The sequence below is a fragment of the Phoca vitulina genome, unplaced genomic scaffold (assembly GCF_004348235.1).
Source record: "Phoca vitulina isolate PV1807 unplaced genomic scaffold, GSC_HSeal_1.0 scaffold49, whole genome shotgun sequence".
NCBI classification, from domain to species: domain Eukaryota; kingdom Metazoa; phylum Chordata; class Mammalia; order Carnivora; family Phocidae; genus Phoca; species Phoca vitulina.
This window is the reverse complement of record NW_022589752.1, coordinates 1,536,268-1,680,446: the sequence shown is the minus strand read 5'-3', so window position 1 is coordinate 1,680,446 and position 144,179 is coordinate 1,536,268.

Here is a 144,179-nt window from a genome sequence, read left to right as displayed (position 1 = left end):
CTCCTTCCTTAAATGTTGCAATAGCTTCTTTAGTAGTAATAGTAGAAGAAATCCTCAAATGCAAAGCATCAAAGAATATAATTCTGCTCTTTCTCTTATTCTTTTTTTGTGTTGAGTCTACCTATGGGCTCACTAAAAGAAGTTTTCACCTCTGTTATTGTATTTTCATGTATAGCATTTTCATTTGATTTTTTCAATAATTTCTATCTCTAAGCTGACATAGCATCTCATTTAACTTGTTTTACCCCCTTTCCATTAGAGCATTTAAAATATTAACGACAGTTATTTAAAAAAGTTCCAACATCTTTAATGTGTCTGAATCTTGCTCAAATGAAAGAGCTTGCTTTGTCTCTTGTCATTGTGCTGTTTCTCCTTGACTTTTTGTACACCTCACAGTTTTCTGGTGAAACTTGAGCATCATATTTGAGACAGCAGAGGCTGAGATTTTATGGCTGGAATTAGACACACCTTCCTTTGTTCTAGGCCATTAGTGTGAGATTTAGAGTCTGGTTTTCCAGAGTTGAGCAAGTCTTGGGATTTGTTACTATTATGGTTATTATAAGCATACCACTGACTTCAAATTCCTCTATCAATACTTTGTGTTTAGGATGGAAGCTGGCTTGCCAGAGAGTTTTTCTCACTATCTGTTCCAGTCTTAGTTGTAAGTCTCTCCTCTGTTCTATCGCTCAGACAGGATCTCTCTTCATATTCTTATCCCTCTTACACTAGTATACTGCTGTTATTTGTTACTCTACACGTGTTAGCCTGGGAGTATGGGGGAATATGGAGTTATTCTCTATTTTTCTGAATAAGCTTTCAGTTGAGGAAGCACTCTGCTCCTGGACTTAAGTTATGTGGACTTCTTGGTGCTCCAGCTCTTTTCCTAGCTTTACTTCTCTGCACAGCATATATTCCTACCACTACCTCCAAGAGTAGAGGGTCTTTTTCTGTTACCCTCCCCCAGCTGCAATGAGTTGTTTTTTTAAGATTATGAATAGTCAGCTTGTATTTTTAGAGCATTCGTCCACAAGTCAGAAATAGTTCATTTTAACTAGAAGTCCATTATAATCACATATCTGGTCTCTGACATTCCCACCAAGAATAAAAATACAATCTAGCCAACTCATTGTTGGAGTGAGCCATAGGGCACTATGGGGGTTATTGCTTGTTGCCCTTGTCACAGCAGTTTAAGACCTTTGTTCAATAAAAAAGATGGGAAATAAGATTGGGGTGGCGATGTTCATGTCTTTCTCACAGTGCCCACTGTTTCCCTCTCCCCCCAGTATTGCAAGTGATACTTCCTCCAGACTCTTTTCATCCCCCCCCCCCCAGGAGTTCTATCCTCTTGTTAGCCCACACTCAGCTTCTACCAATTTCTTAAAAATTTTAGCTGAATCATTCTAACCACTGCTCTGTGACATCTGCCTCAAGTAACATAGTGTTAACACCACATCTCTCTTTGCAAGCACCTGTCTTCCTTGAATTTCAGGTTAGTTGCTTGTCCAGTGACCTTTGCTCTATAAGTATCTCAAGAAAATATGTGAATTTGCATATTGTCCAGTGTTGTTGGTTTTTGGTTTTTTTTGTAAGGGTAGGAATTTTTTTTCCATCTTTTCTATGGTAAGCAGAAGCAGGAAATCTATATTGCAGTGGATAATTTTAATGTTGCAGTGTCGAGAATAAATAAAACATTGCTAGAAAAATGGATGCAAGAAAACCGGGGAGGGTTCCATAGTAGTGCAGAGGTGAGCTGATGATTGCTTAGACTAAGGTGGTGATGTGGAAGATGGAGATAAATGGAAATAAATCCAGAGATAGGTAAGAAGTAAAATTAACATGTTTGATTATAGATTGTATATAGTAGGGAAGGAATATGGAGATAATTGTCCAAATGACTCCTAATTTTCTGGTTTATAGGACAAGATAATGGAAAGACAGAGAACACCAGAAGAGGATGATTTTCAGGTGAGGATGATGAGTCTGATTTTGTACACATGGCATTTGAGGTGTCTTTGAGGCAATCACTTGAAGACTTTGAGTAGTATATAATGATGTAGAGTTCAGAGATGTCTGATCTACAGAAATAAAATTGTAAACCATTTCTTGTAGATCATAATAAAATCCATGGTCCATTATAGAAACAATAAAAAATGAGAAGAAAAGAGGGCTTAGGACAGAGATTTAAGGAACTCCTTTAAGGAGTGCCCCCACTTGTTCTCAATGCTCCAATCATATTAATACTCTTTTAGTTCATGAACTGCAGAATGCTCTTCCCCACCTCCAGGTCTTTGCATGTTTTCTCTGCTGGGATTGTTGTTCCTAATCTATCAACTCCCCTTTCCCACCCTCAAACATTTTCACCAACTTCTATAAGGCACCAGTGATTAGCTTAAAGTTTTCTTCTACCAGGATGACTTTCTTCACTTTCTGTAATCAGTTTGTCCTACTCCAGAGTACTTTAGGTCCCTATTATATGCTCCCATCCTGTATTTCTTCATGACATTTTTCACCTTAATTTCTTATTCAGCATCTATCTCCTCCCAGATTATAAACTTCACGATTGCATATATTTGTATCTATCCCTCTCACTAATAAATGTGTTTGTTGTCCTGGACTAGTGCCTGGCCCATAATGGGCATTCAATAAATCTGAGTAAGTGTATGACCAGGTTTTGTCCTGCTTATTGACCACCTGAAGTTGTGTGCTAGGGCTCATCTGAAATCCACATAATACTGAATAATTCCTGAGTTACTGTAGTGGAGGTTGAGATGACATCTTTTAACCATTCCTTTAGTTCACTGAAATGTGGAAGAAAGAATGGAAAGTGGAGGAATGCACAGGACTATAATGGATGGTATACATTATTTTTATGATCTGCTTGGGGTAAAACTAGAATTTTGATAGTAAGGGAGTTAGATAGGGACTGAGAAGTGAAGTCTTTCTCCTGATTCATCTCTCCTTCCCTTTTTCTGAGTCAGTTTGTCTCTCTTTCTTTCTCCTTAACACAATGCTTTTCAATTCTTTCCTATTAAAAGTCTCTACATCCTAATCAAGAAGAAGAAAGAAATCTAGAGGGACTTGAATATGTTACCTATATTTTCTTTCTTGTTAGCTTAACATAATTATATTAATCATAATCAGTGCTTCTGTTTGGAGCCAGGAATTATTAATGGCCCATTCCTGTCAATACTTGCTGTTAGTCCTGTGTTACATCCCATCCTCTTTTCTAATAAGGTAACAGAGAAGAGTGTACAATTCTAAAGTAATAAGGTATAACGAGGTGTGTGATTATTGTACAATAACCTTCTCTCAGGAAATAAAAAAAAAAGATACTGAACAAAGAGCAAAATCCTTGGAAATCCTTGCTGTGCAGTTATTATAACCTAGCTGTGCAACAGTTATATCACTTTTGTGAAGATTTTTAAAAATTATAACAAATTGTTAAAAAAAGAAAGAAAAACATTGGGAAAAATTATAAAGAAAATGCCAGTTTATGAAATAAGTTTTACTATTTTTAACTTCATTCTAGTTAATATTGCAGTAGATGATAATTTCCTTGCCTGTTGGAGACTAGTTTTAAAAAAATGTCTTCCAAAATTAGGTGAAATGTATAACAGGACTTACTTTTCTTGAGCAAAGAGTTGAAATGATGGTTTATGCAAAGTGCTTATTAAACAAAATAGAAATACAAAGTTAAAAATTTCAAGCTTTTAGAGACACCAGCATTCAAACTTTTCAGAGCAGAAACTGAACAGTTCATAAGGCTGTCAGTAAGAAACATAAAGAACCCCAAATTAAACTAAATATGACTTGATAGCTTCCTATCTATATTTAACTGTATGTGGGTGGTTCAGTGGGGGAGACACCAGAGTATCTTTAGGCTGATATTGTCATTTTGCTACCCTAAAGAACGTTATTCCAGCTACAGGTCTTTTAGCATTTCCTTCAGACTCAACATTTTGGAGGTATTAGAAAAGCCTTTACTGAATGAATGATGGAAGTTTCTATAATTGTTAATGCTCTAAGGACAAGACTTTGTCTCATGCAACTTTCCATTTTTTTTTTAGTCCTAAGGCAGTACGGTATAAACTATGATTGCTCAAAAAATACTTGTTGAATTAAATAACTATATTGAGATAAAATTATTTGGAGAAGTTAGTTTTCAATGTATTATGTCATGACAAAAGAGCAAGTTTAGAAAGGCACTTAGATATAATTAAAATAAGGCAGAAAAATGAGATCAGATTATGAAAGTTATTGAGAATTTAGGGCTATTGGCAGCTTTTTTAAAATATGTAGACCATTGTTAGCTCTTGAATAACATTTTCATCACAAATTTGCTGTAAAAATAATGACTGACCTACAAAGGGCAGATTCTTGAATGCAATAAAGTTAAGATGTATAGGGAAAAAATTACAGGAAATTACATGGAGGTAACATAATTTTTTGAGAAACATGTCATCCTGGATATTCTGTAAGGCCGGGAATATCTTGGAGATGGCATCTGTGGTAAATCACTAAACCTGGTGATTATCAGGTCTTACTTGATTTGAAGCCACATTGTGTTGTTTACCATGATAATGGAGAAAGCAATGAATCCACTAAAGATTTCAACATATATAACAAGAAAGGTGAGTAAATTCAAAATATTAAATAAGTATCTAATTTAATGAGTACAAGTCACTTCCATTTTTATGATGGAAGAAATTCAACATCATTAACCTATCATCTGGCAGCTAACTGGTCCTTGCAGTACAGTTCCAGAATGAAGTCAGATTGGTCCCTGCTATTGGGAAAATGGGCAATCAGTATTGGCAGCAGCCAGGTTAGTCTTGGTTAATGCTATGGACTGAATGTTTATGACGCACAAATTCATATATTGAAGCCTTAATCCGCAGTGTGGTGGTGTTTGGAGGTGAGACTATGGGAGATAATTTGATTTGGTTGAGGTCATGGGGGTGGAGCCCCTGGGATGAGATTGTGCTCATATGTGGGGATGAAGAGAACTCTCTCTCAGCTATGTGAAGATACAGTGAGAAGGAGGCTGTCTCCAAGCCAGGAAGCCATCTCTCACCATGCTGGCATCCTCATCTCGGACTTCCAGCTTTCACAACTGTGAGAAATAAATGTTGTATAAGCTACCCAGTCTATGATATTTGTTATAGTAGCCTGAGAAAGCTAAAACAGTTAAAGAGGTGCAGGTTGCTTGCTCAGTAATATCCTCTATCCCTTTCACCATGGTCCCCTTGTTCATTAACCCATTGATCAAACCAGGAACTAACTAGAAAAGTACTTCCCCAAAAGTAGTACAATCATTCACAGAGTAGCCCATCTGTCTACCTGATTGTTAAGGATCTCTTCCACAATAGAGGTCTTTTGTTGAGCAATTATATGAGATATGACTATTCTCATCCTCTGGTCTATTTTTAGAACATCTTCTACATATGGACTAGAGTCAGCCAGACTATTAGTCATTAGCTGGGAATCACTGGTGAACCTGACCTTGGTTTACCCTTCCTTCCTTTCAAAGCAAAGAAGTCTTCCCCACTGGGAAGATTTCAGGGTCATCCTGAATGGGTCTGTATACCACAGGAGTCCACTTCAGCTTGTGTTAATATACTAAGAAAAGCTAATAAACTAGGCTTGAGTTTTCTTTATACCCAGCCAACTGATCATAGGAAACTCTCCAGAAAGCTGTACCAATTAAAAAAGAAGCAAGGTAACACTAGAAAATCTGAGGGTATGAGTAATTGGCTCATGTAACTAACTTTTACCTTCTGGGTCAGCTTATTACTTTTCCATAGATATTATTTTCACTTGACTGCTGTTGTACATATTCAACTTTAGAGTCAGAGTAAGTAATATCCAGAATGGTAATACCCAGCACATGATGGTAGCTTGTTAATAACTTTGAAGAATGGTAGCTTGTGGCTAGCCTGGGATTACTATTAGGGAAAAGAAAGGCACATTATCCCCAATAATGTTCAAAATGGAATCCTGAATTTTTAAAATAAATCTGTTTGACCCCCAACCACTTTCCCCCAAACATCCAGAAAGCAGGTGAAAGAATTTTTCTTTTCTGGGTATCCCAGAGGCTACATTCAATGACCAAATTGCATTGGAAAAGTGTATGGACTAGGTGAAGAGGAGCTAAGGGAAGCAGTTTTTGTGATAAAGGGTGCATCACTGTCAAATAGCTAATGGTCTAAAAAGCAAAGAGGGCTCCTCTGGTTTGTCTCGAGTTAGCTGATCAGTAACCAGTGTTGGTGGAAGTACCAGTGTTGGTGAACCAGGCCCAGGCATTTAGAGAATCTTTGAGAATCACAGTCCCCATTGAGCCAGTGGCTTAGTGTCATGTGGAGGACGTGGGGATAAAGTTTCCACCAAAAGTATAACTGCCATTTTTCATGTAAAACTGAGATACCACCGGGCCAGGAAGGATGCATTCTTGCATATAACATTCCCATTCAACAAACAATGCTTTCTGAGCCCTTCCCCTTTCCTAGTCATTGAGTCTGAATTAACCCACACAAAAAAGGGGATGTCAAGTCAGAGAGTCATAAGACCTCCATGGGCCAGATACTAAGTTTTGACAAGAACTCAGGAGAAAGCTAATAGCTGCTTTTCCAAAGATGTGTGTTTGGTAGACATATCAAGGAGGCCATAATTTTAAAATCCCAAGGGCTGCCTCCACATGGAGTCTACCTCCGTTTGCTAGAGGTTCCAACGGGTAAAAGCATAAGTTCCAGGGACTTGTACCATTTCCAATACCCAATAGGTCCAATAAGGTGCTGTCCTTTGTTTTTGGTGATGAAGGCCAAAGAAACAGCAGTTGTTCTTTGGCTGCTGGATGGACTGAGCCTCGTGAATCCATCCTTATGGTCCTAAGAAGCTTTACTTGGCAAACTTGAGTTTTCTCAGGGTTTATCAGCACCCCCGTTGGCAGAAGTGCAATGGGGCTATTGAGCCTGACACTGCTGTCTTGCTAAACAAAAGGACATCTCTATAGTAGAAGCTCTGGATATCAGAGGGAAGAGTAATACTCATACTCAATCCTAAAACTCCTCTAGTGGCAAGTGGCAGTGGGATCTGTCCCACTATCTTCTCTCCTGAGCTCTTCCCAGATTGGGATAACTTCCTTTGGAATTTATATGAGAAGGAAGTACTAGCATATAACACATCAATTTATAGAAACAACAAAAACAATACTTTGAATTGGCCAAAGGACCCCACTCAATAGATCTTATTAGCTTATCTCCTCCATTGTGACCCCTGCCGAAAACAGATCAGTGGGATCCTGGCACTCCTTCTCTCCTGCATCTGTGTGGGTTGGAGACTGGGCTCTCATTTGTCACAAAGCCATAGCCATAGAATATGGAGTCCTTCATTTCTTTGATGTTCCCCCGGCATACTCAGGAAGTAGTTGAGGTTGGGGTGAGAGAGTGGGGGAATAGGGTTGGAGAGAGATGGAGAGAGACAGAGACAGAGAGAAAGAGAGAGAGAGAGAGGCTCCATGCCAGTAAGCAAGGCACATTTATTTTCAGTGCCAGTAGGCAAGTCACTTCTGTTTTAAGTGACTGTATCATGGCTCAACCAAATGAATTTCTAATGCTTTTGTTCTACCCAAAGCTCAAATTAGATTTAGAGACTTCTCTTCCTCCTGCTGCCTGGGGGAGAGTGAACAACAACAAATGGACCTTTGAGGCAGTTTGTTTCTTTCCTACATCCTGGCCGTCAGGCTCCTGGAAAGGCAAGACAGTAGGAGACCCTTACTCTCTGATCTCCCCCACCATTTGGGTGAGAGCATTTGCTTCTAGACCCCGGAGAGGCTCTTCAGATCCTGTAACTCAGTCCACAAACAGCCCTTTCCTCTTCCAGAAAGCCATGTCTCTGTCAGCATCCTATCCTTGTCACCAAAACTGTCACAGACCTTGAAGTGTCTGAGATTTTATTCTTCCGACAAGCTAACAAGCTAGCCTGCTACAGTTCCATAGGCGCAGGCAGAAGGCACACAATTCCTGAGGTAGAGACAAGGCACTTCATTGCTCATGGCAGAGTAGACAGACAAAGCTTCAGGTCTACATTGGTTCCTTTGTCCCCAAAGTCCCACAGGGCCCAGTGGAGAGTGCACACACAGTGGGTTTATGTCACAGCTGGGGAGTCCTGCATTTAGGAAACCTCGATCTTTTACAGGGGCTGTTAGCAAACCAGCCTGACCTTTGCACTCAATGGACAATATAATCTTTATCTTCCCAGGCTGTTTTCTATGCAGATGTCCTTTAAAAGATAGTGCAGAACATAGACTGGAAAACTAGATGTGCAGAAATATGACACTCCCACGGAGAATTGTCTTCCAGCATATTTTTACCTGATGTTGCATGGTTAAGAAATCAGTCTCCACCACAGTTCAGTACTAAATCAATCCATTAGGTATTTCCCAAAAGGAGAACAAACACTTGACAAAGATGAAATGGTCTTGTTCCAAAACCCTAAAGAATTCTGCTGTGATTCTTCTTCATGGGCTTGTTGCAAGCCCCATCTAAGCTGCCTTAGATGCTGAGATAGGCAGAATAACCACCCCCCCAAAAAAGATGCTTACATCCTAATCCCTAGAACCTGTGAATATTAATCTTACATGGCAAATGGGCATTAAGGTTGTAGATGGAATCAAGGTTGCTTATCAGCTGACCTCTGTACCCACATTTCCTTCTGCTTCAGTGTCTGCTGTTTGCAGGGCACTGTGGTATAAAAGAAAAAATAGGGGCTTTGGATCAGACAAAGTAGAATTCTGATTCTATAGCTTGGACGGTTTATTTAGCCTATGTCTCAATTTACTTATGTGTGTCAGAGGGATGACAAGAACTATATTACGGAAATGTGGTGTTTAAATGAAATAATATTACCAGAGAAGATGCTCAAGAGATGTTAATTTCCAACTTCTTACTCTTATGTTTCGGGAGGACTAGGTACTCAATGTACATCTTAACTCAAATAACAAACTACTTGTATTAGTTTGGTAGATCTGAGGTAACAGAGTACCGCAAACTGAGTGGCTTAAACAACAGAAACTGTATTGTCTCACATTGTTTGAGGCTAAAAGTTGAATATCAAGGTATCAGCAGAGTCGGTTCCTTCTGAGGGCTGTGTGGAGAATCTGTCCCATGCCTGTTGCCTACCTTCTAGTGATTTGCTGGCAATCTGTGACATTCCTTGGCTTGCAAAGCATCATCCCGACCTCTGCCTTCATCTTCAACTGGTCCTCTTCCTATGTGCATGTCTGTATCCAATGTTCCCTTTTTGATAACGGCACCAGTCACATTGGAGTGGGGGCCCACACTATTTCAGCATGACTTCATCTTAATAATCATATCTACAATCATCTTATTTCCAAATAAGGTCACATTCAGAGTTACTAGGGGCTAGAACTCCAAGGTATGAATTTTGAGGGGACAATCCCCAATAGTATTAGAAGTCGTCTCCACTAGTGACAGATTTTTGTAAAACTAGGAATTTAATGTTAATAATTGTCAATCCCGATATCATTTTCTTCTACTAAAGAGTGCAGGTTTGTCAGATTGTCAGGTAATAATGTCTACTCTAATGACCTACACAAAATGTTTAATGAAAGCAATTACGGAAACATTTCTTTAGTTAAACATCGTATAATTGTCTTCCCACAACATGGCAGTATAACCAGAGAAGGTCAAATCATTGTCAATGAAAGAATGTCTGTAATTCAGGGAGCTTTAGTACTTATTATCAGACTAAGTCAAACTACATTGTTTGATTTTCACATTATAATACCATACTTTTCATGGGCTCTGATTAACAGTGATAAATAGTACATGCATTATGTACTGATTACCACTTTTAAAGCTGCTTTGTAGGCAGCCTCCCTTTAAGATCAGTACTGGACAGAGTGCAGCCTTGGGTTTGAAGAGAACTCTGGCAACAACCGTGTTCTGAGGATCCCTGTAAGAGTGTAGGATCCATGCGATTCTGTCTCTCTCTTCCTCACTTTTCTTTTGCCATAGTCATTTGATTGAAAAATGTGTTGAGAAACTACTATGCATAAAACACAACACTGTTCTAGGTGCTAGAAAGCTTTACTATTAAAGACCCCACAGTTTAGTAAGGGGAAATAGTCATGCATCAATAATTATATGTGCTACTTCTACTTCTGATCAAGATGAAATAACAGGAATTAAGCCTCCTGCTGAAACAATTCTAAAAAGCACAAAATCTATAAATCAATTATTGTAAAGACATTAGACATCAAGCAACAAAGGACAGTGTTTCGGAGAAATGAGAAATAAACTAGGGAAGCCATAAGATTGCCCCAGCTTACTGCCTGGAGAGAGTTTCCCGGCCATGGTGCAGGGAGGAAGAACCCAGCTGGAACTCAGTGGATCTTTTGAGGTGAGGAGCTGGGGCTGAGAGTTCTCATGGCAGATTACAGGAAAGAAGTACCCTGGACAGAGAGAGCCCAGGAGACCCAAAACTGTCCCCCTCCACTCTTCAGCTGAGGACTAATCATCAGTGTAGATGAGGGAACTCTCAAGGCCAAGGAAAGAACCACCTGAAAAGTTTAGAAGTAATAATACTTGGAGCTCATGTAGGGCTGAGAATAATCTGTTTTCCCACCAGCCAGAGTAGAAAACCTCATAATTCACAGAACATCAGGCTAACTACTCAGTAGTGGACCAAAATTAGCCCTAGACTAAAGGCTGCTCTGGTCTAGCTTAACAAAGCTTAAAATGAAGTCCCAAAAGGGTCAGACTCTTGCCAAGCAACTTAAGTGTGTCTCAGAACAAAGTTTAAGAATATTTATAGCAATACAAAAATACTCCAACCTAACAAGGTTAAATTCACAATGTCTGGCATCCAGTCGAATATTATCAGGCATGAAAGAGGCCAGAAAGTCTGACCCATATGAGAAAAATAATATGAAGTGGGTTGAGATATTGGAGATATTTATAAGAAATTATGGGAGCACAGAGGAACGGACAGTGAATTCTGCTTGGTTAATATGAGTGAGGTAGGTATTCATAGGGTTTCCCAGAGGAGGAGTGAGTGAATGTGAAAATTAAAGAGTGAGCAGGTGTCATCCAGATGAAGACAAAAAGCATCTGTGACAGACACCACTGATGCGCCACCGAAGAGACACGCAAGCACAGATTTGCTATACAACATATAAGTGGGTCAGCGTGGCTGAAGGTAGGAGAGGGGAGAGAAGATTCAGGAGAGCCGTGTGCCAATCAGGACTTAGGGTGCATCCTGTTTGGCAGACCTTTTCTGTAAAGGTCCTGATAGTAAATACTTGGGGCTTTACCGACCACATATAGGGTCTTACTGCACACTTTCTTGTGACCCTTAGGCATAAACTGGTGATCCCTGCTGTAGATGATGGGGCAGATCATTTTGCCAAAAATGCGGAACATGCATTTGAGGGGTTGATGCAGGGGTACGGTTTAGAGAACAGTTGCGTTAACTCAGCTGAGAGCTAACAGGGCGGGTAGGGGAGCTGGCTTTATAAGTCTGAAGCACTGAAGAGAAGTCTGCGTTGTATTACAGATTTCAGAGTCACCGGTATGCATCTCAGTTTAAACCTCAAGCATGAATAAGATCACGCAAGAAGAGTAGGCTGAGGAAGACATTTTACTGAAAGACGAATAGGCGCTAGGCACATTTACTTGTTAGCGCATTCATCCTCAGTATTACCCCGTACAGACAGAACTTACTACTCCCATTTTACAGATGATGAACCTGAACGCTGAAAGCTCAGAGGGGTTAAGCAGCTTATTCAGAGCTACCGAGGAGAAAGAAAGCCCATTTGGTTCCAAAGCTTTATTCCGTTTTCCGTTGCACACTGCGCTCGGCTCTCCCTAAGACATCGCGCTGGTGGCCTTCAGCCGCCACTGTGGCTTCTGGTCACACTGCTCCCCTCCTCACTGCGCGTGTCTCGCACCACTTTGCCTTCAACCATTCATTCGCCAGTGGGCCAGGGATCCAAGAACTGCCCCAGCTGCTCACAAAGGAAGGCGACCGAGCGTTGCTGCCGAACGCCTATTACATTACCCTTTCCAGAGAGCACGCCTTCTCTCTCTGCAACCAATTTGGCCTCCACGTCCTCGAATTTGAACCAACCCCGCTGCCCTACCACTAATCCTTTAAAACTTAAAAATTCAGATAGTTCAGACACACAAAATTCACATGATCCTTGAGACACTCTCCTGTAGCGAGGAATTTCTAAAAGTCAGTGCTAGCACTGCAACTGTTCACAAAGAGAAACTGGCCAATATTCATAATTCTTCAAACATATGGTAAGGCAGAGCATATTTTAAATATCAAGAACATTTACTCGAGACCTTCCCAAATGGTTTCAGAATTTTTATTTGGGGCTTGGACATGGATCAAAACATGTATTTACCTGACCGAGCCCGGCCTGCCTAAGCCTTCAGGGTGTGTATGTTTTTCATGCCACGATATTAAATATACATATTAATTAAATTTTACATCCAGTCTTGCACCAGAACTGGGAACGGCTTTGATAGATAGGCAGGACTTCACTGAAGTAACTCTAACATCCTTCTCTTCACATGAGTTTCCCCTTTTTATTTGTTCAACATGGAAAACAAACACTGAACATATGGAAGGATAACAGGGAGTGCTGAAAACTTTGAAAAATATTTTGTGCAGGTTTAATTTTGGTTACACGGGACTTAATGTTTTGAAGGATTTAGTGCAAATTTTTCTTCATTCCTAGGAAATTTGCCGATCTGAAAAACATAGAATTGTGCTTGTCCTTGAACAGGCAGGAGCTTCGGGAAGAAGGAGTCAGTGCTGTGGACTCTATTACAGAGCCATTTCACTCACAGGAAGCTGAGGACATCAGAGGAGGGCATATTTCACAGAATTACAGCAGTACGCCAAGAAAACTTGAAAAGACCCCACGTCTTTCACATCCCCAATATTTTACTCTAATTCTCTACTCTACTCTAGCAGATCTGTTCTTTTAAAACTAGAAGTTGCATTAAAATACTGAAGAAAAGTGCTTTTTTAATTTACTGGATTGAATCTCGATACCAGAAATCTAACAGTAACATGAATCATGACACAATGAAATTGTACAAATGTGATAGGAATAGGATATCAGCTGAACAACAGATTATTTGTAATGTCTTGCTTGCTTTAAAAGTACTTAGGTCTAATTTTTTGAATTTCTGGCTTCTCCCCATCCCTCTATCCCCCATATGTCCTCCACAATTTCTTTCATACCATCCCTTTGTTTCCACTGAGCCATCTTTCTCTGTCCAAAGTATCTAAAATTCCACTTTTTGTGAGAAATCTACTTTGATTACAGGGCAGGAAGGGGGTATACAGAGATGGGAAAATGAAAATGTTCTCTCCTTTTTCTAGCAGAGTCACAAACATCTGACCATTCTTTGGCTTTAATTTCAAATGAAATGAAATGTAAAGCATTCCTAGACAAACACCTTATTATGCCTTGTTACACCCCTTCATATATTTCTAGGAATGTGGCTTATTGATAAATATTTCTATAATATTAAATCTGTGGACAAATTTATTCCTTTTCATTAAAGGATCCCAAAAAGAGTGATGTTTTCTTCTATATGAAATAAAATTACTTTTGTTACATGTGGATATATATATATTTATGTATATATGTGTGTGTGTGTGTGTATATATATATATATATATATTAGTTTCCTGTTTTTAAATGCAGCACTTTAAAAAGTTCCTTTTTTAACAGCAAACATAATAGCATATTTTGTCTTTAGAACTGTATTGTTTCTGTGAAATATGAGATCTCTTGTGGATTTATAAGCTTTGAGAAATATGAATATAATAAAAGAGGCCAATGTCACTGACATATCGTGAACACCCACTACTTGTTTTTTAAATAGTAAATGCAAAACATATTCTAATTAGTAGCTATAATCCTGTTAGTTGAAAGATTTATCACGTTGACTCTATTGCGAGTGTACCACCTTATAGATCAGAAATTTCTAGTGAAGTGAAGATTTGCTTTACAAATAAAAGAAGATATGGCTGCATATAAATCTGGGTGTGTGCATAATTGAAAGAGCTATAGAAACGAAAATGGGGAGGGAACGAGCGATTCCTGGAATTGATGCCCATTGAATCTCTGCCCATTTCTAAAAAAGAACCTTGAAAAAAACATATCCTGGCAAAATATTGGTTTCCATTACTTTTCATTTTCTCTTGCCAGGATCAGAACCAGATGTTCTGTAATATAGCAAAGTCTGTTCTATTGGCATTTTTGGTTGTATTAACTTCAGGAACTACTGGAAATTTTATGTGAGAAGATTCACAGGTGATTAGCATCCAAATTTCCTGAGACTTCAGAGGTTTTGATGGGGTTGGAGAAGAGATGGCACACAGTGAAAGTGTCCAAATATCCTGTGTTCTCTTCTTGATATGTTCATATTCATAATGAAATACATATGCTCATGTAACTCATCTTACAACATATGGTACAATATAATTGAAGAGAGTCTATGCAATTATTTCACCCCTCCAAAAAAAGAAAACAGTTCTACATTACTAATAAAAACTAGTCAGGGCTTAGAGTGTGTGCTAGAGATGCAGATTTTAAATATAGCCTACCCAAATATCCCCCAAGTTGAAGTGAAAATAAGAATGGAACATGGTACGACTAGGTTGCAACTTGGGGTAGTGTCATTTGCTATTCCCCCCCCCCCCTCACTTCTAACCTACTACAAACTAACCTAAGTGATTTCCAAACTGACAACTAAAACATGTAGAACTTGAGGTTATGTGGGCGATCATACTTAAAATAAGATCCGTGACTTTCATCCTCTGCAAATTTTGTTAAATCAGTTAATGGGGGGGGGTGTCTTTGAAAATGCAACAGCATATGTAAATGTATCCCCCTCCCCTGACACACACACACACACACACACACACACACTATATTTGAAGAGCTGGTCAAAGTGCTTGCATTTAATAGCATTTCTAGTATTAAGTTTCAGCAATGGTGCCATAGTCATGAGAAGCTTGCCACCCCTGGAAGCTCTGTCTCTTGACACAGCATTGACCCCGTGACTGAGTTTCAATTGTTATGCTTACATTTTTAATTTTATAATGGCAACTAGGTGAGGCAGTGAACGACATTGTGTTTTGGTAAAGAGAAAAAGGATAATGTAGATTATAACATTTTGTTTTAGGGAAATAACCTTTCTGAAGCTGCTCCCAATTCTTCATTTTATTTACCACTCAGTGGTGGTGTGGAAGCCAATGAGATGAGACTGAGCAGGTCTCTCTAAGAGTGGGAGGGAAAGATGGTCACTACAGTGTCAAACTTCCTATCTCCAGCCCACACACACCCCCCCACACACACAAAAGGCTCTGAGTGAATTTCCAGTGTAATATTTCATATCCTGTGGGAAGAATGAGGATCAGAAAGGTTATCAATGAAGCCAGGCAGGCTATGACCAGATGTTCAGAGAGTCCTTAATCACAATGCTGTGGGGCTGAGCTGGTGTTCTAACATTTTCCAAAAGCCCATTTAGTAGGGCTTCTGTGGATGGGTCATCTAGAAGTATTAGTGGGGTTGGAGAAGTATTACAAACCATGATTTAGCAAAAGACCAAGCAATGCAAATTCTCCTTGTATAGATTTTTTTCCATAATATATGCCAATGAACAATACCTCAGTTACTAGTTGAAGCTTTAGCAGGAATTACTTGACAACCCACTGAGAGAAAGAGGGAAACATACACATGCGAGGCTCTGGGAGCTGGAGCACTGGAATTTAGGGAACAGGATGATAGAATGGAAAAAAGAGCCTATGCAGGTCAGGGCAAGGTGTTAATGGTAAGTCTCTATCTGTTTCACAATTTTCCCTCAAATTGGCTATGACAATGAGATTCAAAATTACATTCAAACATGTTCTAGCTTGCCAATGTTGTGGGCAATACTTTGTTTTTCTTCATCTACACTGCCCAGTGATGGATTTAATTATGTATTACTATTCTAATTCCTAAAATGGTAAATCAGCTTTGGAAAGAAGCTGGATCACTTCCAAAAGGTAGGTTTTAGAATCTCTGGAAGCATCAAGAGATATTTTTCTTAGAAGGTTGGCAAAGTGCCCCATTGCCTGGGGAAAGGGTTTGTTATCATATTTGCCAGAGTATAAAATATAATTACCCCCTCTGAACCAATATGCTTCGAGCTGCTCACAGATAGCTAATCAGAGTTGATCTCAGTTACTATCCCTTGCTTCCCAGATAAAAATAACCATAAGGTCTTGATACCAAGAGATTTCTAGGGAGCCTTCTGGACCATATGACATGCCCCTAGGCCAATGAAAGAGTGTATAAAAAGACCTGGCCCAGAGGAAAGTAGGAGGGCAATACTTAACTGTATTAAAATTTAAACTGAGATAAGTCAAATGCAGGTATGTCATAGTCTACAGATATGATTATCAGAAAATTTGTGTTCTGAAATTCTGCAAGAAAACAAGTCCATCCTCTGTAAGTGTGAGCCCTACAAAGGAAAGAGAATGGTGGTTCTGGTTCAGAAAAATGGTAAACACTGTAACAAATCATGGCCCCATGCTAGCCGGGCACCCTGGGAGATGGTTAGGCTTAGGATAACTCTTTAAAAAACAAAACAAAACAAAACAAAGCAAAACAAAACAGTTCAGCACTAATTGTTACAACCTATGAGCTGCCCAAGCTGACTCAAGTGATTGTAATTATCCTCCCTCCCTATGGAACCACTGCAGAGGGGCCAGCTATGTAGATTAGGGGAGCATCATCCCTGGGTGGACTGGTATCGGCTGTCAAAGGTGACCCCACAGGGCAGTACAAAGCGAGAGCAGCGGCAGACCAGTGAGACTAATGTTCTCCCTGCTTTAGACTGCATTTGCCCTGAGGTTAACAGATCTACTGGGAGAGAGAAACAGAGATTTTCTAGCTAATGTGACACATCAGGTATTAGAGTAAATAATTGGAAAAATAAGGTTCCTACAACTATATTTGAGTTATTTGAGTTATTTGAGTTTATTTGAGTTTGTGGAGAAATTTACATTGACTATATTCATGAGAAACCCTCTCAACCCTCAGATTACAAAAGAGAAAATTTAGGTTAGGAGAAATAGTAGTTGGGGCTAGAGGTGTTGATCTAAATATTACACAGCAAATTAGTCCCATGCAAGGAAGGAGAATCCATTTCTGATGTCTCTTCCAGGGCTCTATTCATTACACCAGGCAACATTTTCTGAAGTCCCACAGCCTTGATACTGCTCTTTGTTGATTGCTGACTTCATTCACTTATTGTTCCTTTATCCACTTATTCAATCAACAAATATTTACTGAACAACTATTATGTGCCACTCTCCTAATTGCCAGGAATACAGAAGGGAAAAATACAAATTCCTTGTTTTTGTAGAGCTTTGTTTTTTAATGTTTTTTTTTTTCATTTGCACACTTAGGTTCAGAGAAATAAAAGCTATGTTGAAACCTGTGATAAATAGAACATCTCAAAATCTCAGAATCATCCTCAACAACCAGACATGGTCAATGAATTCCACCTCCTGGGCATTGTTTGGTCAAACGTTTCACCCCCATGTATCAATAGACTCATCATGACTTATGGTGGATAAGAGATCATTTGTGGACTAACAGACAGTCAGGCAAGGGTTAACTAAGCAAACCTAATGTGGGCAAAGCTTGCTTTGTACTCATCCTTTGTCTTCTCTTGCTCTGAATTTTTTTTCCCCAATAGTGGCATCATCTTTTTACCCTGGTGATAGAGCCTCATTCCTCAATCTTTCCCTTTCTCCTTCTTCTCATACCTTCATTCCCTTCAGAGCAAGGTATAAATACCTGTTGAGGATTTTAAGTGCTTTAACCCAGGTGCTTTACCAGAAATCAGAGCATTAGGATGAACAAATGCCTAGCAGAATTTAAATCCAACTAGTACTAAACCTAAAAGGTCAAGCATTGATCTGCAGGTGATAGAGCATAGGGAAACATTTCAACAGTATTTGATTCTTGTAAGGATCTCCGAGTCTCTAAACTTGGGATCACAATCACTGATGCCATTTTGGATATCATTATAATGATTTTTCTTATATTGATATTAAGTTATGAGATATAAATTTACATTAAGAAGTTAGAGATATGTTGATATTAATTCTTATAATTTTTGCTATTGCATACTAGCAAATCATTAGTTAATACTTGTTCACAGATTTAGAAATTGTCAACAATATAGTCATGTAATTTTACTATTCATGTAAATTTGCATGGCTCAAATACAGAACTCACAGGCACTATATTTTTCTAAAAAATCAAAACACGGACATATTTAGATTGATCTTAGATTTAGTCCTACATGTAGATCCTCACAAGTTCCAACTTAAAAAGACCTATAGAGGCAATAGAAAAAGGGACACTCACAAACATTAATACTAAAGAACGGAAGATAAACCTATGCCAGAAGAAAGGAATCCTACCAAGTGCAAGGCAGATGAAGTCCAATTTGGAAAATGCTTCTCCAGGCTTTGACTTTGAGTGGATACTGCCTGAAAAAAAAATTAAGAAGATATATCGTACTTCTCATTAACTCAGAGACCCACAGCTTATGCCAACTCAAGCCTGCTCACAAAGTGCTGCTTTTGGAAGAAAGCTAAAGACTGTCCCTTTCCTGTTTCTTCAATCCCAGCTATTTACACGCACTCAGATTTAGAAAATTACAAAAGCCACGAGAGCGGTAAATTGACAATAAGCGTGCCTTGTAGTTTGCGAGGTGTAGTCTCTATGGCTAAAGGGCATTAGGTCAAACAGAGATATAAAGAATCCCCAGAGCAGTTAGTGCCGGCTTAGCAGTGTAGCATTTCATTTGCTCCACTGGTTATGAAATAATATGCGAATATGCCTGCCACAAGTAGAGAATCAGGTAGGTGCTGTGCAACTCGAATCCCACAGCTAAGAAAAATAATAGAAGAAAATCGATTGCCTCTCAGCTTCCGGGAACCCACACTCATTAGTAAATATTAAGTCTGAAAATATCTTGCCTCATTTGAATAAAATCAAAGTAAAAAAGGTATATCTTTTGATAAAGGTATGTATAAACAATGGACTAATAAACTGTGAAAAGAAATCTCAAAAAATAGATTTACATTGAAAATTAGAAAAAAGTTTCAGAAAACTAATGGCACACTCAATAAAATTTAAGAAGATATGGCCACTCTAATGCTATTAAACTGTTAAGAGACAAAATCTAAAATAAAAAGTTAAGAGGATGGACTATAAATGGATATAAACAGGAAACACTTCCAGGAAACAAATATGCAGTAACTGGAGGTAGTAAAAGATAGAAATGATAAATACGAAAATGTAATTAGTCATTTGATGTCCAGACTTCCAAATTACCTTACATCTCAGAGCAAAAAGAAGAAGATGTTAAAGCAAGTACTGAGAAAGTAAGAGACTTGGACAACAGAGAAAAACAAATCTAAGTGTAAGGAATGCACCTGAAGAAGAAGCAAGAACTTTTGGTCACAATCAAAGACATATCTAGAGAAAATATTCTGAACTAAAAAGCATTCATGTTAACAAATGTATAGGTTTCCCATATTTTACGTTAAATAACTGGGAGAAAGGCATGTCATTTCCAGAACATTTCCAGAAGAAATATTTGAAATACAAGGATTATGAAAATCTCCTCAAGCATTATGAATATATTGCAATGGTATGTGGTTTTCCTTCACAATATTAATAAAGGGTAATATAGCTATATATGCAGAGAAACTTTTGTAGAACAAGATGATAAAAAATTTCTTTTTATATGTGAAGAAAATATATTGTCAGATATGTAAGAACATGGAAGATACACTGCCTTCTATATAATTTTTAATTGAAGACCTAAAAAACAGACATAAGGTAAAATAAAAAATGAAAAATTTAAGGCATGAGATAAGTAATGAAACAAGTTAAACAGATTAATTTTTAATAATTATTTTATACATGACTTTAAAATTAAATGTCGCAATGTCAAAATTATTCAGAAAGCAATAAGTATAATATATAAATCTTAATAAATCACAACCTTATTCCAATATTGGTACACATACACAGAGAGAAGTGCATGACTCTAAGTTCAGATAAAGGCAAAATTATGTATCTTAAAGAGAAATTAAAAGTATCTTAAAGAGAAGCTCAAAGTTATTTCAGCTTATATTAAGCTGAATAGAGAATTACAGTTAATATTTTTGTTAAGAAATGTAAGAAAACCACTAACAGACATATAATTTATACCTCTTAAAATAACAGAGTTTTAAATAAATGCAGAAAAAAGATCTATTTACTAAGATAAAAATAAATTAATCAGCAAAAATTAAAAATATAGTGTATAAGATGACAAAGTAAGATAAATGTCAATAATAATGATGGATACAGATCAACCATATTTTTTATGAAAGAAAAAAGATTCTTAGATTGGTTTGATAAATAAGATGGCAATGCATCTCAATGCAATCTTTTTTTAATTTTATTTTATTATATTATGTTAATCACCATACATTACATCATTAGTTTTTGATGTAGTGTTCCATGATTCATTGTTTGCATATAACACCCAGTGCTACATTCAATACGTGCCCTCTTTAATACCCATCACCAGGCTAACCCATCCCCCCACCCCCCTCCCCTCTAGAACCCTCAGTTTGTTTCTCAGAGTCCATAGTCTCTCATGGTTCGTCTCCCCCTCTGATTCCCCCCCTTCATTTTTCCCTTCCTACTATCTTCTTCTTCTTCTTTTTTAAACATATAATGTATTATTTGTTTCAGAGGTACAGGTCTGTGATTCAACAGTCTTACACAATTCACAGTGCTCACCATAGCACATACCCTCCCCACCTATCACCCAGCCACCCGATCCCTCCCACCCCCCAACACTCCACCAACCCTCAGTTTGTTTCCTGAGATTAAGAATTCCTCATATCAGTGAGATCATATGATACATGTCTTTCTCTGATTGACTTATTTCACTTAGCATAATACCCTCTAGTTCCATCCACATCATTGCAAATGGCAAGATATTGATTTTTTTTTTGATGGCTGCATAATATTGCATTGTATATATATACCACATCTTCTTGATCCATTCATCTGTTGATGGACATCTTGGCTCTTTCCAAAGTTTGGCTATTGTGGACATTGTTGCTATAAACATTGGGGTGCACGTACCCCTTTGGATCACTACATTTGTATCTTTGGGGTAAATACCCAGTAGTTCAATGCAATGTTTTTAAGAGATTCACCTATTCCTAATGAAATAAAAAGATTAAAAGTTTAAAAATCAGCAAGACATCATACAAATATAAATATAAAATAAAAGGGGGTCATAAATAACAATTCAAAGAAAACACTGAAACAAAGATCATTTCATTAAAGTGCACAATGAAGACAAACTGCTAAATATATGATCAAGCTCAACAAGAAATATATAGGTATATGAAAAACAGTATAAAATTACCAGTCATGAAAGAAAACTTTATTAGAAATTTCTGCCATATTCCTAGTAGAAAGCCTCAGTAATGTATGAAATAGCAAAATCTCAAAACTAATTTTTGTATTTAATAAAAGTATCAATTAAATTCCCAATTTTCAAAACTTAAAATTGTTTCACCATTCCTCAATAAGCAGGAGAGTATATAAATATGTTTTAGGAAAGATAACTAATGAAGCAAGACTTATTTAACTAAATATTAAAATATACTAAAAATAATTATATTGAAAATAGAATAAAAATAAAATAGTACATATCAGTTAAAAGGAAGAGAAATTTTGTAAAAAAATCTCATCAAAAGTCCATACTATCTACCAAATATATATAAAATAAGTCAGCAGATAATAAATGGATTATTTGACAAATGAATCTAAGATAATTACTTAAGTATATTAAGTAAATCTGGATTAATTATCGTTAAATAACACAGGAGGTGAAATGGACTTCCAGGGAAGATGGCAGAGCAGGAAGATCCTAAGCTTACTTCATCTCCCAGATACATCTAGATAACACCCACATCAATGTAAATAACCCAGAAAATGACTTGAAGACTGGCAGAACAGACTCCACAGCTAAATGTAAAGAAGAGGCCATATCAAAGAGGGTAGGAAGGGCGGAGATGTGGTCCTGAGCTTAACAGACCCTTGGTGCTGTCCTTGGGAGGGAGGAAGGTCTTGGGGGTGGAAAGGGGAGAGAAAGAGACCCTCATGCCAAGCACCCCAGGCACAGGGAATACACACAGAGAAAACAAATCCCCATAACATTCAGCTTTGAAAACCAAAGGGGCCTAATTTCGTGAGTTCTTACAATCAGCGGGGCTTAACACCTGGAACTTTAAAAATCAGCAGGCTCAGCTCTAGGAGAGCCAGGAGGGCAAGAGGAAACTGAGTGCCTGCCCTTAAAGGGACAGCACAACAAACAGCCCTGCAGAGAAACAGCATAGAAGCAGCAGTTTGAAAATCACCTGGGGTATATGGGAAAGAGACTTATTTACTAATCTCACAGCATATGCTGAAGTGAGAGGGATCATTAGAAGACTTCTCCAGGAACAAAGTAGCTGAAGATGCTATTTACATCCTCCAGCTCCCAGCCTAGACACACAGACACCTGCAGGAACCAGCACAGTGCCAACACTTTCCAACTAACTTGCTAACAGCATGCCATACCCCCATTCTCCTGTGAACACACCCCCTCCAGCCCTGTGACAGGAGTTTTCTAAAGTGGCTCCAAGTCCTCTCCTACAACAGACCTGTAAAAACCTTGCCAATACTACATGCCCCAACCCCACATTCTCCCGTGGACCTTCCCCCTCCTTTGTGGAAGTCCATCCAAAGTGGTGCCCCAAATGTGGCAGTGCACAAACAGCCCCAACAGGGGCCATGACCACTCCAAAGTCATTCCTGCCCTGGGGAGAAGGAAAGACAACCACACACACACCAGTCCAACTGTGGCCCCAGCAGTAGGTTGGATGCAGACTGCTGGTCTGACTGCAGACCTCACTTACCAATGAAAGCTTCTCATGGGCACAACACAGGGAAAGCACCCTGCAGTTCAATGCTACTGCATCTCTGGGAAACACCTGGTCTGACTCAACTCAAGCCCAAGGCAGCCCCACATTTGCTCACTAACAACACAGGGACCAAATGCTGCCCACAACAGGCAAAGAAAGCCATTGAAGATGACTGGACTGAAGGCAACAGTGGCTCAGCCACAATAGCAGGGGCACACAACACACACAGGAGATACCAATGAAGCCCCAGGTCCTGGTGAACAGGGGACACTGCACTGCAGGGCACTACAGGACTTCTTTTTCATAAGGCCACTATGTTCAGGTGCAGGAGACATAGCTGACTTTCCTAACACACAGAAACAGGCACAGAGAAGCAGACTAAATGAGGAGAAGGAATATGTCCCAAGTCAAAGAGCAGGACAAAATCACAGCAAGAGACCTAAGCAAAACAGAGACAAATAATATGCCTGATAGAGAATTTAAAGAAACAATAAAGAGTTTTACAGACAAACAAAAATTAAAGGAATTCATCACTGCTAAACCAGACTTACAAGAAATGCTAAAGAGGATTCTTTGAGTGGAAAGGAAAGACCATAAGCAGGAGTAAGGAAAGTAAGAAGAGCAAAAACTGTAAAATTAAGATGCTATATGCATCTTATATATAAAAAATCAGTCAGAGATTCACAAAATAAAAGGATCTAAAGTATGACACGATGTACCTAAAACATAGGGTTCAAACTCACTGGGCTTGAGAAAAAAAGTGGAGGACCTCAGTGAGACTCTCAACGAAAGATAGAAAGCATCAAAAAAAGTCAGAGATGAAGAACTCAATAACTGAAATTTAAAATACCCTAGATGGAATAAATAGTAGACTAGAGGAAGCAGAAGAACGGATCAGTGATGTGGAGGACAGAATAATGGAAAGCATCAAGCTGAACAGGAGAAAGAGAAAAATTATTTAAAAATGGAAATAAACATAGGGAACTCAGCAGCGCCATCAAGGATCATAACATTTGCATTATAGAGATCTCAGAAGGAGAAGTGGGGGGCAGAAAATTTATTTGAAGAAATAATAGCTTAAAATTTCCTGAATCTGGAGAGGGGAACAGAAATCCATATCTAGGAGGCACACAGAGCACCCCAAAAAATCAACCCAAGGAGGTAAACACCAAGACACATAATAATTAAAATGACAAAAAATATTGATAAAGAGAGAATTTTAAAAGAACCAAGAGAGAAGAAAACAGTTACATACAAGGGAAGCCCCATAAGGCTCTCAGACGATTTTTCAGCAGAAACTTTGCAGGCCAGAAGAGAGTAGCGTGATATATTCAAGGTGCTGAAATGAAAAAAACCTATAGCCAAGGATACTCTATCCAGCAAGGCTATCATTCAGAATGAAGGGAGAGATAAAGGGCTTTACAGGCAAACAAAAATTAAAGGAATTCATCACTGCTAAACCAGACTTAAAAGAAATGCTAAAGGGGATTCTTTGAGTGGAAAGGAAAGACCATAAGCAGGAGTAAGAAAAGTAAGAAGAGCAAAAACTGTAAAATTAAGTACATCTATAAAAAATCAGTCAGAGATTCACAAAATAAAAGGATGTAAAGTATGACACTATGTACCTAAAACATAGGGTTCAAACTCAAGTGGCCATCAACTTAATATAGACTGCTATATGCATCTTATATATAAACATAATGGTAACCAAAAATCAAAACCAGTAATAGCTGTACAAAAAAATCAAGAAAGGAATCCAAGTATAACACTAAAGAAAGACAGCAAGCCATAAGATAAAAGAGCAAGAGAAGAAAGGAACAGAGAAGAACCACAAAAACAACCATAAAATAAGTAACAAATGGCAATAAGTACATATTTATTAATAATTACTTTGAATGTAAATAGACTAAATGCTCCAATAAAAGTAAGAGTGATGGAATGGTTACAAAAGCAAAAATCATATATGCTGCCTACAAGAGGCTCAGACCTAAAGACACATGAAGATTGAAAGGGAAGGAATGCGGGATGCCTTGGTGGCTCAGTCAGTCAAGCGTCTGCCCTTGGCTCAGGGCATGATCCCAGGGTCCTGGGATGGAGCCCCACTTCGGGGCTCCTTGCTCAGCGGGGAGCCTGCTTCTCCCTCTGCCTGCTGCCTCCCCTGCCTGTGCTCTCTGTCTCTTTGACAAATGAATAAATAAATAAAATCTTTAAAAAATAATAATTATAAAAATAATAATTTAAAAAAATGAAAGTGAAGGAATGGAAAAGCATTTATCATACAAATGGAAATGAAAAGAAAGCGGGGGTAGCAATACTTATATCTGACAAAATATACTTTAAAACAAAGGCTGTAACTAGAGACAGAGGACACTGTATAATCATAAAGGGAACAATCCAACAAGAAGATAAAACAATTGTAAATATTTCCGCACCAAACATGGCAGCACCCAAATAAATAAAGCAGCTAATAATAAACATAAAGAAATTAATCAATAGTAATACAGTAATGGTAGAGCACTGTACCACCCCACTTACATCAATGGATAGATTATCTACACAGAAAATCAGTAAAAAAATGGTGGCTTTGAATGACACATTAGACCAGATGGATCTAACAGATATATTTAGAACATACCATCCTAAACAGGAGAATACACATTATTTTCAAGTACACATGAAACATTCTCCAGAATAGAGCACATATTAGGCCACAAGTCTCAACAAATTAAAAAGATTAAAATCATATCATGCATCTTTTCTGACCACAACACTATGAAACTAAAAATCAACCACAAGAAAAAATCTGGAAAGAACACAAATATATGGAAGTTAAATAATAGGCTACTAAACAATGAATGGGTCAACCAAGAAATCAAAGAGCAATTCAAAAAAATACATGGAGACAAATGAAAATTAAAACACAACTGTCAAAAAACTTTGAGATGTAGCAAAAGCTTTTCTAAGAGGGAAGTTTATGGTAACACATGCCTACAAAGTAAACAACCTAACCTTACACCTAAAGGAGCTAGAAAAAGAAGAAAAAAAAAAGCAAAACCCAAAACCAGAAGAAGGAAAGAATAAATAAAGATTAGAGCAGAAATAAACAAAATGGAAACTAAAAAAAACCCAATAGAACATATCAATGAAACCAGGAGCTGGTTCTTTAAGATCAACAAAATTGATAAATCTTTGGTCTGACTCATAAAAAGAGAGAGAGAGAGATAGGACTCATATAAACAAAATCAGAAAAGAAAGAGAAATAACAACTAACACCACAAAAATACAAAGGATTATGAGAGAAATTATGAGAATTATTGCCAACAAATTGACAACCTAGAAGAAATACATAAATTCCTAGAAACATATAACCTCCAAAAACTGAATCAGGAAGAAATAGAAGATTGGAACAGATTGATTTTCAGCAATGAAATTGAATCAGTAATAAAACAAAAACAAAAATAAAACAAAACAAAACAAAACAACACTCCCAACAAACAGAAGTCCAGGAACAGACAATTCCACATGTGAATTCTACCAAACATTTACTTTATTTTTTTTAATTTAAATTTTAGGTAGTGAAGATACAGTGCAATATTGGTTTCTGGAATAGAATTCAGTGATTCATCACTTACATTCAACACCCAGTGCTCATCACCCACAAGTGCCCTCTTTAATATCCATTACCTATTTAGCCCATCCCCCATCCACCTCTCTCCATCAATCCTCAGTTTGCTCTCTATTGTTAAGAGTCTCTTATGGTCTGTTTCCTTTTCTCCTTTTTTTTCTTTACCCCCATCCCATATGTTCATCTTCCCATATGTTCATCTTAAATTCCACATATGAATGAGATCATATGGTATTTGTCTCTCTGTCTTATTTCACTTAAAATAATACACTCTAGCTCCATCCACATCATTGCAAATGGCAAGATTTCATTTTTTGATGACTGAGTAATATTTCACTGCATATATATATTACATCTTCTTTATTTATTCATTAGTTGATGGACATTTGGGCTCTCTCCATAGTTTGGTTATTGCTGGTAATGCTGCTATAAACATTGGGGTGCATGTGCCCCTTTGAATCTATTTTTTTGTATCCTTTGGGTAAATGCCTACTAGTGCAATTACTGGATCAGAGGGTAATTCTATTTTTAACTTTTTGAGGAACATCCATACTGTTCTCAAAGTGCCTGCACCAGTTTGCATTCCTACCAACAGTGCAAAAGGGTTCCCTTTTCCTGCATCTTTGCCAAAACTTGTTATTTCCTGTGTTATTAACTTTAGCCATTCTGAAAACCTATTCTTCTCAAACTATCCCAAAAAATAGAAGAGGAAAGAAAGTTTCCAAATTCATTCTATGAAGTCAGCATTACCCTGATACCAAAACCAGATAAAGACATTACAAAAAAGTAAAACTATAGCCAAAATCTCTGATGAACTTAGATGCAAAAATCCTCAATAAAATATTAGCAAACCAAACCCAACAATACATTAAAAAAATCATTCACCAGAATCAAGTGGGATTTATTCCTGGGATGCAAGTATGTTTCAATATTCACAAATAAATCAATGTGATACATCGCATCACAAGAGATAGAATAAAAACCACATGATCATTTCAATAGATGAAGAAAGAGCATTTGACAAAGTATAACATCCATTTGTGATAAAAACCCTCAACAAAGTAGGTTTAAAGGAAACATACCTCAACATAATAAAGGCCATATATGAAAAACCCACAGTAAACATCATAGTTATTGGTGAAAAAACTTTCCCCTAATATCAGGAACAAGACAAGATATCCATTCCCACCATTTTTATTCAACATAGTACTGGAAGTCCTTTACACAGCAATCAGACAAGAAAAAGAAATAAAGGCATCCAACTTGGTAAGTAAGAAGTAAAATTTTCCCTACTTGCAGATGACATAATACTATATATAGAAAATCCTAAAGACTCCACCAAAAAAACTACTAGAACTGATTAGTGAATTCAGTAAGGTCACAGGACACAAAATCAATATATGGAAATCCATTGCATTTATATACACTAATAATGAAGCAACAGAAAGAGAAATTAAGAAAACAATCCCATTTACAATTACACCAGAAATTATAAAATACCTAAAAAGAAATTTAACTAAAGAAGTGAAAGACCTGTACTCTGAAAACTATAAAACATCAGTGAAAGAAATTGAAGACAACACAAACAAATGGAATGATATTCCATGCTCATGGATTAGGAAGAACAAATATTGTTAAAATGTCCACTGTATCCAAAGCAATCTATAGATTAATGCAATCTCTATCAAAATACCAACAGCATTTTTCACAGAACTAGGTAGAACAAATAATCTTAAAATTTGTATAGAAGGAATCACAAAAGACCCTGACGAGCCAAAGCAATCTTGAAAAAGAAGAGCAAAACTGGAGGTATCAAAATCCCAGATTTCAATATATACTACAAAGCTGTATTAATCAAAACAGTGTGGTACTGGCAGAAAAATAGACACATTGGACAGTCTCTTCAACAAACGATAGTGGGAAAACTAGACAGCTACATGCAAAAGAATGCAACTGGACCACTCTCTTACACCATACACACACACACACAAAAAACTTAAAAAGGTTTAAAGACCTAAACGTGAGACTTGAAACCATAAACATTCTAGAAAAGAACAAGAGCAGAATTTCTCTGACATTGGCTGTAGCAACATTTTTCTAGCTATGTCTCCTCTGGCAAGGAAAACAAAAGCAAAAATAAACTATTGGGACTACATAAAAATAAAAAGCTTTGTACAACAAAGGAAACAATCAACAAAATTAAAAGATAATGTAACTGAATAGAAGAAGATATTTACAAATGACATTTTGGATAAAGCGTGGGTATCCAAAATATATAAAGAACTTCTACAGCTTAACACAAAATAAAACCCCATAATAATCCAATTAAAAATGGGCAGAAGTTGTGGTGCCTGGGTGGCTAAGTGGTTAAGCGTCTGCCTTTGGCTCAGGTCATGATCTCAGGGTCCTGGGATTGAGCTCCGCATTGGGCTCCCTGCTCCGCGGGAAGCCTGCTTCTCCCTCTCTCACTCCCCCTGCTTGTGTTCCCTCTCTTGCTGTGTCTCTCTCTCTCTGTCAAAGAAATAAATAAAATCTTTAAAAAAAAAATGGGCAGAAGACATGAACAGACATTTCTCCAAAGAAGACACACAGATGGCCAACAAACATGAAAAGATGCTCAACATCACTCATCATCAGGGAAATGCAAATAAAAAAACCACAATGGGATACCACCTCACACTTGTCTGAGTGGCTAAAATCAAAAACATAAGAAACAACAGGTGTTGGTGAGAATGTGGAGAAGAAGGAACCCTGGTGCACTGTTGGTGGGAATACAAACTGGTGCAACCATTATGAAAAACAGTATGGAAGTTCCTCAAAAAGTTAAAAATAGAATTACCATATGATCTAGTAATTCCACTATTGGGTATTAGCCCAAAGATTATGAAAACACTAATTTAAAAAGATATATATGCTTCCCTATGTTTATTGCAGCATTATTTACAATTGTCAAGATATGGAAGCAGCTCAAGTGTCCATTGAGAGACGAATGGATAAAGAAGAGGTGAGATACACACACACACACACACACACACACACACACACACACACAAAATGGAATACTACTCAGTTATAAAAAAGAATGAAATCTTGCCATTTATGACAACATAGATGGATCTAGAGAATATAATGCTAAGTGAAATAAGTCAGTCAGACAAGTACTTATATGATTTTACCCATATGCAGAATCGAAGAAACAAAACAAATGGACACAGAAAAAAACAGAAAAAACAAATAATAGACTCTTAACTATAAAGAGCAAGCTGATGGTTGCCAGAGGGGAGGTGGGTGGGGGATGGGTGAAATAGCTGAAGGGGATTAAGAGTACACTTATCATAATGAGCACTGAGTAATGTACAGAACTCTTTAATCACTGTATTGTATACCTGAAACTAATATAATATCGTATGTTAACTATAGTAACATCTTTTTAAAAAGTAAAATGAAATGGATCTAAGTATAGCAAAGATTTTATTAAGCATAAAAACAAAGAAATAAACAAAATTAAAAGAAGTGTTACTAGGGAATGAAAAGATTGCTAGATGTTAAATCAAATATGAAAATATATTTACACTAAAATAATAAATAAAACAAAAAGACAATTTAAAAAATGAAAAGCAAGGGTACTTGGGTGCTGCATCTTTAAGCATCTGATTCTTGGTTTCTGTTCAGGTCGTGATCTTAGGGTCATGAGATTGAGCTCCACACTCAGTGCAGCATCTGCTTAAGACTCTGTCTCCCTCTGCCCCTCCCCCACACACACTCTCTTTCTCTCTCAAATAAATAAATAAATCTTTAAAAAAGAAAATGAAAAACAAGGGGCACCTAGGTGGTGCAGTTGGTTAAGTATCTGCCTTCAGCTCAGGTCGTGATCTCAGGGTCCTGGGATCGAGCCCTGCGCCGGGCTCCCTGCTCAGCAAGGAGTCTGTTTCTCCCTCTCCTTCTGCCCCTACCCCCCCGCTTGTGCTTCTCTCTCTCTCTGTCTTAAATAAATAAAATCTTTTAAAAAAAATATGAAAATATTCACATCCATTGTCTAACATTCCACTTCTAAAGCTAACTCCTAAGGAAATGATGAAAAATTTTCCTAAGCAAACTTTATTATACACTCATAATATGAATCCAATGCAGCCATTAAAAATATTTACTAGCAGATGACTTAATATCAAATGAAAAAATGAAGATACAAGGTGATCCATGTGTAATGTTAAGCTACATATATCATACATGTTTTAATTATATAATTATTATAAGCATATTTGTTAATTCAAAAAATACTGAGTACCTATTATAAAGTAGGCAATGATCTAGACACTGAAGATACAGCAATAAACAAAACTAAACAAAACAAAAATAAATGCCTGCACCAATGGAGGTTATGTTCAATTTGATATAATACTTAACAGTAGATGTAATATAGTACATAAGCTGTATACAATACAGGCAAGCAAATATTAAGTCATCTGTATGGTGGGATTGATATTTCAAAAACATTTTTATTTTAATTCTCTCCCATAACCATGTATTATTTTTATACAAAAATGCATTTAAAAATGACTTCTAAATCAGATTTCTCATTAAAGATGTACTTCAATAGAACTCCTTAATATTAATAGACGATTAAATTGTTTTTTACAGTGTTGGGCGTACCTTGGATGCCTGATCCAAAATTAAAATTGGAAGCATTTTTTTTTTTAATTCTGATTCATTAAAATTCAAAAAGGGGGCATTTCTCCATTTCACTGTTCCTAGAAATCTCCTCCTTATGTACCCTCAGTGAAATTTTCCAGCATGTCAGTTATTTCTTAGGCACTTCTGATGCTCTAATTCCAATTATTTATTTTAAATAATTTAATTTTGTTTGTACTGCATCCCTTTCCTCCTGCATTGAGTTTCTGTCTGACACTAGTGGAAACAAATTGCAAAACAACACAACAAAGGTTTTCCTCACAGCTGCTTCAACCAGATGGTAGATTTGAGCTTCTGGAAACATATTAGGAAAGCCTGTTCCCATATAAAGTCTATCTCAAGCTTAGCCATCCCTAAAGCCCTTGCAAGGCATGGAGAAGACTGCTAAGTTTGAGTTGTTTTTCTATATGGTTATTTCTATCATTGTGCTTTTCAACTGTCATGAACTCATAGGTTATCTCTGGCTCCCTCACCATCATATAGATGGTTATATAATACCGTGAACTAAATGCACAAACTAGGTAATCCTTTTTGTAGCCTTTGCTGGGTCTGGACTCCCTGTATTTTATGATGCCATTTCAGAGAATCACTATAATCTATGATAGCCCTTTTCCCCAGTGAGGTGATCTTTTTGAGGAACAAGATATGAAGATATTATTGAGAGCAGCTGAAACCCATCCAAATGTTGTGACAAGAAGTCTTAGAAACAACCATCAGAAGTTTAGAAACAAGTGGTCCCTCTCTCCTGACCACTCATCTCTGTATTTTCTTCCATATGAACAACCAAGAAACAGAAGAATATGATCATTTGATTATAGGATGACATTTTATCACCACACTGTGGCAGTGCCTATTACAAGTTTTCTTAGTTTTTGTTTTTAAATACATATAATTTGTGTTCCTGAGTTGGCAGTTTGCCCTATGCAAGCCAGTGAGCCAAAGCATTGCTGACTCTGTCTTGGACAAACAGAAAGCTAGCCCAGCGCCTAATTTCTTCCACCTCTAGGCAAGAATTTGAGTAAAGTTATTGTCTAAATTGTTACCCTAAAGAGCAGCTCCAATCATGTAATTTCACTGGAAAAAGACTTAATGGCTCTCTACTGCCTACAGAAAGGCATAAACTCTTCAGTGTAGTATTTAAGAAGCTATACAATATGATCAAGCCATTTTCCAGTTTTACCTTTTGACCTATATATCCTAGGGTCTCTCAGAAATATTCATGGTGCACTCTTTGAGAATGACTGACTGTGTCAAAATAAAATTTGTCAACCTCCTCGTTGTCACTCAAATTCCTGCTCACACTGCTCTCATTCTTCAAGACTCCGCTCTGACACTCATTATTTATTAAAGTCTTTCTTATCAAAGCTGAAAAGGATTCTTTCCCACCTGTGATTCTATAAGGATAATATACCGGGAAGGTCACCAGTCTTGGAAACTGGAAACTATTAGCATAATTTAGACAAGTTCCCTAACTTTCCACAAACTTCCATTTCCTGACCCATAACATGGGCTATTCATTCATTCATTCATTTATTTGGAAAGGTTTTATTGAATATTTCTATACCTTAAGCACTTTTCTAAGAACTGAAGTCCATGGTCAATGTAAATGACCAAGCCCCATGGGCTTCCAAGACTGCCCTAGATGTCCACAATCCCATGTGCTTTGTGAAAGCACCAGAGACTGAAGCTTCCCAGCTTTGAACTATGAAAGCAATGTTTCTCAAAGGGGTACCTAAAACAGCAACGGTAACATTGTTAATCTAGGAATTTTTCAGATGAAAATTCTCAGCCTCAACCCAGATCTACTGAGTAAGAAATTCTGGAGGTGACCCCTATCTCCATCTGACCTGAGCCTTATTCTTATCCTGCCCTGTGAATACTTCCACCATACCCTAATTCATTTAGCTTGCCACTTTTCCCCTTTCCTGTGTTTTCCTTTTGGACCCCAGCACCAGAGCATTAGATTAATCGTATTAATCACATTGTTTGGTTTATTATGCAATGTCATCACTGTTCCATATAGCATTCTTCTTTTCTTTACATTTACTTTCATTTCTCTCAGTCCACTTCCTTTTTCCCCCCTCCATAGTGAGTTTGCCATTTATCTTTGAATGCATATATTTTCGTTTATATGACTAGAATTGTACTTTATATACCATTTGGTTTATTATCATTCTCACTCAGGACTCTGCATTTCTGTGGGTGTCTGTGTCTGTGTTGGTTTGTTCTTGTTTCTAACTGATGCATAATATTAGATTTTTCTGCATCCATTCCATTTTAATTATCTGTTTTATCAATGGTGGACTACTAATGTACCTCTACTTCCCTCTTAACAAAAGCAAGTCTTCAGTGAACAGAGTTGAACAGGTCTCTATCTCTAGTCCTATGAGGGAGAATTGCTGAGTCATTTTGGTCAGGACTGCCAGATTACCTTCTGGAATGACTGCACCATCTACACTCTTCTTAAGAAATCATGTGGTTGCTATTTCCCCCATATTTGCCAGCACTTGGCATTATACAACTTTACTAATGCTTTATATGTTGATGGTTGTGAATTGTTACTTTGATTTACTTTACATTTCTGCAAATATTAATGGTATTTAGCAGCTGTTTGTTTGTATTAGTTAATTCATATTTCTTTATATAAATCAAATGTTCATCAACTTGTCCATTTTAATATTAGATTTTCTATCTTTTGTCTATCGGTTTGCAAGAGTTCTTATAAATCCTACATACCAGGGCGCCTGGGTGGCTCAGTTGGTTGAGCGACTGCCTTCGGCTCAGGTCATGATCCTGGAGTCCTGGGATCGAGTCCCGCATCGGGCTCCCTGCTCAGCAGGGGGTCTGCTTCTCCCTCTGACCCTCTTCCCTCTCATGCTCTCTGTCTCTCATTCTCTCTCTCTCAAATAAATAAATAAAATCTTTAAAAAAAAAAAAAAATAAATAAAAATAAATCCTACATACCAGTAACTTTTCCTCCTTAGGAACCATAAATACCTCTGCTAATATTTGATCTCTCTATAAACTATGTTTTCAGTGCACAGAAATGTTCAAATGTATGTGATAAGAAAACCTCGATTCATCAATTTTATTTTCTTTTTTTCCTTCTTTTACATTTCTCATTTTGGCTTTTATTTCATCTGGAATTCATTTTTTTAAAATGTGGTATGAGTTAGAGATTTTCATATAGCAAGTCAGTTTCTCAACCCTATAGGCTAATTATTCTTTTTCCAATGATTTTTGGTGCCATTTTTTATCTATATTAAGTGTCTGTATATAAATAGTTCTTTCTTTAGGTTATTTTCCATTACATTTTTATATATGAATATCATACTGTTTGTTATTATAGCTTATGTTATGCCCTAACATCTAGAGGGACAAGTGTCGCTTCTCTGATCTCTTTAGTTAAGTTGATAAACTTTTTTGTCCCTTAATATTTCCATATAAGTTTGAAATATATTGGTCACATTCTTATAAAACTCTTGGTGGGATTTTTGTTGGTATTATATTCAACTTGTAAATTAATTTAGAAAACATCGGGGTTTTCATAATATTAAAACTTTCGATACAAAGAAAAAAAACCCACAAAAAACAAAAAACGGAGTATCTCTCATTTTGTTCTTCCTTAACGGAGTTTAAAAATCTCAACTGTAGAGGTCTGGTTTATTCCTTCTTAAGTGAAATTCCTAGATATTTTATATTGTTGTTGATTGTGAATACTATTTTTAGATTGTCACATTTTTGGATGATCCTTGCTGGTGTCAAGAAAAATATTTATATAATAGCTGGTGTCCTAATTTTGTCTTTCTTAAATATTTTTTTTTTTTTTTTTTAAGATTTTATTTATTTATTTGAGAGAGAGAATGAGGTAGAGAGAGCATGAGAGGGAGGAGGGTCAGAGGGAGAAGCAGGCTCCCTGTTCAGCAGGGAGCCCGATGCGGGACTCGATCCCGGGACTCCAGGATCATGACCTGAGCCGAAGGCAGTCGCTTAACCAACTGAGCCACCCAGGCGCCCCTAATTTTGTCTTTCTTATGTTGATGATCACGTAATACAAATGGAATGTTTAACCTCTTTTATTGAAATTCTTATGCCTCTTACTACACGTTCATGTCTTATACTACTTGCAGGTCTCTAGGATTATATTAAACACAAGGAGTAACACTAATATCCTATTTCCTGTCTTATAGGAGATAGATCTATAATTCTCCATAAAGACCCATTTACTTAAGATTTTTGCTATATAAACTTTATTAAGTTAAAGATGTTATTTTCTATTCCTAGTTTAGAATATTCAAATCATAAGTAGATAATGAAACTTACCCAGTGCTTTTAATATATTTACTGAGATAAATATATGAATGATATACTGTATTATGATGATGCATTTTGTGATATTGAAGCATCCTTACACAGTTGGGAGGAACCAAAAAAACCCCCAAAAAAAGATAATAATCAAGTTATTGATTTCCTTTCTTTTATAGTTGGTGTTTTAAAAAATTAAGTTTCAGGAATTTTTGCCAAATCCACATTCACTAAGATAGTCTATTGTTTTCTCTGGAATTTTTATAGTTATTATTTTTATTTTTTTTATTTATTTATTTGACACAGAGAGTGAGACAGTGAGAGGGGGAACACAAGCAGAGGGAGTGGGAGAGGGAGAAGCAGGCTCCCTGCTGAGCAGGGAGCCCGATGCGGGGCTCGATTCCAGGACCCTGGGATCATGACCTAAGCTGAAGGCAGATGCTTAATGACTGAGCCACTCAGGTGCCCCTGGAATTTTTATAGTTTTAACACTTATCATTAGATCTACTCTACTTTAAAATAAGTATATAATTCATATACTAAATAAAATGTACTTTTCCAAGTGTTACAATTCAGTGGATTTTAGTACACTCACAAAATTATGCAACCACTACCAGTATTTTCTGTTCCATTTTTTATATATGAGTATAAAATTCCAGAACATTTTCACACCCCAAAAAGAAAGCCAATAGCCATTAGCATTCACTCCTCATTCCTCCCTCCTTCAGGTCGCTGGCAACCTCTAATCTACTCTGTCTCTATAGATTTGCCAATTCTGAACTTTTTCAAAGAACTGATGGATTGTTTCCCAAAGTGCCACACCATTTTATATTTCCACCAGCAGTATCTAAGGCTTATAATTCTTTCTCCTAACACTTGTCATTATCTGTATTCTTTATTATGATCATCCTAGTAGGTATAAAGTCGAATCTTATTGTGGTTTTGATTTGCATTTCCCTAATGACTAATGATGTTGGACATCTTGCATGTGCTTATTGGCCACTTGTATTTGTTCTTTGGGGAAATATTATTCAAATCCTAGATAATCAGGTAGTGTCAATTTTCCAGCTTTATCTTCTTTTCAAAGTTGTTTCAGCTATTCTAGTACTTTCCATTTCTATATAAATTTCAAAACCAGCTTTTCAATTTTTACAAATAAAACATCTACTGGGATTTTGATTGGAATTATGTTGAATCTCTCAGTCAATCTTGTGAGATTTAATATTTTAACAAACTTGAATCTTCCGATCCATAAAGATGGTATATCTCTGCATTTATTTAAATATTCCTTAATTTCTCTCAGCAACATTCTTTTAGTTCACAGGCCATGTACATTTTTTATCAAACTTAACCCTGAGTAATTCAGATTTTTAATGCTATTGGTAAATTTTTAAAAAATTTTAAAATTCTGATTACACAATTGATTTCTATATAGAAAGAATATATATAATAACTGATTTTATATATTAATATTTAATATCTTATTTTTAAATATTGATATATAATACATAATATATATATGATAACTGATTTTTATATATTGATATTTAATCCCCAAACTTGCTGAACTTACTTATTAGTTCCAGTAGCCTTTTTGTGATTTTGTGGGAGCAGGTTATTTTTAAATAAAAACAGTTTATACCTCTCTATGTATCTTTTTTCCTCTCTGGCTTCTTTTAAGATTCTTTTTCTTTATTTTTGTTTTTAAGCAATTTGATGAAGATATGACTTTTGTGTGTGTGTGTATGTGTGTGTGTGTGTGTGTATGTTTGGATGTGCTTTAATGTTTATTCTTGTAGTTTGTTAGGCTTCTTAGATCTGTTGTTATAGTTGCCATTAAATTTAGAATTTTTCAGCATTATTTCTTCAATTATTTTTTTCTTTTGTCCATCACATCCTTTCTTTCTGGAATCCCAATTACATGTATGTTCACTTGTTGAGTTTGCATTTTATTGCCCCTTAGGTCATTGATTATATTTTTAAGCTTCTTTTCCTTCTGTGCTTCATTTTAAATAGTTTCTATTGCTATTTCTTCAAGTTCACTGATGTTTTCTGCTTTGTCTGCTCTGCTATTAATTTCATCCTATAATACAGTTTTTTAAAAGTTACAGATATTGTATTTTTTTTCATTTGTTTTGGTTCCATTTGGTTCGTGTTTGTGTCTTCAATTATTTTTCCTTACAAAATCATGCTTTCCTCTACATTCTTTAATATATGGGGCATGTTTATAATAGTTGTGCTAATGTCTTTACTACTGCCTTATCTGTGTCTGTTTCTAAACATGGAGATATTTTTCCTGGCTATAGGTCATGTATTTCTGCTTCTTTGTATATCTAATAATTTTTATTATAAATTTTACATTACTGAGTGCTAGATATTATTGAATTCTTTTGTGTGGTGGACTATATTCTGGTACATCATGTATCCGCACTGAGTTGTAGGAACATCAATTATTCCAACCTTGCCTCAACCCTGAGTTTAGTGAAGTTCCTCTTTCATATTCACTGGCCATCATTAACCAAAGATTAAAGAGACATCTAGATCCCTATAGCTCTCCTTGTATATCTTTCTTCTTTTTGATCTTCCTCACCACTCATTCAAGCCACTTCAGCCTTCCTGAACTTTGATCTCTGTCTTCCCAAGTCACTGAAACTACCAGGCTTTCATTGGGTTTTTGCTCCCTCCTCTGTAGTCTGAAAACTGCATTTAGGAAGTAAATTAAAATAATTGTTGGACTTACCTAATTTGTTTCCTTTTTCTTAGTGACTACAGTCCTTGATTGCCTGCTCTTCAATGTGTGAAGAGTTGTTTCAGATATTTTCCTGATTTCTAGTTGTTAAGGAAAGGTTGATTCTCATACCCTTTACATTTTATGGCCAGAAGTTAAAATCCTTTCTCTCTGTGTTTATTTCCTTTTCTATTGAACTTAGATTTCATGGACCTTGGTCCATTATTATAATCACTTCTTGTAAAATCTCTCCCCTTCAATTATCTGGCATGGCCCGAACTTCAGTGTCAGCTCATCTCAGTACCCATCTCTTTTATGTCTTCACCCAATTAGCTAAATGTTGCTAAAGAATGTTACACAACTTGGAAAACTGATTCTACTTTAAATTTATAATCACAAACCTCAAGTAGCCACCTGACTCTTCCAAAAAATTTTACTACTTTTCCCAATTTTGTCCTCCTTATTCAACAATGTATTCATTTCATATATTCCTCTCTATCTTTAAAAACTATGCTCTCCAAGCCTCTCCTCCCAAAATTATATCTGATATCCTATTGTCAGTTGTCCTGAATCTTAAAAAATTAGAAACAATCAGACAGAAAACCCCCTGAGATTTTCCTCATCAAATCTAAAATTCAACTTGTGTTTTTGCTCATTTTCAACTTGTTATGAAAGATAATGCATTCCTCATCTTTTCAAGGCTGACCTTAAGTAGATCTTGACCTTGAATAGATCTCATTCCCTCTTGCCTTCTCAAGAACTTTGAGTAGCTCCCCACTCCTTAAAATATCATTATCTCTCCATCTTACTAGTTCTTACACATTAAAAAAAAAAAAAAAATCCACCACTACTTCCCAACCTTTAAAACTCTCCTTGGCCCCACATCTGCCAGCAGCTATTTTTCCTTTTTTTTTTCTTCTTTTCTACACAGTGAAATGTCTTTAAATTATGGTCTGCATAAGTTGGTTCCACTTTTTCCTCAAATGATTCTCTATTTAGCTCATTAGATTTGACTTCTGTCTCCCAAATTCCACCAACTGTGTTTTCCAAGTCATTATCTATTTCTTTACTCAAATCAAAATCCAGAGTTTTCCTTAATTATTTTCCTCATTCTCCATATCCAATTTTGCAGGAAGCAGCTATTGATTTTTACAGATAAAAACCATCTAAAACCCATACAATTTCATTCTATCACCAGTACTACCACCCTAGGTTCCCATATTATGTCTTTCCTACTGCAATGTATAGGTTCTGAACCGATGTCTTTTATTCTACCATTGTCCTCCAAAATCCATTCTTGACACAGAAATCATAGTGATTTATATTACATGAAATTTGTATCATTTAATTTTCTTTTACCATGGCCTACAACGTTCTATGTAAACTGGCTTAATGTCTTCTTCTACCACATCTTTTATCATGGTTTCCAGCAATCACTAGTCTCTAGACACTGGTCTTCTTTCTGTATTTGGAAAAGTCCATCCCTACTTCAAAAACTTGCTGCATTCAATGGTTTCTCTGCACATTATCCTGTTCCCCCAGAGCTTCACATAGCTTCCTCTTTCTCAGGATTATAAACATGTCAGCCCCTCAGGATGGCCTCTAATCCCCCACAATCCATCTACATTAGTCACCACCCCATCATTCTTTTCTTGTCTCTCTACCTTCCTTCCTTCCTTCCTTCCTTCCTTCACTTCCTTCCTTCCTTCCTTCCCTCCTTCCTTTTAGACAGAATGTGCGCATGCACGCACAAGCACAAGCAGGATTGGGGAGGGGCAGAGGAAGAGGAAGAGAGAATCTCAAGCAGGCTACATGCCCAGCTTGGAGCTTAATGAGGGACTCGATCTCATGACCCTGAGATCATGATCTCAGCTGAAATCAAGAGTCTGTCGCTTAACAACTGAGCCACCCAGGCACCCCCATTATTATTTTCTATCACAGTTGTCCATTTATTTCCTTCACATCATTTATTTCAATAAACCTCTTCATTTTCTGCTCTTCATCTCCTTCCCTTCCTGCCCCACTAAGATGTATTTTCCTTAAGAGTAGGGACTTTGGGGGCACCTGGGTGGCTCAGTTGGTTAAGCATCTGCCTTCGGCTCAGGTCATGATCTCAAGATCCTGGGATAGAGCCCCATGTTGGGCTCCCTGCTCAGCAGGGAGTCTGTTTCTCTCTGTCTCAAATAAATAAATAAAATATTAAAAAAAAAAAAAGAGTAGGGACTTTGTTTTAGCAGAGTATTTAGCACATAACATGTACACAAGAACCATTAGTTGAATAACTGAATGATAGAACTTGGTGCATAATGCTACAGCTATAAATACTTTATAACTTCACATACTTTGTTGCAAAAGAGTTTTGTAGATACAAAGCGGGGAGGGGGGGGGAGGAGATCAGAACTGTTGAATATCCACTCCATGTTAGAAAAAATATTAGACCCTGTCCATACATTATCTCATTTAATTTTATCCTTACAGCTGTCCTCTGAGTAATGTATTATTATCCCATTTTCAGATGAAACCAAGGCCCAGATGAGTTTATTTTCTTGTCCATTATTATATACTTAGTGGCTGAGTCTGGAATTAACTACAAAAGTTGGTACTCTTTATTTTAACTACATTAGTCTTCAGTAATACTTTGCAAACTAGTTATAAGTCCCTCTATATTAATGCACTTATAATATTTTTAATAGTAAAAATATTTGTACAGAGTATCTTTCTCCCAAAATTATAAGCTCCATTTAAATAGCGGTTGACACTTACTCATCTATTTAACTCTGCAATTCCTAGCACATTATATAGCATACAGAAAATATTCCAAAATCTTTTATGATCTTAAGTGAATTGAAGGCTGAATTTTCTTGTTAACCTTTTGGACAAAGTGCTTATCCTGTTTTTTAGCCTAGTATTTGCCTAAGGGTAATGTTCTTGTTAAGAAACTGACCAAGTACAAAGGATTGATGTATTTTACTGTTGTATTTATTGCATTTCTCAGCCCTGGAGATTATCTAAGTGAAGTCATTTGAAAAATTCACTTCAATAGGACCTCCACACTTGGATATACTTCACAGAAGACAAAGTAAAATAAGAATTTGATCTCTAATGACATGAAGAAAGTGAAGAAGTTACTGGCTGTATAATAGGCTTTTTCTGGTAAAAACACAAAGTATCTATTCTCAGATTTTTGAAAAGGAGTAAGTGTTTTATTTTTTTTTGACTTTGGGGATCTGTTGCTCATGTGTCCAGTGCATAAAAGAATGACAATACTTCCTATTACCGTAACACCCAACTTTTAATTGTGTCCTGTGATTTATTCATTTTTTTAAAGACTTACCTATTTATTTTAGAGAGAGAGAGAGAGAGAGACAGAGTCGGGGGTGGAGCAGAGGCTAGAGGGAGAGAGAGAATCTTTTCTTTTTTTTTTCAAGATTTTATTTATTTATTTATTTGACAGAGAGAGAGAGCGCACAAGCAGGGGGAGCAGCAGGCAGAGGGAGAAGCAGTCTTCTCGCTGAGCAAGGAGCCCAGAGGGAATCATGACCTCAGCTGAAGGCAGTCGTTTAACCAACTGAGCCACCCAGGCATCCTGGGAGAGAGAGAATCTTAAGCAGACTTCCCGCTGAGTGCAGAGCCCACGCAGGGCTCGATCTCACAACCTTAAGATTACGACCCTGAGGTCATGACCTGACCCAAAACCAAGAGTCAGTCGCTTAATTGACTGAGCTACCCAGGCACCCTGTGTCCTGTGATTTAGAGACACTATTTCTTTGAATCCATACATTAACTGAATAATATGCCTGTAAGGCATAGTTATTATTCATTAGGAAAACTGAAATCCAAAGGGTTAAATTTCCCATAATGCATTTCAATTCTACTTGCATTAATCTCACTATATGATTTTGTCAACAGAGTTCTCTACTTTCTGTTGTATTACTTCATTGCATGGATTCATCAAAATCATTAAATGTATAAAAATATAAGAAAATTAAGGAAGTCTAACTGAATGATTTACACCTTTAAAAATTGGGACTAAATAAATTTATCTTGCAGAAATAGGAATTCATTCCATAATTCAAGCATTTTTAAAGACCCTTTCCCTAGATGAGCATCTTACCTCAAAATCAAATAACAGTTACTTCTGATCTGCTTCAATACTATAATATTTGATATAATATAAGGATAATATCAAATATAAACACACTAGCTTTGATATATTGGCAACTTTTACTATGTCACAAAACTGTTTAATTCAGGTGACTTATTTTTTTGTGGCAAGACTTTCTCGGTGATGGAAGCAGCACGTTGATTCACTTTCTGATACAAGCTCCTTCATCTGGTTAATAACTCCAGAATGTTTGCCTGTAATTTCTTCTGTGTCATAGAATATATTCTTACATAGAACTTGAACTCTAAACCACATTTGTTGATAATGCAATCCTTCCTAGTAGCAGGACAGTTCAAAGATGGCTATTTATCCTCTATAAAGCTGAAAAAAATTCTTTCATATTAGTATGTTCAAATTGCACTTATACTAAAACATTGTCATGTTAGAATTGTATGTGTGTTCACCACCTTGCAGCAAAAATATTTTCCTAGCATTATTTGTTCTATGTGTTGGTTTTCCACATCATAAGTCAATTCCTGAATATGCTGAGACATTGTGTCGTGGGAGTGTGATACTTGAGCTATCTTCTATACAGAGCTGACCAACAATTCTAAGCAAACAGATTTAATGCAGACTTTCACTAATGTCTTGAAAATTATCTTTGATTTTTTTACTTGTAGACACCTAAAGTCCTTCTTTGTAAGAAGTGACAACTGTTTTTTTGCCTTTTTATATTAATAGTCTTTCCTTTGAAGAATTCTTTAGGTTTGGGAGTTACTACTTTATGTCATTTAAAAATGTATGTACTGTTTACCGTACAATAGTTCCATTTTTTCAGTAGCCAGTGTATCTCTGCATATAACACACCGGGGTTTCACACTTCAGCATCATATATGGATACAAAATTGAACTCAACATATAAAGATTTGTACTTCCAAGTAAAACTAATAACTTTTTTGGTCTTCATGTATTTGAAATCACTTTCTTTTTTTTTTTTTTTAATTTTTTTATTATGTTAATCCCCATACATTACATCATTAGTTTTAGATATAGTGTTCCATGATTCATTGTTTGTGCATAACACACAGTGCTCCATGCAGAACGTGCCCTCCTCAATACCCATCACCAGGCTAACCCATCCTCCCACCCCCCTCCCCTCTAGAACCCTCAGTTTGTTTTTCAGAGTCCATCGTCTCTCATGGTTCTTCTCCCCCTCCGATTTCCCCCCCTTCATTCTTCCCCTCCTGCTACATTCTTCTGAAATCACTTTCATAATCATCATTTGGTTTATCACTACTACTGCAATAAAGAAATTATGTCTTTTTTTTTTTTTTAACATAAGAAATTTCCAGTGAGGTTTGCCCTCTGCAAATTAGGGTTAAAAATAAATAATATAAATTATACTTCCCTCATTTAGTAAATAACGCTGGACCATAAATTGGTAAACAGGTTTGGCTAAAAATGAAAATGATTGCTAAAAGAGCAAGTTAAAGAATAAACAAATCCTTAAAAAGAAAAAAGAATTTTACACTTAAAACTTATGATTGTAAAACTCACCTTAATGCATTCGTGTTGTAATATGGTGCTATTATGCATGACCACTGTGCATCTTATTCCACAAGTGACTTATCACCTGAATTCAACAATATGCAACCTGATCTATGTCCTGCACAATGAGACCAGCCCACTAATGCCAACACAAGGACACATTTCTATGAAAATTTCTGTGCATTCTAAATTTCTCTATTTATCATGGACTGGTAACAAATAGTTCCTAGACCAGTTCTAGGGACCCTGGTTAGGGCCTGTCTTTGGGCTGTGAGTTCGGGGGGTGAATAATTGAGGACCTATAAACTGGTAGTCCTATTCTTCGTCAGGTTTCTCTAAGTTTCATAAAGTTATGTTTAATAAATTTACCTTACCTCCATGAAGTGAAGTGGAGGTGATGTTATTTTCTCAATGGGGTTTTATTTTCCAAATAGTCCCAGACATGTCTCCTCCATAATCAATCATTCATTTGGTGCTGATTTGGATTTTTATCCTTTTTTGCTTCTTTTAGAGTGTTGTTTGAGGAACTGTATCAGATGCTGCCAGCCAGATATTTTATTCAACCAAAAGTGTTTGGCATAGTCTTTTGATTGTCCTCAGAGATAACAAATCTTGCAACTTTGAGAGTGGATTTGATCTTTAAAACTGGCCAAAATCAAACAAAGTCGAAGGGTGGCTAGACAGTGATGGGATTAATTTATTTTGGAGCTCATTAATCAAACTCTAAAGGCAATTTCAACAGGAAAGTTTGAAAAACTGAATTCAGTTATGACAATATCATTGCAAAGAGTGATCTTCTAAAAGCAGAAACTGATTGTGTTAAAAATCCACCAAGAATTTTCTGGATAAACTTCTTGGCTTACCAGTTGAGACATTCATGATCTAGGTATTGCCTCTTTTTTTTTTTTGTTTTTATGTTATGTTAATCACCATACATTACATCATTAGTTTTTGATGTAATGTTCCATGATTCATTGTTTGCGTATAACACCCAGTGCTCCATTCAATACGTGCCCTCTTTAATTACCCATCACCAGGCTAACCCATCCCCCCACCCCCTCCCCTCTAGAACCCTCAGTTTGTTTCTCAGAGTCCATAGTCTCTCATGGTTCGTCTCCCCCTCCGATTTCCTCCCCTTCATTTTTTCTTCCTACTATCTTCTTTTTTTTTTTTTTTTTAACATATAATGTATTATTTGTTCCAGAGGTACGGGTCTGTGATTCAACAGTCTTACAAAATTCACAGCGCTCACCGTAGCACATACCCTCTCCAGTGTCTATCACCCAGCCACCCCATCCCTCCCACCCCCCACCACTCCAGCAACCCTCAGTTTGTTTCCTGGTACTGTCTCTTCTTGCTTCTGTTGCCCATAGAATTTAATTAGCTTCCGACACACCAAAGTTTTTTTAGTTCTCTAATTATATAATAGATATTATGCTTCCTTGAATTTACACTTCCTGAATCCTCCCCCGGAAGTATCTTCTACACTGAATCACCTAACACCAATTTCTCCTTTGCTACTCATTTCTAGCATTATCTTACATCTTATCTGAACACACCCACTAGTCTGAATTACCTACTTCTTCTCTATCTACAGTGTATAATACCCTTCACTGTAGAGCATAATCATTGACTCACTGTTATGATAATCATGGCTATCAGTCATGACCCCAAGGGTTTTTCAGAATGCTGGATGTGATGTATTTTGGGGACATAAGATAAATTTGGTAAACTAGAAAATGAAATAGGATCAGATAGGATGAAACTGAATGGACAGGAAGAATGTAGAATAGACAAGAAAATATCAGAATGCCTCATCTGTAGTAAGGGGAAGGACAGTTTTTTGAAACTTTTGATTAAACACAAACAAACATTAGTTTACTATGTGATATGTACTTCTTTCTGGAAGTCACTGTCAAAAATATTTGAAAGCTGGGGCACCTGGGTGGCTCAGTCGGTTAAGGGTCTGCCTTCGGCTCAGGTCATGATCCTAGGATCCTGGGATCGAGTCCCGCATGCGGCTCCCTGCTCAGCGGAGAGTCTGCTTCTCCCTCTGCCCGCCCCCCCGCCCCCGCTTGTGATCTATCTCTCTCTCTCGCATACTCTCTCTCTCTCAAATAAATAAATAAAATATTTTAAAAATGTTTGAAAGCCACAGCACTACATTTTAAGTGCTTGTCGATCTTGTCTTCCCAGTACCCAGCACCATTGTTGGCATGTTCTAGGCAATGAGATGTTTGTTGAATGACCAAGTAAGCATAAAACCTCCCAAGTTAATTATTTAAAAAAAAAAAGATATATTTGATTTTATAAGTGCTAGCATTTTTTAAAGGGAGTTATTGTTACATTGTAATCAATATCAATATAATGTTATTGGCATAATTATTATGCTTACAATTAATGTCTGCAAGCTCACCTCTTGTTGCTTTTTATTTTCTCCAGTACACCATTCCTATGTTTAGGAAAGTGATGCCTTGGTTATGGATTTCTGGGTCAAGCAGCCAGGCCACCACAGGATGGGTTAACTCAGAAAATTAACATACTTTTCTGTTCAAGGGTTCTTTTATAAAAATGAAAACAAATATTTTATTAACAGTTAAGCTTAGCATTAATGATTTTGCACCCCTCCCATATACACACACAAAGTACAATTCAGTAGTGTTCTTGCTAACGTTTTGTTGCTACATCATCTTAAGTAATATAACCTGGTTAGCTCTAGCCCTACTTAGAAAGTTAATTTTAATCTATCTGAATTTCTTCCTTAGGCATTTCTGTAGTATATAGGCGGTCCTGGATTCTCAGGTTTATGGAGCAGGGTAATGAAATGGAAGGAGCCCTGTATCATATTGAGAACATGTGGCCTGCTTTTTCTCTAACTAGCTTATTAACTTGATTATATCTGGTTCTTCTCCCTCTACCTTAATTTCTTCAAATGAAATGTACTCTCAGGTTCCCACTCAAGTTCTGATATTCTGTGAATCAGGTAAGAAGTCCTCTGAGGTTCTTGCCTTCCAACATTCCAAGATCCTGCTTTTGTTTTCATCTTTAGTGAAAAACTTCTCCCCCTGGAGACTTCCTGAGAGCATACTGTTATTTTGTTTTCCTAAAATATTCTTAAATTTCCTTTTTTCCTATCTATTTGCAAAAATAGATTGTTAGCAGTGAATATCTTCATATGTTTCTTATTTTCAATACTGTGGGGTTTTTTTCTTCATCTGATGACGATTTCGTCTTTGTTTTTTTGTTTGTTTGTTTGTTTTTGCATAAAATTCTTTTTAAGCATCTGTTTTCCTATTAGGCATTTGGTTCATACCAATGGCTACCAATTGTGGTCACACCTAGAAATGACTGAGGAATTTTCTAAAATATTGGTGGCAAGGCCTCATTCAAAACCAATTCTTTAAGACGAGAGGTGAGACCTGGATGTGAGTAAATTTAGGTTCTACAGATGATTCTAATTTTAGACATGGTTGAAAGCTTCATACTAACATACATTGGTCTTCTTTGAAACTCACAGGACTACTTACCAACTGCTTTCTACATATGTATTGTTTTTCTAATGGCTTTAGCTAAAAGTACAGAATTTAAGCCATTGGTTTAAGAGACATGTCTAAAAAGAGAACAGAGATTTAGAATATTTTGGCCATGGTGTAATCCCATAAAAAAATAAGTGTGATAAATATGTAAAGAAAGGGGTTATCAAAAATTTTCCCGGGATAAGCAGAAATAATATGTTTACTGGGTAGAATTACTAAAGGATGAGGCAGAACCAATCAAAGGTAAAAATGGGTTGCCAAATGCCTCATCACAGATGATAATCTTCCTTGTATCAGTGCTCCATGCTCTTTTCAGTTTTCTAGGTGGCTGTCCCTTAAAATGTTCAGGCAGTTCTTGATGATGGTGATTGTTAACACCTCATCTCTTTCTGTGCCATATCTTAATATGAACCTGCGCCATATTATTAAATGCAAAAGCAATTTAATGCCTTTGGCGGCATTTGGAGAAAGCACGATGCATCAATCTTGGATATAATCTAAATCAAGTTGACACATTCAAAGTGGCTGTAGGAAACATGACTTTCCTTAAGAGCATCAGTGGTTGGGAATCTGGTGAGGAGGAAAAGAGTGATACCGAGATCCTCAGCTAAGGTTGTCTCCTAAGGTTAGTTGGTCTGTTTCCTACTTTTCATTAACCTAAGAAAGAATTTATGTATATAATCTTTCAACGTTTTGCCATGAATTGCCTTTAGAATAAGAATGCTTTCTTCCTTTTAAAATAATTTTAAAAACCTAACTTACATAAAATATTTTTCTGTCAATTAAAGACCTAAAGGACCACTGACTATTTAGCCAAATGACATTTTCATATTGGAAAATCTAGATATTCTTTTGGAAAGTTTGGCTTGAGTGTCTATTTGTACTTTGAGAGAACACCATTGTGAAAAATACAGCACTGCTAAGTAAGCGTGACTCTAAATTCAGATCAATATGTGACGGTGATAGAAAATGCAGAGCATACCTAATCCAGCTAACTATGCCCCTGACAAATGCAGTGTGAGCACTGTGTCATTGGTGCCTTTCCTTTCTTTATTTGCATTATCCATCAGGACAGCCCATGAGAGAATGCCTGGGAACCGTGGAGCTCTCTGTAATAAGCCACAACACTAATGAGGCATAACAAATTTAGCAAGTATCATGTATAATCTTGATCTTTCATTGACATTATTACCCACATAGATTACGGGTTGCGATTTGTTATCTGCCTAATGCAGATGAGCCGGGAGGGTGTAGCTGAGTTACTCCTTCCTTGGTTAAATAATTCTTAACGAATTGTCATCCCCCAAGACAGAAACCTCGATAGTCCTGGCCTCTGTTCTTGCTGTGGCTGCCTCTCAGCAGGGTTGGCTGGCTCTTCTTGCAGGTCAGCCAGATTTTGTCTTTCTCACAGTTTCGGTTTCCTCCTGGGAGAAAGGGTCTAATATATTTCTGTAACACACTTACTGAACCCAAGATAAACCAGGGTCCAGAGAAACATGGCCCTGGTATATGCCTCTCTTTCGTTCAATGATTTAGAAATCAGATGTCTGCAGTGATCCTCGTCTGTAGGAATTGTTGAGCCTCAGCCGAGAAGAGAAGGAGGTTGTGGTGAGGCCATGTGTCAATGAGGATACTTCTGAGTTGAAACTAATAATAATAACTTACAAGGAATCCCTGTATATTACCATTCCACAGATCCTTTTAAAAAGTTAAATTCATTATCCTTCAAATGACCTCTTGGGAGGAGCCAAATGCTAGTTCCATTTTATAGATAAATGCATTTTCTACACAGAGCTGTTGTTATAGTAGTCGAAGGGAAATGTGCATATCCTGATGTTTAGCTCTGAATTTTTCTGAAAAGAGGGAAACAATCATAAGTATATGTACATATGAAATACATTCAAAAATATTTTAGAGGATCATGAAAATGTGCAAGGTCCCTTATTTCTCTTATTCTTTCTATTCTAATTAAAGTTTCCAGAATGAATTTTACATTTATCTCTACTAAATTCTTCTTTGAAAAAAAAAAAAAAATCTGCCCTGGCTGAAGTGTTTCATATAAATTTAGACCCAGGAACAACAAAATTGTAACTCATATTTTCATTCCCTCCAAATCCTAAATTTTTAAAATCAAAAAAGGAAAATAAATTCTTTAGTTAATCACATATGCATTGTAGTTGATAACATCAAATTAAACAGTCTGAAAGGGGTTAGACAAAAAATGGTACCAAAGGGAAGAAATGGAGAGTAGTAATCACATGAGTTATAATTAGGCATTTATGAAGTTTCTTTTGACAGTGGCCATTTGCCTAGAAAAAAAATATCTATGATTCAGAACCTGTGTTACTTTCCATCTACCAAGTACTTGATTGGGTTGGTCCAGTGCAAAGTCTTATTTGGGAGTTCTGGATGTTTAGGGTGGGGAGGGAGGAAGAGAAGACAGGGCAGAAGATATACTACTGTCTCTTTCCCAGTTTTACCTGGTACGAGGTTCCAGGTTCATACGTTAAAATGTCACTTTCATCATGGTGCTGGGTGTATACAATTTCCATGCACTTTTTTCCATCTTAAGACATTCTCATATTACTTTAACATTCACACCTGCTTTACAGCCTCTTTCTATGTTTATTTATTTCTTTTTAATATTATGAGAATTTGTATGCAATAGCATTTGGGATTGCAAGTCTTATGCTCTCCTAGCTTAATGATAGAAATAGCAAAATATGTTGAAAACTAGCATTTATTAATGTTCTTTAGTCTATGTTCAAGATTAATTACCAAATTAGTAGTATTGTTAATTTTCCATGATTCTCTAATGCAAACTTGTAATGATTTTATTGATTTTTAAGATAAGGTGTTTGTTAGAGCCTTTCATGTTACCTAAAGTCCACTGAACAAACAGTGGTGTTGAGCGCTGCCCTCAGGTTCCAGGGTTAGACAGTAAGGATGACTTTATTTATTTATTTATTTTAAGATTCTTATTTATTTGAGAGAGCGACAGCACAGAGGTAGAGTGGGAGGGAGAAGCAGACTCCCTGCTGAGCGCAAAGCCCGATATGGGGCTCGATCCCAGGACCCCAAGATCATGACCTGAGCTGAAGGCAGACCCTTAACCGACTGAGCTACCCAGGCGCCCCTGGATGACTTTACTTTTAAGGTCAAAATTACTCTGAAATGATATCAAGTTTAGTTTCATTGCAAAAGCATAAAGAAAGAAACCTTAAAAACTGTCTTTAGTATTTTTCAAATAAGTTGGTTGAATGGCATTACTTTTGCAGAAACAGACTCCAGTGGTGTCTCAGGGCCGCTGCCTCCCAAGGAGCCGCATTACACGTGCAAGACTCTCTACCCTTCAGCCAACAGACTGGCGAGTCATTGTTGGGGCCTACTATGTGCGAAGGTCTGGAAGAGGGTCTAGTAAATTCAGAAAGCAAGATAAATTGTATTAGCAGAGGACAGAGGCGCCTGGGTGGTGCAACGGGTTAAGCGGCTCTTAGTTTTGGCTCAGGACGGGATCTCAGGGTGGTCAGATGGGCCCCCCATCAGGCTCTGCACTTAGCCTGGGGTCTGCTTAAGACTCTGTCTCCCTCTCCCTTTGCCTCTCCCACCACTGCGAGTGTGCATGCCTACTCTCTCTCTCTTTCTCTCTCTCTCTCTAATAAATAAATAAATAAATAAATAAATAAATAAATAAATATAAATAAAATAACTTTGAGAAAATGATATCTTAGCCAAAACAAAAAACAAAAAACAAAACAAAATAAAACAAAACATACTCTGTTTTTCTTTTTCCAGGATTATATTATACTTTGTGACAATGGTGTTTCTTAAGAAGCACTTGTGTGCACAGTTACGTGTGTATTCCTAAGGAGAAAGTGGACTAAATTAATAAAGTAAACAAGCACATGGAGAAATTTGTAAAGTCTCAGACATTTAACTTAAGTCTGACCTTTATTTAAGGTTTATCATCTAATTCCTATTTGCTTTTATACATCTGTTAGGTGATGTTTCATTGAATATTTTATCACTGAGACATTTTGGATAGAATAATTTTCCTGTTAGCTATGAACGGACAAACTGAAAGATCTAATTGTTTGCTTAGGCATGAACAAAACATTATTACATTTTGACTGAGAAATATGTTTACTCCACCAACTTGACTATGAAATAAGCGTTTAGTTTCAAGATTTTTACATTTAAGTATACCTACTTGGGTTTTGAAAAACTGAATTAATAGTAACTCAGCTAAAATCTCTTCAATAAGCATGGATCCTTTTAAAATTTCACATCCAATTGTTTATTAGAACCCTAACTATTAAGTCTTAATTAGAATCAATAGCCTTTCATATTTTTATGAATAAATGTTACTTTGTATGGAACAAAGGGCCACATAATTTAAAATGTAGAAGCCTGTTAAAATTTAAGATACTAATTCTTTTGAATGGAAGTACTATTTCTAAAAAATAGATTGCTTTTTGAAAACAAAATCTCTTAAAGATGGATAGCTAATGTGTTCTTCTTTGAAATAGACATTAACAGAAGTAATAATAAAAGTACTGTTGAGAAACAGCAATTCTCAGATTTCAGATGTGTGTTTTGTTGAAATCTTTTTTGTGATCCAAGTAGGATTTTCTAAAGAATTATCTGAAAAACGACTAAAGACTTCACTTAAAAATAGATTTGGATTTTGCTGAAATCCAGAATTTAAAAAACAAAACAAAACAACAGTTTGAACACATTGGAACCAGTGTCAGTTTATATTCTAAAAATGCATCATAATTTATTTCAGCTCAATTTCACAAGCAACCATTGAATATGTACTACTGTATGTTAGTTCAAAAGAGAGCTCACTTTAGAACTTTACAAAATGTTTTACATTCCTTTGTATTAGTTGGGGAAGAGGCTGTTTACTCACATCTGGGAAACCAAGAACAACAGTGATATTGTAGTCTCAATATAGTCAATAGATTTATAATTCCCAATTTACTTACTTTAAATTTACTTAACTTACTTTATTTTAAGGCAAAAAATTCTAGTATACTTATACAATATTGCACTTTTTTGTGCCCTAGTGGAGAAAGCATTTGACTTGGCATAAAAAATACTGGAATCCTGAGCAGATTCCTTAAGTAATTCTGTGGCTGTAGGATGGCAGGATAGCTGGTCTAAGAGCTTGCTAGGTTCTATGGGTCTGGGAGAACAGGGTGATAAATGAGGCCTGTGTCCATGCCTGAGTGTTCTATACTGTTCTCTATAGGCAAGATTAATGAGATACACTGGGCTAGGTTAAAGGAGATTCCTAGCACATTTCCAGATGACCCAAGTGCAGGGGTACCAGAGTACTACTAATATATAAATCTGGGCTCAAAAGGAGCAATTTTAGGTTCCAGAGGTCTGATATAATTTCCACTTATGCAGACTTTTCATACGCAGTGTGGTCCATAGTGAGTCTTATTTAGGAGAAATCTAATGTTACACCTCCATCTGCCATTGGAGACTAGTGTGGATCTCTCTGTGTATCATAATGGGGCTAAGTTCTTCTTGTATCTTTTAAAGATGGAAATCTTGTTGGATTCACCCCATTGTGTGTGTATTTCTGATTTCTTCATCAGTCTGAAGTTATTGCTATTGAAGTCAATCAAGACAGTGGTTGTACAATGACTCTTGATTATTATCTTTCACTTTCCATAGGCCTCAGATTGGCCTCTTCACCTTTACAAAATAAGATTATTGGAAACGGTAACATCTAGGTTGGTTTTCAATCCTAATCTGTTGTTCTCTAAATGGAAAATGCACATTTGTGGAGGAATAAGTTGTTTTTTTTCTATATCTTAAATCAAATTTCATGATGTATCTCTCTTGAGATGAAACTTCTAGGCTGCCATTAATTTCCATAAAAGTCTACATATTTCACATTGTCCCTTAGTGTCACACTTTAATCTGAAGTACACAAATAACAAATTTTACTCTTTGGGATGAACCCATGGGCTGACTTCAACTTCCTCTCCTAGTTCATGTTATTGAAGATATATTCAATCTGAAGAGAGTGTCAAGGGGGCCTTTCAAATTAGGAATACCCATCTTACAAAATAGCATGGTTTTTAGCATAGTAAGACATTCTGGCTCTCCATGCTACATTTACTCTCCATGTTTTTTTCTCTACTCATTGGCCAGAGAAGTTGTCCTAAGAAAGAGCAGAAACTGTGTCACTGTGGAAAAAGCTGAATCAGAAGAACATGCAGAATCAGTGTGGGTCCAGGAGGAAAAACAGAAATCATGCTGCTTCAACTGCGGAAATGTAATAAAGGAAATTCGTTACACGAGTATCGTAAAGTTGGAAGAGCAAAAAAATGGAAAATGAAGTAACCTAGAAATTAGTACCCACTTCTAGGCTGGAGGACGCCAAGGAGGAGATGATGTTACTAGAGCCTGGAAGAGGGGCCTGTGCTTCGGGCACTGGGACCTTGCAAAGGGGGCTGCTGGGAGCAGTTGTGGGCAAATGGAAGGGGAAACCTTGAGAGCTAGAGTGGTGGAAGTGATTCAGACATTTCCAGGGACCAGCAGAAGGGAGAAACAAGAGAGGCAGAAAATAGAAGAACAATGATTCCTTTCTTCCTCATAGTTTTTGATTTCCCACCTATAGCTTCTATGGCAAAACCTAGCAGAAAATGAACTAATGAAGGATCCTTGAAATACAGTTTTTAACTCCAGGATTACCAAGCAAAATATAGAAGAGTGAGCACAAGGCCATGAGCAAATAGGTAAAAATGGCCACACTTCTCAACTCTACTGGTTATAGTTTATCCTTTCTCTTCCTTTTTTGGGGGGAGAGTTTGAAGTATCCTTGAGGTAAGAGAAAATGAAAGCAAGAGTTAATAAATGTGGTTGTGAGAGTCCTTGCTGTGTGTATATACATTCTGTGTCTGATTGAAGTGTAAAGACTTAAAGTGAAAGGCCAGGGCCCTTTCCTTAAGCTTTTGGGGTCTGACTCTGGAAAACTATGTTTGTCTGGCCTTGCAAAATGACTCCATATGTTTCTGAATTCATAAATTCAGCTGTCTGTGCATTTTCCACAATGTAGCTTCTGGTCTGAGGGCCAGGAGGCTGTACCCAGCACTTACTAATCAAATTTATAAACAGACAAGCCAGTTTTCTTTCTCACTTGACATTGTAGATTATATTTAACAAAAGTACAATGTTAGCTGAGCAATGACTTCACACAATTCTGAATGTACTGTAAAATCTTTTCTAGTTTACAGTCATTCTTAATAGTTATTTTTGTACTTTCTGAATGTAGTTTACTCTTTTCCGGATATTCTTGTGAAGTCTTGAATCAAAATCTATGTAGATCCCTATACAAAGTTGTAGAGTGATCCATATTACTTCAGTAGAATAAGCCACTAACAAACAATCTTAAAAATATGTTGATGAAATAAACTTACTTCAAAATTTGGAGAATAAAGAATACAGTCACAGGAGGCTTAGGTAATTTAATTTACATTTCTGTGCCTGTTTCCTTGTCTATAAAATGGGAATAATAATGGTACCTATCTCATTTAATCGTGTGCATTAGTTTATGCATTCATTTATTTTTCTTTTTTTAATGCATTTAAAGTGTGTATCACATATGTCCTAGTTTACAAATTGGAAGTATCTCCAATGAAGATATCAATATGATGAAATGTGTATTTCCAATTTATCTTAACTGCCTGTCCAAAGTGGGGTTCATAGAGTTGCTCAGGGTTCATAGAGTTGCTCAAGAATGACTGAGAAGAACAAGGTTAGATAAATCTCTGGAGCTGTCAGATTCCCCACCATTGTGGCCCCATCTCCCTTACCTAGCCTGAGGGCTTTATGACTTCAATATTCTCCTTTTCATTGTCTGAGATGAGCAATGACTTCTGATTCATCTACTCCTTGCCTAAATCATGTGTCAGATGGGAAACATTACCCCATCAATAAATTTGCTCATTAGAACAATCCCCCCCACACACCTTATCTTTCTTCACCTTCCCAATATAAATCTTTGTGTGCATGTCTATGTGTATGTGTTCCTTCATTTTCACCCATCACAGGACTCCTGGACTTTTGCACATGACATTTGGAATGTCGTTGTCCTCAGGTCACCTACATTCACTAAGGGCAAGACATTCCAAGGCATAATTATGCAATGGTTTCTTCATGTTGCATTAACACTATCCAGTACATGTTTATATTTAAATAACTTATAATTAAAATAAATACCAAGCACCAATATGGGGCAAAAGAATACAAGGAGTCAAGTACATCTGGAGGGTAAGGGTTCCCTCAGATGATTTCAGCCCTTTACTGGGAGCAGTTTGATTTAATGTAAATACCTTAAAAAACTTACTTCTTTACTGCATTTTAACCAATGGGAAAGGTCGTAATACATTCAGGGTTGAGGGTGGGGGAGAATGATATTACAATAAACAAAAGTACTTCTGGAAAATATTGTGGACATATTTAAGTTGATATTAAATTCTCCTTTTGTGTGTGTGTATGGTTGTTGAGGAGAGTCATGTCTGTAGTGCATAGTTTCTCCATTGTATAAAGTCACTGTTGTATTAGATTTTGAATGGAAAGATAAAACCCTTCAGTCTAGATGAAACTGTCAGGTCATTAGGAATAATTTGCCTTATGAAAATATATTCATGGAAAGGAAATCGCTGTGTGTCCTCAGTATAAGGACCTCTCTGAGATCTCATTCACTTCTCTGCAGCTCTTTCTGGAGCTGGCCTGGCTGGCCAGCCTCTCACTCTTTCCTTGGCTGTAACCATCAGTGGGCAAACAATTCTTACCTAGCCATTAGACTCACTTTGATATTCCTGCTCCATGGTGACTCTGACTCAGCCTGACTGTCTAGATTCCTGGCTTTGGTTCACTTGACCTTGATACCGTACTTGCTCATTTCTGCCTTGAGTGACTCCTTGGCTACTGGACCCTCAATTTGCCCTGACTCACCTCTAGCTGCAAAGCCCTCAGCATGCAGCCAGGTTTCCAGGCCTTGGTCTCCGACAGGTCTAGGATGTTTAACCAGCAGCCTGTCTGGCTCTGCCTTAAACTCCTGCTTGACTCCATCAGATTTCTCCAAAGATGTTTTTATTCTAGCATTCAAGTTTGAAAGAACAGGCCAAGCATATTGATACAAGTGACTGGCTAGCTGGCTGTTTAGGGACCAGAGACCTGACAGGATGGCTTTGCCTGGTAACTTCGCTGAGGTCCAGGGGCAGCCAAGGAACATGCGTCATTTATCACGAGAAATCACACTTTTATTCTCATTTATATCTGCAGCTCTGTCTCCTTTCTCATTTCTAGTTTTTTTTTTTTCCCACCTCTATTTTTTCCTTAATTAGACTAACTACTTGTTTATTTCTCTTATTGGTCTTTCCAAATAACCAGTTTTGCTTTTTACTTATCCTGTTTTTTCTATTTCATTAATTTTAATATTGATTAATTTTATTTTCTGATTTCTTTTATATTTTATTTTATTTTATTTTATTTATTATTTAGTGGCTAAGAACACAGATTTTGTAGCCATGTATGCCCAGGCCATAACCCTGGCTCCACTGAATACTAGATATGTACTAGATATGTAACCTTGGATGAGCTATTTAGTCCCTCATAACTCAGTTCCTTCGCCTATAAAAAGGGAACAGTGAGAAACTTACCTCATTCAGTTGCTGTTCACCCTTATCTCTACTTCAAAATTAAGGTAATTATTAGGCATACCACCAGAATTTGTTATTTAAAATCATCATAAAAAAGCATACATATTGGGGCACCTGGGTGGCTCACTCAGTTAAGCATCTGCCTTCAGCTCAGGTCATAATCCCAGGGGCCTGGGATTGAGTCTCTGCTCAGCCAGGACCCTGCTTCTCCCTCTGCCTGCCGCCCTCTTGCTTGTGCTCACTCTCTGTCAAAGAAATAAATAAAATCTTAAAGAAAAATTTTTAAAGCATATATATTACTTTATCACAAATCTGTTTTATAAATATGTTCATAACCATAATTTAATTTTACTTATAAGACTTCGTAATTTATGCATTTGCAGTATTTATTTTGAGACAGGCTTCAGCAGTGTGCCAGAGCATTCAATGACACAGACAAAGGTTATGAAGTCCTGCCTTCCAGGATGGCAGAGAAGCAAGCTGGGAGGAACTTAGATCCTTGAATTAGCCCATAGCACACCCTCAAGCAGTCTCTCTCCTCTGCACTGTTACACGAGAGAAATAAATTTCTATCTCTTTGGGCTATTGCATAATGGAATATGGCATCAAAACATATCGTCTAAGTCTAAAAGTTTACATGCATGCGAATAACTTTTTCACTCTGACAGTGAATATAGTTGGTGCCAGTGTATTATTCTCGAGTTGCATTCCTTCCTCTTGCTCCTAATAATTTTGTGGATGTTATTCTACCACCTTCTAATATCCAATATTTCCAATGAGAAGTACAATGCTGGCCTAACTTTTCTAATTTCTTTATTTTGTCCAGAAGCTTGTAACAATTTTCTTTTAGTATTTGTATTCTAAGAATTTTACAGCTGAATATGTTTTCTCATCAATCCTTCCTGGAATGCAAAAAGCCTTTTCTGCAAATAAGTGTTTCATTTTCTTGAAGATAATTTTATTTTGTTATTTTTATTAACTCCTGATTCTATCTGTTTTTTCCCTTTCAGGGTCTCAATCATTTTCATGTTATGTTTCCTGAATCTATCTTCTATTTACCTTTGTTTGGGTTTTTTTTGTTTTTTGGGGTTTTTTTGTCTAACGATTTTTAACTCTTTCTGTATTTTCTCTATATTTGAGATTTATCTTGCACCTATTTGAGTCTCAGAACTGACCATTCTCTATTTTAACTTATAGATCTCTTAAGTTTAAATGCCATGTTTTTTTTTTTTTTCCTTTTGGCAACTCTTCCTTTTGTTTTTTCCTGTACTTAACTTGTTGAAGTATATAGGAGAAAAGATGGAAAACACACATGATAGGGAGAGATTTCAGCAGAGAAATAGAAACTGTTAGAAAAGAGGCAAATGAAAATGTTAGGAATGAAAACACAACATTAGAGATGAAAAATCCCCTCTATTGGTAGATCAGCAGACTAGACACAAAGAGAAAAGAATCAGTGAACCAAAAGTAAGGTTAACAAAATTTATCTAAACTGAAATACAACGAGGAAAAAATGTGAAAAAAAAAAATAGTCCAGAGCATCCATGATCTGTGGAAAATATCAAATAGTTTAACATGCATCTAACTGGAGTACCAAATACAGAAGACAGCATGAATGAGGCAGAAAAAAAATATGTCAAGAGATAATTGCTCAAATTTCCAAAATTAATAAAAGACAATAAATCACAGATCCAAGAATCTCAGAGAACCAGAAGAAGGAAAAATACAAGGAAAACACATAAACATCCACATCAAATTGCTAAAATTTAAAGGTAAAGAAAATCTTGAAGGCAACAAAGGGAACAAAACTGTTACTTACAGGAAAACAAGCATGAAATTACAACTGAATTGTCTTCAAAGACAATAAAGTCAGAAGACAATGGAAAGAGTGTTTTAAATGGCTGGCACACACACATACACACTACAAACAAAACCAAAAAACAACACATCACCTAGAATACTATCCTTTAAAATATCCTTTAATAATGAAGAAATAATTATATTTCTGACAGGCAAAAGCTGACAGAACTTATCTCCAGCAAACCTATGCTATGATAAATGAACAAAATGCTTTCTATCTGGAAAGGATATAATATCAGATAGAAACTTGGTTCTAAAGAAAGGAATGCAAAAACTTAGAAAAAGTTGATAAGCCAGTAAATATAAAATATCTTTTAAAAAATTATCCCTGCTTTTGCACACATACATAATTAAATGTCCTTTCAAAACTATTGGTTGTTAAAGTAAAAATAATGTGAGCATGAATTTTATAGTAAACACAGAATTAAAATATGTGACAACAAGAATGAGAAGAATGGAGTATGGAAGTATAATAATTGGATATACATTATTGTAAAGTTCTCATTTTCTGTGATACAATATTTTTTGAATATAGAATGTGGTAAGTTAAAGATACATACCGTAGTATCAAAAATGGTTAGATATTATAATGTACAAATTGACAACTAAAAAAAAAAGAGGCATAACTAAAAATCCTTCAGAAGAGACAACATGAATGCTAAAGATTATATTTCTTCACTCCTAATATAAAAAGACAGATAAGGAGGAAAAGAGAAATAAAGAACAGCAAGTATAAGTAACAATAAATGTCAAAATGGTAGACTTAAATAGGGATATAGTAATAACTACAGCAAATGTAAATGAACCAAAACATTAGGTTTACAGACCAAAAAAATATGTGAAATGACTCATAAGCACAAGAAAAAGCACTCAAAATCATTACTCATCAGGAAAATGCAAATTAAATTCACCATGAAATACTCCCTGTAACCTACCAGAATGGCAAATTATCAAATCAAAAATAGTAAAAACTCTAAATTTGGGGAAGGATGTAGACATTTAGACCTCTCATACATTAGTAGTAGAAATGTGAAATGATCCCAACACTTTGGAAAACTGTCAGTTTCTAAAAAAGTTAAACATTCATCTACCCTATGTTCCAGCAATTTCACATCTAGGTATTGATTCATGCAAACTAAAACATTTGTCCACAAGAAGTTTTGTACAAAAAAGTTCATGTTATCTCTAATCAGAGTCCAAAACCATAAAGAAACAATTTTGATTTACATCAATGGAAGAATGGATAAATGAACTGTTTTGTCTATACACTAGGATACTAGTAATAAAAAGGAATGATCTGCTGGAACATGCAACAACATGGAGAAAACTCAGAAATATTATGCTCAGTGATAGAAAGCAAACATAAAACTGTATCCTGCATTATTGCAGTTATATGAAATTCTAGAGTAGACAAACTAACCTGTGGTGATAAAATCACACAGTAGTTGACTTTTCGGGACAAGGAGCAAGAATTGATGCAAAGGGACATAAGAGAGCCATCTTGGGTTATAGAAATGTTTTGTAAATTGATATATATTCATGAAAATGAATTATATACTTAAGATCTGAGTATTTCTAAGTGTTGCTGGAGAAACACCAAAAACATAGAATAGAGCAGATCCCTGGTTTTTATAAACAAACCAATAAAAAGAGGTAACTACTGGACATTAAGGACTGAAATAACTGGTATGGTGGTGGTAGCATTTATTTTGATAAAATACTTGGGAATGTAACACTTGAGCTGAATCCTGTAGAATGTCAAGAGGTAATAAATGGACTGTGTTAGACGAAGAACCTTCTAAACAGAGGCCCTAAAGTGCTTGGGGTATTTAAAAAACTAGAAAGACATCAGTTTATCAGCAACATAGTGAGTTAAAGAGAGAGTAGTATGAGATTATGGAGACCGAGGCAGGTGTCAGATCAATAGGTCCTTTTTGGCCATGATAGGGGCGTGGATTTTAATGAAGTGATAGGAATCGAATGTATTTTTTCACTTTCAACAACTAGGTAACCAGGCAACATAAATGAAATAGTTTTTGGACATTGGTTAGTAGGCAGTACAGTCTTATGCTTCCTGAAAAAGTGAGAGAAAAAAAGTGAGCCCTATGATTTTCCCAACGTATTGCCTAGAAGCAATTTCCAGTGCAAGAAGCAGAAACTAAAATAGATCCTATCAGTTTTACCAAGTAAAAGAGATGGAAATTAGAGTTTGGAGAGATAAAAATAGGTGGATTTTTTTTTTTTTTTTTGCAAAGAATACAAAAAAGGAGAGACTATACTATGAGAATTCACCATAGATTAAAAGAGAGAGTTCCCTGAGATCTCTGGTTGTGTGCAAATCTCTACATGGTGATGGGAAACTGTCTTAGACCAAGGGAAGAATCACCAGAAAGTGATAAACCAAACAATTGCCAGAACTCATGCAGTTCGGGAAAAAAAAAAAAAAAACTCATAATGCACAGACATAGTATAGAGTCTTCTAAAGGATAGCATCTTAGTTAAGAAATTTAAATTAGCCCAAGATTAAAATTGTTCTGGAATCACTTTAACAAAGCCTGAAACAAGCTTCAAAGATATCAAACTCATTCAAAATAAGTTAAATGAATGTTATAAAAAGTTCAAATCTATGTAAAGAACAACATTAAAATCCAGCTCCTGATAAGTAATATGCAATGTCTAACATTCAATGAAAAATTACTAGACAAGGAAAAAGACCAGGAAAAAAACTCAATTGAAAATAAGTCAGTAAAAGAGGAAAAGGGGAACACAGAACAGATGGTATAAATAGAAAACAAATAGTGAGATGATAGACTTAAACCCAGAAATATTGATAATTAAATCAAACATTAATAATATAAATACTCTAGTGAAAAGGCATAGATTTTCAGACTGTTATAAGAAGGCAGTTGTAAATATCAAATCATAGATAAGTAAGAAGTAAAATAATGGAGAAAGATATACCATGCTAACACTAATCAAAGAAAGCTGGAATAGCCACATTAACAAAGTAAATTTTATGACTAAGATTATTTCTAGAAATAAAGTGGAACATTCAATAATGACAAAGAAGCTATTCATTGAGAACAATCCTAAATATGTATGAACCTAAAACGGAGCTTCAAAGTATAGGTAGGTAAAACTAATTGAATAAAAAGAAAAATAAAGAGATCCCAAATTGGAGTTGAGGATTTCAACATGTTTATCTCACTATGTGATTAAACAGTTACACAGAATATCAGTAAGAATATATAAAATTTCAATAATACTTTAAACCAACTTAAACCTATTTATATTTATAGATCAATTCACCTAAAAACAGCAGAATACATATTCTTTTCAAGTGCACATGGACTACTCATTAAAATCAACAATATTGTGGACAATAAAAAATGTCCCAATAAATTTAAAACTGTGTTTGTTCGCTGACCATAACAGAATTAAAGTAGAAATCAATAACAGACAGATATTTGTAAAATCCTCAAAATATCTGAAAATAAAACACTTTAAACAAGTCCAAGAAATCACAGTGAAATTAAAAATACTGTGCTAAATGGAAATAAAAATACAAAATATTAAAGTCCCTTTATGCAGCATAGTGGAAATTCTATGGTAATAAATGCTTACATTTAAAAATTAATTAGATAAGCTAGAAACAAGAAAGATAGAAACAAATTAAACACAAACTAAGCAGAATTAAGAAAATAACATGGATTAGAACAGAAGACAGGAGATATACAATAGAAAAAACAATAAAGAAACTCAAATAAGCCAGTTTTTAAAAAAAGATCAATAAAACTGATGAATCTTTAGCCATATGATCAGGAAAAGAAAGGTAAAGACATAAATTACCAGTAACAGAAATGAAAAGGAGACATCACTACAAGACCTACAGCCACTACAAGATAATAAGGAAACATTATGAATAATATTACATCATTAAGTTAGGCAACTTAGGGTAGGCCTTGAAAGCCACAACTATCAAAGCTCACTCAAGAAGAATTAGATCCCCTGAATAGTTCTAAACCTATTGAACTTATAATTATAAATCTCACAAAAAAATACAGGCTCAAATAACTACTGGTAAATTCTACTAAATGGTTAAGGAAGAAGTAATGCAAATTGTATATAAACCCTTTCAGAAAAAAAGGAGCAGGGATCACTTCCCAGCACATTTTATGATGCAAGAATTACCCTTATAAAATAACCAGGAAAAAAAAGTCACAACAGAAGAAAACTATGGAACAATAGCCCTTACTAACACAAACACAAAAATCTGTAACACAATTTTACACAATTGAATGTAGCAAAGTATATTGAAGGATGATACAGTCTAATCAAGTTGGGTTTATCTTAAGAATGCAAGATTGATTTAACATCTGGAAACAATGGAAATAATTCACCTATTAGCAAACGAAAACAAAACAAAACAAAAGTATATCAAAAACAAAAACCCATAATTAATACATGCAGAAAATGCATTAGGCAAAACACAGCATCCATTCATGTTAGAAATGTTCAGCATACTAGGCATAGAAGGGAACTTCCTTGACCTGATAAAGGGCATTTAAGGAAAACCAGCTATCATCATACTTTATTAGGAAGGAAGGAATATTATCTCTTTAAGGTTGGGGAAAAAAGGCAAGAAAAATTATTTTCCATTTGGAGTGAGTGGGAAAGAGAAAAAAGCTTTATTTTTAAACCCACTAAGTCCTGGCACAATTATATTTAACAGTTTATGTTTTAAGCTCAATTCTCTCTTCTTTCATTCTCTAAAAGGCAGCTAGAAGAAGCTAAGAGGCACCTTCAACATTCTGCCTGGAAACTTCTTTAGCTAAAGCACCCAGTTTATCCGATTATTGCAAACCATGATATTGTTAAAACATCTGCCACTCCATGACAGTGTCTCATTTCCTTCAGATTCCCAAAACTTTTTCCTTACTTTTCTTGAACGCCTCACCAACAGCCTCCTCAAAGCCGTTCTAGCATCTGCACACAGTTCAGACCCAAGGCCAATGTCACATGTTTCAGTTTTTGTGCCAGTAGCACCCCAGTTTCAAGTACCAAAATCTTTTTAGCTATCTACTGCTGTGTAACAAACTACCCCAAACTTAGTGGTGTAAAACAAATCACTTAACATCATCATCATCATCATCACTTCATGGCTTTGGGGTTAACTGAACTCAACTAGGTAGGTCTTACTAGGGTCTCAGGTGTGACTGAAATAAGATGGTGGCTCAGTGTGGAGTCATCTCAGACTTCCTCACTAATATGTCTGGTTGTTAGGCAGTGGGCACATGGCCTGTCTGTGTGACCTGGCCTTCATGGCACCGGGGATAGGTTCCAAGGACAAGAGTTCCAAGAGAGAGCCAGAAGGAAGTCTCAGACATCATGCAGTGTCACTCCCTTCTCATTCTACTCTTGGGAAGAAAGTCTCTAAGACCACCCACGTTCCAGGGGAGAAGAATGATGCTCCATGTCTTGATGGAAGGAATGTGAATGAGTTTGAGGACACTTTTCAAAGCCATCATCCAGCAGCATAAATTATAGCAGTACCAACTGGAGAATCGTAGCAGGAATATAAACATTAAGTACCTGCTCCCGCAAATTCCTAGGCATCCCACTGCATCTACTGCAACAAACCTGGGGTATGAAAAGCACTGGGGACAACATTACATTGGAGAAGGTACTAAAAGGACTTCCACATGGCTCAAGTTCTTATTTCAGCTCCAGTTTAGATCAATGAGTACTGCCAGCCTCCCTGCATTTTATACCTTCCAACTTGGTATCTGGGGCTCCTTAACTATTTTTTTCTGTCCTCCCCACCATAGACTCTCATGACCAAAATGTACATCTTGCTCTAGTCTCTGTGATCCCCTTGGTCCTTGGATATAAGAAAGAGAAGCATCTCCAGTGCTGAGGATTCACATCAGGTTTGCCTTCTTTTCTGGTCTCTCCCTGATCTTAAATACTTCTTTCTCTTATTTCCTGAGGTCTGGGCCAAGTTTTGTGCCCTGGTTATCAAAATTAGGTCCTTGTCTTCCCTCTCATTTCCTTCATATTTTCCTGCATGCCAGCCCCATTTATTTTAAAAATAAAAATCTCCATCTGAGCCCCATTCTTCATGGCTGGGTCCCTATTTGCTACTGCCAACATGCCCTTGTCCTGTGCTCTGCCCACCTGCCAGGCAGCCGCCTATTGCTCACCTCTGGCCCTACTATAAGCCAACCACCTGCCTACCTGAACCTCTAGCTTCTACCTGTTGCCAAAGTCCCTGGATAGCAGGTTCTGCCATCTTTTTGGACTTCCCAGCTGCTGGGCTCTTCTCCAAAAGAGTGTTTATTCTCTAGGTCTGGCCCTCTCCCACTATATGTAGTTCCTTGTCCTGACATGTACCAAAGAGCATTTCACTTTCTCTCTGGCTGCCACACCACCTTTTTACTCCTATGATCCATGCCCAGTGAGGTCTATGGAAGCAATTACGAAAAAAAAAAAAATCACCTTGCTAGGATCAGTCCGATTTTGCTACTTCAATTAAAAACTTCCATGGCATCAAACTCCCTCATCTTCTCTATTGCTTCATCCCTAGTAAAATTGCCTGGTCCAGTCATCCCTGACTGACTCCTGGGCTTCTTCCCCTTTAGCTTTCCCTTGGCTTCCAAGAGCTGCGGACTCCATGCTGATGGCCTGATGCCCTGGATTTCAAGTTCCTGGCTCTCTCACAATTCAGCAGTCATCTGGCCCTCAATACTCAGACTGTACCCTGCATCCTCAGCCTGCTGGCCCTTGCCTAAGCTGTCCTACTAGCTCCTACCCACATCTGGTTGGGTGTTCTTATTACATCTGGAGAAATGGGGAGCCGGTTAAATTATACTGCTTCAATGGTACAAAACTTTATTTCTTCTACTTGTACATATTTTTTAGTTTTAAATGCATAACAGAGTGAAAGTTTCACTGTTTTCCTTGACCTCCATTCCACTTAATGGAAGCTTGAGAATTTAATTCTACATTTGTGATTTTTTTTTTCCCTGAGACTGCTCAAAACTGGCATGAATTTTTGATGGGAAGAATAATATGGTTAGCATGTTTATAAATTAACAGTCAAGGAGGTGTACAAACCCAAAATTATTCCCACAGGAAGCAAGTTGTTGGCTCTGACATCCTTTCTCTTTCTTAGCTTGCCAGAAACAGATGTTGACAGTTCTCTCATTTGGGGAATATATCCAGAAGAATGAATATTACCCTTGAGAAACACAATATACTGTACATGACTTCTTATAAGCGAAGAAGTAGTTTATTTAAGCTTAGAGAAAGTACATACTGACAACCTGTGCAAAGAAAGGAACGAATGCCATAAAGCAGTCTAAAAGCTTAGCCCTGCCTCAACTTCATGGAAGTTTTCTAGGCTGCTTGAAAGAAGCAATTGATACAGTGCTCCGAGGGTTGAACATGGAATCAGACCTAAGAGACCAAAGTCTTCTCCACACAAAGCCAGAATTCTCTGAGAAGTGAAAAATACCAGCCAGCCAGCTGGCTCTTTTGCCCACATTTCACAAAGGAATCCAATTTCTTTTAATGCATAAAAAACTATAATTAACCTGTTTTCACTTAAATCAAAAGGTATTTATAAGGAACTTCTCATATACAAACACTATACATACTTATATGTTTGCATGTATACATAAAAAATGGTACATGACAGTTCCTATTCTCAAAGACTTCAAAATATAAATGGCTAGATTCTGAAAAGTAAGATGTCTGGTGGAAAAAAAACTAGTTTATTTGTCTAGCCGTGCCCAGAAAATCTAGCCTTACATTTTAATTGTAAGGCATTCTTAGCATAGTTTTTGTTTTTGCTTTTAAACGCAGCATGCCTGATTCTGCTGGGGGTTGAGAATCCGACATGCGACTCACAGACATGTGTTCACCTTGTTGAATGAGTGGAACCATGTATAGGAGAAGAAACAGGACAGCTCAGAGATTCCAGTAGACAGGAAAAGGGTTGAAGCCACCGAAGCCCTGTGGTGCACGGCAATCAGAGTAGATGACTCTGTTTGAACAAAAATGTCATGCTGACCTGGTGAAGAAGATGGCAGGATGTGAGCCCTGCAAGTGGGAACTGGCAGCCACTATTAGAAGGACAGAGTCCATGTATATTCAGGGTGACCTGAAACCGCCTGTCACATACCACTGTCTTCAGAGACACACATCTTTAGCACTTTCACACATGCAGTATCACCCTCCTTTGCTCATCAAGCAGGAAACACTTGTGCATTCTGGTGTTTGCAGAGCTCTTCCTATAACCAGGTGCAGGGACACGGAGCTGCTGATTTCTGTGACTTTGATCTCCGTGGACAGAGCCCTGGCATTTGGTCTCAACATTTGGTGATCATTAAAACGTATGTCATATTTGTTCCAAATATATTTTGAAGGTTCAAGACCCTCTTCAGATCAGAAGTTTTGACACCTTTTTGGCTTACAGAGAATTGACTGACTTAAGAATATGTATCTGCTGGGTGCCTGGGTGGCTCAGTTGGTTAAGCGACTGCCTTCATCTCAGGTCATGATACTGGAGTCCCTGGATTGAGTCCCGCATCGGGCTCCCTGCTCGGCGGGGAGTATGCTTCTCCCTCTGACCCTCCCCCCTCTCATGTGCTCTCTCTCTCAAATAAATAAATAAAACCTTTAAAAAAAAAAAAGAATATGTATCTGCCTACTAATATCCGCTGCCAATGACGTATAGTTCAGTATTGTTGTCCGTATTGTTGGTTGTACTTGTATAAATATTTGAAAAAATAAGACCTTTTTTATAAAATCATGGATATGATTTAACCCAATATTTCTATTTCTCTGAATCTGTTGTGAGGAAATAATCATAATGTAGCAGAACTTGATATAAAAAGTTTATGAAAACATTTATAACATTAAAAAATTGCATAAAACATAAATGGTTCTATAAATTAAGCACATTTGTGCCTTGGAGTATGAGAAAAATAATTTTTTTAAAGACTTTATTTATTTATTTGAGAAAGAGAGAGAGAGCACACAAGAGCGGGGGTGGGGAAGGGCATAGGGAGAGTGACAAGCAGACCTCCCCCTGAGCGTGGGGCTCCACGCGGGGCTTAATCCCAGGGCCCTGAATCATGACCTGAGCCAAAGTCAGATGGCTAACCATCTGAGCCACCCAGGCACCCCAGAAAAAATTTTTAAAAATTTCTCACAATATAATGTTCTCACAATGTAATATTCTCACAACATCATGTTAAACAGGAAAAGATTGTCGAATGTTATAGTTAAACTATAAAAGCAGATCACAAAGCTGCATTCATACAACAAATATTTATTAAGTATTGCCCAGGTACCTAGCATTTTTCTAAGTCTAGAGGTACTACTTGGGATAAAAAAGAATCCCTTCCCTTGTGGAGATTACATACTGGTATATCTTACAATGTTCTCCCAACTATGTTAACAAACAACCAAGCAAATAGAATAAGCAAGCATAGAAAAGCAAATGGAAGGGAACTATAGTAGACACTCATCCCTGTCCTTCAGATCCCTTGAACAGAGATGGCCCACTACAATAAGCATAGCTTATCTTTACTGAGTGCCTCTTATGTTTCAGATTTTAACACGAATTATCTTAATTTTCACAACAACCCTTTGAGAATAAGTACTATTATTATAGTCATAGTACAGATGAATATAAGGCTGGGGGCCTTTTCTTTTTCTTCTTTATACTTCCATGTCCTTTCCAATTTGCTACCAAAATCGGTATCATTTTCATAAGCATACAGGACACGAGCACCCATTTTCTGGAATGCTGGCTTTAATAGCTACAGCAAGGGTATACTCCTGGCAGCTTTGGAGCATTGCTGTTGTATATTTTAATGAAATTCTTTGTTAATCAACAAATCATAAAATGATCACATCATCGCTAAGGATGTTGCTTAATCTCTAACAATAAATTCTTTTACAAGAGTGAACTAAACTTTAAGGATTTGAGTGGATTTCTGCTATTGCCTCTGAAACTTACTTCATTATCTGGGAATTTCTGTTCAGCCTAATTTGCCTTCAACTTTCAGAACCACCTGTATTTAATAATATTATCCTTTTACTTATTTTTCAAATTTGCCCTAATTTGTCCTAATTTTGTTACTTAAGTTAATAATGAATTGCTCTGGTCTTTTTTTTTAAGATTTTATTTATTTATTTGACACAGAGAGACACAGCGAGAGAAGGAACACATGCAGGGGGAGTGGGAGAGGGAGAAGCAGGCTTCCTGCTGAGCAGGGAGCCCAATGCGGGGCTCGATCCCAGGACCCTGGGATCATGACCTGAGCCGAAGGCAGACGCTTAACGACTGAGCCACCCAGGCGCCCCTGAATTGCTCTGATCTTAATGCCACACTTATATTCAGTTTTAAAAGAAAATAGAAAATAAATAGCAAGAAAACAAATTTAAGCCAGCCAATTTGTTATTATGTTAAATACAAATGGTCTTCATTCTACTAATTAAATTCTACTAATTTCTAAGAAAATGACATTTCATAAGACGTTTACTGATCCAACCTCCATTTGTCAAAGCTCATTATAGGCTATTTCCTAACCATTAATCTTCATGCTCTTTACCCTTTCTAAGACCGAAAGGAAGAAAGACCTACAAATGAAGTTGAACCACTTACATATTAATATGTACAGTTTCTCCAGGCTGTCTATTAAAATGAAGAAAACAGTCACCTGGAAAAGCTGTTCTCTATACTATTTTACAGTAGAAGTTGTAATGTTAGACCAGAGCTACTTTTCTTGTTAGTGCCATACCCTATATGGGTAGAAATTCCTAAAGATCTATGTTCCTTGGATTTTGGTTGTATGGAACAAAATCTAACTCTAAATAGCTTAGGCAAAAAGAGAATTTGAAGATTGGGAAAATCTAAGGAAGCTTTAAACTGCCGAGCCAAAGGGATAGCAGTGATGTGTCTGGAGCTCAGGGATGGCTCTTGACCAGAAGTGAAATCTAGAATAGTATCCAGCATTCGTTAGAGTAGTGTTTTCTTGGTATATGGTATTTCCTTTTAATATGTCTATGTCTTTATAAGCAAAGTGTGTTTCTTGTAGGCAGTGTGTCATTTGGTCTTAGACAAGTTCTCCTTTTTAATTTAGTAGAATTAAGACCATTTATATTTAACATAATAACAAATTGGCTGGCTTAAATTTGTTTTCTTGCTGTTTATTTTCTATTTTCCAGACTGTTTTTTGTTGTTTTTTCCACCTTTCCTGCCCCGTATTTTTTTTTTATTTTATTATGTTATGTTAATCACCATACATTACATCATTAGTTTTTGATGTAATGTTCCGTGATTCATTATTTGCGTATAACACCCAGTGCTCAATTCAATACGTGCCCTCTTTAATACCCATCGCCAGGCTAACCCATCCCCCCACCCCCTTCCCCTCTAGAACCCTCAGTTTGTTTCTCAAAGTCCATAGTCTCTCATGGTTCATCCCCCCCTCCAATTTGCCCCCCTTCATTTTTCCCTTCCTACTATTTCTGCCCCCCATTTTTAAAATTAATTATTTTTACTGTTCCATTTTATCCTCTCTGTTGGCTTACTTGCTATATAATTTTGATTTATTTTTTGTAGGTTCTCTTGAGTTTACAGTATGCATCATTAATTTATCACAGTCTACCCTGAAAGACTATTATACCATTTATAGATAATGGGATAACTTTACATGTTCATTTTCTTCCTCTTGTCTTTTGTGCTATTGTGATCACACAGTTGACATCTTTGAGTATTACAAACCCTAGCACACATTATTAATATATTACTTTATGTAGTCAGATATCTTTTAAAGACGTTTAAATTGAGAAAAATCTCTTTCATATCTACCCATATATTTATGAATTCTAGTCCTCTTCATATCTTTTAAATTTCCATCTGGGTTCATTATTTTTGAACCTGACAGTCTCCTTTAACATCTCTTTTACTATGGATCTGCTGGCAATTGATTTTCTCAACTGTTTTTGAGTGAAAATCTGTGCATTTAACTCTCAGTTTTGAAAGATACTTCTACTGGATATGTAATTTTAGGTTGACAATTACTTTTTTCTACACACTAGAATTGTCATTCTATTATCTTCTGGCTTGCAATGTTTTTGAGATTAAGTCAATGATAATTCTTACCTTTGTTCCTCTGTATGTAATGTATCTTTTTTTCTCTCTCTGATTTCTGTCAAAATTTTCTCATTATCATTGGTTTACATCAGTTTGATTCTGACATATCTTTGGATGGTTTTCTTCGTGTGTTTCCTGCTTGGTATTTGTTGAATGTCTGTCATCTATTGGTTTATAGTTTTTAACAAAATTAAAAACTTTTTAGCTATTATTTCTTCAAGTATTTTACTGCCTTTAAATATCCCTTTGAGAATTCAATTAAATGTATGTTAGGCTATTCAATATTGTCCCACAGGTCATTTTCTGTGTGTGCGTGTGTACATGGATGCCTTTTTTTCCCCTCTCACTTTGCTTCAGTTGGATAGTTTCTAGTGATATGTATTCAAATTCATTGTTCCTTTCCTCTGCAGTGTCCAATCTGTTAAGTCCATCCAGTAAATCTTTAATTTTCACTGTTTTGAATTTCAACTCTAGAATTTCCATTTGGTACTTTTTATTGCTATAATTTATTCCTTCATTTTATTTGTACTGTTCTTTACAATTTTAAGCAACTTACATTAGCTGTTTTAAAGTTCTTGTTACTTAATCCCATTATTTTTGTCCCATCTCTGACATTTTTTATCAGTTGGTTAATTTTTACATTTCTAGGTAAGGGGCATATTTTCCTACTTCCTCACATGCCTATAAATTTTAGATTTTTTTTAGTTTCTGAATTTTTTGTTTGTTTTCTCTAAAGGGTATTTAGCAAATAGTTAAGTTACTTGTGGATAAGCTTGATTACGGAGACTTGTGGTAAGCTTAATAGAGCTTACTGTAAGGATAGTTAGCCATATGACTAAGGAGTGACATCCTACTGTCTCTACTAAGGACCCTGTATTTTCAGCAAAGTCTCCATTTTGACTTGTCAAAACTCAAGCTGCCATTCTCTGCTTAGATTCCCCCACTCTTCACCATGACCTGGAATGTATGTCCAAGCAAAAGTTGGTCACCTTTTTTGCCTACTCTCAAGGATCATAATTTTTTTTTCTACCTGTTCAATTTTTTGCAAACTGTGTGTTCAAAATATTGTTCAGTGTTCAAGTTGTAATTGATGAGAGGCATTCTGGTGTTAGTTACTTCAATGTGGCCTGAAACAGAAGTCCTATTGCAAGATTTTAAGCAAGGGGAAATTTTGATTAAATACAGTAAGAAGATCATTACAGCAGAAATTTAGACTATAGAATAAATAGGGGTTAGACTGAATGCAGAAACATTAATTAAGAAATACCATTATTCAAGAAAAGAGGTGATGATCTAAGACATCAAAACAGAGAACAAGATTAAAAATCAAGGAGTTCAGAATCAGCAATATTTTAGATAATTATTCATTGAGTTCTGTTAATAAGTATTTATTGGTTGCTTGCTATGTACTTGAGAAATAAAACTGTGTTTATTCATTTATTCAATCAACAATCACTCACTGAGTACCTCTTGGATAGCAACCACTGTGATATATATGGAAATATTTTCTGCCCACATTGCTCACTCTGCAGGGCAGTGTTATCCAATGTTCTGCAATGGTAATAAGAGAAACTACTATCCACAAGTGCATAACATAACTGAGAAACTATGTTTTTAATTTTACCTAATTGTAATCAATTAAAATTTAAGTTTAAGGGGCGCCTGGGTGGCTCAGTCATTAAGTGTCTGCCTTCGGTTCAGGTCATGATCCCAGGGTCCTGGGATGGAGCCCCGCATCAGGCTCCCTGCTTGGCAGGAAGCCTGCTTCTTCCTCTCCCACTCCCCCTGCTTGTGTTCCCTCTCTCGCTGTGTCTCTCTCTGTCAAATAAATAAATAAAATCTTTAAAAAAAATTTAAGTAACCCAATATGGCTAGTGGTAACCACATTGGACGTTGCAGTTCTAGAGGGATGCTAATATAGATAAACACACATACAGACACACATACAATTAGAATTAAATTTACTGGTGCTAAATGCAGGGCTTCCTAAATTACTTTCAGAACCCAGGAGGAAGCACTTAATCCTCTTGAGATTAAGATGAGAAAGAGGAATATCTGCAAGTTGTTTGCATTTTAGCTGAATTTTGAAGGAAAACAATGAAAACAACAGAACAGTGATGGAGAAAGTATGTTCTTGGCACAGGGAAAGGCAGTAGCATAGGATTTGGAAAACTGGAAGTTGTTTGTTTTTTTTTTAAGCCAGATCAGAAGGTGTTTATGGGGAAGTAGGAAAATAAAAGTACATAAGAAGGAAATAAAATATTGATTGTACTAGAATGTTCTTTTTGTAGTGTGCTATTAATCAGAATAATCTGTTAATTTTTTTGATATTTTATATTTAGCTTGTAGATGGAGATGTTCAAGAGGCTATCAAAATAACTTATCTGGAACTTAGAAGAGGCTGGGCTACAGATATTACTTAAAGTGATGGGTACGCAAAGAAGAAAAGACAGCCAAGAAAGCTGATTTTATTGTCAAATGCCCTGAGGAAAAAAAAGTTCTATGACAAGAATCTTTTGAAGACCTAGACCGTTTATGCTATGGTTCAGGAATGCTAAGTTGAAGTGTCTGAATCCTAAAAGGCCTAACTCAAAAGTAACCTCATCGGTCAGACCTCAGATAGGGGTCCTGATTCATGGGGAACAGGGACTTCACCCTTCATAACACTCACCTCCTTTTCTCCATGCCCCAACTGCCCTCTGGAGCCAGGTCTGGGATGGGCAGACAGGCCTATGAACACCACTCATCCCAGCATAGGTTTACAGGGAAAATTTTCACCCTGGACCACAGCAGGGGTGATGTACTGTAACTAGGGATTCAGATTAAAGGCCTTTATTCCAAAGGTGGATTCTTCTTGTCTTTGACACTATTACTAGGTTACTTTCATTGGGATCGTAAAACAACTTTATATAGGTCATCTAAGAGAAGTGAGTTTTCAGGGTGTTGTCTTAGGAGCTAAAAATAAAATTAGATTAGCAGTAATTAGTGAAGTGGGTGTAATTTCATACCTTTGACTGTAATCATTTCCTGAAGTGGTTTTCTCTTGATTTGACTTTCCAGTGCGTTATATTCCCTTGTTGAAAGAAAATATGCATTCTTTACCCCCTACAAGGGCAATTTTAAGGAAAGTACAGTAAACATAAACTAATGTAATGATGGGCTACATAGAACGCTCTGTTTTCATGAAATGAACCACTAAAAATACTTCTTACAGTAACAATGCGAAAGTAGTAATATTGTAGTTCAAAACAATTCCAAGCTATTATTTTATTTTGTAAGATGTTGTTGGCAGAATCTAGTCTCAATAATTACTTTTTTAGGAAGAGAGAAAAACAGTTTAATGCACTCCAATGCAGACTCTAAAAATATCAGAGAACCAAGTATACAGGGATCAGGCTATTAATAGCTTGAAACACTGTCAGTTGGTGGGATGGGACACATTTTTTTTTTAGATAGTGAGCCAAAATCTAAATTTTACTGCCGAGATTTGTACTTTGAATCTGTAGCACGCCTAAAGGTGAGAAAAGGCTGTGAGTAAAAGCCCTTGTTTTGCTGCACCTTGTAGGAGATATTATTTCAAGAGATGCAGAAATCCTCAAATGTGATTGATTCAGTTATAATTAATTTAAAATGAAACATACAATATAGCACTTTTACAAAATTGGTAAGAATCATATGCAAACTAAATTACGATTTGCTGTCACAATTCCAAAAATTGAAGAATCCTGGAACAAAGCACTAGCACCAGTTGGACTAAATGTAGTAGGAGGTGGGATGAAAGTTCAGCTCAATCCCGAGAAAGTCTCCCTTCAGCTGCACAGATACTGGTTTGGGCTGTCACCTTCTGTAGTTTACTCGGACCCCCTCTACATTCTGGATAACTGTTTTACCATAGGATGTTTCCTTGACCTGGGTTTTCATTATAAAATTGTAAAACTCCAAACAGCATGAATCTGACGTAGGAAGAAGATCCTGGGAAGAGCTTTATGCATGTTTATGAAGAGAATACAAGTGGCTTCATAGAAAAGTAGGGAAGAGTAAGGTGTCAGCACAGAAAGAAGACAATGGAAATCTGTCCATGGATGATTTGATAAATGTGCTGATATGTATAATAACTCAGCAAGCCTCCATAAAAGACTCCTACAGCAACTGTGAATAGAGGTGTTCATTTCCCTTATTTTTCTTTTTTATTAAGATATAGCTTATATACAGTAAAGTGAATATATCTTAATTGTACAAAACAATGAATTTTTTACATATGTATTTATATCCACCACCAATTCAAGATATAGAACATATCTAGAATCTTAGCAAGTGTCCACATGCCTCTTCCTAATCAATAACCCCATCATTCTGACATCTAGCACCCATGTCAGAGTTCCAGTTATTTCACATTCTCATCATTACTTGATATTGTCAGTTTTAATATTTTAATTTTAACCCTCTGGTTGAAGTGTAGTGGTATCATACTGTAATTGTAATTTGCATTCCTCTGGTGGCTAGTAATGTTGAACACCTTTTCAGGTGCTTATTGGCTATTTGACATCTTCTTTTGCAAGTCCCTGTAAATGTCCCTTGCCCAATTTTTTAAATGAGCAAAATTTTTAAAATCCCTAAGCATAAAACAAAGGATTGATAACACATTTTTTATTAAAATTATGAGCCCTTCATCCAAAAACAATGTTAAGAGAGTGAAAAGGTAAGCTAAAGGGTAGGAGAAGTTAATATTTTTAAATTTCACGGGAGTTAAACTTTTTTTTTTTTTTTTACTTTCTATGCACAGTGAAGACTGGGTAGGATGTGTTGCTTTCCCAGTGCTATACGTGGTACTTGGTATAGAGTAGGTGATGAATGAATATCTGTGAATGAATGCATGGATGCCCGAGTGAATGAAAGAAGGGATGGCCCCTATTTAAAGGTATACAGATTATGACCTTCTCATGCACTATTTGTTTTCTCTGAGGCTAAGAGGAAGCTCACTCAATATTATTAGCAGGAACAGGGACTCTGAATGGGACTCTAACACTTGAGCAATAACAACCTAAGAGCTGGCCCAAATGACTAGTCCCTAGAACTGATGTACAAATTGAGTTGGGTTCTGTCTGTCTTTCCAGCCATCTTTTATTAATGCCCTGGGTACATAGTACATGTCCAACCAAAAATATACCTTCTGCATTGTGGCAGGGGTGGAGACTACTCAAGGGGCTTCCTGGTTTACTAAAAAGAGAATACTATTGAAATCTGAATACCTACACACTACCACAAATGGACCATAGATAAATAATTTCCCATTTTTAGTTTCAGTTTCCCCAATTGTAAAATAAAAGAGATTATCTATGAGGTCTCTAGACCCTACATGCTCTGACATTCTTTCACTGGAGAGCCTAAGGAAAACAGCTTTTATGGGAGAAACAGTACTAGTCATCCCTGGAGGTCAAGATGACCTGAGCAATGTACTCTGCTCAGGTCCCAGAAGGCCCACAATGCCTTTATACTTGATCCAAAAAGGCAGTCTTTTAAGCTGTCCCAGCACCTAACTACTCTGTTCTGTAGGCCGAGATAAAAAAACTTCCAGACTCCTTTGGAAAGGGAGCCCAAATCCGAAACAACAATGCTCCTTGGATACAAGTAACATTTTCTTCTAGAAATAGAAAATGTCCTCTAGCTTAGTTATAATTTCTACAATCTGTTCTGCCAATTTTTTTTTGGTTTGTATAAATGCTATTCAGAGTTCTTTTGGCAAAAATGAAAATCTAGCTTATTTCTAATAGCCTGATAATTTTCATGGGATGTCCCATTTAAGAACAGATGAAAAAGTCACCTATAAGTCTTGTTATAAAGAAATTAACCCTAACTCTTCATTTATTATTGAAAAATAATCTATGGATCACCTTCTATTTAAAAGAAAAATATTGAAAGAGTTCACCATGCCATAAACATTATTTTCTTCTTTCTCATTTGAAAACAAATCTTTATTTTCAGCTTACAGAGCTGTTATTCTAGAACACATGATGTATAATAGAGCATGTTAATGATTTTGCCTTTGAAAAATAGCGTCTCTAATTTCAATCACCAAACTCAGTAGTAGAAGAGATCCACTGGCCTACTTTGTAAAACAATTTGGACTCCCTGAAAGAAGACAGGAAAGAAAGATATATGCCAGTAACTAATCAAAAGCAAGGTACTAACACCCTGGCCTATGTAGACAGCATTTGTGTCGAACTTAAGATATAATGGATAGCAATCAAAGTAGCTCCATCATGGGAGGGATGTGAGGGAGTTGATGCCCAGTACCTAAAATGAAAAAAGCAGTCAAAAACTGTGTCATGCTCTGCTGATAGTCGTAAGTAATCAGTCAGTCGATTAATCGACCAATCCTTTACATGTTTGTGTAAATCTCATGAAAAGGATGACACTCTCAACTATACCTGTCTTGCAACATCATCCTCAGACCCTGATAATGATAATAATAGAAGTAGATAATATTTGCCAGGAAACAAACCAAGCACTTTTTTAATGCATTACTTATTATCCTCAAACTACCTTCTAAGCTAAGTACTTATGTGATCACCATTTTATAGATGTACAATTCCAAAGCACAGTAGGGCTAGCAGGGAATAAAAGTCTAGACATGAAGACAAGCAGTCCAACTGTTAACCACTTCTTTTATACTACTTCTGGAGAGATGCTGATATGCTCTATCCTACATTAAAAATGGCTGCAAACTCGGGGTGCTTGGGTGGCTCAGTCAGTTGGGCGTCTGCCTCTTGATTTCTGCTCAGGTCATGATTTGGGATCCTGGGATCAAGCCCCGCATTGGGCTCCCTGCTCAACAGGGAGTCTGCTTGTCTCCCTCTCCTTCTGCCCCTCCCTCTGCTCGCACTCCCTCTCTCTCTCAAATAAATAAATAAATCTTTAAAGAAAATCGCTGCAAACTCTTTGCTGCTCTTCAAATTGAGAGGTGGAGTCTAATCCCCATCCTCTAGAACCCAGGTGAGTGACTTTCTTGACCAGTAGAATGTGGTAGAAATGACATTCTGGGACTCCTGAGGCTAGGGCGTAGGAAGCCATGCAACTTTCACCTGGGCCTCTAGGAGTTTTCACTCTCAAGATTCTCCCTCTCAGAATCCACCTGCCACACTCTGAAAAGCCCAAGACACAAAGAGTGGCCATGAGAAGGTGCCCTACCAGTGTCCCCAGCTCAGCTGCCAGATGATGGCCAATGTCAACTACCAGCCACTTGAGTGATCCATCTTAGACATCTGGCTTGGTCCAGCCCTCAGATGAGTGCGGTCCCAGGTGCACTCCATGAGAGATGGCCAAGCAAGAACCATGGAACTGAGCTTAAAGAACCATGAAAGGTACAATAAATTGTTTGGTGCCACAAAGTATTTGGGTGGTTTGTGACACAGCAAAAAATAAATGAAAGAGAACCCCCCCACACACACAGCATTTACAAATGAATTGTATTTTAAAAGAATACTTACAAGCTGACTTTTTAAAACTCAAAACACATTTCCCCCTAGTTACAGTGTTATAAATAGCTGTAAGGTTCCTAGACCATTTCACAAAAGTCTATTTAACCCACAGTGTAGCTTCATTTTGCAATGAAAATAGTGACAAACAATACTGTTTCAAGACTAGCAATTAAGCTAAACAGATTAAAAATATGAGAAAAATGAATAAGAAGTACTTTTTTAAAAATGTACCTTAAATATTTGTGCTTGAGGGAAAGAAGATTTAACCGTAAGAGAAATGATACCTTTTTGGAGCTTCTGGTGGGAATTTTCTGGTGTCTTTCAAGACCTCTGTAAGTTGATAGCATCTTCTCTTCATTAAATTTAATCTCTGCAAAATTTATGTTTTTTTCAAACCCGTATCAACTATAATTGTTATAAAATAAGATAGTGTAGCAAAAATCAGGAGACAAAAGACAAAAGTTTTTGGTTGCTCAACAATAATGGTAAACAAAAGAGAACAATGGGCATAAAAAGAAATATAGTGGGCATTGGTCATTTTCCTCACACAGCATCCATTTACCTTTTCCCAGAAAGGAAATATCCTGACTTTCCTTTGGGAATCATCTTTTCTTTCACTCTAATCCCATGTCACTCGGTTGCAGAGAGCATCCTATTTGCCTTTTGGGGGGCCTGATAGCATCTAGTACTTCAGCCTATTCCCTCCCTATGACCTTCAAAAGTGATTGAGTCAAAGTAGGGCCAGTTTAGACCCCTGAAAGTAAGGGCTAACATGATAATGCAGCTGAGAGACTGTGAATTCTGCAGTTGCTGCTGCCATCATAAAATGAAGAAGGAGAGCCTGGCTGAGAAAGAAAACAGTACTAGGAGGAGGACAGAACCAACCAAGCTTGAGATAGAGAGAATCCTGCCTAGGTGATACTGAAGCTCTGCATCAGGTAGTACCTAAATGGTTGCCCTACCCTGAAATTTCTATTACATTGGTTCACAGATTTCATTCGGCTTCATCCAGGTTAGGCTGATTGCCTGTAACTTACAACTGAACGTGTTCTAACATGTATTAGTTAAGGTCGATAATGCCAGTTGCTGTAAGGCTCACCCTCCCGAATCCATCGGCTTTACAGTCAATGTTTCTTTCTCACTCACATCTCAGGCTAATGCCAACTGGTTGGAAGAGCTCTGCTCCATGTGGTCCTTCAGGGACTTTGGTCTCTTATATCTTATAGAAATATAGGTCCTTGTAGTCTTCTCCATTCAGGTGGTAGATAGAGAAAAAGAGTAAGATTTGAGTGTGGGAGGTCTCTAAGGGCAGGCCTTCGTGTCACTTTCATGTTCCATTGGTCAGAATTCATACCCACCAAATGGCAGAAAAGTCTGGAAAATACAGTTCAGTGTGTATCAGGAAGCGGAGAAAAAGACAGATATCCATGGGTACTAACAGTTTTTGCTACGATCTACCCTCCAGTCACTATCTTTTTGCTCCCTTCTCCTCATTTGCTGACCACCCCTGAACCCCCTACGAAAGGAAGCAGCACTGAATCCAGTCTAGGAGCTCCTGGTGATGCCAAGTAGCCTCAGTCAAACCTCTGTGTGGCTGAAGACCTGTGAGCTAAAGAGACAAGAAGAATCTAGCTTCTCCTCCACCCAAACTCAGCTTACAGTGGTGGAAGGGAGGTTCGAAAGCAACAAAAAACACTTCCATTCAGAAGATGAAAGAAATGGGAGGCAGTTTTAAATCTTCCTGGTCACACAGTGGAAGGTCCCTGACCTAAGTGTGAGGGCATTTCTTGAACTAGATCCTGATGCTGCTCTCTGGGAAGAACTCCTATGTCAGTACTTTTGTGGTCTCTGGATCCACCTTCCATAAAGTTGTTCCTTGTCTATCAAACTCCATGATTACAACTGAAGTAAGGATTGAGAAATGTACTCTGGGGGGTGTGCCAGTCAGTATCTCCCCAGAAAATAGGTGGCATACTCAAATAAGGATCATTTAAGGGGTATTTACTTGCAAAGGGACACTTAACAGAGGTGGAGGGCAGGGGAAGGGGAGCAACTTGGAAGAAAGCAGATCAAGCCTTAGTAGCTGCGGAGCTTTTACACCTCTAGGCTCGAGGGTCTGAGAGATGATCTGAATCCAGAAAAAAAGGGTCTTGTAAAGAAAGTTACTGAAAGAAGCGGTAGCCTTTGCAAGACATGTGCACAGAATCTAAGACAACTTTGCAGATAGGGAGCCAGGGGAGTAAGTCCCTGGCTTCTCTTTCTTCCCTTTCCTCTAGGCCCCTGCTGTAGGGGTACTTACTCCGGACCTGCACCCTTCTGTTGCTCTTTCTTGTCACTCTATATTGTCCTAAGAAGGAATATGAAAAGCAGAAAAGAGGCATTTTTAGATGATGATGCAAGGGGCAGTGAAGGAGACACGGGATAGTTCTACTTTTAATTCTGAAAAATATTACAGATCAATCCCAGAATAATAAGACTGGATAAATATAAAATGTAAAGAAATATTGGTTAAAAAGGAAAAAAAACCCACACATAGGGGCGCCTGAGTTGCTCAGTCGTTAAGCGTCTGCCTTCGGCTCAGGCCCTGATCCCAGGGTCCTGGGATCAAGCCCCGCATCGGGCTCCCTGCTTTGCGGGAAGCCTGCTTCTCCCTCTCCCACACCCCCTGCTTGTGTTCCTGCTCTCGCTATCTCTGTCTCTGTCAAATAAATAAATAAAAATCTTTAAAAAAAAAAAAAACCCACAGATAATATTCCAGAATTGACTCTGTGAAGAGAATATGATTTGAACCTAGGTGTTCAAATGGGGAAGTGGAGAATTTACAAACAGGGCATCTTTTGGGAGACACATTGAATAGACCACCAACTAATTGTTTTAATTTCACTTTTGTTAGCTACACATAGTTCAGATCACACCTAACCTCTCACAAGAAAGACACAGATTATGATTCATCTACTTCCAATTAGCATATTTATTTCTGCTAGCTGAAATACTTCTGACACCCTGTGAAAAGGAGATTCTTGAAAAATCTTTGCACATAGCAAGTCTGTCCACTTGGAAACACATTTGTGTACTTTACATTTTTGTACATTTTTCAATTTAAAGTGCTTTATACATATAATTTCAATTAATCTTCCCAACACAATAATGTTGTTAATATTATTTCCATTTGTAGTAAAATGAAGGTGAGGCTTTGAGTGGTTAACTTACCTACCCAAGGATGCAGAGAGCAGGTCCAGGCCTCTATTGCACTGTTATTATTTTTCTATTATTTCATGCACTATTATTTCATGATATTGAACTTCACTTGTAAGCAGCAAAAACGTCAGGCTCATTGTCCAGAATGCATGGTGTCTCATAAGATCTGGAGATGTTCCTAGAATCAGGCAATCAGGCTGCCCTGGGCCCCACTATTGGCATGTGATTTGCTCGCATCTGCCTGTCTTCATTCTTACCTCTGTGGTCCCTTATAGTGCCACGCACACAGTATTCTTTCAGTAAATCCCTATTAAATTGAACTGAAAAGTCCCATGGAAAAGTTTGCACAGGGTAACATTTTTGCAAAAAAAAGCATCTCCATACCCTTCCACACACATTAATTACTGAACTCTGCAAAAATGTTTTTATCTCTTTATGGTACAAAGGCTTTATAGTCAATGCTTTCCAAAATCTAGTTCAAACCTTCCTTTTCAACTTTCATTTTTACCACCTCTTCTGCTCTAGCCAGGTATCCTCCAATCATACCACATCCATCCTTGACTCCTGGACTTTGCTTATTCCATGCCCCCTGCAGGAATGTACTCCCTCTCTCAATTCTACCAGAATGCCTTGATCTCTCCATGGACTAAGGACAGTCATTGTTTTCTCTCCTTGTATCAGTCAGAGTTCAGCCCATGAAATAGAAACTACCCCCCAGTGTTTCCAGCAGAAATAGATTTATCCCAGGTGTTTCAATACAGGAAATAGTTGGAAGAGCTAGAACATCAGGGGGTTGCCACTCTTCTATTGATTGCAAGACTGTAACACTGTCTTAGTTGCAATCTAGCAATGAGGAAGCTGCTACTCTAATAACCTCTTATATTCACCAAGCTGAAGACTACACATTCATTCAAATGCAAAGTGCAGTCACCACCAAAATCCCAACTCTTAAAGCTTGCTTGGCAGCAGCAGAAATACTTTCCAATTTTTGGCATCTTTCCAATTTTTGGCATCTACATCTCATGAATGCCCCCAATTAGGCACAACCTAATTTGAATCCACAATTCTAGCTGCATAGGAGTCTGGTAAAGCATTTTAGCCTCTCTATCTTGACAGATATAAGGAGGGTAACATAGGGATTAAGAGTACCTATCTAAGGTATTCTTCACTTCACTTCACTAAGGTATAAATCACACTTTTTTTGGTGATTAATGTGTCTTTTTCTATATCTTTCTACTCATGAGAATATAAGTTTCCTGAGACCAAGTGCCTTTCATATATTAGTTTTGTCTAATGAACACTGATACAGTGCTTGCCGTGTGTTCTAAGGGCTTTGCAAATCTTAGTTCATTTAATTCTAGTAACAGCCCTAGGAGGTAGGTACTATTATTATCTACATACTCAAGACGGTAAATTTGAGGTATGGAGATGTTAAGTAACCCACTCAAGGTCATACAGCAAGAAAGGAGCAGGATTTGATCACAAGTAATCTGTCTCATAAGTCCATCTTTTTACCCATGATATTTTGTTTCTTACAGTGAATGAAACAAGAGCCCAAAGTGAATTGATTGATTGCATGTGAGTCTTGGACCTAATAGCATGCCACTCTACAGAGGTGGTCTAAAGTCTACTTTGATGAAACCAATGAATGAATGGCATAAACTTTTGCAGATTAATTGCGTATCAGTTGACTTCAGAAAACATCTAACTTTAATTCTTTACATTTAAAAGTAATTTAGGGGCGCCTGGGTGGCACAGTCGGTTCAGTGTCTTAATTTGGTTTCTACTCAGTTCCTAATCTCAGGGTCGTGAGATTGAGCCCTCCATCGGGCTCTCGCTCATCACAGAGTCTGCTTAAGACTCTCTCTCCCTCTCCCGCTAACCCTCACCCCCTGTGTGCATGCTCTCTCTCTCTCTCTAAAATAAATAAATAAGTCTTTAAAAATAAATAAGTAAATAAAAGTATTTTAAATAACAAACGTAATGTATCCTAAATTGAGAAAATATTTAAACAATATAGAAATTCATAACTAAAGGACTTCCCCCACCAAGGCTCACACCCTGCTACTCTGCACAAGTGGTTTCCAGCTTTTAAACCTTTGTATGGAAATATACAACACACACACACACACACACACACACACACACACACACACACATACCTATACATATATGCAGTACCTTTCCCCCCAAATGGAATTATATTATACACATGATATTGACAACTGGATTTCCCAATTAATTACATATGATTTCTGTTTTTTTTAGTATATGTTCTTTCTAAGGACAGTGTAGTATTCCATTCTATGTGATGCTTTATATGCAATCTCTCGCTTTTATATCATAATTCGCAGTCTGCCAAGTATCCTCATATTCATCACCTAATGGCCAAAAGGTTTGGTTAAACTGATTTATGCTTATTTTCATTAAAAAGAAGGAATCAACATTTTTCACAATTCAATCATTCACAATCAATTATTTTCCACATTACTAGTCTCTATGAATGTGACCTATAATACAAAAGAAGCTAATCACCATGATCTGAATTTCTTGGTATTTTAAAATATTTTGATGAGTGACTGCATCAGTGAGAGACCAATGGGAAATAAGGATTTGATGTGTTTCTACTTCTGCTGTGATCCCAGTGAGTTCCTGAGCACCAGTGGGGAGGGGTAGGTTGCAACAGGCAATGTCTGACCAGAGGACTAAACTTCCCTCCTCAGACTTCATCTGAGTCGTGACACTTTCCTTGTTTCATAAGAAATTCCTTGGGGACTGAGAAGGAGTTGAAAAGCCGGTTCAGTGTTGGCTGAAAGTAAGCGTACTTTAAACATCAGCCATGTGGGGGAGGGCAATGTTATGTTAACATCTCTCCTACTCAGTACTCCAGTGGAATGCCCAAAGTCCCTGCTTCTTTTTTGTGCTAGCAAAACAGCAATTTTATTCTGCACTAGGAAGACACATCTCTGGCAGAAAAGAGTGCTCCTTGCATTGCTGTAACCTTTCTTTGAGATACTTAATGTCCTTCAATTGTTCAGATGCAAAATAAAGAGCTGTCAACTCCATACCATCTGACCTTTGCTTAAACACCCTTTTTGATTTTAAAGCATCCAAAATGGCTTGAAATTTACACCATTTCACCATTAAAGTAGGCCAAGGCCCTAAAAAGTTTTTATACTTTTCAAACATACAAAGGATACCTGAAGGGGCTCTCTTTACCTCCTCTATTTTTCTCTCGTTGCAACAGCAAGCATTAGTGATACATAACTCTGGCCAAATTATGGCTTAGCCAAGACATGCTTTTACACTAGTTTTTCAGGATACTTAATTTCATTAAAAAAAAAAAAAAAAAACAGTCTGCCATAATAAGATGAGATTCGCATAGATATTTATTAGGAAATTGAAAGGGAAGCAGAAAATTCAGTGTGGCCAAAGATCATCATAGGATGTTCTAGACTTCCTAGTGGGAGGAAAGGCAAGGCAACTAAAGTGGATGGATATCCAGAAAAGAAGGGCAGAAGGAAAAGAAAAAATGTGGTAGGAGCTTTGACTATGGCCTCACAATCCCCAAGCCGGTGTGTGTGTGTGTGCGCAGTGCACATGCATGTGTGTCGTATTTATGTTGGAAAGAGCAGAATTGTATGTGAAATTTCGAGTCTCACTTTTCTAGCAACGTTGCAATGTCTCTGGATGACAGGACTTGAATTGTTTCACTTAGACTAAACGTGTAGAAGAGAAAGCTGCCTGGAGAATATTGCATTACACACAGCAGTGAAGACTGCCTGTGCAGAAAGGTAAGGAATGTGATGGATGGGGACAGCGTCGGTGGCGCTCTGCCAGCTTGCGATAAGTATCTGGCACATCTGCAATATCACCAAGTGGTCTCTGATTTAGCAAAAGTATCATAAAGATATTCGGTGTCGTAAAAGTAACACTTTATTTAACCTTCCTGTACAAACTTTAGGAGCATTAATCTGTCACAGTAGGCTCTATCTTGTACATGTAAATGGATGAGACTCTGTAATCAAATTCTAAATGTGTATTTGTAGCAATATGGCTTTTCAGAAGAATGTGTGATGGGAAGCAACAGACGGAGCAGGGGACAATTAAAGGGATAGCACCATGCTCGGCGAGACCTTTTACTCCCTGACTGGAGTTTCCCAGGACTGCACTGATTTCTGCATTTTCATGTTTATTGACCAGCCAGCATAACTTTATTGGGACCCCACAAGGCTTCTCGTACTCTATCACCTGCAATGGAGACTCATTTAGGCAGAGACAAACCTTGCATGGCTGTGATTCAAGGAGCATTCTAATTTCTTTTCAATACCAGCTCCAATTATGGATTGCAGCTCTGTGTTCAAAATATTTTGAATCTGAGAACAGTCTTAAAGAGAAAATGCTTTATGAATCTGAGACTTGAAAAGGGCAGGCCGCAGCTCTAGGTCTTGGGATTTGGGCTCTGTGCTGTTCCCACCCAGATTGTCCCAAGGAGGAAGGAGGCATTTGCAGATGCTGCCAGGCCCCTGGGATATTTGCCAGTCTGTTAGGAGCTTATGATTTAGGAAGCCTGAAATTTCAGCCACCAGAAACAAATACCTCCTGACCGAAAACAAAAATCTTCAATTGCTTTTGTATAAAATATTCCCTGTCAGGGGTTGAGGCAGAGGAGGCAGGCAATGATTTGGATTTGACTTCAAATTAGAAGAACAAGGTTGTGTTAAATGATATTGATATGAATAATATCAGCATATTTTCTCCTTTAAAATCTTTGCAAGATTTGCATACATGTTTATTGTGCAAAACATGTGCATCTTGCCTGGAATATATTTCATTGTGTAGCATATGGTTCCTTTCAGCAAAGGATCTTAAATGACTTTAACAGAAAGAGCTCCTCCTTTCATTCACTCCCGGAGAGTAAGGTGCTATTTAAGAGGCAATAACTCTTTCCTGAGGGCTTCACTTAGGTCCTTAGTAACCAACTTGTAACTTGCACACACACCAGTTTTTCTCCCATTACTCCCTCTTGGAAGGGCAGGCTGGGCCTAACTGCCCTGGGCAACCTGGGCCTTCAAATCCATAATCGAAAGCAGGAGTGTCTGCCTCTAGCTCATGGTCTAGATGTGGGCTTCCTGAGGGGAAGGCCAGAGGAATTATAACCTAGGGCAGCTCTGTCCCATAGAACTGTATTATGAGCCACAAACGCGAGCCACACACACAATTTTGAATTTTCTAGTAGGTACATTTTAAAAAGTAGAAAGAATCGGGAACAATTACTTTTATATATTTTACTCAATCCACTAGATTCAAGGTATTGTCATTTTACCATGTAATCAGTATAAAGATTATTAATGAGCTACTCCCCATACTTTTTTCAGCATGTATTTTAGTCCTATGGCACTCCTCAGTTCGAGCTAGTTACATTTCAAGCTCTTGGTGGTTCCTATTACTAGTGGCTACTCTACAGTAGAGCACAGCTCTAGGGAGAGTGCTGAGGGTGAGCCAGAGAATTATATCCAAGTGAATGTTATTCTCTAGCACAAGAGACAGCCACCAGGGGCTGAGCTAATAATAACCGTGATGATGATGATGATGATGATGATGATGGCAATGACGGTGGTAGTACTCTACTTGCCATTGTTGGGTTGTTTCAAATGTTTTACATGCATTTACTCAATTCCCAAAAGATTCCTAAAAGGTAAATAATATTTATTATTTGATGAGAAGACTGAAGCACAGCCACAGGACACTGAAAGATTGTGGAAGAAACTAGTGGATCAGAGCAAGGAGCAGCAGATAGTGGTAAGTGAACAACGGACTGTCTACACTCAGCCTACTAGGTCAATGGCTCTGCATTTTCATGCACTCCTGGTGTTGAGTCAGGTGGAGTGCTAGATCCATTGCATCAGCTCTGGCATGCTAAATGGCCTCTGAGGCACCATGAAATTAATGCCATTCCCTAGGCAGCTAACTTACTGCCATACAAGCTAAGCTGGGAGAGAAACTGAAGATAAAAAGTGTTGAAAGCAAATTTATACAAATGAGGAGAAAGGTACATCTGGAGAGACACCTCCACCCTTCATCTTGAATATAAAGATTCCGTGACAACCCGTGTGCAGGTCATTGGAAGGCCATTTTCTTGCATAGTCCTTGAGGTGTCTTATGCTCCTGGAGGTGTGCCTCCAAAGACCCTGCTCTGTGCTCATCTCCTGGATGTTCTGATCTAGAAAAATAAGGGTTACCCTAAACGAACAGACCACAAGTAGTCTCCTTGAGTGGGGAAGATGAAATCTATGCTGCATGTTTTCAAGACAATGCTATGGAAGTGTATGTAAGACCCATAAGCGGTAGAGAGGAGGAAGTCAGGGAGGAAGTTGGGGGAAAGGCAAGGCAGGAGTTAACATCGAGCAGAAATTCAATGAGGTTGAGGAGTACTCCCAGAGGAAAAGTGGGAGCGGCATCCCGGAGATGCAGTCCTACTTATTCATCTTATAAATTGTGCTGACAGCACACCAGCACTTTTTAACTGAGCAACAGGAACACACATCCAGTCAAAAAACTGAGTCATTTGGCATTCACAAGATGTTCACATGCCAAAACATGGCCTGACCCACATCACTCTTTTGTACACCAAAATATAATATACACTCATTCTAAGAAGTGATGAGAAGCAGTAAAATTTTTTCTTCTTCTTCTTTCCATGGCAGCACTCTTGCTCCACACCCAGCATTCTGTGCAATTTACACGTGGGAAAGATTGAAAAGGTCATGTGACATCAGCTCAGCCCACACATTGGAATGGGGATCTGTTGGCAAACTGCAGACTCTCGGTCCTGCAAAATTAATTGAGAGGGGAACATCGACCTGTGAGAATGTGTCTCTTTGTTTCTACAATGCCTTTAAGAAATATGACATGAATATCCAAAAGTACGCCCTTAAGGGTATGAATTTGAAATTCGGTAGAAAAGAAGGGAGAGAAACATGCAGAATGGAGGAAAGGAAAAGACAGCCTACCCTTTCTCAAGATGTGACTCTTCGCACCTCTTTTTCCTCCCCAGAGAGCACTGAATGTTGATAACAATTGTGAAGACTTTGAGGCCTCTCGGTATTTTGGAGAACATTTCACAAAGCAAACTTTAGTCATATAAAATGGGTAAACATGATGTGAAATGTATTAACACATTTGGCGAATTCTGCAAATATATTTTTACACAATTAGCTTAATTATTTAGATACATATTAAACCTTGCTTGCCTCAAGCGATTTAGCATGGAATGTAATTTCACATATTATCACAAGAAAAACACATTTATAGGAAATCTGTGTCTTTCCTTTCATAATAACACTTCAACCCATCATTATTTGAGATATAAATAGATAGTTTGTATTTCAAGGATGATGAGCCCTGTATTTCCAGAGAAAGTGTCTCCTGATCCAGTCTAACAAGTGGCCCCCTAAAGCTCTCTGTTCATTTCTTGTATTAAAGTAGACTCTGGTTCTGTTCCATCAGCGATACTATAACTATGTGCAGAACAGGGTGCCCCCACCTCATTCCGCACTGAAGAGATTTGTTATAATTTATTTTGAAGGGACTTTAAAAGTGGAGAGCATGCAGAACTAATTCAAAAAGAGTTTCGAAGGAGGCAGGGATGATTGTAGTTCTGCACATTCCCATGTTTGCAAGGCAACAGCACTGACTTCAACGTGAAAATCTTGCTCAGTAGTGATTGCTTCTTGTCTTTCCATTAATATTTTCAGTGGACCGTGGGTAGCATCACTTCCTGAGAGGGAAAATTATTTTTGGAAGTCCCTTATATCAGCATCCTTGCAACAGAAAAAAAGGAAGCATTAGTGATAGGAATACTTGATGCTTGTATGGTGGTTAAAAGATTTTTAGAGGCCTTCCACATACATTACTTTATTATGAAACAACTCAGTGATCTAGGCGGTGCTTAGTATTGGTCATCTGGATTTGAAGAAACTCCATTTTCCAAAGGGAAAAAATAAATCATAGAAGTAACTTGCCATAGTCACTTAAACTGTGACCACCCAGACTGAAATATTTTTACAGAATAAGTTTTTGGCATTTTACTATATGACAAGCAATAGCATTTTGAAGCGAACGGGAATATAATATACATCTATATGTATATACACACAGATCTTTCACAAATTACCCTATTAATTCCTAGTTATGTAGATTTGATCTCAAAAACAAGCACCTTTTCTATATTTTGTAACTTAAGAGCTTCCGGAGGTAGTAATATGGGGAAATTATCTGCCTAAGGGAAGGGAGAGGGAAAGAGAACAGCACGGTAGCCTCCCAAGCTGAGACCACTATGAATGGTACCCTGCTAGCCTTAAAAGACTTTCTTCCGGGGTAGAAACCAGTCACGCAGGGAGAAAGACCCTTTGACTCCATTTGTGTTGCTTTTCATTTAGAACTAAACCAAGGAGGATGAGAAAAATGTCTCTCCAGCTAGTCTGGGTATGTAGCAAGTAATGGATGAGTCAAGGAGTCGAAGGTGGGACTCTTATCAGGGAATCTGAAGGAGACCGGGGGCTGCCAGAATGGAGAAATTTACCTCGCGGAGGTGTGCTTGGCTCAGGTTGGTGTTAATATCAGTTTAAATCCTTTTCCATTCAACAGCCCAGCCTTGAGAAGGGGCTCGAGCTGTTACTCTGACTGATGGTTGACACCTCAATTAGAAAAGCTTCTGTTTCAGTGAAGATCCAGGGGTGGAAGAAAGAGGAAGCCACCGACCTCATAAAGCCTGAAAAGGCAAGCCCAACGCTCTCCCAATGACAAGAGAGCACAGCCAAACTTCGACTTTCCATTTTTTAATGACTTTGCTCATTTCTACAAACCTGAAGGTCCCTGACTGGACTGTTTGTAATGTCGAAGCCCAATTTTAAATCTTGTGTATCTGAAGAAAAAAGTTCCTTAGTCAATGAATGAGCCTAGCTGATAAGCCAGTGCTCCCCCCTCTCACTATGGGTTAGTTATGCTCTCCTCCTCATCCAGGTGCATTATCTCAGAGGAATATTTTTTTTTTTTTTTGAAATGCCTGTATGTGAAAATTGGTCATTGTGTGTGTGTGTGGCAGAAACGGCAATACCCCCTCAATATCCCATTTGCCCTCTTGCAGTTAGGTGGGGCCACGGCTACTAATCCAATGAAATGTGTGCGGAAATGGCCTGTCCATCAGCTGCCACAAGGAAAGCTGCACGTGTGATTCTCAATTCTCTTCCTGGCAACTCAGGAAGGCTTGTTTGTGTTCCAGGGGAGCAGCTAGAAAATGGCTGAGCCCCTGTCTGGCTGGTTTTCTGATTGACCCTGTGGAGCTGACATGAGCTCTCACTCACTCACATCCAAGAAGGCCCGGAAGTACACATACATGTATGTGAGGTTCAGGCCGAGAGGTCACTAGGAACCCCACGTAGCCTAGCCCTTCCTCACTAATGCAGTGGGAGAACTACAACTTTGGCAATCTTCTAAGGCAATTAAGTTATGAAATGAAGACCCACATCAGGAGCCTATAAAAATAGGTCTGTGTTTGCAGCTTTGAGGTTTGTCCTTTTCTGTTACAGCTCTGATGTAAAGATTTTAGCAATAGAGAGACAAGCTGAAATTAAATGTGCAGTAGAGGGCCTTTTGGAAAACTTGCAGCACTAACGTTGCCAAATTTGGTATTTTACCTACTAAACATATCACACATTTGTCCATTCTCTCCAATTCTACTCCTGGCGTTAAGCTGAAGCCACTGTTGTCTTTCATCCAGGCTGTGGCATTCACTCTAGGTAGCCTTCTTTCCCCTGGCCTCATTTCAGCCTGAGTCCTTTTCACCACCCCCTCCCCCATTAGAAATGTGCAATAGGTTCTCATTGCTCTGAGAATAAATTCCAAAATACTGACTATGGCTCCCAAGGCCCTACGTGAATGGATGACAGGGACAAGAAGTATGGAAAATCATCCCACCGAACTTACCCCGAGGCTCCTAAGGGCTCCTAGGGCCAACTTGTCTGTGGCCTAACCAGCTAGTGGAGATTTATCCCTGGATTCAAAACAGAGTATTTCGACAAAGCGGGAAAAAATATGCAGTGGAAAAAAGACAGTCTCTTCAATAAATGGTGCTGGGAAAATTGGACAGCTAAACACAGAAGAATGAAACTCGACCATTCTCTAACACCATACACAAAGATAAACTCAAAATGGATGAAAGAGCTCAATGTGAGACAGGAATCCATCAAAATCCTAGAGGAGAACATAGGTAGTAACCTCTTCAACATCGGCCACAGCAACTTCTTTCAAGACACGTCCCCAAAGGCTAGTGAAACAAAAGCAAAAATGAACTTTTGGGACTTGATCTAGATAAAAAGCTTCTGCACAAGAAAGGAAACAGTCAACAAAACAAAGAGGCAACCCACAGAATGGGAGAAGATATTTGCAAATGACACTACAGATAAAGGGCTGGTATCCAAGATCTATAAAGAACTTCTCAAACTTAACACCCAATGGGCAGAAGACATGAACAGACACTTCTCAAAAGAAGACATACAAATGACTAACAGACACATGAAAAAACGTTCATCATCATTAGCCATCAGGGAAATTCAAATCAAAACCACATTGAGATACCACCTTACCCCAGTTAGAATGGCAAAAATTGACAAGGCAAGAAACAACAAATGTTGGAGAGGTTATGGAGAAAGGGGAACCCTCTTACACTGTTGGTGGGAATGCAAATTGGTACAGCCACTTTGGAAAATAGTGTGGAGGTGCCTCAAAAAAATTAAAAGTAAAGCTACCCTATGACCCAGCAATTGCACTACTGGGTATTTAACCCAAAGACACAGATGTAGTGAAAAGAAGGGCCATATGCACCCCAATGTTCATAGCAGCAATGTCCACAATAGCCAAACTGTGGAAAGAGCTGAGATGCCCTTCAACGGAAGGATGGATAAAGAAGATGTGGTCCATATATACAATGAAATATTACTCAGCCATCAGAAAAGATGAATACCCAACTTTTACATCAACATGGATGGCACTGGAGGAGATTATGCTAAGTGAAATAAGTCAAGCAGAGAAAGTCAATTATCGTATGTTTTCACTTATTTGTGGAACATAAGGAATAGCATGGAGGACATTAGGAGAAGGAAGGGAAAAATGCAGGGGGGGGATTCGGAGGGGGAGATGAACCATGAGAGACTATGGACTCTGAGAAACAAACTGAGGGTGTTGGAGGGGAGGGAGTGGGGGGATGGGTTAGCCTAATGATGGGTATTAAGGAGGGCACGTACTGAATGGAGCACTGGGTGTTATACGCAAACAATGAATCATGGAACACTACATCAAAAACTAATGATGTATTGTATGTGACTAACATACCATAATAAAATTAAATTAAATTAAAACAAACAAACAAAAAACAGAGTATTTGGCAAAAAGCTATTTAGTGTTAGCGCACTCATTTCCAAAACTGCCGATGGGGGAAAAGGAGGAGATAAAAAGACATGGTTACAATGAAATGGTCTAGCATTTATCCAAGTCTCCTGTCTCCATACAGTTAAGCCTTCTGGTGAAAGTGACTTTTCAAAACTCATTTGGATCTTATGAACTTCCTCCTAAGACTCTCTACTAGTCCTTATGTAACATTCAAGGCCCTGCATGTTCTGTGTCCCCCAAATGCACCATCTGGGGGAAAGGGAAGCTGGAAAGCCATTTTCCTCTTTTCTTTTTCTATCCTCTTCATCACTCTCAAGACCCGACTCCAGTGTTCCCTTCTTGTGAATACTACCCTGAGTCTCTCAGTTACTTAAGCTCTCCTGAGCAATGGGTTAACAGTTGGGAACCAGGATCAACCATGAGGTATTATCATTGATATCATTATATCATGTAATATCATTATATGTTATATCATATCATTATGTGTTTATCATATCATATCTCATCTCATCTCATCTCATCTCATCTCATCTCATCTCATCTCATATATCAATGTTTCTTTCTTCCTAGACTGTGAGCTGCATGAGGACAGGAACACCATATTGTCTAGCTCAGTATCTCTCCCTTTTTCTCAAATCCACAAACCAGTTCTAACATCTAATGTATATTGTAAACTTCAAGAAGAAGGGCTCTTTTACCTGCCTTCCTTTTGAAGATTGTTAGAGGAGCATAAACTATTGGGATATATATATATATATATATATATTTCTTTTCTCTTTTGATTTTTATCCTGAATGATTACAACACAAAAACTTCCTGATAGACATTACTTATAAATGACTTATTCCTTGAAAAGGGTGTTATTACTTCACTCAACTCCGAGGTTCCCCCAGATCCTTGAATGCCAGGAGGAGGCAAAGGGTGAAGTGCTGCTGGGAACCACTCTGAGCAATAAAAATGGTGCATCTGCCATCTAGTGGTAATGTTGTATAAATGCACCTGGACTTGATGAAAGAAATCTCAAGGGCCATCCTAAGGTGAACACAGAGTCAAAAAATACCTAACCCGTATTGAGCTCCTTCTATGTCCCAGGCACTGTGCTAAGTGCTTTATGTAGACTATCTCATTTGCTCTTCAAGACAATAATATGCAGTAGACCCTATCTTTACACCCATTCTATAGATGAAAAGTTTAAGGCACTGAAAAGTTAAGGTTTCTAACCCTGGTAGTCCAACTTCAGAACCTACATCCTTAAAGACCACAGTATAAGAAAAGATGGTCAATTGAGCTAAGCTCTATGAAGAAGCATTCATTTCTGTGTTAATATACATAACAATTATTAAAATGTGTTTATAATCTCAGAGTTAGAAAAACACATTCACGTTTGTTTTATTTTTACAACCCGATTACCATTAACCTGGTGTTGCAGACGGAGAAACTCTCTCTCTCTCACGAGAAATGAAATAATTGCATAAGGTATTGCAACAGCAATTGACAGAGCCAGGTTCCAGACTTGGGTTTTAGTCACCAAACTCCATATTGTATCCACTGCACTACGTTTCAAGTATGGTAAAGACAAAATGTCACAAAGAGGTTTTATAAGCCTGTTTTTAAAAATAGATTTTCATTATTCAAATGGTTAGTGCCCCAGTTTCCTTGGTGGTTGAGTGAATCGAGTGTTTGAAGAAGAGCCTGTGACTGTCGGAGCACACAGAGTCGCCAATTCTCTTCTCTCCTAGAGGCTTTCCTGTGCTGAGTGCTCCATCTGCCAGAACATTTCATCTACCAATAAATCAAATAACCGGCACCAGCTTCCACACCCAAAGAAAACCCTCTCACTCTCTAAGGATGGATGATTTATCCAGTTTAAAATATGTTTTTACTGTCTCGATAACCACCAAATAACCAACTGCCAGTTCTTCCTAACATTGCAAACCTCTCAAGGAAATCTGCTCAGACACTGCTCCCCAGTCAGCCAGTGGGGAAGTTCAAACTAGCTCCCGTGTCTACTGGTGCTCAGATCAGGACGACATGTAACTTTATAATACAAATCTCAGCTTCTGATTATAGGATATGTTCTTTCCTTCATTAAAATGCCCTCTCTGTTTGTTTTGGCCACCACTCAAGCTTTCTCATCTTTTGTCGATGTAATACTCCATTTTATCCTTGCCATTAAAATATTTACTGAGATCCTTTTTTGTAGTCTCTAACCTCAAGGATCTTGCAATCTAGTAGAATGATATATACAAATTAATAGCAAAGACAATTAGAGATTGTGCTAAGTGACAGGGAAGGAAGTAAATAGCCAAAGGATGGGAAATAACAGTGCTAAGGAGCACCTGTATTTCTGGGCATTTGAGTTGAGACCTGAAAGGGTAAAGGGATAGGGAAGTGGGAGGAGTCACAATTAGTGGGAATGTCTATTTGAGCTCCTTTCAGACTTACATCCATGGACTGTCACTGCAATCATGCCTCTAATCTCCTTCTCACCTTCTCATTGTCCCATCTATCCTCAGATATCTTGGCATTTATGGTCTACCAGTGCACATCCTTATATAGATTTATGCATCCCTGACTCTTATGTTTGTGCATCGTGCTTACATGTAAGCTCTTTAAAACTCTATTTTCAAAGTTCCTCATATTTATACCTCTCTTGACTGCCTTGGTGTGGTGGAGTGAGTAAGAGAAAAGTTAACAGGCAGATTTTTGTGGTGAGAGAAAGGAAGTGGAAAAGGGGTAAAAATATCTGAAAAAAAGATTCTGGATGGACAATAGGATTGATTATAGAAGGCTCAGGGCAGGTGAGAGTTATATGATTACAATATTGACAAGTAAAATGTTCTAAAAAGTAGGAATTTCAAATGATATTAAACCTTGTTCTCCTAGCACAGGGATGATTTTGAATTCCTTGCATTTTATGACATCAGATGAGAATTAAACTCTTAAATATTTTGCTGCCCACAGAAATCATCTCTTTATCACAGCAGTGACAAGTGTGTGGGCTGTTCTTTGGTGAGGTGCATAGAGCCTCAATTACCATCCTTTCATAGAGAATATATTATGTGAAGAAGAATTCAAAGTGTCGCTGTAAAAGTACCATTTTCTTATTCTATAATTTTGTGCTTTGTGTTTTCAAGTCCTATCCCCTAACTTTCTTAACCCCTCCCAAAATATACAAACAAACATAAAAACAATGACCCCAAATACTCATTTTTCTTTATTCTTCTTAGGCTGGCAGAGCCAGAAAATCCTTCACAGAAGAGACAAGCTAGATTATATTCAACCTCACGCACCATCGACACAGTTGTCAGCCATGTACATGTTCATTACAGGGACGGTGTAAAAAAGCAAAGTGAACACAGCTGGATTTTCAGATCCCAGGTCGAGTCTGCAGGACTGATGGTTAGAAACATCATCTTTTCACTTATACACTGAGAAAATTTGATCTGGAAGTCATTGAGAGAGAATATAGAAGCCCCATGATGTCACTCTCACTGAGTGACTTTTCTATTTCTGAGCTATGGTTCAACACAAGTAACTGGTAACATAAGCAAAGTGATTATTGAAATAATATTTATAGATACACAGTTACATAATGTTTGGGGTTTTGCAACAAATATGTTTCTTTCAGATAATTCAGAACCCTAAAGTATTTTTCAAAATAATTAGTTCCACACTTTAAAAATTTTATATATTCTTTCCTCTCCACTATCACCCAAAAGAAGCTACTGGTTTTCCTCTTACAAACCCCACTGTAGCTAAACAAGACTCACCATGAAAGAAATGTAATTAATAGTTATACTAACAGCAGTAAAAGAATTACTCTAATTGTTTGTCTTCTATGGATGTTTGGTTGAGGATTGAATTTTTATTGTGTTTATTTTTAAATGTCATATTTAGAATTATTTTGTTGGAGATCTTAAACAAGTGGACCTTTGTTTTTGTTCCAGAAGTTACTAAAATGCAAGCCAAAGTATTCCATATGCTTCTTTTTTTTACTTAACTGCTTAATCAAACCATTCTCCTCAAGGGAAGAAGATCATTTCATTCATTCTTTACTGCCTATTTAATTAATTGATTCTCTTCATGGAGGACATGAAATCGATGTTTTGGGACCAGTTCCCTGAAAAAAGAATGCATTTAATACCTACATATATGTGTCTTTCTATCACTCACATATCCTTCTCTCCCTCCCATTGCATAATGTCATAAACAGCCAGCAATGACCTGGAAATGTTGCAAAACACGTGAGTTGCATTCTGGACACTTAGATCCAAGCAGTGTGTCTCTGTATTGTTTCTTCCATTCTCTAAATGTCTCAAGACTCCATTTGATGGTGGAGGCCTCTCATCTCATCTAACTCAGTTCTCTGCAATGGAGACATTCTTGGAGAAATGTATTCTAAAATACCCATGCTTGTTTTTCGTACGATAAGCTAACTAGCTAAGTCTTTCATCTTGAACTACTGTATCCAATTCAGCCATTTCCACTTTATTAACAGTGAAAATTTCTTTAACCTATTACCAATTTCCTGACCCATTCTATTATTTTTTTCTTCTTTGAGCTCTTGTATTTGTGCAAATTATTATGAACTTTAACTAGGACATTACAATTCTCCACAATAATTCTCTTTTGTCACTGGAAGAGAAGAGCTATTTTTTGGCACTTTCCCACACTGTAAATATTTAAAGGCAAAAAAATCACATGTTCAGCTTATGCATTGTTCTTTATCTTTGCTGAATCATGATATAAAGGACCAAATCTTCATTAACTGCTACAACATCTGATAGGCCCACTTGGGTCAGTTGTCTATTTTAGAAGTTCAGATTAAAGATGCTTTTATCACTTTAAAATATTCAGCCATTCATTGACAAAAAATTAAGAAAACTCAGAGAAGAAGCATATTATAACAGACAAGATAAGAAACGTGTCCCTTCTGGAGTGGGAGATACAGGCTTCCCATTATGGAACGAATAAGTCACAGGAATAAAAGGCACAGCATAGGGAACATAGTCAATGATACTTAGTAGTGTTGTATGGGGACAGATGGTAGCTACACCTGTGGTGAGCATAGGGTAACATATAGAGAAGCTGAATCACTATGTTGTACACCTGGGGCTAATGTAAGATTGTGTGTCAACTATACTCAAAAAAATTTTTAAAATAGGTGCAAATGGCTAACAGACACATGAAAAAATGTTCATCATCATTAGCCATCAGGGAAATTCAAATCAAAACCACATTGAGATACCACCTTACACCAGTTAGAATGGCAAAAATTGACAAGGCAAGAAACAACAAATGTTCAAGAGGTTGTGGAGAAAGGGGAACCCTCTTACACTGTTGGTGGGAACGCAAGTTGGTACAGCCACTTTGGAAAACAGTGTGGAGGTGCCTCAAAAATTAAAAATTAAAAAAAATTAAAAAAAAATAAAAATAGAGCTACCCTATGACCCAGCAATTGCATTACTGAGTATTTACCCCAAAGACACAGATGTAGTGAAAAGAAGGGCCATATGTACCCCAATGTTCAAAGCAGCAATGTCCACAGTAGCCAAACCGTGGAAAGAGCTGAGATGCCCTTCAACGAAAGAATGGATAAAGAAGATGTGGTCCATATATACAATGGAATATTACTCAGCCATCAGAAAGGATGAATACGCAACTTTTACATCAACATGGATGGGACTGGAGGAGATTATGCTAAGTGAAATAAGTCAAGCAGAGAAGGTCAATTATCGTATGTTTTCACTTATTTGTGGAACATAAGGAATAGCATGGAGGACATTAGGAGAAGGAAGGGAAAAATGAAGCGGGGGGAATCGGAGGGAGAGATGAACCATGAGAGACGATGGACTCTGAGAAACAAACTGAGGGTTCTAGAGGGGAGGGGGGTGGGGGGATGGGTTAGCCTGGTGATGGGTATTAAGGAGGGCACGTACTGCATGGAGCACTGGGTGTTATAGGAAAACAATGAAACGTGGATCACTACATCAAAAACTAATGATGTATTGTATGGTGACTAACATAACATAATAAAACAAAATTAAAAAAATAAAATAAAATATTCAGCCACGCATTGATGAAAAATTAAGAAAACTCAGAGAAGAAGCATATTATAACAGACAAGATAAGAAATGTGTCCCTTCTGGAGTGGGAGATACAGGCTTCCCATTATGGAACGAATAAGTCATGGGAATAAAAGGCACAGCATAGGGAACATAGTCAATGATACTTAGTAGTGTTGTATGGGGACAGATGGTAGCTACACCTGTGGTGAGCATAGCATAACATATAGAGAAGCTGAATCACTATGTTGTACACCCGAGACTAATGTAACATTGTGTGTCAACTATACTCAAGGAAATTTTTAAAATAGATATGTATCCCTTCTGACTTTGATCAGGCCTAGCCAGTATGTTCTGTCTATGTGGTTTTACTGCCTCAGTCCAGCCAGTCACTTGTGCTGAGAGTATTTGTCTGTCTGTCTGTCTGTCTCCCTCTCTTCTGTGCCCTCAGTCAAGCCAAGCAGCCTCATGCCCAGAGTTTCTAGCTCGCCCATCGATTCTGGATTACATGGAGGTTGTGTCACCTGGGCCAGATGATATTACAACCTAGATGTTAACGCCTTATGTGTGAACTCTAACTGATAGGTCAGGAGGTAGAAAGCTGGATAGGTATTATCTGTCCTTTATCCAATCCATGAACTGCTCTGAGATTTTGTCATGCATTTTGTCCAGAGAAGTATCACGTGTCCTGTTTAGCAGACATATCCCCTAAGTGATCTTCTAGGTCATTGCAGCTCGTCATGAAGCCCAGGCTCGGCAGGAATGTACCACATTGCATTGCTTCCTGCCCTTGCCTGCCTCTTTTCCTCTTTCTCATTCTCATTTCCCTGGGTTTGTAGCTCTAAATAAAGTATTGGCACTTAATTCTTGCCTCAAGTTCTGTTTTCTAGAGAGCCTAGGCAAAGGTAAACACTATAAAGGCAATAGGCTTTTTTCTCTTTTTCAATTTGAGAGTCTGTGAAAATTACTGAGAAATATTAGCTGTGGTGTTAGAATCTCCAGTGGCACATTTATCTTATATTTATGAATTTCAAAGTTTGACTTAATTCTCCAGTTGATATGTGAGTGTCCTAATGTAAATTATTGAGTATCTGTTACATTTAATATTCACATTTGGAATGTTAAAGTATCTATGCTTTTGTTTATGGTTTTAAAATGATTTATCTGAAATATTTATTTTTAAGCTGATATCACCTGGAAAAATGTTTATATTTGAGAACCCCAGCAGATTCTAGCTTAATGAAATAATCAAACTTAACATTGTCAATGTTGAAACAATCCAACATCATGTGCTTCCTAACACAAAGAAGACTAGCACATCATTATTGTGGTATTCCTGACCAAACACATTATGTGAATCTAACCATGAGAAAGCAATAAACAAGTCTAAATGGAGAGATATATTCTAAGAAGTAACTCCACTGTACTCTTCAAAAATACCAGGCCAAGAAAGATAAGAAAGGCTGAGGAGTCATTCCTAATTTAAGCAGACTAAGAAGTCATGACAAATAAACGCAATGCAAGCTCCTTGATTGTACTCTGGAGCAGAAGAAAATCACTATAAAGAATAACACTGGAACCACTGATGAAATTTCAGTGTGAACTGTGGATTCTATAACATAATTGCATCAACATTAAATGATACCCAGATGATACCCAAAGGTGGAAAGTTTGAGTAGAGCACTTCTCAGAAGAGGCAAAGTGCTAAAGAAAGAACAAAGTGTGCCCGTGTGCTTATTACTCAGCCTAAGACCAACCGTGAGAGCAAACAAATCTAAAATTTCCATAGGCATACAAAAGAAAAGTTTATTTTTTGCAAAAAAAAACAATCCATGAAGCTTTCCTCCACATGATGATTCAGGTAACTACTCCTTTCCATCTTGTGGCTTCTCTATCCTTCAGGATCTTACAGTCCTATGCAGTCAACAGTGGGGAAAAGAAAATGGATAAGCGTTGATTGATTTAAAGTCTTCGGCCTGACACACATCACTTCCATTCACATTGTTTTGTCAATAATTAGCATGTGGCCACACCTCAAAACAAGTGGGGCTAAGAAATGTAGTTACTGGCTGGACAGCTGCCTCCTCCCTGTGACAAAACTCTGTGGGAAGTGGAGCATGAATTTTTGTAGATGATGTAGCAGAGGGAAAAGGTCACCTGTGCTGTATAATTTGCAATAACCTAACCGCCATTCACTGAGCACTTACTATGTGTCAGACATAAGGCTAAAAGTTTTACATGTCATTCACTCAAAATTCTTATGAAATAGGAGTCATTATCTTTATTCCATAGATAGAAAGCCAGGAGCTTTCTGAAGTGAAAAACAACTTGCCCCAGGACACACACCAGGTGATGGTATTTTGAGGTTTGCCTTGCTCTCAGTCCCCTGTAGTGGTTACTGCATGAATCTAGGATGGACAGCCTGATTCAAATCTTGGCTCTGACCTTTTAGTTCCATGACCATTAGCGAGTTACATCATCTTTTAAGCTGAGATTTTCCCATCTATAAATGGGAATAATGCTGACCTTACATAGTTGTTGTTTTCTAAAAGAAGATAATGTTTATAAAGTTCTGATCTTGGTATTTCACTGAGTACAGGAAATGCAAATATTAGGCAAATCCTTACTGAGTCCCAGTACCACTACTTATTATTAGCCCTGGGATTCTGTCTGCTTCCTCACCTACTAAAAAGAAAAAAAAAATGAAAGAAAGAAAGAAAGAAAGAAAAAAAAGAAAGCTGTTAAAGTTAAATGACTTAATATATAAAGTGATTAACTCGGTGTATGTTGCGTAGTAAGTGTTTAATAAGTGTTTGTATTACTTTCCTATTTCTGTGGTAACAAATTACCACAAATTTAGTGGCTTAAAAGAATACAAATTTATTATCTTACAGTTCTGAGATCAGAAATCCAGCATCAGTCTCTCTGGTTAAAGTGAAAATGTTCATACTCCTTCTGGAGGTGTCCAGGTTCTAGGTGCCACCTACATTCCTTGGCTTGTGGTCCCTTCCTCCATCTTTAAAGCCATCATCATACATCTCATTTCTCTGATCTCTGCTTCTGTTCTGACATCTTCTCTCTCTGACTTTGACTCTCCAGCCTCTCTCTTATAAGGACTGTCCTTATGTTAGACTCACCCAGATTATCCACAGTAATTTCTCCATCTCAAGTTCCTCAACTTAATCCCATTTGCAAAGTCCCTTTTGCCATATGAGGTAACACATTCACAAGTTTGGGTTCTGAGGATTAGGATGTGGACATCTTTGGGAACATCATTCAACCTATCATGTTGTTTGTAGTAATATTTGTAAAATAAGAAGTTATTCCAAATTAAATAACACATACATGTGACTACAGCAATGCCTGGAATTCAGTAAGAACTTGATAAAGCTTAGATCCCTCATCTACCAAAAAACCCTTCATAACCTCTGGTACTTGAAGATATCATCATATTTCCCAAGATAAAATAAGAAGTATCAAGGTAAATACCCAGTCAATTCAAGAGAGTAAAAACTAGCAAGAAAAAAAGCCAATAAACAGAGCTGCTGTATCTGAGTTGGTATAAAAATTCTGGAGGAAATTGAGGGGTTTTTGTTTGTTTGTTTGATTGTGTTTTTTGTTTGTTTGTTTGGTTGGTTTTTGTTTTGTTTTGTTTGTTTTGTTTTTAAGAAATCTGAATGTTTTACCCTTAATCTATTTTGTGGTTAAGAACTGGCTCAAGTCGCCTTGTAATTTTCTTACATTTTAGCTAGAACTATTGTCTCCAAAGCTTTTTTTCTGTTGTGAAATGAGCCTGCTGCAAGATATTGGATGAGCATGGGTCCTCACAGGCCATGAGGAGAGCTCATCCTTGGGCTTCCAGTGGGAGAAATCATTAAAAACATAGCAGGACTAGACATTTTTAGAAACTTCCACGTACATCAGAGAATCCTGTCTTAAAAAGTAATAATTTTTTAAAAAGCCAAATTGCTCAGCTGAACCTGTAGACAATCTGGCTTTTAGTTAGTTGAAAGTATATTTTATGACATTAGAAACATGAGAACATGTGTTATCTGGCCTGGGGAGGAAAGCAGCACCCCTAAATTCTAATCATTTCTTTCACCAATCCAAAGGAAATCTCTTAAGGCTTTAAAAGGTTGGGTTAACAACACTGAAAATATTTTTATTTTTCACACTCCTCTGCTTTTCTTGGTTCCATCTGGGACCAGAAGCCAGCACGTTGAAATACCAGGAGAAAGGCAGTCCTCAAACATTTCCAGTCTGACGAGAGGCAGGAAATAGCAGAAAGCTCAGAAGGGCAGATTTTCTTTTCTGCTTACAAGATTTCCAGGCTAATTTAATATGTTAACAAGTTTGCATAGGTATTACTCAATAAGACTTGGGAATATCCAAGTTTTGAAACCTGTTATGGTTTTTGTGTTCCAAAAATGAATATTCATCTTTATTGTTGTCATGTTATTAATTGTTAATATAAATGACATAACTTTTTATTTATGTAACAGTTTTCTTGTGGGAATTCCAACATCTTTAAATAACATGACTGTGGCAATTATTTGCTCTCAAAATGTCTCATTAGGAGATTAGAGTTGGGATAGAAAGTTACGATTTTTTAAAAGACAAGCATGATGTTGGTTTCAGTTCACTGACAAATGCAGCTAAGTCTTTATTTAGTTATATGAATAAATGCAAGAAAAAGTAGGAGGAATACCAATTGTTTAAGAAAACCAAAATGATTTAGCAAAGAATGTAAAAAATATCTCAATATTTTCTGCACATAAGTAAATTCACCAACTCAAAGTTCTCCAAATATGGCTTCAGAATGCTTTGGAGAAGCCAGAGCCAACTCTCATGAGTCAACAAAATAAAAATACCTTAAGGGAATGATTTAATAGCTACTTCCCATTCCTGGTTGTAATAGAATAGGCCTAATTTTTTTTTTTTTAATTTGCAGGACATTGTGAAGTTGGGCTTTGTTTGATGCTCAGACCTTTTCATACGCTCACATTGAAAAACATGAGAAACTCTAGGGAAAAGAGTAATCTGTGGCTGCAGCCTCAGTCACAAGGGATTTAGAGATCATGGAGATCAATGAGACAGAGGTCTCACACTTTCCTCAAACAGTCCAGAAGCACAACAGATTTAATTTACGCTAAGCACACATTCCTGTGAAATTAGTTTGTCCTGGGTCTTTTTAGATCATTAACATGCTGAAGCCCGGGCTTGTACCTGTAATGTGTCTCATATGGCATCTGCAGTAGGTTCTAGTTACCATTCAACATTTATGGAGCACCCAGTCCTAGGTACCAGCAACTGGGCTCTGTTAGAATAGCACCATGGCTTCTTAAGCACTTTTGATGAAATGATTAATTTAGGTATCTCATCATCAAACATTTATTGGCTTTCTACTATATCCTTTAGATGAGACTATGCTTTAGATATTCAGGGATCTCTGTGTTTATAGAGCTTACAGTTTCACGAGAGAATACAAACAATAAGTGCATTGACACCAACATAAAATTACAAATTTGGAAAAGTGCTAAAAAAGTAAAGGAACAGGACTTGGGGTGGGAGAAAATGGTTAGAAAAACCCTATTTCTTTACATAGCAATTAATGTGTAATTGGGATCCATTAAAAGAACCAAAGAGCATTCCAAGGAACCATAGGACCCACCCATGTTACAAGATAGTGAGTTATCTGGCCAGATTAGCCTTTGGCTCATCGATCAAAGAAACAGCAAAAGTGTATCATCCATCTTCTGACCTGAGTCCGTTTGACTTCTCCAAGAACAGTTTTTGAGCCCCTTGACTCAGCCTTACTATGGCTCACTCTCTTATCTACCTACCTCACCACCACCTGTGAGGAAAGGTCAAGCTAGGTTCTAGCCAACAGTAAGTGCCTTCTCCATTTGTCCTAAAAATATGACCTCCCAAGCCCATACCTGTCTGGTGCTATCTTTTCCCATCATTTCTAAGTCTCCTCACAATTTTGAAAGGTATTTGTGACCTTTTCCTCAAATGCCATCACAAAAATGAATAAGTCTGGGAAGTTTAAGGAGTCATAAAGTCCTCATATCTGATACCCTTTGTTTACCCTAAGCAAAACGTTCCCAATTCATCTGTGGTTTGGTTCCTTTCTCACTGAACTTATATAGGTAACCAGGGTAGAAACAGGTTGAATCCAAGCAGGAGAGTGGTAAAGGAACTGATAGTGGAATTTCTACATGGAATGAAACTATTCCTCAAAGCCACAAGTGTACAGGGCCCACAGGTAGGACAAAGAGAAGGTAAGATGGAATCATGTTTATAGCCAGATGAGAGACTGAAATTAGATTTTGAACTCCTAGCTCCCTTTCTCATGCATTTTTCCTTATAAACTTCTTTTAAATTTTATTTTAATTTAATTTTATTCTTCCTTATAAACTTGCTTCAGCTACCTAGGCTAGGATTTCAAGAATGAAAACTTCATATAACTCTGAAATTTAATTTTTAATAATATTAAGCCAATAATGTTTTTAAAATTGGCGATCAACTTTAAATTTTTACCTGCCATTTTAATATTAGGGCCAAATTTTACTTGTAAGGCAATAAATGGAATTAGAATTAATATGCAATATTAAGGAAACACCTGCCTTATTTAGACAGGGGAAATAAGCAATTATAACTTAATCATAATGCATCTTTAAATGGTTGGCACCAAAAAGAAAGGAGAAACATCTTTAAGAAACAGTGCTTGTCCAGTTTTCTGATCTCAGTCAAGTTCTCTTTTATTGACCACGCCCCCAAAACACTAAAATGTCTCTCAAAAGAGGTAGCCAAGCTAGTTAGTGACCTCACTCTTCCATAAATGTTGGCTGAATTTTTTCCCTTGTATATAGTTCCTTTGTGAAAAACATTTATAGTTGTGCCTTTTAAAGCTTAGAATTAACCAGCTGTTTCTGATTTTTTGCAGAACTCTTATAAATATTTATGTGCTTTGATATATCAGTTTTAGGCCCTGCATTTTTGGTACTAGGACTTTATCAATATAAAAGGTATATATTTTTAGGTAGCTTGATCATTCTTTAACCATAGGGAAAAGATGCAGAAACTTAACCTTCATGGGCATTATTCCTTGAAAGACAATAGTTTAATCTTACGATCTTATAATTCCCTTACATTTCTTGCTATTGAGGGTTGTTATATTTAGCTTTGTTTTGTGGTCAGATAGCTATTGAGGCTGTGTCAATAAAACATTCACTCTTTATTTAACAAACTTGTCTGCTCAGAGCTGGAGATACCAAGATACATAAAGGCCTTGCCTTTAAGATAGTCATGACTAGTGGGAAAAGAAGCAAGGAAACTCAGATCTTCCAAGTGAAATGGAGGATGTCAGAGAAGGCTTCTCAGACTACATGGTCCTTAGCCAGCATCTCAGTGGATGAATAGGGGTTTAACAGGCAGAACAAAAGGGAAAGACATTCCAAGAGGAAGAAATAGTATCATGAAAGAATGAAGGAACATGGCCTATTAAGGGAAATGAAAGAGTGGTGTAGAAATGGAAGATGAGGTCCATATGGAAAATAGCTAGAGATGAGAGGGCAGGTCATGGAATTTGTATTATGGGGCTAAGGAGCTTGAGCTTGGGTATTTTCTTGAAGCCATTGGAGAATCATAGGAGGACTTTAGGCAGGAGGACATATAGTCAGATTGCTAATTTAGAAAGCTGTCCTTGGTGACAAAGTGTAGGAAAGATTGGGACAGGAAAACCAGAAATGGAGATTTCTTCAAGCATATATTGTATGAGTGCCAGAAAGAAGTGATTCAGGCTAGTACGGAGGTTGAGGCAATGGGGATGGGGAAGAGAAATGCTGTGCTTTCTGTAGGAGCTGGTGACCAAATGGATGTGGGGTTGAGAGAGTCAGAGAAATCTAGGGTACCTCCCAGAAGCCTGGGAGTTGCCTTGGATGCAGAAGAGCCTACACTGCTGGTAGCTACAACTATAAACTGTCAAGAGAGGTTTGGGCATCGTTCTAATTATCCACTTTGGCCATAATACAGATTAACATCCACCAACAAGTTGTCCCATGCTCTTCAACCCCACATCCATTTGGTCAGGCTTTAAGGATGTAAGGATTATGTAATTCACTTAAATGAGTGATTGGCATGTAGAAAATGTTTGCTGAATGTTGATTATTATCATTATTGTTATCACATAGTATTAACTGACGTAAACTCACAAAATCTAAAGAGATAGGTACTATTATTTCACTTTTTTGCAGAAGGAGATGGAGATGCAGAGAAACGGTAGGGCTAGGAAATCAAACCAAGCAGTCAGACACAGAGCCTTTACTCTTAACTACATCACTACAGTCCTCTGTGTAGTGTTTTGGGAGCTAAATTCAACGGTGTTAACTGGAAGGGACTGGTCCAGGTAGAGACAGGTAGAGGTAAGGAAAGAGGTCCCAGCACTCCCCATTCTATTCAAAGCTAACCTGCATTTGATAACTCCTCTGGAAGTGCTGACAGCCATAATAGTTCTGTCACCGTGTTGACTTCATGACAAGCACTCAATCCCTCTTAGTAGGGAGGCAAACATCTCCCCACCCTGCTTTTCGACTATTCAACTACTCGACTGATTCTTGCTTCTCCACACCTTGTTCCAGGACTACCCAGACAAAAGAAATGCCTGTCACACCGCTTCTATAAATTAGCTTAATTCGTCCCACTTTCACTGCTAGTTTTTCTAAATAAGTAATAGCCTTTTCTAAATTTGCAGTTTTCAAACTTTATTTTTATGGAAAGAGGCAGTTTAGTGTAGTGGTTAAGAGTTTTAGCTTGGGAATCAGAAAGATCTGCTTGGCTCTGCCAACAACTAGCCAAATTTAGTAAATAAAAATTCTGGATGCTCAGTTAAATTTGAATTTCAGATAAACAATGGATATATATTTTTTAGTATAGTAGTATATTTGGTATATTTCCTGGGACATACTTACACTTAAAAAATGTATCCATTGTTTATCTGAAATTCAAATTTAACTGGGCAACTTGTAATTTATCTGGCAACCCTATATGGGACTTAACTTCTCAGTGCCTCCACTCTCTCACCTACAAAATAGGGATTATGAAAGATAGTAATATTGACCATGATTGATATTTGCTGTAAAGATTAAATGAGATAATATGCGTTAAGCACATAGGAAATGCTTGATACATATGGATTGTTGTTTTTGTTATACCGGGTTGATGGTAAGCTAGCAAAATATGAGGGAATTTTCAGTGCTGATTCTTTTGATTTTTTTGATAAAAAAAAAAAAACCTTAGAATGGGAATGAAAGATGTTCTGCTCAACCTACCTTTGTACATCTCAAAAATGGAAATATAAATCCAACTTCATGTTTGTGTTTTTTTCAGGAGGAACTGGGTAAGTAACTCTTATTTCCCAACATAATTTTCATGTTTTCTCCTAATTCTTCTGCCCATGAACTACCTGCCAAGCTAACTTTATAAAGAAGAAGAGGTTCCAGGCACTCAGGCCTTTATCATCAAAAATAAAGTGGAAGTGAGATGAGATAGGACTCATTAATCCTCCCCTGTTTACTTGGGAAGAATTTGGCGAAAACAGATTCTACAGACTCAGCCAGCCATCTTTGAAGGCTATTTGCCCTGGGCCAATTATATATTACACAATAAGCATAGCCAATAATTAACTAATGAATTGGTTTCTTTGGGAAATGGTCAGAAGTGTCAGGGATTGAAGAATATTTAGATTGCCTCTATGAGTCCTGCTGAAGAAACATCTGGTTCTTTTTTCTTCAATCAACATGCACCCTGAAGGGTCCGAAATTCAAAAATGATTATATTTCATGTCATTTATGTGCCTTACAGTTTGACAAATTTAACTTGTAAGAATAAGTGATTCCGTGTTCAATTTACGTTGATCCCATTTTCATCCAAACATCCAAAGAGAGAGAACCATTACAGATTGATAAAAGCTGCTGATTGATCTATTGATTTCCAGACCTTAAATCTCCTAGGGAAGTCTTTGTAAAGTTCGTGTTCATAAAATTCTTGTTCTGCCACAAAAGCTCCCAGTGGATTGTGTTTCTCAACTACAAGGAAAATCATCAGGGACAAACCCAGAAAATGTTTCTTTAGTATACACTAGGCAGGAGGGCCTTCCAAATTCAGTCTCAATCTGGTTTCTTCAAAGGTTTATTTTTATTTCATTTTTGAAAACTTTTAATTTGAAGAGGGGGGAAAAAGCCCTTTAAAGCATAACAACCCGCAGTGATGTAAGTGCCTTTCTGTCTCATATATAATCATGTCTGTTTGGACGTGCTGGGTGTCATGTCCAGGGCTATGGTGCCACATTGAGAACAATATTGAACTAAATAGTTTTGACAGAACAGCCAGACCTTTTCTTGGGGCTCCTGCTATATTGCATATCTGCTTCTTTGTACACAACGGGGTGAGCGAGTGATGGAAAGCAGAGAGTTCAATTGTGGTTAGAGTCCGAAAAAGAGCCGTCAATGGAAACTCTTTACTGATTTGCACTAACGCCTGCGGGACAGAGTACAGATGACTATATTTTCCAGGTTATCAGGTATAAGAAAAAAGCAAACTCATTTTTCTAAAATGTGTACTCTAGTACAATGAATGCTGTGGGTTATATCCATGCAGATTAATGTCAGCCTGTGTGGGCTAGGCTGAAAGAACTTCATTAATCTCAGCTCCTCTTTTCCATTGCTTTATGGAGGTAGTTTATGGGTATTGGGTTATATGAGTGAACTCTAGATGCATTTGCCTGTAGGCAGAGTGTTGTGTGTATTTATTGACAAGGAGCTCATCTTTCTGATTGCGTAATTTACTGAGATAATTTATTGAGATTTTAACTCAATAATATTAAGTGTTGCTGCCACTCTTCCAGACCCCCGCTCCTATCCCAGAGGGTAGCTCAGCTTGTAGCTCTGAGTGCCCCAGGGTAGACATAAGAGGCTTTGTTTTCAAAAAGAGCTGAACTGACCAAAGGAAAGGAGAGGCTCAGAGAGTGGAGAATCAAAATATCAAAATTGGTGGATATTTTCCAGGAGATACAGAAAGAGGATGGGTTCTGGGGTCTTTATGAGTGTATCAGGCTCCCAAGAAGCACTGAGATAGATGATAACAAACATCTAATGGGGCGGCAGGTGGCTGCCAATGGGACTTCACTCTAAGGGCAATGCCCTTTTGAGTCTCCTTAAAGGATCATGGTGCCCATGCTTGGCCCAGAGGGAAGGATCTGCTTACCTTATATTGGCCACAAAGGCTCACTCTATGACCACATGGCCTTACCCAAATACTTCAATGGATTGAAGACTGAATCATATTCAACTGACAGTAACAATTATCTTCCCTCAAGTGCTGTTTTGATTCTGTCACTCTTTTCAGAAATGTTATCATGGCTAAGAAATTTGGAATCTCTTCATCCTGAGTTTGAGGTCTTCCCAGCATGTACAGTGGCTAAAAACTATTAAATTAGAGGTTGCAATTTGGCAACTCATGGCTAAGTTCAGCCAGTAGATATATTTTGTCTAATTAACATGATGTTGTTCAAATTTGAGCAGTATTTTAATCTTTTTATCAAAATATCTCTTTAAAAATCTACATTTCTGACTTTTGAAAAAAACTTATAATTTGGTATCATTAAGCCACAGTCCCACTGTTTCCATCTTTCAGAGTTGGATACTGAATGTGACGTAAGCTCTCCAATTTACTACAATTCTTTTTCCTCCCTTGTCTCTCTACCTGGGTCTACTTCCCTTGTTTGCATGTGTTATACGGTCTTTGCAGGCATATTTGTTTGAAAGGTCTTTAAACTAAACAGAAATGGATGAATTAACTGGAATCAGGAATGAAATTCAAGGACTGAAATGTGAAAAATTGAACTCTTGAGAAAAGGCCATGGTAAATTCAGTTTAGCTTACTAATTGGGGCTAGAAACATGAAGATCAGAATCTAAGTGGAAGGAGATGCAGCAATGCATTAATATATTAGTCTATTGCTAGGTAACAAATTATCCCAACACTTAATGACTTGAATCAACAACAATCAGTTTTTATCTCTCACAGTTTCTGTAGGTCAGAAACATGAAGGTGGCTTGACCGATCAGTTCTGGCTTGGATTTCTCATGAGGTTGCTGTCAGACAATAACTAGGGAAGGGGTCCTCCCAAAGGCTTCTTCACTCATGGGTCTGCAGCCTGGGGAGATTTTCTCAAATGGAATAGTGGGACTTCTTGGGTATGGATCCCTATTTCTATAAGATCTTTCTACCTGGTCTTCCCAGCATAGCAGTCAGAGCTCCTAGGTCAAGGGACTCAAGGGAAAAAGACAGGTGAAAGTCATAGCCTTTCTATGACAGCCTCAGATAACCCATAGCCTCATTGCTGCCTCACTTTATAGGTTGGAGCAGTCACAAGCCCCTACCCAGAATTGAGGGAAGGGGACATAGACCCCACCTCTCAGTGGGAGGGGCATCAATAACATTGTGAAGTAGAGCAAGTGGGATGGGAGCTCTAGATTGGTGGCATCCACCTTTGGAAAATACAATTTGCCATAAATAAAAGTAGGAAGCAAGGTCAGGAGCCCAGAAAATCTGAACAATATAAAAACAAATAAGAATTCTATTTTCCTGATAAGAACAGGACATAGAAAGGAATGTCTGGAGACTGAAATACCTGCTTACGTGGGTTGGTCTGGTTTTTCCCCACCTGACCATAGCCCAAGGTTAACTCCAGCATGCCCAGGCCACTTAACATCATCAAGTTTATGAGGCACGTGGGTGGCTCAGTTGGTTAAGCATCTGCCTTTGGCTCAGGTCATGATCCCAGGGTACTGGGATCGAGTCCCGCATCTGGCTCCCTGCTCAGTGGAGAGTCTGCTTCTCCCTCTCCCTCAACCCCTCCCCCCTGCTTGTGCTCTCTCTCTCTCTCTCTCTCAATCTCTTTCTCAAGTAAATAAATAAAATCTTTTTAAAAAAACAACAACAACAACAAAAATCACCAGGTTCTGAAACCCTCTCATAGTCCCACCCTGGACAAAATCATTTGCTATTACCCAGTTCCCATCTTCAGCAAAACACACTGCTTCACTATATCCTGTGCACAACTAGCCTCTCAGCCTCTGCCTGGCTCCCCTGATCTGGGTTGCTCTCCCCTCCCTCATTCAATCTGTGCCCCTTTCTGCCTTTAGAATTTGAGACCAAATTCTCCTCCAGGCAACACTATCAGCTTCTACGAGGACACTCCTCTCTATACATTGTACAGATTTCTCAAACATGATAAATGGCCCTTTATTATTCACATACCTTTTAAAAAATGTGATGGGGTTTTAAAAGCCATTATTCCCTCTTTTCTCCATTTAAATAGATGATTTGACATAGAAAGAGCATCTATTTTCTCATTTTGCAAATAGGGAAACAGAGGCCAAGATGGGTGAGGAGCCTGCACAGGCTTATAAAGCTGGAGCTTGGCAGAGCGAGTCCACAGCCTCTACCTCCTGACTTATGGTTTGGCATTCTTTTGCTACTCAGGGGTCAAAACTGGTGGGCAGTCCACAGGCTCGGTCAAGCCTAGCCCACAGACATGTCTTGGTTGGCTAGCACATACAGTTGTGCTTTCTTTTGCTTTGTTTATAAGACTTTAAGTGGGGCACATGCTTTACAGTCCTCTGAAGACTCCACTAATCTCTACCACAAAGTCACTCACATGGCTCATTACCTGTCTGGCCTCTGAAGGGATCTGCCTTTCTGCACACCTCCACTCCTACTATAAATTTATATACTTCCTAAAGAGAACTTTACTCCATAATAACAGCTGACATTGTTGATCTTCTATGTGCGAGGCAATTTACATTCATTAATCCATTTAATACTCACAGCACCCCTGTTGCTATCCCCATTTTATGGATGAGAAAACTGAGATACTGAAAGGTTAACTTATTTGCCCACATTCTAATACATAGTGAAGAATGACAGCTGGAATTTGAACCCAAGTGCCTTGACAAGAGAGCGTATGATCTCAACCACTCTGCTGAAGAAATTTGAGATGGACAAAGGGCTGTAACACAAGCATACCTCAAAGATATGGTAGGTTCTGTTCCAGACCACTGCAATAAAGTGAATATCACAATAAAGTGAATCACATGGAATTTTTGGCGTCCCAGTGCATATGAAAGTTATGTTTATACTATACTGTAGTCTCTAGTGTGCAATAGCACATGTCTAAAAAACCCACAATGTACATACCTTAATTTAAAATACTTTTATTGGTAAAAAGTGCTAATCATTATGTGAGCTTTCAGGGAGTCATAATCTTTTTTGCTGGTGGAGGGTCTTGCTAGGATGTTGATGGCTGCTGACTGGTCAGGGGGTGGTTACTAAAGGGTGCAGTGTCTGTGGCAGTGAAGACAACAATGAAGTTTGCTGCATTGATTGACTCTTCCTTTCACTTGAACACTTACTTAGAGGCCATTGTAGGGTTATTAACCGGGCTAATTTCAATATCTTTATGTTGCAGGGAATAGGGAGGCCTGAGCAGAGGGAGAGAGACAGGGGAATGGCCAATCGGTGGATCAGTCAGAACACACACAACATTGATTGACTGAGTTTGTTGTCATATGGGCATAGTTTGTTGTTCCCCAAAACAATTACAATAATAATATCAAAGATCACTGATGACAGATCACCATAACAAATAGAATATTGAAAAAGCTTGAAATATTGCTAGAATTACGAAAATGTGACACAGAGACAGTAAATAGGCAAATGTTGGGAAAAATGGCACCCATAGACTTAGCTGATGCAGAGTTGCTACAAACCTTCAATCTATATTTTACAAATCTGCAAAACACAATAAAATGAAGTATGCCTGTAATAAATTTGGGTGGATCCAAATAAGATATTTTAAAGTAGTCATTATATTTTCAGATTTATAAAATCTATCTGTAGTTTTATACTTAAAAGAATAGGATGGATGATAGGGCATTAATGCCTTAATGTGACTGATCTGTTAATGAAATATTATTGTCCGTGCACCATGAAAGGTGAATTTCACTACCTCAAAAATGCCTATCATTTGGGTTTGATTTTTCAGGCTAAAACTCAAAATTTGAGCATTTTAACCAAATCACCATCTAAATCTTTATTTTAGTCTCCGAATGCTTTGTGGCTAGTGTAAAGATGAATGGAATTCGAAAGTGGCCATTAAGATTACTACCACATGATGGAAACTAGAGCCTACTATATAAATCTAAATCCCTCCATAAATTTAAAAAAAGATTTACTGCTCAAAAATAAAAATATAAATCATTCTCATTTTCTAAATCATAGCTGCTGATGGTCATACTCAGCGTGGTGAGAGATCACTATATTATTCTGGATACAGTACTATGTCTAAATTTTCCAAGTAGTCTCAACTGCCCAGGGGATTTACTACTGCATGTACTTGCCAAGATAGAAGGTATTTCTGCATAATTCCTATAGCTGAACATTATTGATGCTCTAAATGCATAGAACATTTAATATGTATAGCAAGTTTAGCAGGATCAGTTATTGACATGAATTATGATTTTTACACCAAACCATTGAAGACCCAATTAGAAAATTGATCACTTTTGAGGAGTCTGTCTCCTTAATCTCTCCTATTTGCAGAACAGGATTCAGCGGCAGGAGCAATTCACAATAGGGTCTGACAGCAGCAGGCCTTGGAGACAGGACTAAAGCATTTGAATCCTAACAGATAACAGAGGGCCATTTAAGGTTTTTGGAGCAAAGTGACTGACATGATCAAAGAAGTGTTTGGGGAAGGTTAATCTGGCAGCAGTGTGTAGAATGTTCTCCATCATGTGGTGACAAGAAAATGGGTGTGCAGACAGAAAACAGGGAATTAACTCACGTCAGCATATGAAGAACAAACTAAGTCCAACAGCTATCAACCCAGACCAACATCAGAGCCATTATCCTGAATGCCCTGATCACTTGCAAGCTATAGCTTCAAAACTCTGGATCATTGCCGACGAAAGGATCTTGCAGACTGTATTTGCAGGTCTGGGAGAAAGAGAAGAGCAAGGGCACCTGAGAAGGAAGCTGTGACACAATGGGAGGAACACCTGGGTGTAGCAGGAATTGACCAGAAGAGGACCAGTGAATCACAATAAGTGTAACTTCATTGATGACCTTTCCATGGGTCCTGGGATTATCTCTGACTTCCCACTGTTTGCCTGAGCTGCTCCATTCATTTTCAGATTAACCCTTTTCTTATGTCTTCTGCAGCAGATGCCCAGCCACGCAGGCAGTTTTGAGTGCTTTATACCCTGGTACAGTCTGAGAAGGGACCTATTCTATCTAGTGCTGAGGGAGTGGGCAGGCATTTCTCAAATAACCCACTACACGCATCTCAAGACCTAAGAGCAGCCATCTTCTACCACGCCAATGCAAAATAGTTGACAAATCACTCTCATCCATAATATTTTTCTAGCCAGTTTGGATAATAATTTTGTTGTTGCTGTATTGTTTCAGCAAATTCACCAGAATTGGAAACTGGTCTCACATTAAAACTCCCTGGTTTGGGATGCCTGGGTGGCTGTCGGTTAAGCATCTGACTTCTGATTTCGGCTCGGGTCATGATCTCAGGGTGGTGGGATCAAAATCCATGTCAGGCTCCTCGCTCAATGGGAAGTCTGCTGGAGATTCTCTCTCTCTCTTTCTCCCTCTGCTTACCCCCCCCCTCCCAAATAAAGTAAATAAATCTTTTAAAAAAAATCCCAGATCTTAAGACAGATCTGTCTTAAGTCAGGGTGCGAAAACTCTTGTCCTCCAGGCAGCCCTGCCTTAAGACTTTTTACTGTGCCCCAGCTCTGCATGTCCTGTCTAAGGACCTGAATCAATTGTCTGGAAAATAAACAGGCTGGGCAGTGGAGAGACTTCTGAGCTAATGCTTATCTCAGAATGAGATGAGTCTCTCTCATTTTCTCACTTCACATTTTTTTCTCTGAACTTCCCCCCTTTTGCTCATTCATTCAGCAAATAGCCATTGGGCACCTATGGTATGCCTACATTGCACCACGTATTTGGGAGGCAAAGACAGTGAGGTACTGGTCTTATGAGGCTTATAGCCCAGAGAGAAAGACAGATGTTAAACAAATGAACAAACAAATGAATATAGAATCAGAAATTATGATAATTGCTATGAAGGAAAAGAAATGAGATGAGTAAGAGAGAGTTCTGCAGGGTACACCTACTTGAGATAAATTGATCAGGGGAAAATCTCTGTGAAGAAGTGATGTTACAGCTAAAGCCAAAAGGATTAACAGGAACTAGTTGAGTAAAGAGGTTTGTGGGAAAGGGTATTACCAGCATAGGAAAGAGGAGGGTCAAAGGCCCTGGGGGATGGTAGGGGGAAGATGTGCTGATAAGAACAAGACATTAAGAAACAGAGCCTCTCTCCCTCTGCCTTCCTGCCTTCCTCTCTCCCTCTCCCACTCCTGCCTCTCCTCTCCCTCTCCCTCTCTTTCCTTATCTTTCATTATTTCTATTTTCCCTTTATTACTGTTCTTTCTATCATATTCTTTTCATTGTTACTATTTCTTTATTAGTACTGCATAAAACATAAAGTTTCAGGGAATGAGGGTTGGAATTCCAACCTGTATGTGCTATTTAGAAGTGAGGCAACACTTCTTGAAGGTCATCTGTATGATGTAGGCCTTTAGGTACCACTATGGGAAAAGGTAATCCCCTGATTTTAAGTTCAGGAACCTCATGGGAAAAGAGATAAACCCACCCATTAATGAACACAGGATCTACTAACATGTCTGATAAACAGAGCACCTTGATAGAAGCCACATTGCAAGGAGGAAAAATTGAGCTTCTGAGAGAAAACCAACAAAAGAGAAGAAGGATGAATCCATCATCTCAATGTAGAACCTGAATGCTAGAGAAAATTGTGGCTTATGTAAAGTATGAGACTGAATAGAACTTGCTCTAAATCAAGTATCTGTTATGTCTCTCCACCCTGGGAGGACAAGGCTGGCTTCAGATATGGTTTGTTGTCTTACCAATCAATACCTATCTCCTTCTGCCTTAGTACGAAACCTCAATTTTTCTTGGAGTGGTGTTGCACCCAATTAAATGGCTATATATCTCAGCCTTCTTTGCACTGAGGTGTGACCATGAGTATAAATTCTGGCCACATGGTAGTGTTGTATAGGCCTTTCAGAAAGACTCCTTAAAGGGAGCTGACTCAGCCAGGCAGTAAGCCTCTTTTGCCCTTTCTTCATCTTTCCTCCTGCTAGCTGGAATGTGGCTGATAGCTGGAGCTCTAGCAGCTTTATTAGGTCATGAGATGATCTCAGAATAAAAAACATATGTTATGAAAGTGAAGCAGAAAGAAGCAATTTTGGGGCCTGATGATAATAAAATTTCCATACTAGCCCTTGAACTGCTTACCTTGACATTTATGTTATATGAATAAGAGACACACCTTTATGTTATGGAAGTAATGTTTTGTTTTGTTGTGGTCTCTTCTGTTTATTGCATGGAGGATAATTTCTAAAATATGAAACTAAACCTAACCCTGAATCAGGGTTGCATGTTTGATTCAGTTATCTATTGTGGACAACCATAATTTGTTATTTCTCATGATTCTGTGGGTCAAGAATTTGGGCAGGACACAGCTGGATCATTCTCTGCATTCATCTGAGAGCTTGGTGAGGTTGGGAACATCCAAGATGGCCTTTCAATCTCCAGGACCTCTCTCTATGTGGGCTTTAGGCATTCAATAGTTTTGCTTGGACTTCCTGAATACTAGTTCCATCTCAAGAAGAAGCAAGAAAATGCTGCTAGATTTCTTAAACCTGTCCTCAAAAGTCCTGGAATATAAATTCTACCAACATTCTATGGTCAAAACAAGTCACAGGCACAACCCAGATACACAAAGAGGGACATAAAGTCACCTCTTAATGTTAGGAGCAGCATGCATGAAGAAGAATGGCAGTAATAATTGGCAGCCATATTTGAAGACTACTTTACCAAATTAAAATAAAATAATAATATGTCACTAGCCACTTGAGCACCTCTGCTACAAAACTTCTCTCTGGTTGCTAGTGGAGATACTAAAAACCTATCCTGACGACACTAGAAGACTGGTGAAGACAAAGTTCTAACAAATGACAGAGTAGCTCCTGGGGGAGATGAAGACAGTCCACTACCAGCAACAGTGTGTCCCAGGGTGTTGCAGATGACATCAGGATGGAACAGGACACAGCTGTGGATACTGAGAGAGCAACAGCTAGAACAGAGAGATTGAGTCACAGAGATTAGAAATGAGAGCTCCCTCCTCCACCCCTCCCCTAATCTCCTACCTCCATCTTCTGACCTCAGCAGAGACCCCCAAAGAGATTTAAGGGTTTGTTTCCTCTAATTAGAAGATGGGACAATTGATCAGGTGTACCTAGCAGTACAAACTCTTCAAGTGATCTTCCTAGGATGCACAAACTGATGATGTCCAAGGGACATTTAAGTTACATAAGGATATAATTTTTGCATATTCTCCCTTCTAAATTAAATGTAAATTTATTTATATTTCTTATGTATGTTATAGGAAAAAGTCTAAAAAGGTACATGCAAAATTTTAACAGTCACTATTGCTAGGTTATGACATTACTAGGTAAGTTTTTCCTCTATTTACCTATCTATACATTTTTTACTTTTTAAAAATAAACACTAATTATTTGCCTAATTTTTAAGTGTGTTTTTAGTAAAGATATGTAATTAACTATTTCATGTTTCCCTGTAGAAAAAAAAAATGAAGCTGCTTCTCACTTATAAGTGGCCTTTAATTGATCATTTTTACAGCAAATTGGTAATCATCATTGGTAGGAAAGGTCCCAGCCTTGCCTCAGATCTGCTCAGTGTAATAGTAATACTGCTGAACAAAGATTCACAATCCCATGATATACATCTTAGGTGTTTCAATGCCAGAGATTAAAGAAATTTCAAAGGAACCACCAGAAGTTTGAATTATTGAAATGTTATGTATGTATTAATACATGCCCTCAGAGAAAATTTCAGGGACACTTCACAGTTTTTAAGGCTTCATCTGAAAGACCTTTGCAGAATAAACATGGTATTCAATTTATGTTTCTCAAAAGGGCTGATAGAATCTGAACTGGTGCTCCCAGAGAGTATTTAAAAGCACATGTTAGATCACTAACTGGTATAATTTCCATTTGGTATCCACATGACCTATATGTCCAAAAGAGGAATATTTTTATTTAATTTCAAAATAAATTAATTCATGCAATCAGCTATAGATGTATAGGTTCTTAAATGGAATAGGTTGGCCTAGGCAAAAGGAAAAATATACTGCTAGGAAGGAAGTATTGCACTATCTTTATATAAAAAGTTCACATTTCTACATAGTTAAGTAATGATACTTTTAAAAGATGGCACCTCCCAATGAAGTAAAGGTTTTGTATGTTTACTATCCATCTCTTAAATATCCCTTTAATACAGAGACATTCATATCTTCCTCCTTTAAAAAAAAAAAAAAAAGCCTATAGAGAACAACCAAGCATAAATACCCTAAATGACTATAAAGTTATTTTTAGTAATATTTTGAATATGTTGTATATTCAAAATGTGTGTATGTATAGGCAGATGGAAGGAAAGATGGATAGACAGGTAGATAGATACATAGATAGATAAACATATTCCATAAATAATATGCAATACACTTAAGTGTACATAGCTTTATATGAAACATATTTATCAAGCCAAAAATACCACCCATAATCATAATTAAAACATCTCCTTGTAGATTAAAACTGATGCAGATTTTTCATGTTCTTTTATTAGTTTGACCTCTGAAATTATTTGAATGCCATGATATAACAGTCAGAGAAAAATTTCAACCTTTTGTGTCACTCCAGGAATACCAGAGAAGAGAGATCAAATACCTTGACCCTCATTACTGGTAGTTTTTCATGTATGATTAAATGATTTTTTAAAAGTCAGCCTGTTTAGAAATGCAAACATGGCAGTCTAATTCACATGTAGCATTCCTGGGCATTCATACGTTGTCATATACCCATAGACTACAGGCTATAGGCTACAATAAATTCTACAATGGCAAATTCTTGAAACATTTGGAAGAGGAAAAGTCAGAAATTATGATGAAATGAGAATTTTATTAGCCACCTGGGGGGTGGGGTATGGCTAGTACAAATGCAGTGCAAAGGTCTTCTAATAGTTTGCTGTACTTTTGCCTACTTTAAGGACTACACAATGTAAAATTGTGGGTGGACCAACCTATCACATGATGCTGAGCTCATATTTCCTCAAACTTTTTGACCAGGAAGCATCCCCAAGTTAGAACTTAAGTGACACTGGTTTCTTAACAAGATTCCTTATCAAACATAAATTCAGAAAACTCATTCACAGTCTTGCCAAATGAGCACTTTCCATGATTTTGTTCTTAGTTCTAGCATGGTTAGATTATTATAACAAACAAGCAGCTATTAGAGAGAAATTGACAACATAATATGTGCCAAAACTCTGTTGATAAGATTTCTAGATCTAAATTTATAGATTCAATATGCATTTCCAGAGCAGCCAAAGTTTAATGGCAGGGTGACCATGGACATAATAACAACAAAGCTCCAATAGCTTGATGTTTTGAGGTTTAAGGCATTATATTTCAGAGAAGAAAAGACAAATGTTGTCATCTCAGCATACAGGGAATAAGAAGCAATAAGATTCCAGATCTTAACCAAAGACTCATGCAAATCCAACGCATGAGCAATTTCTCCAGCTCTGCATTTATTGATTTAATCATTCATCCATTAAGCAAAAATTATATTGAGCTATGAGCTAGCAGGGACTACGGTGAACCCAGTGAGGCATACATTATAGAAAACATAGCCTCTGATCCCAACTAAGGCGGGTAATAATAGTAGTAAGTACAGTAATACGTATATTGGTGCTCTGGCAGCCAGAGGAGAGAACAACCTAAATTTGCCTAGAGGAGTCAGGAATGTCCTCAGATAGTGACATTTGAAATGGGACCTGCAGTATGAGCAGGAGTTTACCAAACAAGGTTGCAAAAAGGACATTCCAGGTAGTGAGAACAGCAGAATCATGGAAGACTGAAGGAGAACTGAATGTGGAGAACTAATTAGCAGAGGGTATTTAAGGTAAAAGGGAAAGGATATGGAATTAGAAAAGAACCACTTAAATTTTTTTGGAACCAGTTGGGGTAGAGCAATTTAAAAGATGACCACAAAATGTGGTTTGTGCTTCATTGTAAAGACTATTGCATATCAGGTTTTTTTACTCCTTGTGTGGGAAGTAGATGAGTTACAGATGTGCAGAGATACTGGTCTCTTAAGCCCTCCTTGGGTCAGTCAGCAGAGTCTGGGCAGTCAGAAATCCTGGGGCCATTACCTCTAGCCAAGAATGGCCTCTTCCATTTGTCAAAATGCACTCTGAAAATATTATCGTCTTCTATACCTGTCATGGGGTGGAAAAGGTTGTGAATCATCAGGCTAAAGAGCAAGCATTCTAGGCAGTAGAGAGCCCCTGAAAATGTTAGGTAGGGGTGGTGGCAGGAGGATTCATTGGAAATAGGAAGCCGACCCCAGAGGCTATTACAATGGCCAAGAGAAGAGAGGGTAAAGACCAGCTATTTCTCAACTGGGTCACACTTGAGCTCTCTTCCTGTCATTCTGTTGAACAGAACTCATATTCTGTGTGGCAAGAATTTATCTTAGAGACACAGAGACCCTGGGATATCAGAGCAGGACCATAGAACTGATTTTTGTAAAGAGGCCTCCTATTGGGATAAAAGAGATTATTTAGGTCTAACAACCAGGCTTTGGCTCACAAAATTACTACTTTGAGCAAAGAGGGTGAGACCAAGGCTCTTCCTGACCTTTTGGGGTTGGGGCACATTTCAAAAAGTCAGCTCCCTCTGAACTAAGAGCCCTCTGCGCATATGGCTCAGCCTGTGACCCAACTGACTGTCCAACAGAAGAAACAGTTTTGACAGAGACTAGAATGTAAACTCTATGACATCAGAAATTTGGTTTCTGGTCCACTGGTCCTCATCGCCTCAACTAGTGCCTGACACTTTTAGGCATTAAATAAATATTTGCCGAATGAGAGGATGACACTATAATACTGGGTGTTGACATGTAAATATCCTCTAGCTCAATTCCTGGGGAATATGTTCAATTTTCTACAGAAGGGATTATAAATTCAAAACATAGCAACCTAAAAGAAGTGTGGCCGTGTGTGTGTGTGTGTGTGTCTATAAAGAAAGAGTGAGAAGTATAGCAATTGTATTTTATATATGCTTACATATATATAAGTGTATACATATATACATATGTATATGTATACATATTGGAAGAGAGAGAGAGGCTTAATTTATTTAGACTAAAACAGCTAAGGAATGAGAAGAACACTGGAACTCCATTCCACCTCAGAGCCCACTCAGCACTGATGGCAGTGGCTGCATCTGAGGAAATGGCTGGAAATGAAAACAGCAGCTAAGGAGTGACTCAGTGACAGACAGAGATGATGAAATCCAGGAGGCAGAGCAACAGCGGGGCCTTTGGCAGCAGTCAAGTCACATAACATATTTTCAAGGTAGGTTGTGAGCCCTGGCATCCCCAAGGTGGTAGAACACATGGAGATGAAGAAGGGGAAGGTAGGAATCCAGGAATAACAATGCAATAATAGGTGAAGACTCGGAGAAAATTATTATCCTTCACACTCATGGGTATTCACTGAAATTGCTGGCATGGTTCAGGGACGCAGGAGTTACACATGCGTTCACAAGGATCTGCATCTGCTGTACTCCAGCTGTACCAACACAGAGCCCGTGAAACGAACCATAGTATGGAAAATATAGTGTGTGATTTATTTCTGTCAACTTGTAAAGCCGAGACAGATTTCTGCAGCTGCATTGGACAAGCAGAGATCCATTGAGCTCATTAAGATGTCAATGACCAATCATGTGCACCATGTTTCTCTAGGTCCGCAACTCTGCCTACAATTCTGAAGTCCAGAATCTTCTGGAGATCCAAAGTTTTAATTTTTTATATATCTGAAAATTGAACAGGCATAAAGCTACTTTCATTTTTTTCCTCATTTACTATGAATATTCACACATTCTGCTGCTGAAATTTAATGATTGGGCGCTACCCCAGACACTTCTGGAGGCATTGCATAAAGTATGGTACATGTACCAAATTACCTTTCTAAAATCCTCCACTTTGTGAATTCTGAAGCCTATCTGGCCTCAGAGGCTTCAGATAAGGGATTATATAACTATATTCTAGTTTTTCTCCCACTAAAAGTCTTATTTTGGATTTAGAAGCATTTCATTGTAATTATTTTTATTGACCCTTTCCAAAAATAGAGTTGTGTTTCTATTCTTAAACTTGTTTTTAATTGCACATTTCCATATCTTCCAAAAAAAAAACCCCACAGTAATAATAATAGCTAACACCAAGTGCTTATTATATGCTAGACCTTGTGCTAAAAGCTTTAGTTAGATTTGTTTTCTCTTAGTAACATATAGCTGGGCCTAGACCCTGACACCTTACTACAAATACCAACCACACATGCTTGCATTCCTCTTGGCTCCTGATGATCATTGTCAGTGAATCTTCTTTAGACTTCTGCCCTAGTATTGCCACATAACTCCAATAGCACCTATAGGAGGTCCAACTTGGCTCCATGGGATTTCTGAGCCCCTCACAGCACTTTGTTCTTTCCCCTCAGAGCACTGGTCACATTTGTCATTGCATTTTTGTTTCTTTGTCTAATGCTGTTCTCTCCACTATACATCCCACCTCCTATGAGGTGAAGACCATGCCTATTTTAGTCACCATGGTTTCTGCTGCCTAATAACAGATTTCAGTTAATTATTCCTACTTAATAATACACCATCCCCAAATGTAATTGCTTAAGAAGGCAAACAAAATATTATTTTCACAATCCTGTGAACCTCACAGGAAGTTTTCACAATCCTGTGAGCTAGGCAGCTCCTCTGCTGGTTTCACTTGAGCTCACTTACTCAGCACACAGTCATCTGGGCTAGAAGGTCCAAGATGGCCACACTGACACATTTGGTAATTGGTGCTGGATGCTGACTAGATTGGCTTCCTTGTGTGGCGGTCTCAGGCTTTCAGCAAAAAGACAATAGAAGCTTCAAGGCCCTTTTGAGGCACAGGTTTCAGAGCTCACACCTTACCACTTCTGACACATTCCATTCATTGGTCAAAGCAAGTCACAAAGCAAGTCCAGATTGAAAGAAATGGAGAAATAGAGCCCATCTCTGATGAAAGGGCCAGCAAAGGGGCATGCATACTGGGATGGGTGGAATTTTTGTCCGTAAAACAATTTTTACCACCTTCTGCCCTCTGGCCACAAATTTCTCACTGGAGAAATGTAAAATATGCTTACTCCTATCCCAGTACCTGCAAAAGTCTCATCCCAGATATTGCATCGGGCTTGAAATTCTCCAGCTTGTGATTCACTTCTGGTCCATATAAAATGGGGATTCTCTGTGGAGCCCTCAGCTTTCCAGAGACCTATGAATCAAAATTATAAGTTATCTGCCCTCTCCCATCCAAATATCTATAATACAAAGGTGAAACAATGAAGAGGTAACCACATTGAATACTCCTTTTTAAAAAGAGAAAGAACTGGAAGCACACAGTAGTCATGGTCCGCAACAACTGTGAGATCCAAACAGACAAATATCCAGGGACAGGAAATATTCCCTGATTAGGGCGTATTTCTTCTCCTTTGGAGTGGTTCTCTAATCCATTTTGTTTCTACACCCTGGACTGTTTGCTTAGCCCTCTGAAAGGTCCTTCTCTTTCTGTAAAAAATAGCCCATGTTTGCATCTAAGTAGCTCTTTCAGTCTGCTCTGTGCCTGCAGGAAGTTGATGACTTGGAGACTTCTTAAACTGTCTCCTTCTCTTTTATTCCAATCTGATACAGCTCCTTTAAACTTCTTTATGGGATTTCTATGGATCAGCTTGAAGTCTACTGCATTGGACAACAGCCAGGCTCACTATTCTTATCAAGACAGGCTTCTCTCTAATTTTAGAAATTGTCAAATTTGGGTGATGTGCCTAGATTCATAGATCTTTTGTTTAGGTAAGTGGTCTACCAGGCAACACCTTAAGTTATTCTGAGGTTTTATAAAAGGGTCTTACAGCCATATCCTTCATTTGACCTTGCCGCTGAGGCCTAATTTTATTAATGTGACTGTAATTAATTTTTCACCCACATTTTAATTCTTTGATAATCTTTTCCAACCCAGCACATCCTGGGTCTTCATTTTCTCTAAGTTCGACTTGCAAACTGAACAGTACTTTCTTTAGGTAATTGCTCTCTTCCTGCATTTATTATGCACAACTATAAAAAACAACAACTCATACCTGTGACATTCTGCCTGGAAATCTCCTAGTCAGATCCATGAGTTCATTAGAAAAAATTCCTATCTTCCAAGTGTAGCAGGCAACATTCTGCCAATAGTTCGGTCACCATATACATAACAAGGATGGTCTTTTCTCCACCCTCCAGTAGCAATTTCCTTATTAACCTAGCATCTACTAATTATCTCCTCACTGCATTCCTAGACACCAGTCTTCCCCATTACTAGAGCCAATGCCACACGTTTTAGATTTTTGTTACGATAACATCTCACCTCTACATACCAATTTCTGTTTTAGTTAATTATTCCTGTGTAACCAACCTAAAACCTAGTGGGGTTTTTTTTTAAAGATTTTATTTATTTGACAGAGAGAGACACAGCAAGAGAGGGAACACAAGCAGGGGGAGTGGGAGAGGGAGAAGCAGGCTTCCTGCTGAGCAGGGAGCCTGATGCAGGGCTTGATCCAGGACCCGGGGATCATGACCTGAGCCAAAGGCAGACGCTTAATGACTGAGCCACCCAGGCGCCCCAAACCTAGTGGTTTTAAACAACAATGATTTCTTACTTCCTATATAGTTCTTCAGGTTGATAGGATGTTCCTTTGCTGGTTTCATGTGTTTGTTCATGCTGGAGGTTTATCTGAGCTGGGAGGTTCAAAATGGCCTCACTCATATATCTGATGATTGGTATCGACTGTGGCTGGGAGTCTTCATTCTCTTTTGTGTGGTCTCTAATCTTGTATTGGAGTTCTCTTAATGAATGGTTCTCTTAAATGAAATCTCAGGGCCTCATTCCAGGAGGGCAAGAGCAGAAACTTCAAGACGTCCTGAGGGTCAGGATCTGGAACTTGTATAAGGTCACTTCTGTCATATTCTGTAGATTAGAAACTCACAGGGTTGGTCCAGATTTAAGGAGGTAAAGAAACAGATCTATCTCTCCATCAGAAGAATGGCAGTCACAATGCAAAAGGATATGCACACTGGAATGGGAGGAATCTGTGGCGTTTAAGCAGTTCACCAGACTGCAATCTACTGAAAGAGTGAATGCTTAATTTTCATTTAGAGTATGAATATGACCTTCATCCTTGATCTCTACTTTTTGACTCTGGCTCCAACTCCATGGCAGTGTTACTGCTGGGCTCTGATATCAGACTCAATATGAGATTTCCCAAATTAATGTTTATTCTTTATTTCCCCAATTCCTTAATCCTTGTTGACAGCAGGGCCTTAAATATCTTCTCTCTGTTATTCTCTATGTCATATTCTAGACTGATCTGGAGAAACGGATGGATCTGGTTTTGAATTTTGCCTTTACCATTTACTCATTGTGTGACCTTGAGAAGGTTATTTTAAATTATTTTAAATATCTGCTCATCAGATTTATAGGATTAAATGGCACAATTAATTAAATTAAATTAATTAAATTAAATTCCTATCACATAGTGGTAAGTTACTGAATGCCAGTTTTCTTCCTTTGTATCACTAGATAGTAAAGGACATTTTATATAAGATTGGGGCTATGAATTTATAGGCAACAGTCAGATATTGATATTTTGTAAACTAGGAAGTTACAAAAATATAAGGGGTTAGAGAATTAAAATTTCAGCTATGTATGACTTCTGTATTATACTGTATTGTACAATATTTTGCATTATATATATAACTTTAGAGTCTGTGAAGAAGTATATTATTATAATCCCCATCCAGCAATGGATTATCTAATTAATCTTCAAAGATATATTTAAGACACAAAAATTAGGGCATTGAACAAAAATAAGAAAATTGTGATATTCGATATTTGATAATTTTAAAAAGGGCTATGAAATAGTTACCAAGTAAAAACCCAAAACTTTGTCAGACTTTCTTACACATATATTTTTAAATTTTTTGTGTGTTGTTTTTATTTTTAAATTCATAGTATAGAAGGTACTATAGTCTTTTCAGTATTTTATGTTTCTGATCCAGCCTTTCCTTCACATACCATATAAAATCTGAGACCTAGAACAGTGTTACTAGAAATAAAATGGAGACTAAATATGAAACACATTTCCTAAGAAGAATAACTGATAAATCTTGGTTGCTGGTAAACTGCAAAAATCGGTGACAAGGGAAAAGCCAAAGACCTCACTACAATCACCATTCAACAAATATTTACATCACCCAATCATCAATGCTAGGTCAAATAAATTAAATCTTTAACTTATTTGCACATACTCTGTCTTACAACATATTACATATCAATTTTCTCTTCTTTGCTTCATATTTTTAGCACCAAGTCTACTTTAAACATTATATCCTATTTTATCATGGGATCTTTGAAGAAAATGCCTAATAATAATAATAATAATAAATATTGCCATGAGTGATGCAATTATCTCAATCTACCAAAGTTCTCCACCTCATTACTAACCTCTGTCACACTCTGCCCCTAACCCTCCATGAGGCCAGGAAAGATTGAGTAGCTGGGGGCAGGGATTTAGTTCCACAAGATCTGGATTAAAAAGGACCTGGAGGGTGGAGATGGCAGTAGTAGAGTCAGGGAACAATGAAGCCAAAGATCCGGGGAGAATACAAAGTCTGGGGAGAACACATATAACACCTGGTTCCTGAGGTCTGCAGGTAGGGGAACACTGGGATCACAGAGTTAGAAGTTTAGAGGCAGGTGGGAGTATGATGGAAGCAAAAGCAGGTGTAAGAAGTAAAGTCAGCCCAGGGTTATTTTAAATTAATATATGCAGCTCCCTTTTATAGCAAATAGGTGGAGCATAAGTCAGACCTTCAGAAAGATCAAAGTGACCCAGAATAGAAATTCACTGGATACACCTTTCTCCTACAATGCTTGATGTTGTGTGACTTTAAGCTTTGAGGACTTACTAAAATTTCTGTGTCATCCTTTAAGATGCCTTTACATTAGTAACACTCAAAGGTCAGCCCTGAGCTCATAGCAAAATTAAAGGCCTTCTCAGGTATTTATTTGACAGCTTGACACATGCTCATCAAGGCCACTTAGCCTCTTGGCGATCTGTGACCTAGGTGAATTTACCTGCATGGCAGAAGTAAGATTCAAGTTTTAAGATTTGCAAAGACACACTCAAGAAAATTCTATAAAATGAAAAGTCATCAATTAAGACCCTGGCACATATAGAGTTCTATAGATAAGATATTCAGTTTGACTTTCCATGAGGTACATTATCCACGTGAAGTATGAGCTGAATATAGTCAAGTAACAGTGACTTCACCTAAGAGTAGTATCATCAAAGTGATGTTTTCTTCTTTTACACAGTTTTGAGTCCAGGAAACCTGTGGTTGGTTTTTTTTGTTTTGTTTGTTTTTTATGCCCCAGAACTCCTAAACCTGTGGGAGCTGAAGGTAATGGAGTAGATACAAATGAAACATGTCCTTCATGACCATATTTTTCTTCCAAAAATCCGTAGAGATTTGAAACACAGTTTGAAAACCAGTGGACTAAGACAATGAATTAAAATATCTTCTCTTTTCTCTTGAGATGTAGGTTTAACTCCAGTGTAGGAATACAAAGGAGACAGTGCCAACTGGTCTTTAACTGCTTACTGCAAGTTTCCATTTTCCAAAGGCTAGATGAGTTTATTGAAAAGGCATGAAGTTATACTGTCTACAATCTGCAAAGTACTTATACTTCTGGACCTTCTTCTGATAAACTACATGCTATTGAAATAAAAGTACTACAAGAGCTGAAGCCACATAACATGCATGTACATATTTATCACAGGAATGACAAACTCTTACGTTTTCTGTCTTTTTAAAAAACCTAATCCTTATTCCATTCTTTAGATAGCGTTATCTCCCAATGTACCTTTGGGGATGCAGGTGGTATTCTGAGACATAGCAGAAATAATTCAAGTAGCACAGATAAATGTCTTATCTGGCATGAAGCTGGGCCTTGGATTCCAACAGTAATTCAGCAGTAAGAATCCAGTATAAGAGTTATTAAGTGGGCCACAAAATACTCCTCTCAGTAATTGCTACCTCTTCTTCCTCTATGCCTTGAATAGAAGAGCATGAGAAAGTCCTATACTTTGTGATTTGAGGCAATTGATGTGCATATTACCTATTTAACTATGAATTTAAAACACTACTATACATTGTCTTTTTAAGGCTTTATATCCAGATATATTAGCACTTTTTAATTGATCTTTTGACACTCAACAAAAGCTATTACTCTTGTTTTTAAAAAAGAAAAGGGCAAAGAAAATCCTCTAGTGAACATGTAATAGTGAGTTCTAGAAAGCCAGATAATTTCTTTGCTTAATAATAGTTTTCTTTCCTCTTGGCTGCAGATTCTCATAACTAGCACCATGCCAAACATTCGAAGATTGGATTATGGCCTGTCGTACTTGATTATTTTTGTCAGCATGCTGACCCGGGGTGCCCTTTTCTTGTGTTGTTCCTTCTGTTTCCATTTTTCATGTCACCCAGCTTTTCATCTTGTCAATCAGCTTTTGACTTCCTGATTAAAGTGTCTGTCACAGGAGCAGCCTGGTCTCCAGTCAGTTGTTTAATTTGTTCCTCATGGCATCCAATTGAGTTATTCATCTGGCCCAGCTGTTCCCAAGTGCTTCCAGCATCACTTTTTCATGTGTTTGGGTTTAACCTCTATATCTATGTACAACAGTGTGAATTGTTCCATTCATACTGTTGACTGTGGGTTGCTTTGCCTTCCTAATGCCTTGACGCTACTAGGCTGGCTGCTATGCTGTGGCCAAACCAACAGAGAGAAGCAATATTTCAATCTGATGTTATGGTAACGACTATGACTACACAGACTGGTTTTCAAGAATTATAGCAGGTCCCCTTTTTAACAATTAGAACGATGTAATGGAAACTCTGGACTGTTCAGATTCAGATCCACCCAGAAATAATGTTGATGGTGCTTGGCAGAGGAAAGGAAACATGTGTCTGCCAACATTGTGGATATTGCCACAAAAGCTCCAGGACCTATTTGTTGCATTAGGTGACATGAGATACTCTCTTGGACTGAATTGGTGCAGATATCCAACTGGAAAAATGAAATTAAGTAAATCTGCTGAGTTTGCAAGCTCAAACTCATCTTCTAGTTGTAAGATGATTTATATTATGCAACATTCAAGAAGCCACATAATGCAACAGGAAACTGAAGAAAAAGAAAACTAGGGTACATTTCCCCACTCTCTCTTTTAGCCATTCAAACCTAATCAATTCAAAATTTTGGTAGATTGTTTATGAGTGAGCCATTCCTTCCTGCTATTCCTATCGTGTTTCTCCTGCAAATCCTACAAACTTGAAATGGTAATTCCATTACAGCAGTCATGAAAATAACTAAAGACCATGTGCCTAGGACTTAAAAGAATGTAGAATGAGTCTAATGAGAATCAGGCAGCAGGCTTAACACAACTTCACAACCTACCTCCCATTTTGGTTTGATTTCATGAAATTATTTGCAAGGAATTCAGTTGCTCCTATAGGAATATGCATTTATTTCCTTATGTTAATAATATGGGATATAGTGAAATGATGTAGAAATCCTAAAAGAATAAAAAGAATAAAAAGCCAGTAGCATTATATATATAAATATATAATATATTATATTATATATTTATATATTATATATTATATATTATATTATATTATATATTTATATATATTATATATAATATATATAATGCTAAATGCTATTGCTGCTGAATGCTATTGTCAATTAAACAGAGGAAATAAAATCATTTTTCTGACTACAGGTCTTACAAAATTTTTGTATTTTCTCTCTCAGGTATTATACATAGACTAACTCTTATTATGAACAATAATATTGCAACTTATTTACAGAGGCTTAGTGTATTTCATTTTTAATCAGAAAAACTATTCTTAAGTAAATTTGACTTCAACTGATAAAATAAAAGTTTTAGAGGTCATAAATCATGGAGAAAAATTTAGTATGAAATGTGTATTTCTGGTTTTGTTCTGGGAAGATAAACCACACAGGTACCCCCATGGAAATTCTCTATGATATATTTCTTAGGAAAATAATTTTTTCAATCTCTTTTCCTGGGAGGTTTTCCTTGATGTCTTAAGTGGATTCCAATTTCTCCAATTTTTTTCAAATTTTTCCAAATCCGGATCTCTGAAGGAATATCCTCATGAATCTTTCCATTATTATTCCCAGAAAAGTGAATACAATGAATGGGTACTCAATATTTACTCCGTCCTTCTTATAGTGTATCTTTCTCTGCTGAAGAGGCCACAAAGTTAAAAAGCACATTTCCTAGACTCCCTTGCAGCTAGGGTTCCAGATGGGCTTTAGGTCTGTCCTGTCAGATACACCTGTGAAAGATCTAGAACGTGTAAGTGAGGCAAAGGCCACTATTTTACCATTTCTATTGACTGTTGGCAAGCACAGCCCTGGAAGTACTGAGGTTTGCTATAGAAGTGTTAGCAGACGTCCATGTTTCAAGTGGCAAGGTGAAAGACACTAACTGCTTGTTGTGGAGAGATCTAATAGGCACAGCATGACTATGAAGCCAACAATTGTGGATGCAGGGCCCTAACCTGAATCACACCTAAAAAGTGTGCCCCAGGAGCTTTCAGTATAAGTGGTAGCTTTCTGGTTTTTCCTATCTTTCTAATTGTGCTTCTCCTGCTGGGCCAGTTCTATGTTATTCCTCTGGGAGTTGCTCTTAGAGTTCTGATCCAGAACCTACTCTTCTAGTACTTCCTTATTTCCTATATCAAAACCCTTTCTGATTTAAAAAGAGTAATTTCTTAACTGCAAACTCAACCTGGTTGATAGTTTGTCTTTACAACTGTTTCAAAAATTTTTGGCTTTACAGTCAGCATTATAGTGCAAAGAACTATGAGTTTAGAGTCATACACATCATTATTGGTAATGTCACCTTGGATAAATGTATGAACTTGCCTAAGCCTCAGTTTCCTCATCTTACAAAATGAGCAATAATGCTTAAATGCATAGTTAAGATAAGGATAAAATGAGATGATAAAAGTTAGCCTGGAACACTGATGTAAGCACTCAACAAAAGCCAGTATTCCTCTTTGGTGTTTAAATTTGAACACTCAGTTTCTGACATAGTATTTCCTACTAACCTAATCAACATCACATTTCATGAGGAAAACAAATGACTCTGGGACAATATTGTTTATATCTTTAAAAGCACATATCTCTGTCAATCCGGATCCAATAAACCAAATACTTGTAGATACCACTACCAAGTTTTGTACAAGGAACCATACCCTCTGAGACTTCTAAATGGCTATACTCAACTTTTTGGAAAATCCAATCAAATAAATGTTATATATATGTATTTCTTGGGAGTAAAGAGTACCATGTGCTACATATGTACATATTTGCTTAACATCATGAAAAAATAAAGAGACAGACTCAATCCAAGAAGATTAGGTTAAAGATAATAGTAAAATTTTTACCTTACCTAAGCCTTGGGACATTTTTTAATTAGTAACACAATAAAACAGCACTCCCATTCTTTCAGACAAAATACTTTGGATTGTCAGCTGCCATTTCCTTTCAAAAGGAGCCCATCCTAACTGCATTATGCACTAAATTATTTCAGAGTATTTATTTTTCTTTTTTTTAGAGAAGGAGAGAGAGAGGGGAAGGGGGAAGGGCAGAGGGAGAGGGAGAGAGAATCTTAAGTAGGCTCCACGCTCAGCATGGAGCCCAATGCAGGGCTCAATCTTAGGACCCTGAGATCATAACCTGAGCTGAAATCAAGAATCAGACGCTTAACTGACTGAGCCACCCAGGTGCCTCCAGAGTATTTATTAATCTTCCTACAAGATTTGGTAACTTTACTATGTCCCATATGAGTGACCTAAGAAAATAAATGAATATTCTTACAGGAATAATGGAAGAAAATAGATGTATTCACAATAAAGTAAGAGAAATACCCAGATGCTGAAGTAAAAATGGACCTGGAATCCAGCAGCCACATGTGTTAGAAGATACTGTAGTGATCTGGAAACAGGCTCTAATAGCTAGTAGCTTGCATTTAAAATATGATAAATGGCACACAAAAAATAAAGCTTTGAGCCTATTTGAGTAGGAAGGTAGAAATGAGACCCCAATAAACTAGAGCCATAAATGGCTTCTACCTCAGTGAAAAGAGATACTAGAAACACACACACACACACATACACACACACATCGGGCCAGGAAAATGACAGGAAACCTTGCCTCTGCCTAAAGATCTGGGTCAAGAATTAAAAAAAAAAAAAAATCACATTGTGGTACCTGGGTGGATCAGCGGGTTAAGCGCCAGACTCGATTTCGGCTCAGGTCATGATCTCAGGGTCATGAGATCGAGCCCCACATTCGGCTCCATGCTGAGCATGGAGCCTGCTTAAGATTCTCTCTCCCTCTGCCCTTTCCCTTTGCTCTCTCTCTCTATCTATATATATTTTAAAAAAAAAATAACCATGGAAAATTGATACCATGAGCCATGAGCAAATGGGGCTCGATTTGCACATTTTGGCAAGGGATGCAAGAATTATCAAACCAAGAAATATGCAGAAAAAAACTGATGCTAGACACCTTGTACAAGCAAATGCAAATTCAAAACTCTTTTGAGGAAATACTTCCACAACTAAAGCTCATTTAGCGTGCTCTCTCTCTCTTTCTCTCTCTCTCACACACACACACATGCACAATGCCTGATGCTGATGATTTTACAATAAATTTTTTAAAAAACACAAGAAAACAATCCCTCATTAGTAAGATTAAATACACATGATCTCCAAGTTTGAGATTATTTTAAAAATCTGAAAAAAAGTATAAAAATAAATATGCTTAAAATGATATCAAAAAGAATAGAAACCATAAGGCAAGAATGACACTATCAAAAATTGAAAAAGAACCACTAACATCAAGAAATAATATGTATAGTTATTGAAATTAAAAACTCAATGGACACATTAGAAAGCAGATTAGGTACATCAAATAATTAGTAAAATAAAAAATAAATCTGATGATCTTATGCAAAATATGCAGATATATAAAAAGGTAGAAATTGCAAAATATTAAGAGATGTGGAGAATAAGTTAAGGTAAAATAAAAGGTACCTAATAGAAATACTGGGATAGATTAGAGAAAATGGTAACAAGACACTTTTCACAAAGAAAAAAAAAATAATTGAGACCCTTCCCAAATGGCATATATCTTCAGATTCAACAATCATGATGACTAAAGAGAAGAAATACAACAACCATTCCCTTCTGGACAAGACCCCGTCAATGCTCTGTCCATACTCCCTGGCCCTTCCTTCTCTCTTCTTTCCAATATTGGCTCCAGGTGTGTCTTCACTTCCAACTCTAACGTCTGCATTTTTTTGGCAAAAGTGCCTTTACTACACATCCTAACATATTTTTTATCTCTTGTTTTTTTCATAATAACCATTCTAACAGATGTGAGGTGATACCTCATTAGAGTGTTGATTTACATTTCTCTGATGTTTAGTGATGTTGAGCATCTTTTCATGTACCTATTGGTCACTTGTATGTCCTTTTTGAGAAAAATGTCTATTCAGGTTATTTGCCCATTTTTAAGTGATTTTTTTTGCTATTGAGTTACATGACTACCTTATATATTTTAGATATTAACCTTTATCATATAGAGGGTTTACAAATATTTTCTCCATTCCATAGGTTGCCTTTTCTTTTGTTGATTGTTTCTCTTGCTGTTCAGAAGCTCTTCAGTTTGATGTAGTCCTATTTATTTATTTTTACTTTTGTTGCTTTTGCTTTTAGTGTCATATGAAATAATCATTGCCAAGACCAATGCAAGGAGCTATTTCCTTATGTTTTCTTCTAGGGATTTTATTGTTTCAGGTCTTATGTTTAAGTTACTAATCCACTTCAAGTTAATTTTTGTAAATGATACAAGAGAGAGGTCCAGTTTCATTCTTCTGCATGTGATTATTCAGTTTTCCCAGCACCATTTATTAAAGAGACTGTTCTTTCCCCATTGAGTATTTTTGCATCCCTCTACAAATATTAGTTGACTCTATATGCAAGGGTTCATTTCTGGGCTCTGTATCTTGTTCCATTGGTCTATGTGTCTATTTTTATGCAAGTAGCATCTGTTTGGATTATTACAGCTTTATAATGTAGCTTAAAATCAGTAAGTATATTGCCTCCAGCTTTGTTGTTCTTTCTCAGGACTAATTTAGCTAATTGGAGTCTGTGGTTTTAAATGAATTTTAATATTTTTTTTCTATTTCTGTGAAAAATGCCATTAGGATTTTTATAAAGATTGCATTGGATCTATAGATGGCTTTGGGTAGTATGGATAATTTAATAATATTAATACTTCTGATCCAGAAACATGGGAAATCTTTCCATTTACTTGTGTCATCTTCAGTTGCATTAATCAAAGTCATAGTTCTCAGTGTTCAGATCTTTCACTAGCTTGGTTAAATCTATTCCAAGTTACTTTCTTATGTTACTGTGAATGAAAATGTTTTATTTTTCACATATTTTGTTGTTAATGTATAGAAACACAACTGATTTCTGCATTTTGGTTTTGTACCCTGCAATTTTACAAATTTGATGATTAGTTCTAACAGTTTTTTAATGGAATCTTTAGGATTTTCCATATATAAGATCATATAATCTGCAAACAGAGATAATTTTACTTCTTCCTTTCCAATTTGGATAATAATAATAATAGTAAAATCTCCCTTGTAGATGCTCTGAATGGAAAGCAAGGAGGTGTCAAATGTTCCTTTGTTAAGTCCAAGAAATGGACTGTCCCTACATCTCTCTTTTTTTTATTTAATTTAATTTTATTATGTTATTTTAGTCACCATACAGTACATCATTAGTTTTTGATGTAGTGTTCCATGATCCCTATATCTCTATACCACTTACTGCTGGGGAAAAGGGGCAGCACAAGAAATCTAGGCATAGGCAAAATTTTCCCTTTCAAAGAGAAGATGATAGCTAATGCCATTCCTGATCTAAAAGCCTCAGTCAAGGGGTGCCTGGGTGGCTAAGTTAGTTAAGTTTCTGCCTTTGGTTCAGGTCATGATCTTGGGGTCCTGGGATCGGGCCAACGTCAGGCTCCCTGTTCAGTGAGGTGTCTGCTTCTCCTTCTCCCTCTCCCTCTGCCCCTCCCCACCCACTCATGCTCTCTCTCTCTCTCTCAAATAGATAAATAAAATCTTTTTTTAAAAAAAAGCTTCGATCAAGAAAGGAGAAGATACTATAAAGAACATAAAATGGAAAGTAGTTGACAAACAATCCATTTCCTTAACTTATTATGTTATTGTAAAGCTATTTCACATACCTTTGTATTTTAATTTGAACTGGTGGTGATTACTGTATTAACGTTATTATCCCTTCCAAATCACAGGTCAGTCTATTTGTGCACCAATGAAAGCAGTTTTTGATTTTCTTTCTTTCTTTCTTTCTTTCTTTCTTTCTTTCTTTCTTTCTTTCTTTCTTTCTTTAATCTCCCTTATGAATGCAATGAACTGAAAGGAAGGTTGCTTTCCTCTTACCTTCTCTGATGCATACAAACTCTTATTTTTGTTGTTGTTCTAGTGGTGTGCTAGAACTTCTCTGCTGTACTACTGGACTTCCACAAACACTCTCTCATCCATGGGTGACTGTCTAAGACAGTGTTCTCCAGGGACTCCTAGACCACAACCAAAAGGGGCTGAAGCCAGTCCATGGGCACTGCGGGGTCCACATCTGGGACTGAAATCTGTATGCCTATTACCTGATGAATGGGTGGGCAAGTCTTCTCCCAGGTCCCTTGGCATATGGTGCTGGATCCCACACTGCACACAAAGACACTGTTGTCTATGGTGGACACCAAATTGTTGTTGAGGAGGAGACATGAGTGAGGGACAGCTTATTCGACTATCTTGTTGATGTCACTCAGAGCTAAATTTCTGGTGAAGAATATAGTCTAAGATGCCAAAAATGGGGTTAAGATGGGTATTACTTGTGATGGTTGTGATGGAGTTAAAGCATTCTAAAATTCTTGTATTGATTGGGAAGAGGATAAAACTACTGATTAACCTTAGACTTTCTGGAGCAAGTGTATAAATCAAAATTCAGAAACTGCTGTGAGAATGGAAAGAGAATAGATATTTAACATATACACCTATAGAAAAGAAAAGGGAATAAAATAAAACTTGATCAATCAATGAAAATCAAGAAGAGAGTTTAATAAAGAAGCAAAGAAAACAATAGAAAATAGGAAAACTGAATAAGATTGTAAAAATGTATTTAGATGTATCAGAAATCATAATAAATGCAATTATTAATACATTAATTTTGCCAAGTAAAAAGAAGGTGTTTCCCAGAAAAGTTGTGTTTTAAAATTCTAATTGTGTTCTTTTTACTGAGAGTCACATATAAATAATAGTACAGCTAGGCTGAAAGAAAAGAAGTATGAATACTCCCAGACAAATGATATCCAAAAAGCTTAAGATAGTCACATCAATAGAAACAACACATATTTTGAGAAAAAAATAGTAATAACAAAAAGGAAACTTATAATTATCACAGGGAAATTGTCTAGGACTATGTAATCCTGAACCTATATACTCTTTACAAAGGAAGTCAAAATATATAATTTCAAAAATCATAAGGAAATTAACATGTTATATGCTTATATTATGCTTATTTTAACATATCTTTCTCATTAACAAACCAGTAAAACAAAAAAGTTAATAAGAATACTAAATATACAGACAACTTAATTAACAATTTTGGTCTAAAAGACATATAGAGAATCCTATCCACAAAGAGAATATAACTTAAAATATTATTAATATTTTCAAAATACACAGAGCTCTATGAAAATTGAACACAAAGGTACAAAAAATAAATATTTCATGAAGTAAAAAATCACTATAATATAGATCTTATTCTTTTAGTGAAATTAAAATAAGTGAGCATGTATTATAAATAATAAATTTGAGGGTACATTACTACCAACCTTTCACCAACAAGAACAACAACAAAAATTAACTCAACACCAGCCAACTTGACTAGTGAATTCTATCTAAATTTTAAAGAAGAATTAATACTGATACTTCCAAAAACTCTTCCAAAAGATGAAAGAAGAGGGACCACTTTACAAATTATTCTATGAGTCAAGAATTAAACTGATACCAAAACTAGATAAAAACAATGCAAGGAAAGAAAAATACAAATAAATATCCCTTATGAATATAGAAGAAAAAATCCTAAACAAAATACTAGCAAACTGAACCCAGCAACGTATAAAAATAATTATACCATGACCAGATGGGATTTATCCCAGAAATGCAAGGTTGGTTCAACATACAAAAATCAATCTATATAGGGATGCCTGGGTGGCTCAGTCAGTCAAGCATCTGCCTTCGACTCAGGTCATGAGCCCAGGGTCCTGGGATTGAATCCTGCATCAGGTTCCTTGCTCAGTGGGGATCCTGCTTCTCCCTCTGCCTGCTGCTTCCCCTGTTTGTGCTCTCTCTCTGACAAATAAAAAATACTTTATAAAAATCAATCTATATAATACGCCTCAATAAGAGAATAAAGGACCAAAAAAAAAAAAAAAAATCCCACTTATTATCTCAATAGATTCAGAAAAAGCATTTGACAAAATCCAACACCCTATCATGATAAAAACACTAAAAACTAGGAGCAGGATGAGAACTTTTAAATATGATAAAGAGAATTTATGAAAAATCTAAAATTTACCATAATTAATGGTGAAAGAATTATAACTTTACCCCTAAAATCAGGAACAAGATAAAGATATCCATACTAACCACTTGTATTTAATATTATGTTTAAGGATCAAGCCAGTGCAATTGGGCAAAGAAAAAAAATAAATATAAGGTGTCTTGATTGGAAAGGAAGAAGTAAAACTTCCTCTATTTGCAGATAACATGATCTTGTATATAGAAAATATATAATATTAAGGAATATGAAGATTCCAATAAAAATATTAAAAGCAATAAGCAAGTTTAGCAAGGTTGCAAGGTAGAAGAGCAATACACACAATCAATTTTATTTCTATATATTGGCAATGAGCAAACCAAAAATAAAACTTTAAAAATTTTTATTACATTAACATCAAAAAGAATAAAATACTGAGGAATAAATTTAGCAAAAGAAGTACAAATCTTGTACAATGAAAACTTTAAAAACATTGAAAGAAATGAAAGAAGACATAAGTAAATGGAAAAACATTTCATTTTAATAACTTAAAGACTTAATATTGTTAAATGGCAATACTCTGGTTCAAGTTTCCTTACTAGAATCTCAGCTGCCTTTTTTTTTTTTTTTTTTTTTGCAGAATTTGACAAGGTGATCCTAAAATTCATATGAACATAGAAGGAAGCCAACATAACCAAAATAATCTTAAGGAAGAACAAAGTTAGAGAATTCACATATTCTGATTTCAAAACTTACTAAATGGTTACAAAAATCAAGACAGTATGATACTAGTATTAGGATAAACATATAGACCAATGGAAAAGAATTAAGAGTTTAGAGATAAATCCTTAAACTTATGATCAACTAATTTTGACAAGGGTGCCTAGACTATTCAATGGGGAGAGGGTAGTCTTCAAATAAATGGTGCTAGGAAAATATCCATATGCAAAAGAATGAAAGTGGACTCCTGACTTACCTCATACAAAAATTAATTCAAACTGAATCAAATACTTCAGTGTAAGGGCTCAAACTATAAAAACTCTTAGAATAAAACACCGTTGTAAATTTTCTTGACCTTAGGTTAGGCAACAGTTTGGTTAGGCAACAGTTTCTTAGATATGACACCTGAAGCACAAGTACCGCAAGACAAAAACAAACAAACACAGAGATGAATTGGATTTCATCAAAAGTAAACTTTGTGTTTCAAAGGATACTATCAACAAAATAAGAGACAAGTATGGAATGGAAAAAAGTATTTACAAACCATAATGTGATAAGAGATTTATATCTAGGTTATACAAAGGACTCTTACAACTCAACAACAAAAACAACAACAAAAGCTGAATTAAAAACTAGGCAAAAGATATGAATAAATATTTCTCAAAAAAAGATATACAAATGGCCAGTAACTATATGAAAAGGTATTCAACATCATTAGATAACACTTCACACCTACTAGGATAGCTATAATAAATTTTGAGAGAAGACAATAGCAAGTGTTGAAAACCATGTGGAAAATCAAAAACCTCATACATTGCTGGTGGAATGTATAACGGTAAAGCCATTTTGGACAACAGTTTGGTAGTTCCTCAAAAAGGGAAATACGAATTACCATATGACAACAATGCCACTCATATACACAAGAGATTGAAAACATATATTCACACAGAAATGTGTGCATAAATATATAAGAGCATTATATATAATAGCCAGAAAGTGAAAACAACATGATGTCCATCAACTGATGAATAGATAAATAAATGCTGTATATTCATATAATGTAATATCATTCCACCACAAAAGGCTGGGTGATGGACATTGGGGAGGGTATGTGCTATGGTGAGTGCTGTGAATTGTGTAAGACTGATGAATCACAGACCTGTACCTCTGAAACAAATAATACATTATATGTTAAAAAAAGAGAGAGAGAGAGAGAGAGAAGATAGTAGGAAGGGAAATATGAAGGGGGGGAAATCGGAGGGGGAGACGAACCATGAGAGACTATAGACTCAGAAACAAACTGAGGGTTCTAGAGGGGAGGGGGGCGGGGGGATGGGTAAGCCTGATGATGGGTATTAAAGAAGGCATGTATTGAATGGAGCACTGGGTGTTATATGTGAATAATGAATCATGGAACACTACATCAAAAACTAATGATGTAATGCATGGTGATTAACATAACATAATAAAATAAAATTTTAAAAAAGGAATGAACTACTGATATATGGTACAATATGGATAAATCTTGAAAACATTATGCAAACTAAAAGAAGCTAGGTACCAAAAGGTCACATAGTATATGATCCCATTTATATGATATATCCAGAACAAGCAAATCCATGGAGACAGAAGGTAGATTAGTGGTAACCTGAGCCTAGAAGGAGGGGAGAATGGGGAGTAAACACTAAATGGGTACAGGGCTTATTTGGGGGGTGATGAAAATGTTCTGATATTAAATATTGGTGAGTTGCGTAGCCTTGTGAATTTACTAAAAATCACTAAATTGAATATTTTAAAAGAGTGAATTATATGGTATATACATCACACCATAATTTAAAAATCAGAAAGCTTAGGGGCAACTGGGTGGCTCAGTCGGTTAAGCATCTGACTCTTGATTTAGACTAAGGTCTTAATTTCAGGGTCATGGGACTGAATCTCACCTTGTGCTCCACGCTGGGCATGGAGCCGGCTTAAGATTCTCTCTCTGCCTCTCCTCCCACCCCCAATGCCCCCATGTTCTCTCTGTCAAAAAAAAAAAAAATCAGAAAAGGAAATGAAGAAACTATATAAATTAGAAATTTAAGACACATTTTAAAATATTTTATGGATGATAGGGGTGCCTGGGTGGCTCAGTCGTTAAGCATCTGCCTTCAACTCGGGTCATGATCCCAGGGTCCTGGGATCAAGCCCCGCATCGGGCTCCCTGTTCTCCCTCTCCCTCTCCCACTCCCCCTACTTGTGTTCCTGCTCTCGCTATCTCTCTCTCTCTGTCAAATAAATAAATAAAATCTTTAAAAAATAAAATAAAATAAATAAAATAAAATATTTTATGGATGATAGTAAGATAATCATGGAAATTAGAATATACTTAGAACTAAGAGACCATGTTTTCACCTGAGGAATACGGTGAATTTATAAGAAATTTATAAGAAAGTGTATAGCCTTCAATATTTTGAAAGGTGAAGATTAATGAGTTAAATATTTCAATAAAAAAATTAATAAATCAATAACATTTCAAACACAAAGACAGTAAAAGAAAAGAAATCATGAAACAGAAGTGAAAAATAAATAGAAAACCAAAAAAAGTAAAATAAATAACAGAAATTTACAACAAAATATAAAGTCTAAAAGCTGCTTTTGGGGAAAATTTAATAAAGAGAACCTTCTTTCAAGATTGATGCAGAAAAAGGAAGTTACAAATATGAATCCTAAGAAATGGGAGATATTTTTAAAAGATCTAAAATTTTAATACATTTTTAAAGTACTATAAATATGCTATGAATATTTTGTGGAATAAATATTAAAACTAAAGAAATTGATAATTTCATAGAGATTATAATTTATAATCATTGAACTCAACAATGAATAAAAAACTGATAATCCTATAACTAGGGAAAATATGGATCACTATTTTTTTAATCTATTTACAGAAACAGACAAAATGAGAGTTTATCTTATGGCAATAGTGGAGTACCTTCTATCAGACTTGTCCACCTGGCTAAGAAAATAATTTCTTGCTTATATTAGGCAATGGGCAGTGTAGGATTATGATCCATGAGAGAAAAGAAACAAGATTAGCCCAACTTTCTTGCTAGAGTTAATCTCTGCACCGTATTGCATGGAGGAGAAACTTGAGCAGAGACTGGTAGTCATGCTGAGTTGGGCAGATAGCAAATGAAGATCAAGGAGGTTGAGCTGGCCAGAGTTTTTAACAAAAAAATAAAATTAAAATTAAAAAAATTCTGAAGCCTACATAGGATTGGCCTTGAAACTTTGCTGAATACTAAGCCATAAGTGTATATATGAAGTCCACAAAGTCAAATAAATTATAACTACTTGAAAGTGAACAAAAAATCCTAGAGTTCACACAAAACTGGACATATTTAAGATTTAACTAGCCAGGGCTGCCTGGGTGGCTCAGTCGTTAAGCATCTGCCTTTGGCTCAGGTCATGATCCCACGGTCCTGGGATGGAGCACCCTGTAGGGCTCCTTGCTCAGTGGGAAGCCCGCTTCGCCCTCTCCACCCTGCTTGTGCTCTCTCTCGCTATCTCTGTCTCTTTCTCTCTCAAATAAATAAATAAAATATTTTTAAAAATTAATCTAGCCAAAGAGACTTTATTAAACACTCGGGATATTCAGTAGAGATCACAGAAAAGCCATGCCTTAACAGTAGGACTAAAGTAGTCCTGAAGTAAAGGATAGTGTACACCCATCTTAACAAAGCTTTACGAAACAGACTTTAAAAGAATAA